The 134,833-nt window shown below is 40.4% G+C and overlaps 5 protein-coding genes across 6 annotated transcripts; 2 read left to right on the forward strand and 3 right to left on the reverse strand.

Annotated features, from left to right (window-relative positions):
- Window positions 1-12,666: 12,666 nt before the first annotated feature.
- svbp (small vasohibin binding protein) lies at window positions 12,667-15,501 on the forward strand. Its single transcript, XM_085353739.1, has 3 exons — window positions 12,667-12,770; window positions 13,772-13,897; window positions 13,995-15,501. The coding sequence occupies exons 2-3, from the start codon at window positions 13,784-13,786 to the stop codon at window positions 14,079-14,081; spliced, it is 201 nt and encodes a 66-aa protein (XP_085209865.1). The 5' UTR covers window positions 12,667-12,770; window positions 13,772-13,783; the 3' UTR covers window positions 14,082-15,501.
- A 438-nt stretch (window positions 15,502-15,939) lies between these two features.
- fbxo2 (F-box protein 2) lies at window positions 15,940-21,004 on the reverse strand. Of its 2 annotated transcripts, XM_085353741.1 has the most exons (7): window positions 20,919-21,004; window positions 19,900-19,965; window positions 18,938-19,064; window positions 18,206-18,298; window positions 17,986-18,124; window positions 17,174-17,240; window positions 16,404-16,467 (listed from the first exon to the last, which is right to left on the reverse strand). In XM_085353741.1, exons 2-6 carry the CDS (start codon window positions 19,934-19,936, stop codon window positions 17,199-17,201), a joined length of 438 nt encoding a protein of 145 aa, XP_085209867.1. In that variant the 5' UTR covers window positions 19,937-19,965; window positions 20,919-21,004; the 3' UTR covers window positions 16,404-16,467; window positions 17,174-17,198. The 2 variants fall into 2 exon arrangements, with proteins under 2 accessions (XP_085209866.1, XP_085209867.1); XM_085353740.1 differs by lacking the exon at window positions 17,174-17,240 and having other exon boundaries at window positions 15,940-16,467.
- Window positions 21,005-24,017: 3,013 nt separating this feature from the next.
- Window positions 24,018-80,452, reverse strand: LOC146631536 (integrin alpha-5-like). Its single transcript, XM_085352997.1, has 30 exons — window positions 80,106-80,452; window positions 72,437-72,561; window positions 66,419-66,519; window positions 65,809-65,932; window positions 65,262-65,323; window positions 65,051-65,096; window positions 64,768-64,893; window positions 63,696-63,740; window positions 63,465-63,508; window positions 63,293-63,349; window positions 59,479-59,531; window positions 57,529-57,737; window positions 55,820-56,011; window positions 55,682-55,727; window positions 55,491-55,604; window positions 52,432-52,487; window positions 51,795-51,952; window positions 47,602-47,739; window positions 41,523-41,590; window positions 36,967-37,117; window positions 36,345-36,437; window positions 35,052-35,131; window positions 32,262-32,342; window positions 32,066-32,171; window positions 29,709-29,867; window positions 29,504-29,611; window positions 25,733-25,846; window positions 25,196-25,297; window positions 24,958-25,080; window positions 24,018-24,414 (listed from the first exon to the last, which is right to left on the reverse strand). Exons 1-30 carry the CDS (start codon window positions 80,303-80,305, stop codon window positions 24,331-24,333), a joined length of 3,165 nt encoding a protein of 1,054 aa, XP_085209123.1. The 5' UTR covers window positions 80,306-80,452; the 3' UTR covers window positions 24,018-24,330.
- A 9,283-nt stretch (window positions 80,453-89,735) lies between these two features.
- On the reverse strand, window positions 89,736-102,981 carry bin2b (bridging integrator 2b). Its single transcript, XM_085353742.1, has 12 exons — window positions 102,858-102,981; window positions 100,562-100,642; window positions 99,592-99,646; window positions 99,078-99,172; window positions 97,045-97,140; window positions 96,813-96,920; window positions 96,624-96,709; window positions 95,806-95,881; window positions 95,638-95,720; window positions 93,167-93,788; window positions 92,917-93,009; window positions 89,736-90,130 (listed from the first exon to the last, which is right to left on the reverse strand). Exons 1-12 carry the CDS (start codon window positions 102,948-102,950, stop codon window positions 90,017-90,019), a joined length of 1,602 nt encoding a protein of 533 aa, XP_085209868.1. The 5' UTR covers window positions 102,951-102,981; the 3' UTR covers window positions 89,736-90,016.
- Window positions 102,982-110,296: 7,315 nt separating this feature from the next.
- On the forward strand, window positions 110,297-121,376 carry txnrd3 (thioredoxin reductase 3). The gene is made up of 16 exons (XM_085352998.1): window positions 110,297-110,624; window positions 111,216-111,276; window positions 112,257-112,366; window positions 113,005-113,112; window positions 113,544-113,616; window positions 113,718-113,837; window positions 113,984-114,126; window positions 114,479-114,594; window positions 115,442-115,667; window positions 115,889-115,981; window positions 116,386-116,462; window positions 117,970-118,126; window positions 118,466-118,573; window positions 118,827-118,922; window positions 119,035-119,169; window positions 120,399-121,376. Exons 1-16 carry the CDS (start codon window positions 110,508-110,510, stop codon window positions 120,465-120,467), a joined length of 1,809 nt encoding a protein of 602 aa, XP_085209124.1. The 5' UTR covers window positions 110,297-110,507; the 3' UTR covers window positions 120,468-121,376.
- The last annotated feature ends 13,457 nt before the right edge of the window (window positions 121,377-134,833 follow it).

Consider the following 134,833-nt stretch of genomic DNA (forward strand, 5'->3'; position numbering starts at 1 on the left):
TGTTTAGACCTGTGCAGCCACACTTCAGGTGAAAAGCATCTTTCTGGTCTCTTCACACTGCATTTTCTGGCTAAATCACACCACAGATATGACTTTAGACTCAAATTACAGTCTCCAGTGTGAGTCTCAAACAATTCTGTAAATAAAGTTTTGGATATGTATTTAGTCAAATGGGTTAAATAAAGACAATGCATGAAAAAAGTACAGTGATTTTCTGATAGACATATTAGCTTGTTTCAAGGTCAGTATTATAGTATGCAAATATTTCAATGAAAGGACAGAATAAATGTTAAATAACTAAAACCTTAATTTCTGTAATACATTTGTACAACGGGGAGTGTGTGTGTGTGTGTGTGTGTGTGTGTGTGTGTGTGTGTGTGTGTGTGTGTGTGTGTGTCCATACTCTGCAAAAATAAACATGATGGTGTGTTCGGCTGATCACTGGTGTTTAGAGGCTCTACTAAGTGGCACCTGGCCACTGCCAAAACAAACAAAACTGCGCATGCATGTGTTCTTGAGGTGCACGTGTGTTTGTGCGCACACACGTGGGTGAGCGTGTTGCTGCTAAGTGCCACTATGTGTCAGCCAAAACAAACAGGCTTAATGAGAAGCAGCTCCTGGGAGAGAGCGCAAGAGAGTTGTGGAGAGAGAGAGGGAGAGAGAGAGAGAGAGAGAGAGAGAGAGAGGGGAGACCCGGCCAGGCCAAACACACTGATCCTGCTGTCTTTCTCGCATGGACAAGGATCCACTGTTTCCCTCTGTCCACCTATAGCACGACCATCACCTCCATCAGCCTCACCCCTCACTCTACTCCACGCTCCTTCCTGCACCCGGCTCTCGCCACTCCATTTACCAGTGAGGTGTAAGGGTGAAAGGAGTGGAGGGGGTGTATGAGGTGAGTGATGGCAATTAGAGGTACATTTGTAGCTGTGTGTGGGAAATGCAGGGTAGTTATGCCAAAATGTTTGTCCACATAAATACACCGGCATAGCATCTGCGAGAAGGAAAAATTGCAGATCAGATTAAACCCTCACACACCCTTTAACAAACATCTTTCACAATTAACTGTCAGCCTCTCTGATCTCTCATCTCATCAAAGAGGCAGATTATTCCACACGTTTTTTTGAATCCTTCCTATTTTGAGGTTGTAATTCAATTCAATTTAATTCAGTTCAGTTCAATTACATTCAGTTCAACTGAATTCAGTTCAATTCCAGTCCAATTCAATTCAATTCAATTACACCTGGTGGAAGACTCTAAGAAGACCCATCTTGGATGAATTGTAAAGTTTCCGAAAGGACAACAAAAACTTTTTAGCTTTTAACAAACAGAAATGTCTAACAAATTACTGATTGACCATGTGCTCATCGTCAACAGTGCCTCCAAACTCAGAGGGTAATACATGTACATAATGTCAAGCTAGCTTAGCTAAATATTATTTTCATTTAAAGACTTTTCGTTGCAATTTAGTTGTTTATATTGTACTAGTATTTTTTTTTCACTTGAGTAAAGAAGTATTTTACCCACCACTTACTCCACTTACTCCAGTTTGAAATGGACTGATATCTACAGTGTTGGGGAGTAATGGAATACATGTACCGCCGTTACGTATTTAAAATACAAAATATGAGTAACTGTATTCCGTTACAGTTACCGTTTAAAAGGGTGGTATTCAGAATACAGTTACTTTGTTGAAATAAATAGATTACACTGCGGTCTTTTCCTGTTTCATATGTTAGGCTATGCCCTCTCTATTTCTGGTAATTCCACGCAGGTGAAAACCCAAACAAAACACGCATTAAGAGGCTCTATGTCATGTTAACAGCAACTGGCGAGACTGAACATAGGAACCTGAAACATGGTACAGAAAGGCACAGTAGACACAACATGGAACACAGTGAAGCCATATTACAAGAACTAAGACCATGATAATCATAACTGAAACCTAGGGAAATAATAACTATAAAGATCAAAACAGCACAACCCACATGAACATAATGAACTCGCAGGGAAAGAGTAAAACTAAACACGGTGAACACAGGAACACAAGATCTCTTCAAAATAAAACAGGAAACGTAAGTCGCAGACATGACAACCTGAACTTGACAACGTAAGACACAGACATGAAACACATGAAGGGCACGGGAGACTTAACAGGGGTGGAAGACACAAGGGGAATCTAATAACAAACTATAACAACCTAGGCATGATAAAAAATGAACTAGAAAACCTGAAGGGCTTAAACGTAAACCATAAACTAAAACTCAAAACGCAGGGTCTCATAATGACATGAAGAAATATTAAAAAAAAATTATTTAATATGAAGGCAGAGTGTTACAGGAATGTAAAGAATGTAGCCTCATGGGCAGCGTAGTCCGTGCTGCATGGACTGCCATACCCGTTATGTGTCTGTGAGCGAGGGAGGGAGAAAAAGGAGAGTCGAAAAGTATGACCACCGACTAGAAACGGGAGCTGGAAGCATGTAAATATAATAATAACCACTGCAGCCAAGAAGAGTGCCTGACGAGCCCAGTGGTAAATACGCTATTAAGACTCGACTGTACGCTGTGTTCGTGTTTTCCTCCGAAACAATAAGTTCCGTTGGAGCAGTCTTTCAACGCCTCTCTCTGTCTCTGGCTAGCAAAGTTGACCCAGACAACAAAGTAAAGCTAGTTTTCAGCTACGAGCCCGACATGAACCCAACGCATTAGCCAGAGGTCCCTTTACGGTTTACGGTTCGGAGCCGCGGACCTGTTTTATATACGCGCGGAATAGTTTTCTATAGGAGATCGCTGAAAAAAGTGCAGCCTTACCTAATGTCCACCTACTGTTACTCATTTTATATTAAGATTTAAAAATCTAGTTGGTATTGGTATGGTGAGTAACCTTCAGTAATAGTAATAAATCACACAGCAATAGTACATTCATGTAGTTGTAAAAAGCATGATAATATATTTTAAGTGTTGAGTAACGTAATGGAATACACTACAAAATACATGTTGGGGCATGCATTCTGTAATCTGTAGTGGAATACATTTTAACCTTCCCAACACTGGATATCTACATAATACTTATCTACTCTTACTCCTCTTACCTTCAACCATGCACGCACTTTCTTGTAGCATTTTCTGTTTTACGTTTAACCACTTTGTAAACAGTGCAGCCAAACTCCCTCTCCAGTGCTTCAGGTTTGATGTATTGCCCAAGGACAATTTGACACGTGCAGGAATCGGGGATCAAACCAACCAGAGAGAGGCTGAGAGGGATATTTGGAGATAAATATGTATTTGTACATTTGAAAGAGAAAACAGAAGCCATTCGAATAAATATAATGCAGTTTTGCTTGCATGGGAACACATGCAGGACAAACACAAAACAGAGTCTGTTTTGATATTTGAGAGACTAGGAGAGGAGACAGGAGATTAAGATTTAAAGTCCCTCAGTCTCCAGGAGGATCGGGTTGGGGGTCGGGGTCAGTTTTTCCCCACAGATGTTTTTTGGGCGGTTTAACATCAGTGTTTGCTAAGTGTTACCTTATTTATGTTATTCAATATACCAAAGCACCAATGACCGTTTTTAAAGTCCTCAATCTGATCACTTTTGATCAGTTTTGTTTTAAAAAAAAATCTCATCCTATTTATAACAATGCATTGAGTAAGACTGTGGTTAAAAGGTTTGCCAATCACAGCTTGATATGTTATGCCTGTGGAAGATCAGAGCTGTAGCTGAAAACTAAAACTTGGGCTTGACTTGAGGTCATGAAAATGAAAATGTTACTGCTTTGTGAATCCCCCAGTCCCAGACTTAACAGGATCAAATGTGCTGGCTAGTTAAAAGTAAACTCTCAGAACAAAAACAAAAAAAAACATAACTTGAAGGCAGAAAGTTTGAACATTTTAATATCTCGTTTGTAAATTTGAAGGATTTTAGAATTAAGTACTCAACGATATGCTTGTTGACTTGGCTTTGGGAACTAGAGACTTGAAGCAGGTCTTGATCTGATAAATTTGTCATTTGAGTTGAACCTGACCTTACGTAGATTTTTTGGACCTTTTCTTTGACTTGAAATGTGCTCTGAGATTATTTTGATGTCATGAAACTACATTTTGACTCAACCTAAAGGAATTTACACGGATGCGATGGCGAGGTCTTACCATCAAGGACTTTAGAACTGCTTTGGTTCTTGCTCTGGCCAGTTTGAGACTTGATCTCAAAGGATTTTGACGTATTTCTAGGACTGAGGTTCAAGGTCTTAAAACTTGACTTGGCTTTGACCTCAGACATGGTTAGTCCACTTGACGTCCTATTTACTCTGATATGCTAAAGAAGTGACTGAACAAAAACTCACCTGAGATTTGATCTGGATCAGATTTTGTGGATCTTACTGTGCAACGTGACAGGTTCTTGCAGTTAAGTTCAAGTAATGTTCAAGTCAAGTCTCCACCTACCCCTATCCTTGCAACACAACTCTGCAGACAACTTTTAAAGTGCTCATGAGCAAGTTACTCACCTTTCTGCTGCACACAGAGCTACACCTCTAGCTGTGAAAGTGATGCAGAGCGGTGTTAAGAAGGCATGAAATCTGAAAACCTTTCCTGGCTTCAAAAAAATTAACCTCAAATACTAACTGACAGGAGTGTGCGCATATTGTCATGTTTGTGTGTCTGCCCAAGTGTGCGTGTGTGTGTGCTCCATCATTTAACTGACCCCTGCTTGTCAGGTCACATCCTGTTCATATCTTTTTTGCTGGTTACCACTTGCTGTTTGCTTTGGCGGCTTTAGGTCTGTTGGGGTTCAGGTGTAAAGAGAGCAACCGAGTATGTTCGCACATTTGTGTGTAGCATGGCGCGCAGGCCTTTGTGTATGTGTGTACAATAACTGTATGTATGTGTGTGCTCCCAGTTATTTTAGGCACAGTCGCCATGGCCGTTTATTTTTAGGCCTGAAAGACTGTGTGTATGCATATGTGCATGTCTACAGGGATTTGTACACACTGTGCTAAGGTGTGTGTGTGTGTGTGTGTGTGTGTGTGTGTGTGTGTGTGTGTGTGTGTGTGTGTGTGTGTTTTGGCAGAGGAGCTTAGGAGGTTGTGGTGAGTTTGTGTGTTCAGGGCCGCTGGTGTGAAAGAGCAGTCAGAGCAGCGCTTCCCCCTGGAGAGAGGGTTTAATTTAGAAGAACAAGGCTCCTAACACACTCTTGTGCTGTTGCCGTCTCCTTGGCCTATCACTCCACACCTCATCCCTCCCCTTCCCCAGCTCTCTCTGCCACTCTATAAACCTTTAAGCATCTCTCCATCTTTTCTTCCCTTACTTGTTAACCTTTTTATAGATTTTATCTCACATCTGTTTCTTTGATTGTATAATCACACATTACTGGGTAAAAGGTTGCCAATAGTAGGTCAGCAATCTCTCCATTACTTTATTGTCTGCTATGATTTTGATTAATGCTATAAAGTTTTCTCTGAGGTTTTTTGTTTGTTTGTTTTTTCAAGCATTTGCATGTCTGGTTTCTTAGTAATAAATCACAAGTCTGGATGCTCATCAGGCAGGACTGTCAGAAATCCTGAAGCAGAGCAGGAAGGCTCAGACTAGGGTCATCATTCAAAAAATTAAAGACCAGTACGGTGCTTATTTGTGCTCTGACTCAGTGCAAGAATAAGTCTACAAACAGTATGGAACATAATAAGTAAGCAAGCAAAACTTTACAGATATAGCACAATTAGTTCCAGGTGAGAACACAATGCACTGCAGAAAGCAGGAGCTACCACAGACTGCTATGATCCTGGGTTTTCACCCAGGACTTTCAATTTCTGTCTGTTCCCTGTTTGTCATGGTTTGTGGTAGCTTTGCAGTTGAAAGTTTGGTCTAATATCATGTTTTTGTCTAGGCTGTGTTCTTGTTCATATTAGGTATTTCTGGTTTTCCCTGGGAGTTTAATTCAATTCAGTTTTATTTATACAGCGCCAAATCACAATCACTATTGTAAGGTAGGCCCTACAATAATACATAACAATCTCTGTTCCTAATATCATGATTAGCTGGGTTATGTTCTTAACTTTAGTTGGTTTGTATTAGTTCCCTTATTTTCAGTTATCTACCTTTACGTTTTGGGACTCCACACAGCATTGCACATTGATGTTTAAGCTATATATAGATATTTATATATATATATATATATATCAACAACTTGGTCAATAAAATAGTTAAAAACAGACATACTGTAACTAGTAGATACAAATAAAAGGCAACAGTGGGATAGGAAACAATGATAAAACTGCTAAATCAATAAAAATGATTAAGAATATTATGAAATAGTAATGAAGATCAGCAGCAGCTCAGTATAACTGTAAAAAAAACTTTTTAAAAAAATGAAATGGATAAAACAAGCAGATGTTTAATAAAACCGAGTGATTATTAACATCAGACTGAGATTACCGATCATGACTGCTGATAGGTCTGGGTTTTTAGTTTGGCTTTAAATATGGATGATCTTGGAGAATGCCAAATATAAATTGGCAGATTTTTCCAGTGTCTTCCAGGGAAGAAATCAGGCAGTCTGCTCTGCTTGACCTGAAGGGCAAAGCCTGTTTGTAGCTTCCTAGCATTTCTTGATGTCATAGTCCATGAAGGACCTTCAAAAATGAGCATTTAAATTTGAAAATTAATGCTAAAACTAAGAAAGTTTTCACTGATTTCATACAAAAGTTCATATTAAATATAGCCAAAGTTTCACATGAAGTCAGTCTGCATACAAGTAATCCCTGTAAGTTAAAAATTAATGGGGGACAAGCAAGCTAGATAAGCTGTCTGCTCTACTGAACTCTACTTTCACTGCTCTGAGATCAGTCACCTCTTCCACTTTGTGTGGAAACAGAGCAGACAGCTCGAACATAAGCTCCGCTTTGTCATCGTAACAGATACATTTTCTGTTACTGACCACATTAGCCAGCTTATGTAATGTACGGTACTTAGACGGCAGTGAAATAACCCCTTTAACCACGTTAGCAAAGAAATTCTCTAATCAAGCTGAACAGGCACAGACGCCACCAGCGCGTTCAGATCAGCCTTTCTGAGAAATCACTTGATTGAGTGAAGGGATACGTTTAACCAGCTGTTTTGTTGATACACCTTCATTTCCCATGAATGTATTTCGTCCCCTCTGTAGATATCGACAGTTAACCACGTCACATAGTGTTGAAGCTTTTGTGTAGGCATCTCTGTAGTTTTGCTAAAAGAATGGTTCATAAAACAAATCCAACCACCACTTGTCATTGTCAGCTAATAGTACATTTTCAGATTATATCTACAAATGTAATAATATTTCATAATTCTTTACCATAAAGCAAAGATGGAGCAAATGAAGATAAAACAAGAGAGGATCATAATATCTGATTATGTTGTCCCTACCTAAAAGTCAAAGTGATGATAATGACTTGTTTTTGTTAGATCAAGTGTTATCACCACTTGTGTACTCCCCTCTTGTTTATAAACTTATGTGAATGGGACTATATTCTGTTAAAGCTCCTTCCAAGCAAACCTAGCAGCTGCACAATATGAAGGATTTCTCAGCATGTTATTTAAGGTACCATGCAGCTACTAACCAACCCTGCACCACCTTTTCCCTCTGATCTTTTGCTAAGTCTGGTCCCGTCATCGCTGTGGGTGTTTGTGCTTGGCTCTTCCCTGAAATCACCTGTCCATCAAACAGCGTGGTCAGCTCTGTGACGTCTTTCCCCTTGCATTTTCTGTAGGTGGCAGACATGATGACTGTCCTAACTGCCCAGTTTGTCTATGTTGTCAGTTAAATGACCATTGCTACACAAGACACATCCCCTACTGAGGATTTTTCCCTCAGCTCTTCCAAACCAGCCCAGGTTCCTGCACACAGGAGCAAAGCAGGCAAAGAGTTTAACATTTACACTTCAGCTGCTTTAAATGAACTCTTAGTTGTGCTATATGACCAAAGTCCAGAGACTACTTTTTAACCCCTGTAGCTGATTGCCAAGCTTCATGTGAGTGTTTTTCATTTGCACTGCTGTGCATATGGAGTAGCCGGTCTGGCCGTCGTCTGCAGCTTTGAGCTGAAGTTGTTCTTGGCAGGATATTATTCTGAGGGAGAGCGCTCTCCCATAGTTGGAGGATAAATCCAGGTAAACCATTGGTATGCCGTGCGATAAATCTCTGTGGCATATAGCACTGCCAGAGGGCACACATGCGCACGATCAGACATCAAGTTCACAACAGCAGAGACCTGCAGTGCTGTCAGGTATATTTGGTGTGAGGAGACGGTTTCCTTGCTTCATATGTGAGAGTGTTTAGTAATTCTGTCGCTTCGTAATGACTGTTTTTGTTTCTGCGGTGATGAATGTGTTGTGGACCACCCTTTGGCCGGTGTCAGCCTCACTCCTCACCTAGTTGATTTATGCACTGAAGAGGTGCCCCGAGGGGAGTCTGCTCAGTATGTGTACGGTGTGAGCAGTGCTTATCAGTTACAGTGGACAACACTTAAAAACTGTTTATCTAAAGATTCCTTTTTTGGCCACATATGCAGGTGTAAGATGATGAGGTTCCAACGGGAACAATTTGATGAAGTTTCTCTTGTGAGACGTCTATGTTTCTAATGTCACGCACTCCAATGATCTGTGCTAATGGAAACTGACAGAAATTTACTGCTGGACTGTGGCGACATCTAGTGGCCAGACCTGACTAGAGAACAGCCAGCGCTACACACCATGCAGTTCCACTTTATCTTGTTGCAGTCTTTATTAGAAACCTCTTAAAATTAGCCTCAACTTAGTTGATACACAGCACATGGTACACAGCAGATGGTAATCGACTTCAGGAGAACAAAGCGATCTGAGCACTCGACCCTCTACATTGATGGGGAGGAGGTAGAAAGGGTAGAAAGCTTTAAGTTCTTCGGAGTCCACATCTCAGCCGACCTTACCTGGTCCACAAACATCTCCCACCAGGTAGGGAAAGCACAACAAAGGCTTTACTTCCTCAGGAAACTACGTCAGGCCCAATTACCCCAAAGACTGCTAGTAAACTTCTACCGCTCCATCAGCGAGAGCCTTCTGACTTACTGCTGCACACTCTGGTTCAACTGCTGCACCGCGGAGGACAAGAGGAAACTGCAGCGGGTGGTGATGGCAGCAGAGCGGGCAATCGGCACCTCACTAACCCCCCTCAGAGACATCTATACTGGCAGACTTCAGCAGAAAGCCAGCATCATCATCAAAGACCCCTCGCACACTGGACATTCACTTTTTCCCCCCCTTCCCTCTGGTAAACGTTACAGGTCCATTAGGTCGAAGGCAAACAGACTCAAGTTTTTACCCACAGGCTGTCAAACATTATCCACCCTGATTGGAGGATGACTGCACTGCCAACACTCATGGACATTACACCTTATTTATAAATCGTATTTCTATTTATACTTCAATGCAACCAACATCCCTACCTCTTTAAACTGTATTTATTATAACCTTATTTAGTATAGTTGCAACAGCACCACCCCCCACTCAATGTGCAATATCACCCACACACACACTCACACTCAATATCACTGATCACACTGCACTTCTCAATGCACCTGCTAGTTAGATGGCATGTATGTAGATGTAAGCGTGTGTGTGGAAATATATGTGTGTATGTATGTACGGATGCATACATGTGTATATATATATATATGTATGTATGTGTGTGTAAGTTTGCAGTTGTGTGTGTATAACTTGTACATATCTTTCTTGTGTAAATGTAAATTTGTCTGTTATTGTGTAAATACTTACGCTATTGTGTACTTCACACACATGGAGAAATGCCAAACTGCCTTTCATTATTCTTGTAACGGTGACAATAAAAAGCTATTCTATTCTATTCTATTCTATTCATATTACAGCTATATGTGTAGCAAACCGGGGCTGGTGGTTTAGGAAAGTCCCCAGGAAAAGGTGGTTCTCATATAGTTTGATTCCATGTGTGCCCTCACAGGGAACAGTTACTGCAAATCATTAATAAGTTGTTCTGGTGATGAAATATTTTGGTCCCGATGGGTTTGGTCTTTTCCAGGATTTCACGCGACATTAGAGATCACTGATGGCAGTTAAATCCAGGGACCTTTGTTGTGACCAAATGTCAGTCTCTCTGAAGACATATAAGAGATTTGTGACCAACTTCTTGCTCTTGTCCAAGTCATTTCTCAATGAGGTCATAAATCAAGAAATTCTTTTACTTTTATATTGTTCTTTTTTAACCATAAATAACACAGGTTTAAAGAATTTCTGCATTGGCTACACGTATCTTTTTACGTGAAATCTATGAACTATTAAAGGTCATTACAGATTATTCACTAAAAGCACCAACAAGGTGTTCCCCTATTAGCTGAGAACTTGGTGTACCTTGGCATGGTGTGCAGTGTGTGCTTAAAAAATTGGAGGGAAATGCTCGAGTGAATGAAAAAGAACTGGTAAGCCTAAAAAGAAAAATCCAGTAAAGACCTGACACAGAACCTGAGAGATGCATCTGAACCATCTACTGTTCACTGAAGTCAAAACAGAAATGGACTCAGAAGAAAGGTGGCTGTCAGGAAGTTATTCTTAAGGAAAGGGAACAAGGAAAAAGCCTCATGTATGCCAAATTACAGAAATGAAATATAAAAACTGACTAAAAATCAGTGTAAATAGGTCTTATGGAGTTGTGAACCTAAATTTTTAATTGTTGTTCCAAATCAACGTCAATAAAGGAGGTGAGTAGAGAGGTACAACAGTGTCCACAGCCATCTGTAAAACATGGTGGAGGCTCTGTCATGGTGTGGGGCTTCATTTCAACCAGTGTTGTTGGCAACCTTGTCAGAATTGATGGAATTATGAACACAGAACAGTGCTGATTATTGGCAATGGTTTCATTATTAAGTTTGAGTGTGTTTGTATTGTTGGAAGATCAGCCTTCACCCCATTCCGAGGTCCATAGTTGTTCTGATGCAGGTTATCATGAAGGATGTTCTGTACATTGCTGCATTCATCTTTCCCTCGACACTCACTAATCTCCCAGTTCCTGCTGCTGAAAAACAGCCCCACAGCATGAAGCTGATAGCCCCATGCTTCACCGTAGGACTCATATTGGCCTGGTGATGAGCGGTGCATGGTTTCCTCCAGATATAACTCTTGGCGTTCAAGACAAAGAGGTCAATCTTGTTTTATCAAAGACTGAACAAAAAAAAACTAAAAAATTTGATAAAGGCAGCATTGTGTTAACGAATCTTGAGGCAAGTATCTGCAACAAGTCTGTACTGCTGTTCAACTCATAGCCAGCAGAGGGAGCACAATTGATTTGTGTCTGCAAACTCTTTCTCTGTAAAGCTACAGGTTACAGATCACAGCTGATGGGAAACCTCTGTCCTTTGGACTAAGCATCAGACATGACCTCAGTCAAAGAAAAACTTAAAAATCTATTGGGTTAAATGCCACAAAATCATTTATGAATATCTTCTTCTTCTTCTTTTGTCACACTTCCTTTTTGGATCACCACAGTGGATCATCTGGCTCCATCTCACACCATCCCTATCATCCTCTATCATAACAACCATCTGCATGTCCTTATGAATCATGTTTGCATATGATTTTACACCAAATGCCCTTCCTACCACACCCTCACTCTCTCTGTGGCTGGGTTCATTTATGAATATCTAACAGTTATAATTCATTCTCAAAGACAGTTAGACTCACACTAATAAATGTAAAGTATTCATAACCTAAACAGCATTTCCTCAGTAAATATATAATAAATTTGATAGTTTGGTGCAGGTCTGTAAAGCAGAACAGGAAATTGCTTGGGTTAAGTCATATTCATGAATCTGAACATGTATATGTTTACACATCTATCAGTGAATATTTTCTTCTTTTTTTCATGAATACAGACATAAACATGTCACAGTACACATACAAGCAAAAAAGGATCAGCATTTGGTAACAGTTTTTTTTAATGATGCAGACATATTCTGAAACAATTTGCCAAATCTACCAAAATTCATGGAGTTTGCCTTAATGTGGGATCCAGAATTATTGGTTTTGTTTTTGTTTTTTATTAGATTTTATTTTATTTTATTTTAACTTTTTATTTTTAATTCAGTTTCAGTTAGTTTCCAAAATGTGTTTGCGCATTTCAGTTTAGTTTTTGTTATTTGAATATCTTTGATTCTAGTTTAGCTTTTATTAGTTTCAGTGTTAGTTTTAGTATTTTTTTTTTTTTTAATTATTACGCCAGAGAAACGATTAAGGAATATCAGTATATTTTATTATATTTCAACAGAAACAGTTGGAAGAAGTTGACTCAGTCTTGTAGACATACAAAGTCTCAATAAACATGTCCATAAAAGCCTGATCAGGAAGTTTGTGACAACTTTTTTTTTATTATTTTTTATCAGATTAACAAATACAAAACTAAGACTATTTTCTCCACATTTTTTTTCTTTGTTTGTTTGTTTGTTTATTGTTTGTTTTTTAGTTTTCCAAGTTCACAAACTACATAAGACCTATCGAGGGCACCAATGTGGTTTTGTTGCCTCTAGCTGACCGCAAATTTGAATAGAAAAAGAAGGAAAAATATCCGGAACCTTCCACAAATGCCCGCAGACTAAACACGGACTTGTTTGTTGGTAGCACTAGTGATCGTCTAGTAGCTAGCTGCAGTCAGTTTACAAGCTGATTAAGGGTGGTCAAAGCACGTTATAACGCCTTTTCTACTTGTTGTCTTTACTTTGTCAACTGTAGGGTAAGTGTACCATTATCAGAATCTAAAATGCTGCTGGCGATTGAAATGTTACTCTATTAAAACCAAACTCTTAGCTCGCTAATATTAGCTACATGTACAGAGACGATCTTGGCGATAAAGGATTAGAGCTGCACATTTAGGACGTTTAGATTTCTCTTTTTGTGGAGCACTTGACTTGTGTCGGCACAGCTGTTTTCGCTCTTGTTGCTGTTGCAGCTTTACAGCCAAAGCTAACGCTCATTTATCATCCATTAACTCCGTTAATGGTTTTTGTTCGAAAATAAGGGGGAAAGATCGTTAAAACTTCCCGCTGTCCAGGGAATGAAAATGTAAGGTCCTAACTAAACTCCTAAAACTGTGTAAATGTGGAACGCATTCATCATAAAGCTGGTTATGACACTGCCTAAAATACTTGTTTAATTTCCTAAACATACAGATGAGAGAAGGAGCAAAATCACAAGTTATAAAAGGCCTACATACACAAACACACACTGGATAATTGGAGGGAAAGGGGAGGGGTGATGTGATGCATTTAAATAAGTATTTAAATGTATAAAATCCACAATTAGTTAAGTAAACTTGATATATTTCTCATTTTGTGGGTCATTTTTGTTAAAAGTTGCGCTTTTTGTGTCTTAATCTTCTACATCAAAGGGTTTAGTTCTCTTGTTTCCTTTTTTATTTAAATGTTCTCAAATTTCTGTATTGTGAATAGTTGCCACCTTGATGTCACGGCTGTATAATTGGGCAGTGGATTGTAAACCTTGAAACTACAGCTTCTCTCACCCACTCGTTTTTGTTGTTTTCCTCATTTGTTTGTTTCACTAGCTGTTCATTAGGTTTAGCTAGTTATGTGTTACTGAACTCTTCTTGATCACATTAGACAATCCATCATGATTTGCTCTCATATTGACTCTATTTTTAGCCACAATATATGGTTTTCTTTTTAATGTTTTGTCACTATGAGACCATTTGACGCTCGTCTCTTGTTACATTTCTAGTGGACCATCACCATGGAGCCTGCGTGTCGTAAAGACAAACCAAAGCTGAACTCAACCCCGACCAGAGGAGACAGAGCCAAGCAGAAGTCTGCACAGCAAGAGCTCAAGCAGCGGCAGAGAGCAGAGGTGGCCATCATCCCCTTTTGTTATTAAACCTAGCACACATACCCCAACCTAAAATCATAAACAGACATTAAATTTGATTGCTTTCTTTCATTTGCAGATCTATGCTTTGAACAAGGTGATGACAGAGTTGGAGCAGCAGCAGTTTGAGGCCTTTTGTAAACAGATGCAGTCACAAGGAGAATGATGCTCTGTCCTCCTATTTTACACACCCTCCAAAAACACCATGGAGAGACACACACACAGACTGCTCTCTTATATTCAGCTGCATCTCTGTTGTTGCCACCTGCTGGAAACAATTTAAAAAGTATTTGTTTCTGGTGTTGAATCAGGCAACATGTGACATTTAACAGACTCCAGTTCCTGGCCCTGCAGCGGACTTGAAAATGCCACACATTAGTTGTTGTAAGCTGATGTTGAGGCGCATCAGGTTACTGATGTTTCCTTTCCCCGAGGTGTGCATGTGAAAGGTGTCCAGGTCAAACATACATAGTGATATTTTTACCTGCTTTCTTAACCCAGGAAGTCTCTCAGCCAACCGGAAATGGGTTTAAGGCTGATATCCATGAGAGGAGAGATGTTTTTGGACCTCTCCTCTAACAACTCATTGTCACTTTGCAACAGTGAGTTGTTAAGAGCCTGTTTTGACAGAGTGCTTTATTTTTAACTTCTTAATATTTAAAGCTTGCTGCAGGCGTTAAAGTACCATAGTAATGAGGAAAAATCACAGCTTTACTGAAGAAATCATCAGTTTTGGCACAGCTCCGGTCATAAACATTGCTAGTCTGTACATTATGCTCTCCTGACTTGTTGTCACCTGCCTACGTTTTTATTAGGAGTATTTTAATATCCTGCTATCACTCCTCCACTCCACTGTGTTTTTCAGCCAGTACCTTACAGTGATGTCTCACTCTGACCCAATCACAGACTGTAGAAGGTCACATTTTTATGTCCTACTGCGAGTGAAGTCTATTCTATCTGTCCGTGTGATTTCCAGTGATGGTATGTGTTCTGTCAGTCTGTCTGTTAGTTATCCGGATGAATTTGCCATCGTGTGTGAATTTTGGCCCAGCTTTGAACTGTTTCAGCTGATCTGGATTCACGTACCTTTGGAAGCCTTCTTTACCATTACTACATATGTAGTGTCATACATTCTTAAATACATACCCTGTTGTATAAGAACAGCTGTCCTGATGTTTTGAAGAGAATATCACAAACTAATTCAGAGGCACACATCCTTTTGGATTCAGGGACTTCTAGGTGGAGGTAGTGGAGCTGCAGACTGGTGGAAGTCTTGGAGAAACAAAGTTCTTTGGTCCATGTTAGCTCTTCAGATTTTGTCTGAAAGTTTTCATTCTCTTACCAGCATACTTAATGCAACACTACGCTCCGCTCTGGCCATGAGGCTGTGTTTCAGTGATTCATGAACACAAACTAATAGTAACTTTAAAATCCATTGTCCTTAATATCTGTGTGTTACCACAGCTCATATAGACTCGTCAGAGTCTCACTGATCTGTTCACGAGCTACTCCTGCATGTTTTTGCCACAGTCACTAATTTTGTAACCTATAAATATTTGTATTGTTTGTTACCCTATGGCATCTACTCTGACCTGAGTATGATTTATAAAAAAAATAAAAAGTGAGTTTTTTTGAATATGTGCTTTCATTTCTTTGTGTTTTGACAAAACTTTATCTGTCAGATGAATTAACACAAAAAGCCATCAACAGCAGCTACTTCCTGAGTCCTTCATCTCCAAAGACACCAACAGATCAGCAGCTCTTATATTTAACACCCCACCTTTTTTGTAAGGGTGTGGTGGTAAGATTACCCCTCTGCTCTGTAGCAGAACAGAAGTATTAAAAGAAAAATATTTGAATAAATTACCGAACATTTGTATATGATGTATTGATTCATGGTCCATCGAGAAAGCCTTTGTGACCACATATAGTCAGCAGTAGCAGAGGAAGTACGTCCATCTTGATATTCTCAACCCCCTACAAGCAGTCTTCTTATAAATGAGGACAAGTCATAATCCATTGAATTCTTTATTAACTTTTTGGTTTATATCCTAATTATAATTCCAGGTTAACTGATAAAATGTGGTCACTTTCAGAACCCCACTCATCAAGTCAGTCCCTTAGTTCAACCCACAGTGTAGTTCCACAGAGGTAGTAGTTAACAGATTATGTAGTAGATAATAACTGGTGCAGGCAGCAGTTTAAGGATTTTCAGGTTAGTAAAGCCAAGATGACACGATGGTAGGGTTTTGTTGTGTCATTTTACAAATGTGAAGCAGGGTTTTCACAGCATGAAAAGCAAAATGCAGGATAAGGCAAAGCTGGCCATCAATCGAAAGCTCTGACAATAATATTCTAGTTCTTTATTCTCCACCTTTCACTATTATGTGGTTCCCTTTTTCTGTTGTCAGTGCTGCTTAAACCTCAATAGTAACGGAGCTTCCAGTGACACGGACTCCAAACCAGCCATCCCAGAACTTAGTGTCTTGTCCTCCATGTTCAAAGGAAATGAAACGCATCCCAGGGCCATAGTCAGAAAACGTGTGGTTAACCTGCAGTACAGACAGAAAACCACTGTGAGCTGTAATGCAGGATACAGAGCACTGTGTTTGTCACACATTTATAAGAATCTGATTTTTAACTGAACCCTTGGTAGAACCTGGGACCATTTCGTGGCCTTTGCGTTTTTTAATTCCACGCCATTTCCACTGTGTTTAATGGAGTATAGCCAAATTTTCAAACATGTATTTTTTTTCCCATTTTATTTTAAAATTTCAGTCTGAGTTTTTTAAATGAGCTTAAATGGCTGAATAAAAGGCATACATCCACTATCGAACCTCGTGGCCGATTTCTGCCCCTTGAAACCCATTATAAACGCTATTTTTCACTGCAAATTAATTACGGTCAAAGGGATCGTCGATGTTTTTAAGTTTCATTTTCATTTTTGAGGAGGCCTTAGAGTTGTAATTTTTTTTTATTTGTCCACCGGGTGGCGCCCTTGCTTCACATTTGACCCCGGGCTGGAAAACAGCGGGCTGCTTAGACAGACCTGCGGGGAAAGAAGCCTGATTCCCGGCGTGCAGCAGTGGCTTCGCCCGCTGATCGGGCGGGACCATTTTCGGTCCCTAGGACCGTGAGAGGGTGCTTTTTTTTTTTTAGTCAACAGGAAATGATGTATTTGTTGTCACGTGGTATCGGACGTGTGTGCTGGAAAAAGCAGTCCCCGGTGATCGTGCCCCGGTCATCGTCGCGACTTACCCCGGGAAGATGCACTTTTTTCGGCCTAGAGGAGCAGCATTTGCCGCCTGGAGACCATTTTCTGGTCCTGAAAAAAAAAATAAAAGGCGATCGAAATGACTGTTGGTGCCAATCTTTAGTCCATCTAAAGGCCTAATTATAATAACAATTGAATATTACCTCAAATGTTTTTTTTGGAAAATATTCAAGTTTTATGTTTTTTGGGGCAAAAAAAGCAGTGCGCTCATGTGACGAAACCGGGATATAAAGGGTTAAAATCCGCGAAATGTAATTAAAACTTGACATGAATATTTCAAGGAGAAGTAGGTCTAAAAGATTGGCTAATTTAAAGTGGAATAAAATATTAATATATAAATTTTTTATAGCACTTTTTTGGGCGTGGTCGATTAGGACCGATAGTGTGTGCATTTTATGAAATGCGCTCCTGCAAAAAAAAAAAAAGTGGATCGAAATGAATGTTGGTGCCAATCTTTGGTCCATCTAAAGGCCTAATTATAATAACAAACAAATATTACTTCAAATGTTTTTTTTGGAAAATATTTAGTTTTTTTGTTTTTTGGGGCTAAAAAAACAGGGCGCTCATGTAATAAAACTGGGATTTAAAGGGTTAAAACAATGAAAATATAATTAAAACTTGACATGGATATTTTAAGCAGAAGTAGTTTTAAAAGATTGACTAATTTAAAGTAGAAAAAAATATTGATTTATAACATTTTTAGAGCACTTTTGGGGCGGGACAATTTTTGGTCCCGAGGTTCACGAAAGGATGGGATTTTGAGGTTCTACCAACAGTTAAAGGAGCTTTCAAAAACCTCTTTCCATGAGCAGTCATCACAGTCGGGGTCCAGAGTCACCGAATCTGGTCTGAACTCCTGTATGACTTCGTGGTTCTCATCTAGCAGACACACGGTCATCTGGTAGGTGCAGCCACAGTCCGTCCTCCCACAGTACCTGCAGGATGAGCTTCCCTTTAATCACTGAGTCTGTTCTCTGACACAAAGGAAATAACGTGTCTGTTCAGACGTGTCCTACCAGTCTTGTACTGTGACAGGAGGCTGTGCATCCAGCTGTTCAGATGAGAATCCCTCTGCCAGCAGGTCAATCACCTGCCTCTTCAGACACAGCCTGGGACACACAGGATATATTTGCAAACTGAACTAATTTTGGGAAGAAAACAAAAAAAGCATTCTGCCACATATATGATGTTTAAATTGAACTTAATATGTTTCATGTGAATAACAAAGTTGTAGTTTAGTAAAACCTTATGCATGTACATATGTTGTTGAGACAGACTCAATAATACTGTTAGAACTATGCGCTGTATTATAGAGTATCATAACTATCTGTCCAAACATTTTAACATCTTATGGGGCGATCGTGGCTCAAGAGTTGGGAGTTCGCCTTGTAATCGGAAGGTTGCCGGTTCGAGCCCGACTTGGACAGTCTCAGTCTCATTGTGTCCTTGGGCAAGACACTTCACCCGTTGCCTACTGGTGGTGGTCAGAGGGCCCAGTGGCGCCAGTGTCCGGCAGCCTTGCTTCTGTCAGTGCGCCCCAGGGTGGCTGTGGCTACAATGTAGCTGCCATCACCGGTGTGTGAATGTGTGGATGACTGGTTGTGTAAAGTGCTTTGGGGTCCTTAGGGACTAGTAAAAGCGCTATACAAATACTTACCATTTAAACCTTTTCCAGTGACCCTAAAAGAAGCCTGACAGAATGTAGTGGTGTGACCAATACTCATATGTTGTATGTGATAACTACTCACTCAAAGGAGGTTGCAAAGTATTTAGTCACTCCTTCACTGCAAAAGTCATGACCACAGTCTCCCGGCATGTCCTCCACCTTCCACTGGCTCCCACCATTCTCTATCAGCTCCCAGAATTTCAGCTCATCTGGGAGGGAAATCCACAGTCTCAAGCTTCCAGTCACAGTATTATGTTTCGTTTTGTTTTGTTTTTTACATGAGCTTTATTGGGTCAAATACAAGAGCACAATTAGTTGCATTTGAGTGCTGGCCAGCACGAAACGGCCTCAAAAACAAGACCAGAACTAATAGTTTTTAAAAAGAAATCTAATTTAGTCTTGATCTGGTGAGTAACTTGTTAGCTATGCAACTTCTGTTATGAAATAGTTATGAGTAAGTTATGAGAAACAAAAGTGAACAAAGCTGACAGCTGTTCTCAGTGTCACATCCTAAAATATCACGGTAAAAGGCAGAAATCATTAGCAAGTTATTGAACACACTCGACGGCAAACCAGTCAGATACCCCCCCTCAGAACTTGGTGAAGACCAAAAGCAGAGCCAAGAAGAAAAGTGGACACTGGACTACCATTCACCGGGTGCCTAGAAACATGTTTCTAAATGAATAACACTACTTCTTGTGTGTATGTCTCCTGTTCGTTATTGTTTCTCCCTGTGCCCCATTTCCAGTCTACCCAAAGCATCTTGTGCTCCCTCTTTCGGATCAGTGGCCTCCCCGTGAACCTCCTTATGTGTGCACTGCTCCCTGTCTCATCTTTGACTGCTTGGATTCTGCCTTGCTTTGTAACTTTGGAGGTATCCTGTATCCTACACTAGGCTCTTGTGTACATGTAAGGTTCATACAAGAGGTAAGCTCTGCAAAAAGTAAAAGTTATAAACAAAATGTCAAAACTACTACTTTAAAAAGCATCTGATGAAATGCTCATCATGCTCTCTAATCCACTGAGGGAAAAATAATATCTTACCTTCTCCGCTGGGGTTCTTCAGCAGGTTTCTGGCCATGATTACAGCTCACTCAGAGAAGGCACGACCTGCACAGGAAAAACAGGAAATTGCTACTTGGACCAGTATTACAATTTAAACCAGATCCTTCATGTAGGTATTGGCTTAGCTGCAGGAGAGGTACTCATACAGGTCTCTTCTATATTACACAGTAGTGTGCTGGAACAGTAGTGTGTGTGTGTGTCATGCCAGCTGGAAGACTGCTGAACTCCACTCAATGGGGAACGTCCAATAAGGCAAAGGCTTGTGCTCGGGAAGCACATGTAAATAAACATCCAAGGAGAATCATAGTGACTTTGGGACTCTTAGTGGTCACATGGTGCTAGAGTTTCCTTTACAGCAAAAGGCTGTTTTAAATTGACTGAAATCTTTGTGACATTTGGTGCAATCAATGATCAGCATATGTGGTTTAGGTGGGCTCAGGAGCATATGAGGTGAGACCTATAGTCTCAAAAACATCCCAACCCAAACACTAATACCCTGTCTGCTGACTCACAGCACAGCAGAGAGGGTGAAAGCCTCACGCTTTACATGCTGAATAGGAGGCATCACAGAGGATCAAGCAGTCATCAGACAGACATCAGTCAGCAGGAAAACAACCAGGGATAGCAACACTTTTAAACTCTAGCAGCTCGAATACAGTGTATGTACAGTGCCTGGTCATTAGCTTTCTCTTTATATGCCTGGTGTTTGTGTGCTTCAGCACTGGTACCAACAATGTTTTTTAAGATGAGCTAATCATTTTTGCATTAAGGCCCAAAACGATAACTTGTCATTTTAGTCTCACAGAGTTTTGTGCATCAGACACTGTGCAAGATACTGGATCTGCATTTTGCTGTTCACTGAGACTGAGAAAAAACTACTGAGTCATTTCCCCCTGCAAAGCATAACAGCTACATGACACGCATGCTAATGACATGCTCTGCTTTAAATAAAACACTGAGCTAAATGCATAAAGCAGCATATTGTGTATGTTACTCACAGACAAGAAGGTGGCCAGGTGCAGTCTTTTGTTTCCTCTGGCTGTTTCTCTGCCTGCACTTGAGTTCCTCTGCAGAGTTGCACCCCCACAATAGAGAGGCTTTTATAGACTGTGACGCACACACACACACACACACACACACACACACACACACACACACACACACACACACACACACGAGAAGGAGTGAGAGCGAAGAGAGGAGGAGGAGAGACACAGAACACTCTGGTTGGAGGCAGGGTGCATCCATCCAGCATAACTCAGCAGAACACACATGGACTCAGCACAAATGTCAGAGGAAACACTTCAACAGCAGCTGTGGGAGAAAAGCATTCAGTAAGTCACGTTGCATATACTAATAGGGTCACTTTAGTTGATCGTGAGGTTTTATGTAGCATTCAAATACAAGAAGAGCCAAACAATAACCAAGAAAGTTAAGAAATAACAAGAATTAAATACCAAACTTTGCGAATTAGTTAAAATCAGAAAATGATCTATGACATATGAAAGGACACCAGATTGTAGAAGGTAAGTTATTCCAGAAGTGAACAGACCCAGTGAAAATAAACTCAAAACCAGGAAACACATCTTAAACTGATGGGAAAGGGGACCAAGTAGAATTTGCCATACAGTAACATGCATTACAATCAAACAGCTGACTTATAGACCGGCTGATAGAGCAGTACACCAGGACTCTAAGCTGTAACACCAGGCAGACTGACCTGAGTGGGACTGTACAAGACTAATGGTCCACTCATAACATCCATTGGGAACTCACTGGGACTGTGGAGTCCAGCTGCAGTCACCATCAAGTGGACAATATAACAGGGTGATGCAGCACATGTCCGTGCTGCTGTTCTGCATAGGCCTCACACATCACACATAAAATATCTGTCCAAAATATTGTCTAGTGGACCTTTCCTCGTGCCTGGGCCTTAGTTTTGAGTAGATATTAAATATTTTATCAATCTTGACTTCACGCATCTTTTATGCTGTCAATGTGTAGCACAGTCCTCTGCAGCGGCAGCAAGGTTGTGGATGGCAGTAACATATATCACCTGCAGAGGGAGATGTGGTATCATATGATGGTTCTGCCAAAAACCAAAAGCGAGCTTATGCCCTTAATGTAAAACACTTGTTCACATGTTAGACAAAGATTTGCTCTGTGGTTTGTCTGCTGCTGCTGCTGCTGCAGCACTCCCAGCACTTCCTGATGAGCACTCCCAGGAAAAGTGTGTGACTTATGATGGAAACACAACTTAGATGACTGGTAAGTTTTTAATTTAAACGAAAGTAAACGAACCAAACAATATTAATGAAGCCGGTGTTCTGACAAAACGTCCTGCTTTGGCAAAACGTCCTATTGTAAGTAGTTTATGCACATTTCTGCTGTCACAGAGTCATTCCAGCACAAATGTAAGTAGGTATGACGGTTTGCCACTTAATTTTAGCTGTTAAAGTATGCTTGTACGTCACATTTACAAAGGTAGGACGGTTTGGCACTTAATTGTACCCATCAGAGTATGTTAGTAGCTTATATTCACATAGGTAGGATGGTTCGCCACTGAATTTCGTGTTGCGTAGAAACAACGGGTAGGATGGTTTGTCAGGTAGGATGGATTCCCAGAACACCCTGCACCATCATTATGGCCCATTTTGTCAAAGCTGTAGGGCTAAATAGATCATAAAAGAGTAATAGCATATCAACTTCTTCTTATTTTATTTATTTACAAACTTAAATCAGTCATACACCCAAACTAAGGGACGGTCATACCCACAAGCCACCAAGGAATTACTGGTGACACACTTTAACAGCAGAGTCGTTAAATTATTCTTATCTTGCAAGCTTGTTCGGCGATTTAAAAATAATAATTTTAGAAATTATTTTTGCTTCTTAGCATTTTGACAGCACATTTTGATGTAGTTTACGCCTTTTGATGCAATGTAATGTAAAATGTAAAGCCTACCTTTGCTGTGTTTTTACTGCAGTTGCTCCTTTGGTTTACAAAGGGTCTTATCTTCAATAACATCAGATGGGAAATGTGTCCATATGTCTTCTGGTCCTCCCAAGTGTTGACATTTTGTCCCATTTTCATGAGAAAATGTGAGGGTCTAAACTTACTGCACAAGGATATTACTCCTGATCAGAAGGATATTACTTCTAATTGGATCACTTCCAAACTTTCATCTTTTTTGTCCTCCGTGTCCCAGGTGTAAACTATAAGAAAGTCTAAAATACTCTGCAAATAAAAACAGCACTTCAGGGTTTTATGATGCACTGCTGGATTGAATTATTTTTATTCTAAAAATACAAAAGAAATCATTATTTGATAATTTAATGGAAAATAAAGGGAGTAATTATAAATCAATGTTTCTAAATGAGTAGCTTTTTCTTGTGTGTGGTGGTGTCAAAAATGGAGTTTAAGTTGGAGGACTTCACGTTCAGTCCAACTAAAGAAAAGGTGAATAGACGTCAGAAGAATGACCTATTACATATAGCATTTTTTTCCATGTGCCAGTGCCCCTAAATGCAAAAATAAAGAAAGAAAGAAAAGAAAAATAACTGAAGGAGCTCTTGGGGATTAAGTTGGGTGAAAGGGGTTTAATTTGGTGAGCAGGTTCCTGCAGAAGAAGTTGAGCGAGGTGATGTTGCTGGTGTTCCTACTCCACTGCAAAATCTCCTTCCTCGAGCAGGCAGCTCCTACAACAGTGCTAACCAGCTCCCTACCAGGCAGCCCAATCTAGCTGTAAAAGGCTGATCATAGCTTCTTGTGTGGGTATACAAAATTAGGCTTTATTCTGTGCCACAACATCAATATAACACAATGAATACATTACATCATACACAAAGTACCTCCCAATATGGGAGAGAAAAATTCAAGTTAAACATTGCAGATTTGGCAAGTTGCTTTTTTGATTTTTTTCTTCCTGTGGACAGTACAGTACAACATTCAACAATCAATAGGAAATCATTGTGCCATAAATAACAAGTGGTTTAGGCATCATTCATAAGCAGGAATTTTCAAAATCATCAACACCAAGCTTACAAACATGGCTTGAATCACACTTTTTTTGCATTCATGAACTACCGACGTTTTGGTGCCTTTTGTTGGATGTCCATTTGTTTCTTTATTGTCAATGCAGGAGTATAATATGACAGGATGAGCTTCTAGAAAAGTCTCTGACTGCACAGAGGAATGTCCAACAAACAGCAGTGCATATCCAACTGCGTGACCCCTGTAATGTTTTAGTGCAGCACCAGACATTTTTATCTTCCAGTGATACAGCACCCATAACTGTCCCTTCATGAATGGGTGGCCTGCTTATAATTAGGAATTTCCGTTATTTTTTTGGGAATGCGACAATACTTCCAGTTCTTTGGAACAGCTGCAGGTGGAGGCTCCGTTCAGATCTAAGCTTCAGAGGACGCCTGGGGTTTGAGTTTGGCCTTTTCCATGGTCGTACCGTATGGGTCTGATCTTTTAAAGAAGCCCATCTAAAGCAAAGGATGAAGAGATTAGATGCAAAACAATAATAACGTGTGAGCTTCACAACTGATACGTGTAAAAAAATACACTGTTCCCTGATAACTTACCCAAAATGCAACTCACAACTCTTAAAGAATAGTCACTTTTACAATATCTGGTCAATCCACAAACACTATCTAATGACAGCCATACTGATTTTTCTACAACACATTGTTTTTCTTGCTTCTGTAATGGTTTTTGTTGGGTTTTTGTTCCCGCAGTAACAACTGAAAGACAATCTTACAATTTCCGTGTCCTGCAAGCACAGCTTTAGTTCAGATCACAGCTTTCAGCAGTTATAAGTAAACAAACTGACTAAAGAAACAAAAATCTGTTTTTGGGGTCTTTGGCTCAGGCTGTAACTCAGTAGAGCAGAAAAGCCCGAAGGTTAGTGCTGTCAATCTCATATTTATCAAGAATATTACAAAAACTGCAATGTGTAACAACCAAGTTATTCCAGAGCTGTTTTTCTGTGATCATGCTAAAAGTAGGGTATTTGAACACCTTGTTACCTTGTAAAGTAAGTATATGAGCAAGGCCAGCAACAGCAACCCAGCTAGAACAGCCAGGATGATGATCCACACAGGAACCGAGTACTGACTGTTGGGTTTATTCCACATCACAGCAGTCGCCACCTGAACAACAGGAAACCGCAGAACTGATCCACCGTGCACTGATTTTCATTTGTAAATGAAAAATCTAAAGAGCTTGTGAAATTGTAAAAACACAGAAAAAAGCTGTTGATGTTACCTTTTTGGATCCTGATGGCTTTAATGTGGGAGAAACAGAATACGGCATCCTGTCCACGCTGAAGTGAACGGAGCACTCCAGCGTGTACTGCTTATAGGCTCGCTGTGGACGATCGATAAACAAAAGTTTAATGAGGAAACTTTTTTGTATCTAAGGAAAATCAAAAGCCTCTGTGATTTCTGCGAAATCAGTTTCGTACTATTTCTTTAAATATTAGTTTATTGTTCCATACATCATCTACTCTGTACTGTGGGTTATAGTAGGCTCAAAATTTAATTATAAAATGTCACAATTAACAGTAGAAAGCCTATTAAGTTCATTAGGAAAACTGTTAGGTATGAATAATGATCTAATGTGGATGAGACACACTGTCTGTTTTTGTCGGTCGACAGAGGGCAGCATGAGCACAGACTCCTGCAGGTTCTCGCCTTCATCCGCTCTAGTCTGTTCCTTAGTTGAGTTTCTTCTTCTCAAACTTGAAAGACATGACTGACACTACAGAGCAGTAATGCAGAGTTCAAAGACCTGTAGTCTCACCTCCATGAACGTTTCAGCCCAGACTCTTGAGCGTACAGTCAGGATGACACTTCGTCCTCTCTGCAGCAGCCCCACATTACACTGCAGCTGCCAGCACTCCACTGTACTGCATGTCTACAGAGGGACAGAGCAGGCACAGCACATTCCAGTTAACCATTCACCGTCATTTCTTTCATTACTAATGACTAATTACTGCCCTCACAACAGCAATTTAAACAAAAAAAAACCATGCAAGGATTTTTCTACTACATGATGCATTTGCATACATGTGCTTTACTTTCCTTAGTTTGATAAAAAGTTTTCCATTTGTCAATTTCACTGTTAAGCGTTAATTCTCACAGCCTCAGGGACTGAGAAGCCTGCAAAAGTCTTTTAAACGTTCCTGATTTGTAGGATGATTTGTTGAGTGTACTTCCGTACTTTGTGAGCTTTGGCACTTCAATGCATCATCTGGCAGTCAATATTCGGAGTGGCAGTGACTCTAAGCTCAAGACAAATTTCCTGTAAGAACTATACAGAAACAGCCCCATCTTCGATATAGAAGAGAATACCTCACATGCTGTGATATAACTGCATAACCATAAACCCTAGCAGTCGTTTTTGTAGCAATATAAACACATGGATAAACAGAGATTATGTTTCTTTGTATTATGCTTAGCATTAGTATTGTCAGTTATTATGACTTTGAATTAAGCTAAAATGTTGAAACATGTTCTAAAAATAAGACGGGTCCTCTGGAAAGGCTCACACAGTTAAATGGTTTTGGCAGCACAGTGACAGAGTAAGAGCAGATTACAGTGCAGTGATGATATAAGATGTCAAAGTCACCGGTGCTCTATACAGAGTTGATATGAACCAGTTTGAGCGCCAAGAAAACTTCATTCAAAATCCCACTGACTAAAAACTGAACTTCATTCTTTGGATATAATCAAAAGAAGATTGCTGGCAATTCACATGCCTCTGTTCTCAGATCCCCACAGCACACACTGAAACTCCTGTGATGTGTGTAAATGAGTAAAGTCGTGTATTGAACAAGGTAATGTTGTTGTTTATTTAATATTTCAGCTTTCAGTTTAACCCTGTGAGGTGTAAGTCATTGTCAGTGAAACCCCAGCCCTAAACCCAAACCCTATATATTTTTAAAAAGCCAAGAGGGTCTAAAGTGTCCCTTTGAAATCAACAATTACCAACTGAGTAGGGTTCACATCGTGAATACAGCCTGTCCTAACCCTACCTACACCAACAAGATGTGCCTCCCATAAGCCCCAAAAGAGAGAAATCCATAAATGATTCCAGGGGTCATGAACGGTTCATATGTGTAGAAATATGATATATAACCAACAGTGTTGGTGTGTTTTATGATTATGAATGAACCACACTGTCTGGGTTTCTAGTTTCCTCATGGAAGCGTTAAGTCTCCCTGTGCCTGTCCATGAAGCCAGATAACACACACCAATGAGCTAAATTGCAGGAATGTCTTAAAGACATAAAGACCTGGATGGCCGCTAACTTTCTGCTTCTTAATTCAGATCAAACTGAGGTTATTGTACTCGGCCCTGAAAAGCTTAGAAATATGGTATCTAACCAGATTCTTACTCTGGATGGCATTACCTTGGCCTCCAGTAATGCTGTGAGGAACCTTGGAGTCGTTTTTGACCAGGACATGTCCTTCAACGCACATATTAAACAAATATGTAAGACTGCTTTCTTCCATTTGTGCATCATCTCTAAAATTAGAAATATCCTGTCTCAGAGTGACGCTGAAAAACTAGTTCATGCATTTATTACTTCCAGGCTGGACGACTGTAATTCATTATTATCAGGATGTCCAAAAAACTCACTGAAAAGCCTTCAGCTAATCCAAAATGCTGCAGCAAGAGTGCTGACAGGGACTAGAAAGAGAGAGCAGATTTCTCCTGTTTTGGCTTCCCTTCATTGGCTTCCTGTTAAGTCCAGAATTGAATTCAAAATCCTGCTCCTCACATACAAGGTCTTAAATAATCAGGCCCCATCTTATCTTAATGAGCTTGTAGTACCATATCACCCTATTAGAGCACTTCGCTCTCGCTCTGCAGGCCTACTTATTGTTCCTAGAGTATTTAAAAGTAGAATGGGAGGCAGAGCCTTCAGTTTTCAGGCCCCTCTTCTGTGGAACCAGCTTCCAGTTTGGATTCAGGAGACAGACACTATCTCTACTTTCAAGATTAGGCTTAAAACTTTCCTTTTTGCTAAAGCATATAGTTAGGGCTGGACCAGGTGACCCTGAATCCTCCCTTAGTTATGCTGCAATAGACGTAGGCTGCCGGGGGATTCCCATGATGCATTGAGTTTTTCCTTTCCAGTCACCTTTCTCACTCACTATGTGTTAACAGACCTCTCTGCATTGAATCATATCTGTTATTAACCTCTGTCTCTCTTCCACAGCATGTCTTTTATCCTGTCTTCCTTCTCTCACCCCAACCAATCACAGCAGATGGCCCCGCCCCTCCCTGAGCCTGGTTCTGCCGGAGGTTTCTTCCTGTTAAAAGGGAGTTTTTCCTTCCCACTGTCGCCAAAGTGCTGCTCATAGGGGGTCATATGATTGTTGGGTTTTTCTCTGTATCTATGAAGCGCCTTGAGGCGACTTATGTTGTGATTTGGCGCTATATAAATAAAATTGAATTGAATTGAATTGCCTACAACAATCGTGCATTGCATGGCAGACTGTGTGATATGTTGGAAACAAAACTAGTGACTGTCACATACCACAGCAAGTCACTGAAGCTACAAGTTATCAAAATTAAAGCTTTTTATCTCTTAAAAATAACCCAACAATGCACATGTACAGTATTCTGCAGCCCTAACTTTCTTCTGGGAGTGTGTAACTGTTGTTCACACTGACCTGTGAACTTCTATTAAGTTAGCACCAATTCATTAATACTAAAAATACTTTAGTTTTTAGAATTCCCACTGTGCAGCACGGTTTATTCGAAACATTTCTGTGTGCTAAGGTTGTTTGGTTTCATCCGAGTGCCATTAGAGATGAGCTGTCAAATGTCAGCCGCACAAAAATAACTCAGTAAATCACAAACGTAATTAACTTCTTCTCACAAACAATTACAGCAAGCAGCTGTCGATGTTGACCAGAGCTCATCATCTTTATTTCCATTTCCTCTGTTGAAACAAACAATCGAATCAGAACAAGAAAAGGCAGAGCTACTGCTTTCTGCAGTCTCATTTGCATCTTTTGGTTTCAGTGCATTGCATACATGTGTAAATACCACTGAACACTACACAGTCCCGTAGAAACTCAGAGAGACTCGACACCCAACAAAAGAGCTTTTGTTTTAAAGTGTTTGGGATCTGCAAGCTAATCTCGCCACTACTCTCCACCCACGTGTCAGACACTGAGGACAGAGACAAACATGACCCGTGTCTTTAAGGGACACATGACGTCCACTGATGAGGAGCAAATGTTGTCACAAGGTTGCAGAAGAAGGAATAAAGTTGGATATTCAGTTTAAACTTGAATTTAGCTAGGTTTGCTACGAACTTACCCTGCTGTGTGTGTTTGTGCTAAGCTAGGCTATACATAGGTTATGGTGCTACAGTGAAGGTTTGGCATGAAGTGCACAGAGATGTCAGACTCTGCTTAGCTCCTGATGGCTTTAAGCTGAGTTAGCTGCAGCTAGAATCTGTAATCAAGCATTTCCATTCATTAATCAAAGAACAGTACATGTTCTCTGTAAAACTCCTTCACAGGTTGAATTTCTATATTCTGTAATGTCTCACCAGGTTTCCTTGTTCAGCCAGAGGATCTCTGTGCACGTCCCTCTTCTGGATGCGGTGCTCAACATTGGACTTCAGTGATGCTGGACCCTCTACTGCCCCAGGCTGAAGCTGTAAACATAAATACATTAGGAGTCATTAGCAAACACAAGCCAGTGTTCACAGTCAAGAATAGACTAACAACAAAGGTGTAAGTGTGTGTCCTCACCTTAAGTTTCAGTGCATTTAAGGTTGTTTTGGAGAAGCAGCTGAGTGGACCCTCAGTGACCACCTCCAGAGGGTAGAGCAGCCAGTGACCATGAACCTTCAGGGGACATTTCACCACTAAAGATGTCTGGCTCACCACACTGGGACCGTTATTCACCAACTGAGAAAGAGTTTAACATGTTATACTGTGTCTTCTTTTAGTACACTGTACATTGTGTACTGCACTTTACAAACAAACTCCCTTGCATTGTGATTTTAGTAAAAGGAAACACAAGTCCTACGCGTGAAATGACATTAGCAATGTTTGACTGTATCAAGCGCGCCAGCACAGCCATCCACGTCATGATAGTCTTGAGAGCTTAATAAAAGAAGCCGACTGGACTGGTTTGTGAACGTTTCACCTCTCTTCAGTTCTAAAACAAGTGGTCCAGTTGTTCAACAGATGTAGCCCGGATAAAATGAACCGGCTTTTTCCTTTCCATGGATCACGTCATCCAGTTCACTTTTGTCCTGGTTGTTCAAAAGAAGAAATGAACAAGACAAACTGGAGGTTTGATCTAGATTTTTTTTAAAAACCCAAAAACTATTGGATTATCTGATCTTATCCAATCAGGTAATCCTGTTTTCCCTTTGAACAGGTTTCAGGATCTGTTCTGACTGGATTTATTCTACCAGATTACTTGTGAACAAACGCACCCAGGTTATTATCCACTAGTGGAGGAGACCCACTTTGAAACCCCTTGTAGCCACATTTTTAAGGAAAAGAAGACTATCGCACATCTTAGTTAAGACCGACGCATCTCAATATTACCAGCTGACAAGGGGAGGTGCAGTGCTGTTCTCAATTCATCTGATTATCACTCCAAAATGACCACACTTTTCAACAATTTAAGGAGTGTGGTAATATTTTACAGCAACACTTATGAGTTCTTAATGTAAGACACAAGCAGCTACTAGATGAAAGACGTGAATTGCATACAACAGCTTAAAAGGGAAAAAGCTACTGACCACCATACATACTGATGCCTACACCGAGATGTTACACCCTGCATATGCATGACTTTCTTCTTGTATCTGCTTATGGGGGTCTCATAAGTGTTAGTGTCACTGAGGAGTGTGGTAATTTTGCAGTGATAATCAGTTGACGATTGATGCTTCGGTCTTTACACAGGAATGTTACTCAGGACGCCTCCTTTTTCTGGATGGTGACGTTAGAAGGAGGAATTCCCTCACTAGAGTTTAATCACCTGCCAGTTTGTTTTAGAACTGAACTCCTCAGATCTTCACAGATCTGAAAAAGTCCAGGATCTTTCAGGCTCTCAAGTTTGAAGATTTGCAACTTTTTGTAATGACACATAATAGTAAAAATAAAACAAAATGAAGAATAAGATCATTTAAAACACATAAACATACAGAAAGAGCATAAGGAAAAACTAATGATTATGGCTTATGAACAGCTCCCTATTTACCTTGTAGAACAACCTTAAGCAGTATTAACTTTTAGTCTCTCACATAGCTGTGGAGGCATTTTGACCCACTCTTCTTTACGTTGCTGGAGGTTTACAGGCTTTGGTTTATGCACAGCAGTTCATTCAGGTTGGGGTCTGGATTTTGTCTCAGCCATTGCAACACCTTGATTCTTTTTTCAACTACTCTATTGTAGATTTGCTGCTATGCTTGTTATCATTTTCCTGTTGTTGATCTGTCTGTTAGGCAGATGGCCTGAGATTTTATTCTGGAATATTTATACAGAGGAGTTCATGCCTGACTTGGTGACTCCAATATTCCAAAAAACAAGCCCAAATCATCAACCCTCCACCACCGTGTTTGACATCTGGTCTGAGGTATTTTCCAAATATGCCACTGCGCATTATGGCAAAATGTCACCACCTTGTTTCAGAAGTCTTTTGGTTCGTTTAGATGCAACATTACAAAACTGTAACCATTCTATTTTCTTGCTGGAGAGAAGAGACAATTTGTTTTTTAAAAGACGTTCAGTCTTTTCCTAATTGTACTGTCATGAATTTCAATATTTAACATGCTAACTGAGGCCTGTAGAGTCTGAGATGCAGCTCTTGGACAGTCATTCCTGTGAACACTGGCACCTATGTGTACTTTTTTTGTAACCACAGCTGACGTTTTAAGCCTCAGAAGATAATGTTAGCTTCTTTTTCACAGTGCAAAATGTTTTAGTGAAATAGCCGAGCTCCTATTTTACACGACTATTAATTTAAGCTCACCAACACTACTATACTCACATTAAAAGTTGGTGAATATTTTGAATGTATTACTCTTCTATGTTTCAGTGTGCAAACGTGATAGGACTAGCTTCTTGTGTATCGTAGATGTTATTTTTACCTCGAAGACCTGCTGAAGCTCAGGGCCGATCTCCTGCTCCTCCCCCAGACCCTGTCGCACAGTCCAGTTGGGAGGAGGAAAGATGACTTTGTCTGGCCGAGAAACACTGCAAACGGCACAGTCACACTTTTATCTTGGCAAGAATGAAGGTTAAGAAAAATGATGTCATAGTTATGTGTCTAAAGTGAAGCCTCACCCCTGGAGAATGATGTCAGCCATGGCAGAGACCTTCAGCTCATAAAACACCACTTCGCTCTCAGAGTTATTTGCATTTTTACTAGAACAAACCACAAAAACGTAATGTTACTGAAACAGCCCTGATCACCTGATCAAGAAGCATTAAACAGCTTTACAAACCTGAATTTTGTAGACTTTTAGTGAAGCGAGCTGAGAAGTTATTAAACATATATATATATATATATATAAAACTAACTTTGCAAATGCTACCAAAAAACCCTACAAGATAAAATGAATCAAAAATATTTGGATAACACAGTAGGAACATGTATTTTCACATGAGGTATTATTTAACCAGTGGGAGTTTAAGTTATTTTGCACGCTAATAGAGACTTCCATCTGCCACTGAAGGTGCTCAAGAACTTCTAACTCCTGCACCATCGAGAGCGTCCTGACGTCAAACATCTGCACCTGGTTTGGGAACAGCACCAATCAGGACAGACGAGATCTGCAAAGGGTGGTGCGCTCGGCAGAACGCATCATTCAATCAGAGCTCCCTGACATGCTGTCCATCTACACCAAGCGGTGCAAGTCCAAAGCTAGGAAGATTATGATGGACCTCTCCCATCCCAACAATGGACTCTTCTCACTGTTGAGGTCTGGGAAGCGCTTCCGCTCCCTTAAGGCCAAAACAGAGAGAATGAGGAGGAGCTTCTTCCCCCAGGCTATTCGGGGCCTGAACCAGGTGTAGGACTAGACTCTCCCAAACACGTCACTATAAGACTGGACTCTCACACACGTCACCACACGCACCACCACACATTTCCTATAATCCTATAATTCCTATAATTTATAATCCTTATCTTTATAATCTCTTCTGCTATTTGCACATTCTTTACTGTAAATTCCTAAGTTAATTTGTAAATTTTTGTAGTAAATTGTAAATATTGTAAAACTTTTCTTCTGTCATTTAATGGTCGGGCATTGTACAGCTACAAGCATTTCACCCCCATGTCATACTGTGTATGGTTGTGTGTGTGTGACAAATAAAATTTGAATTTGAATTTGAATTTAATATTCAAACACACAACATAAAGACCCCACATTAGTAGATGCATTGCTGGTTTGGAGGAAGTAATTACTGAAGTTATTACAGAAAGTTCAATCAGAGAGAATGAGTCTAAATAAATATCAGTAGTACTGGAAGTAGCTGCTCATTATGAATCTTTTTTTTTTTCTTTAATGGTTAAAATTTTACTTGTGAACAAAGTCATTTTAATTCAGATTCAAAGAGTATTTGGCTCAACGAAGCTCTGACTAAATAAACCTGGGGTTGTTCTTGTTTTCAGCACTGAATCAGTGACAAATCGTAAGATGTTCTAACTTTACAAAAGGTGTTTTCTAGTTGCTGGAGAAAATCTTGTTCACTTTCCACAGAAATAGAGCAACAAACTCTTTTTCCAAGCTAAAAAAAAAGATCTTTTAAATTAGCAGGATGCCATTTCCTCTCCAGCTTACAGGTTAACTGCTTTAAGGTACGCGTTGCTGAGTATTTCTCATATGGAGCCTTTATTTTTAGAGGAGCCAGAGTATCCAGGTCACTTTCCAGGTCCACAGTCCCTTTTTTTGGTAGGATGAGTAACATTTTTTTCTTGGCGTTCTTCCTCTTGTCTCAATGAAGCGTGTTTTGTCAATTTCAGTTTGTTCAGGTTAAGAATTTCCAAACTTAGTACAACTTTCAGTTTGGAAGACTAGATGTGGATCACCATCACCTTCTCAACATCAAAATGTTTGCTGGTGTGATATCACTACAACGCAGCCACATTAACCGCGGTTCAGTCAGGATCACTAAAACAGGCTGTTTCCATCTGCAGCAACTTAAATGCTACTCAAAAAATGAAGGGATCACTTAACTCAGACATCAAGTCTTCATGAATGAAATATTCAGGTTGAAAGTCTTTATTGACACATTGTGTAATTTGTTTTGGTTTCAATGGAAATCCAAATTTCAACCCTTCCAAAAAAATCCTAGGAAGAACAGAGCAGGCATCGTGACAGCAGCCTGTTAAAGGGGAGTTTTTCCTTCCCACTGTCGCCAAAGTGCTTGCTCATAGGGGGTTATATGACTGTTGGGTTTTCTCTGTATGTATTATTGTAGGGTCCACCTTACAATATAAAGCATCTTGAGGTGACTGATGTTGTGCTGTATAAATAAAACTGAACTGAATAGATCAAGGAGCTGGGGTTGAGGTGCAGCAACGTTGAAAGCAGCTAAAGCAGCCTAATAGCATGCCCTATATGGGATTTACCATGTGTAGAAAGAAGTCAGCTGGTGTGGACTGGCAATGACATCAGCTGAGGTTGACTTCAGCATGAGTTAGCACTAGTAGTATGTATGTTTAACTGCTCTGTTATTTCCTGAGGGGTTTCAGATGGATGTGCATATTTGATTTGGCACAGATTTTACACTGGATACCATTCCCAGCATAACCCTCCTATTTATCTGAGCTTCAGAGCAGCACTAAGAGTACACTAATCCCTGAAGTGGCTTTGTGACTCCTGTTCGTCCTACCAGAATCAAACCGAGGATCATTATGCAAATGTGTTAACCACTACACCACAGAATCACAATAACAGTGATGATGACAGATTTACTTGGTTGCCCTAAAGAATTTTTTGTTAAAAAAAACTGTATGTAGCTTATAATAAGAATTAAGGGAATACTTTGGATTAAAATCTGCTCCACTGGTATGCAGTTGCCAAAGATACCCCATCCCACTTGAACTGGAATCCCTAAAAAGTGGCCTACCTTCGTATCTGGAGCTCAAACTGAACAGTATTGTAAGTATCACTGAGTCTGGGGATGGTGAAGCGAAGACCGGCCCACAGCTACAAAAACAGCCACAGAAAATTCACGCAGTTATTTCAGGGAACATGAGAAAGGAAATAAATGTGTTAAATAGAGTCTGGGTTCTTTTTCTTAGAGACGCCCACTTTGGAAACAAGGAATGAAAACTCTTTCAACACAAAAGCAATGTTTATCAGGTTTTATCAGGTCGGTGAGAAAACATGTCGAGTTTGCTTATGTATGAATTAGGCAAGTCAACTTGGCTTAACCCTTTAGAGCCGATCGGAGCGGGAACGCTCTGTTATGCGTAACTATTTTTAAATCCCAGTAGCACTGCAACCACGTAAGCTAGCGCAAAAAATTTTTTTGCATATGAAACCGGAGGAGTTGTACTTACATCTGATGCCATCAGCTTGTCCTAGGTCACGGTTTCCTTCCACATAAAGCTTTGCAAAAACTGCATAAAAAGCGCTTGCAGGAACAAAAACATAATATTCCAGAAACACGCTTTACCGATCTGATCAGCTGTTCAAAACACTTCCTACGTTGGAATAGACGTCAGCGCGAACTTTTGCATTTCCGCCATTACCTGCCCGAAACCGGAAGTGACGTCATTTTCGCGGAAATGTAGTCTTTTTTGCGATCAGGGCCTCAGGGCCCATACTGCTCTTTTTAAAAGTTATCTTTGACTTTATGACTTTCTGTGTCGTTTCTGGGATGCTTAGGACTCATATTGCACTGCTGGAAATAGTTTATTTTGATGCATATGCTGCTTTTTTGCAAATTTGCAGTATAATATTTATTTTCGTTTTTCCTGCAGTGTATAAAAATTGGTGTATTTCAAAAATAAAACTATGAAGACACTCAAAATAATTTTCCTGTGGTGGGAAACTATTTTGTGCAACTTTTTTGTATTTACAGTTTTGAGGGATAAGACTCTTAAATTTCTCTAACTACAAATATATGTCAAAAAATCAAAAACGATTTTCAATTTTTTTGTAGTTTATTGCACTTTTTTGCAATTTATGTAATTACTATGCACTTAATGAATACATATTATTAAAATCTGGGCTATAATGGTTGTATTGATGTATAGCAACTTGAAATGCTCCCAAAAATGGCTCCACAGCATGTAAAAATATAATATAAGCTCTGGCGGACTTGGTTCTATGGTAGGTCTTAAAGGGTTAATTGTACTGAGACACAAAGAGTGGGAAAGGCCAAAAATAACATGTGGGTCTTATTGGCTCTTACACTGGTACCAGACTTCATGGGGTTTCCCAGATCACACACGAGATAGCGGGTCTGGTTTTCTGCCTCGTAGCTGCAGGTCAGCTGAGTCAAGCTCTGGAAAGGACACAAAGAAATAAAACTCCATCATGTATTTAACTTTATTAAGTGTACTGCTGTAAAAGCTAAAGAGCTGTTGTCTTGATGCATGCTCAGCTATCCAGGTAAGGAAAGAAGATTCATCTGGACGTAGCGTTTTCAGTGTGAGAAACGTTTCGTCACTCAGCCAAGTGACTTCTTCAGTCTCACGAGTTGTTAGAATAATAAATCAAAACTCTGACTAGAGTTAGAGTGTGACTCTACCAACCAGCTGCATTTCAGGGCTTTCAAAAAATGTATTCAAAACGTAGTAAGTGTATTCACGTTCTTTCACGGCTTTAACTCAACAAGGAGGGCGTCAGGTTGAGAAAACTCTTTTAGCGTAACATTACGATGGCAAAGTGACCTTTGACTTTATGCAAAGTCAAAATAATTTCCACATTTTATTTGCATTAAAGCATTTTTATGCATAATTATCATTTGAATGAAAAAACACGGTGCTTCTGACCGTGATACTTAAACCTCCTTTTAAACGCCACCGACTCACCACGTTGTTGCGTGCTATCCCGCTGTAGTCAGCCTCTGGGGGAAGCGCCACATAGAGCTCAGCCTCGTACGCACCTCCCTCTCCCTCGTTCCTGGCATTGAAGGTCAGGCTCACGGAGTTTTCGCCTCCCAAGTAAACCTCTGTCTTGTCACTGGGCAAAGAGAAGCGCAACATCATCACTACGTTTTCACTGAGCCTTACCTTTTTGAAAGCTGTTGAAAGCTGTTAAAAGAACAGTTTATGCAGACTTCCTGTTGCACATAAAACCATAAGTTCCATGTAACACTGAGAATTGAATCGATTTATCAGAGAAAAACAGTTTTTGAACCAGATTTTTATTTTTTATTAACCTAAAGTGATATACTATAACCAACCGTAACCAAAGTACCCATCATCAACAATGACTCCAACCCTAAACTAGTGCTGTCAGGCTAACATTGAAAACACTCTTCTCCAAAACACAGGGACTGGGTTGGGTCATTACCAGTGATGAGACGTCAGGGTCAGAAGGTTAATATATCACAATCCTAATGATTACGTAATGCACAAAAAGTGTCTGATTGTGCAAGAGTTACACAGTCAACAAACAATCATTTGCAGTCTGCTTTAAGCCACACGATTAAAATAAGCACTATAATCTCCCTCCTGTAGATCTGTTCTGTTCTTCAGCAGCCCCTGAGGAAGCTACTCATCTGTGACTCTTTAGCTGCTTAATTCTCCACAGTGTTTCTCACTCATGTTCGGTTCTGCCAATCGAAGTTTTCAAAGGTTTTTCAAGAGCAGCAAGACTGAACAAAAACAGCCAAAGCAAAACAAAGAGCTGAAAGCAGCAACACTAAGTAAAGTCGGGATTCAGCGTTACAGGCTAAGCTCATTGATGTGAATGTGAATATGCCAAAAATTATCAGTACTTGATGTATTATTTTGTGATGCTGCCACTGAAAGTTGAAACTCTTAATAGAATCTAAATGTAAATTATTTTTTTAAATGACCTGGGGGGTCAGAGTACCTTTTGACTGCACTTTCATAGGTTTTACAGCTTTCCCTACTGATACAGACCACCCCACACCATTCATACTACAAGTAATTAAGTAATATATGAATAATTAAATTCATCAAAACCTCCTGTTTTATTAACTATCTACTACAGAAATGTTTTTTTAATATATAAAAAAATATATATATATTCAAAGTGAAAAGAAATCAGTGAATTCACAAGAACTTTCTGTTTTATAAATTCAGGACAGTCTCGGGAATGAGCTACCAAAACTTCTTCTGTAATTTGACATATTTATTTTTTAAATAAAAGCCCAGCATGTCATAGTAATAGATTACAGCAGCATTTCTTTATCATGCGGAGAAACTGAGATGTACTGTTGAAATTATCACAGGGATTTAAAATTAAGATCAAAGTGGGCTGTGTGTGGTCCACAGTGAATTTGACATGCCTTTTTTAAATACACAGATATCATATATGATAGATGATTGTATAATAATGCCATCTTACCATAGTATAGTGAAGTCCTAAGTACATCCTTATACAGCCACTTGCATGGTGTCAGACTCATTTTCTGGCTTTTGGTTCCCTTGACTGTCACAGGCCATTTATTATTCCGTCTTGAAAAGCTAGTTTATTTACTGTAATCAAAATGACTGAAAACAGCAGCTTTCACACACAGCTTCTACGCCAGCAGAGTTCACTTTTCCTTCATTTCCAGATCTATGTCAAGTCACTGGGTGCAGGACATGACCAACGTGGCCCAAAAGAAGGTAAAACGTAATGAAAAGCAGGGACATAAAGTCTTTCCACACAATGAATCTTTGTTTCAGTCTGTCCCCAAAGGCCATTTTCTCCGACATATCATGTCATGAGTGACATGGGAAATGACCCAAATCTGATCACTGTGATTTGTCTCAGGAAACCGACCCCCACCTTATTCTTCGACTTCATAGTGACACCCCTGTGTGCAAACACATTTTCAGAGAAGTGATAAATCCACTCGACACCCTTCAACTCTGGCCCTCCCCCATCAGCTACACTTGGCAGTAGTAAATTCACGTTTCTATTGAGCAGGAAAGGAAGAAAGGAGCGTGGCTGAAGGTTGGAACCGGGGTTCATCTTTCACTCCATTCCCCCCCGCCCCCAAAAAAGGGGTCTGGACACAGTGACCCCAAACTAGGTAAGACGACACCCAGATGATTTTAATTAACCTTGGGCAAATTTAGCAAATGCAGAGGAAGCAACTCTGATCCCACAAACAGCAGACTCTCACCGATGCCAGGAATGGGCAGGAATCAGCAGCTCACAGCTGACACGTTATACTACACTGACTTCGCTGGGAAAAATATAACAGTGGCTCATGAAGCTCATAAAAGCATAATTAAAGCCAGAGGATACAACTAAAACACCAGCGACAGACCTTTAGGTTATGAATCTTAAACATCCCACTGTTTGCAAATTCTTGGCAAAGAAGGGAAATCGCTGTGTGCAACAGTCAGTGAAGGGAAACTGTGTTTTAGTGGAAGTGCTGAATCATTCCAAGTTTGGTCCTGTGGCAGCTCCAAATGCAGATCTTTGACTTTTCATGGGAAACTTTTAGCACTGATTGTATTTCTACAGCTAAGAGAAATCACATGGCCATGTAATGCAAAACAGTCCACATATCAGAGCTGGCAGGCTGGGAGGAGAAAGTCTGGAGTGTGTGTTCGCTTTGTGAATGGGCTGAGGCACAGCCAACTATCTGGCTGGAGCCTATTCAGCAACAAGGATTCAGGATTAATATACAATGATATGTTATTGTGCCAAGAGCTAGGAGTCATTAGTCTAGATCTTTACCCCAGTGCACGCATGTTCTGAGCTGTAAACAACCTCCTATTCTTCCTCAGTGAGGGAGAGGGGGATGTGATCATGTCTGACAGCGAAAAAGACTGACAAGCTGGAGTTCGTGAAACATGTAAGCTCATTCAGTTCTGCAGTGGATCCAGATCACGTTCTTTAACCCTCCGAGGTCTGAGTCATCGATGACACTAACCTGCCTAACCTGAACCCTGCATGGTTTTATATGTAAATATATACTGATTGTGCCGGGTTAGGGTTGAGCTCAGGTTTAGGGTCATCGCCAAGATACCCAGACCTCAGATACTGGTGGAGGATTCACTCTGTGTGTATCAGGCTTATATCTTCATATGTTTTTCCTTAACTTCTTTAAATAAATGACTATTTTATAAAGAACTATAGAATTAGAATTATAGAAATTCAACCCAGACCCTAATCTGCATCAAAATATGTTGTTTTTTTAAATTTTACAAAATTATTTTTCCCCAAGTCTTGACAATCAGGAAACAGAGAAACAAACAAAGAAATGATTCTAAGTGAAACACTTTCTGAAAAACGTAGGGAGGGTCGGGGTTAGGGTGTTAGGGTTATCACCTGTGACGAGTAAGACCTCAGAGTTAATTGATGGCTAAAGTCTTTATTTTATGTTTTGCTAAGAATTTGTGATTTCATTAGATAAATAACTTCGAAATTTGCATGAAGTTTAATTCTGTTACCACTTTTTTTCCTGTGTGTCCAGTTATTTAGTACTTAGTAACATAAAACCAGAGGACCTCCATTCCACGTTTTCTGTCTTTCTACACTGAAACTTTCAAAGTAAATTAAATAAAATAATTCAAACAAATATAACTGTTGAGCTTTTAACATGCACCAAACAACCAATCTATGGCTTGGTTATCATTTAAGTCACAGGTTAAAATGACGGTTTGTCAGCAACAGTGTTACTTTTTAAATGAAGACTGAAACATTTAGGCGTTACAGTCTTCCTATTAATAGATTTCCATTTGGGGATTTATTTCAGATGAGTCAAAGTAAAAGAAAAACGGGTGGAACCACATCTACACCTGTCCCAAACCCTTCGCCAATAACAGGGGTTTTTCTTCTTTGCTCGTTTGCTTGCTGGGAATTGTGTGACTGTATAAATGGATATTGCTATTATAGTTTTGTTCATGTAAAACAGTTTAAAAAGAAACAAGCCTTTAAAACTGCAGTATTTATATGTATTTAGTTCATATGCAAACTAGTCATGATACTACAGAAAATGAGCAAATGATCAAATGAGCAAAGTTCACTATTTTAGCATCTTTCAGCTCCTTGTTTTGGTTTTAAGGCCTGAAAACTGTGTCGAATTCTGTGATTCACTCTCACCACTCTTATCTACTTTGTATTACGTTACAACTGGAAGTGTTTTATTCTTTGCTTAATTCCCATCGCCGCATGGATAGTGTTAGTAAGTTAACATAACGGAGCTAAAAGACGAGTGAATGCTGGATTTGCATTAGCTACGCAGCCAGGAGCAAGATTACTAACAGCTTAGCAATATTGACTTCATCAAATGACAACATGTCGACTTCTGTTGGTCTTCCTGGCTGCAAAAAGTCGAAGCTTTTCTTGGAATAATTAGAATTGTTGTTGCGTGAGGGACAAAACTATGGCAGTTTAGCTTCAGGTGGCTAGCAGTTTTAACTTGTGTTTATTGGATCAGGTGGTTTCCTCTCACCCATAAACAGCCAGCTTTAGATCTGGGACACAGATGTTGTCATCTCCACAATCGAGCTGAATCTGGGCCTGAAAAAAAAGACCGAGATAAATGGAATAAATAGGAGCAGTAAGTTAGATTTGGTTCCTTGTAAAATCAAAAGGTACAGGGAGAGAAAAGCTCTGGAGGAAGTGGGTGTTGACAGAAGCCAGAACAACAGATTTGTGATTTAATGAAAGGATAAGAGAGGATACAGACTATACATATCCTCTATATACACACAAAAAACTGTAACAATATTTGCATCTACCAGATGCTGGGAAGTTGTGAGAAAACATGACCCTTTAATGTCTGCAGAGTAAAAGTAATACACGTATGTGGGAAGGAAGAAAAGGGAGAAAATATGGTGGTGGAAGGTTTAAGAGAATCAAAGGATAGTAATTCCATCTTAACAAGTATTACATTTTTGTGGGAAAGTCTTTTTCAAAAACAGAGAAAAGCTCATATTTTAAAGGCAGTAGGGATTAATCTGCCCTTTAGTCTTACGTGACAGATGACCACAGTACAAGATAAATGTTATTTGATTTAGAAGTATAGTTTTTCTTTAACGTGCCCTTGAGCGTTTTGCTTTATTCCCTCCTTTCTCCCTTTTTTCTGTCTTCTCTTCTCTGTTCTTCCTTGTAGCTTTACTGTCATCGTAGCTGTGGCATGTCTCTCCAACATATGGGAATCATTAGATTCCCAAAGAATGCAACAGAGAGCAAAGAATCAGCCTGGCAATGGTTAACAGTGTCTCAGTGGAGATCCCTGCTTCAAGTTCCTAGTTTTACATTTATTTAGGACCCAAGATGCTATCGGCCATTTAATAACAAACATGCTTGAGTCTAAATGCTATGCAGGTATACACTGTACACTTCTAAGCGTGAAGTCTCTTCCTGTTAAAACTCGCCCACAGTCACCTGTGTTTGCTAATATGAGTTCATTTCGACCGGCACTGGATTTATGTGCACAGACATAGAATTGGAGGATGGATGCAGAGCATAACAGAACTTCCCCTTCATCTGTTTTGGTTTCAGCTGTAATAAAATTTAGCCAAGACCATGTAGTCAAAGTTCTTCCCATCTGCAGTATTTTATACTTGGCAGCATGGCTCTGCTCTGGGAGATTCCTGACTCAATGACAACAGATATGACACTGATAGAGGAGAAGCTGAGGTGGAGGTGGGTGGTAAAGCAGCTTGCAGATGTGCAGAACATTACAATGGCAAAGTGACCTTTGACCTTATGCAACTCAGTTCTTATGTGGGTAAGAACTGAGTTTAACTGAGCTGCTGTAATTATAGTTGCCTAAAATAAGTTACCATCCACGTGCATTGATAAAATTCATTCATGTAGTCCATCCATCCATTTGCTTTGGCTTATCCAGGTTGCAGAAGCCTAAGCAGACACCTCCCTCACATTCTGATAGTCTACACTCTTTGAGATCTTTGAGTTTGGCCACTTACAACTAAACACAGCTGCTTGACGGCCCAGTACTATATTGCGATTCTTTATTGTTTTCTACATAAGTACTCTGGGCCAGCCTTATATACTGGGAGTCATGAGAGGTAAGACGTAGGGTCAGAGAATTAGGTCAATATCAGCCAACATGTGTGAATGTGGTTAAAAAAAAGAGTGGAATCATTGTCTGATTTGGCCTGTTGACTGTTTGTGTTGGTGAGTGCAGTGCTGCTTATGGGGCGTCGCTGTGACTGCACCACTGAGAATAACATGCTCTGTGATACACTTACTAAGATCAAGTGATGAGCTCTAACCTATAATCTCTTCCTTCTAAAAACTCTTCATCTGTCGTTCACTTTCATCTCTTGATCCTCACAAATGTAAAGCATGTTTCCCTCCAGATCTTAAAGGAGCAGGCTATTCTACTGCCATCAACTTCATGTTACAGTGAAAACTCCAAACAGCATCACAATTAGATCTGGCATAAGTTCAGTTTCAAAACAATTTACTGGAAATTAATGACATGTGTCATAACCATTGACCCAAGCGACATTATACAAAAGAGAAGATCTTAACCTCCTGAAGTCCTCATCGTCAACAACCCTAACCTTAACGCTCATCCCAGATAAAAAGTTTTTATGAAATTCATTTCCCAAGTCTTGGTAATCAAGGACAAAGAGATATAATCATTTTCACAAACACTGTTTTTCTCCAAAATATAGGGTTAGGCTTAGACCTCAGAGGGCTAAAACTATATGCCGTCAACCCTTCTTTAAATGCAAATACAATATACATGTTTCATTTTTTGAACTGCAAGACCTTTAAGAGCACATCAACAGCTTGGAAATGTACTGAAGAGACACATTCATCTGGACCCAAACACAAAGTCTCATAATGGTTTGGATAGAAGGTCTTTCCAGCTACGACAGCAGACGAGAGACTAATTCTGCTCCAATGGACGTCTGACTCTTTCCCCAACACAAAAACAATGATGATAAAATGAACTCATTAACTGGACTAGTCATTGACAGCTCAGCAGACTGTGTCATTCTCACTAAACATTGTAATATAACAAAGCAATTACAGAACAGAAATTAATTAACTGGATATTAGTGAAAAGCCATTAATACAGTGAATAATGAGCTCTGACATCATTTCAATTTTCTGCAGTATCCCTGTAGTTGCTGGTGTGGTTGTTGTGGGCTATTGTACTGTCACCACACCCAGCAATGTTCTAACGTGAAATGCATGGCAACATCACTGAAGCATTATCAAGTTTATCAATGGCCTTTACGCTCTGATTAAGTGTCCTGTAGTCCTGCAGTTTACTATATATAAGCCTGTCTGGACGCAGTAAAAAGCAGTGAAACTGATTTTGTCTAGAAAGGCGTAGCAGCAAATCTGTCCACAGCATTAGTGTCTATGGGTACACAGCTCATGGCAATTACTGACAGCTGACTGAGGAAATTTTCACTGGTGCTAATTTGGCATTATGTGAACACAGAGAGTGAAAATAACAGGGCTCAAACTGTAGTTCACAATGTAAAGCATTATGGGACTTGTAGTTCTAAACCCTGTCTCACAAAAAGTATGGCGAAGAAAAATAACAAGGGTTAAACCCCACAAACCCTCAGTGGGGTTACTTTACTATGGAGGAAAGTTTGTGACTTGGTCTTCTGTCATCAGGTAGTTTTTAAAGCTTTGACGTATGTTGGGGCAAATTATCATGTTGGAGTACGCATCCTTCACAGCAAAGGAGCAAAGAAAATAAAAGCAATCAGGGGGCAACTCTGTGCTGAATTTACTTGCAGTCTGATGCAGGTAACCAAAGCCACCATAGGAAAAACACAGCTGATGAGGTGTGACTTTGCTAACACACAGTAAGCATGGTTTAGGTTGCTTACTCATTAAAGCTGTGTTGGAAACTAAAGGAAGAGTGATATTTCTAATTGATTAAGAAGTCTGCAGCTTTATCTAATTATATCATAATGCCAATAAATCTTACTCCGTGTCACAAATCTGCTTCAGTGGAAGCATACAACTCAACAAAATCTTAGCTTTTATGCAAAGGACGGCTAAAACGGGAGATCAACAGATGAACCTGGTAATTTTTCCTTTAAGGATTCCGAACTCAAAAAAGTTTGGTGCACTCAATATTACAAAACTCCAATTACAAGCACATGTAGTGCACACTTACACACCCACATCACACACTCACTTCAGCTTATATACCTCACATAAACATGTGCACATTTGCAGGCCCTGGCTCTTGCCTGGTGGAGGAGACCACTGGCAACATACATAAACAAACCACAACCAGATGTCTGTGAGCTGAGCACCACCCCGCCCAAACGGAGCTGTCAGTCCCCCCTCTGTGTTTTTGCAGAGCCATGACTCGCAAGTCCTCCATAAACCTTCCAACTCTTCGTATATGAAACGCGCGCAAAGGAATTGCCAACAGAGACCAGAGAGCAGAACGCAGCTCTTGATTTAACAGTGCCGACCCGCAACCTCTAACCATATGGGCTTCGCTACTATAGAAGGGCCAATGCTAGCCTCTGTCCTTGCCAATCAAGTCATGTTCCTATATGAAAAGTAAGAGTGAGCCGTGACTTCACCATGTATGGAACAAACATGACTTTAGGTTGCTTGGTAGAGCATCCTCACTCCCCTTGCTCTCCCTTCATCTGGTAACATTTGTGGCGACCATCTGGTTAAACCCTAAGAAGCACGGCGTGTGGCCATATAAGTGGTGTGGTCTAGGATTTTGGTGTGGTAATGTGATATACAGTACAGACAGACTCTACACTTTTACAGAAGCACACACTTCTTATCCTCAGAGACTTTAGACTTCAAAGACAGTTTTCAAAGGGTTACGTTAAAAATGCATCCAAGACACAGCAGAAAAGGGAAATGTTATGAACCCCTGGGATGCATCACATGGTTGAGTTTGTATCCATAGTTAATACACCTGAGTTTGGGGTTTTGTTTATTCTAGTATTTGAAGTTTCTTGCATTGCCTTTATTTTGGGTCCCGGCCTTGTTTATTCTTATTCTTGTAGTGCCTTTCAGTTTTGTGATGTACTTATAGTTTGCTTGTTCTCTTTAAGTTAGCCTTCATGTCTTCCTACTGATAGTTTCCTTGTCTCTGTATTTAGCTGAGTTCTTTTTCCTAATTTACTTGATAACTAGTCGTCTCGTGTGTCTTGCTTTCAGTTTAACTTCCTCCCCTGTGATTGTCTTGATTACTTTTTGTCTTGTTTTCAATTCCCAGTTAGTCCTCAGTGTGTATATATAGTTCTGTCCTTCCCCACAGACAGACACATAGTCCCTCTAAGCATCTGTCTATCTTCCCTCTTGCTCTTTCAGTTTTTCCTGGAACTCTTGGATTTCTGCTGTGTGCTAAATTTGGTGTTTTTGCTTTTAAGCCAGACTTCAAGGTTAATTTTTTCTTATCAGTCTGCTTTGCATCCTTCCTTTGGGTCGTTCACTCTACAAAGCTGACAGAAAAAGAGGAGAAAATAGGTGGGACAGATGCCATGTTCACAAAAACAAAGTGCAAAAAACAGACTTTGCAAGTAAATATGCGGCACACATGAAGCATACGATCTCCACTGAAGCTTTCATTGCAAGATTTAAATAAATGTGCACAGGTGAGGCTCGACCATCATGTTTGGGAAGGTTTTGGTAAGGTTAAATTAGGAAGGAGGGTGCTGGTAGTGCATTTGTTTATCCATAAGTAAATGATATACTTTTTGTATCGTGCTGTTAATGGCAGGAGCACATACAATCCTCTGCACAATGGCTAGTTAACTCAGGAAGTGGTCCTAGTAACCAACACCACATGCTAGAAAGTCCGGGAAAGGTGTCCAGCAGACAGTCAGATAACTTCCAGACCACAACACGGGTTTCATTTTAGAAAGATGGTTGAATTGTAAGGCAATGTCTTTGCTGAAGTAATCATTAAAAATCCAGTGTTTTCAAAGAAACTGCACTAAAATTATTGTCACCAATAATTTTGGGTAAGCTGAGGCTCCTCTCGCCTTTTTAATAGTGCAGGATATGGAGAAACTGTAATCCGCCATAAAATTGCTCCACAGCTTGCTGTAGAAGCATCCAGCTGCAGCCTTGCAAACCAAGTTCATGACACCACCACCCTCACCATTACACTAACTTTAACCCTATGCATGACACACCCACTTCCCTACAGCACAGCTGCAATCAGATATATGTGGTTTGTGTTGCCCACTTTCTTCTGAAGTGGTTTAATGAGACCTGAAGAAATACTTTATCTCAATGACCAATTCCTAATACTCGCATTAGCAACAGAGGGTTTAAACAGGTTTTGATTTGTATTTGCTGTTTTGCTTAAAATGCCTGATGTTGTGCTTTACAGGCGCTACTGGCACCACCAAACTGTAGCATTTCGGCTTTTAATTGCGAGAATAACATTATTATTATTATTATTATTATTAATAATAATAGGCAACATCTTCAAACTGCTTGTTTAACTCTACCATCCCTGCATCTGTTTCTACATGCATACAACAGTGTATTGTCACAGCGTTTTGCATTATCCTATCATTAGATGATGTACATACCTTCTGCTTTATGAGCTGTTCTGTCTCGTAATTGAGGATAGGTCTGAGGCCATGTTGGTCTAGCGGGGCCTGTGGATCCAAACTGAAATTAAGGCTGATGTAAATGGGGGACAGTTTATCCCGAAATTCTTCCTCAGGCTGAAAGAGAGAAAGAAACAACTGCATTAGAAGCTGAGAAATCTGTATATTTAAATAAAAGAAAGCTACCAAGTGCGATTTCTGAAAATAAGAACAGATTTTACAGCAAAAACTGGCCTACATTACTTTTTCATTGTAGTAACTAATGTCTGGTGTGGCTCACTCTGACTTCTTAGCACACCCGTCTCCTTAGTGAACCAGTCCCATGGATCTGATGACTGAACCATCCCTTAATTATACTGCTACAGGCTCAAGTTCTTTTGCTCTCAGTCTTGCTATTCTCTCATTTTTTCCTCTTTCCCTTGACCCCCAAACATTTGCCTCAAACAGCCGACCTTCCCTGAACCTGGTTATGCCGAAGTGTCTTTTCCTGTTGAATGGGAGTTCTTCTTTCCCACCATCACCAAGTTCTTGCTCATAAGGGATTGTCAGTCGGACTGTTGGTTATCTTATACTATAAGACTTATAGTATAAAGCACTTTGAGGCAACTGTTGTTCTGAATTGGCACTATGCAAAAACATAAATTGTGTGAGTGAAATCAGTTTTAGTAGATGCAGATTGATTGTTTTTTTTACTTCTTTTAGAGTATTTATAGGATATATGTAAGTTAAGGATCTTTACCTGACATTTACAATAACTCCCTGCAAGCTAAACTCCACAAAACTTGTGCTGAGAAGGAAAAAAATACCAGTGCTACTGCTAGCTAGCTTTTAGGTTAGCTAACAAAATACCAGTGATACTGTTAGCTAGCTTTTAGTTTGGCTAATGGGGGATTCAAACCTGTATTCGCTTATTGTGAAGGATTCTGGGTATACAACATATGCAGTCATTCAAATGACCAACAGCTTGATGTGGTTGATGGTGTCTATAAGTGGATGATTTTAATTTTGATTTTGAAAGGTGGATGAAGCAAGAAGCATGAAAAACCCCCACAAAGAATTAAAATTAAAACAGCATGAAACACACAGAAAAGTGGCTTTCAGTGCACCTATTTTTATCACTTGGTTTCACTTCAGCTCTTTGTATGAAAAATCAGTCAGCAAAGCTATGTGTAGGACAAAGGTACAACTGTGATTGAGCCCCAAAACTGTTGATCAGAGAACAACAAATTGGTTTGTTTCTGGTTAAGGGGTTAAAGGAGAGGCTGGGAATATCAACTTATTATGCACTGAGGTAAAGTCAATATAACCAGAGGTTATAATGCACACAACTGATGAACTGACCCAAATTGCTAAGCTAAATTGAAAGGGATTTTGATATTATAACAGCAGTGATATAACAAGTTAGTTTTTAAAGTAATATTACCTTTAAAATGGCCTGAGTGTGTTTAAAGTTAATAACATGTTGCCTGAATTCCCTTTGCATAAACACAATGATGTGGCTCTTTTAAAGAAAGAGTACAGAGTACACAGACAGATAAGTGCTGACTGACATGAGTGCATGTTTGTCAGTTTCTACTCTGGTCTCTTATCCTGTCAGAGACCAAAGTGCTCTGCTCATTATATCTAACAGTGAACATCCACACGTATGACATAAGCGCCTTTGTCAGGCACAATCTTTGATCAGGTCACCACTAAGTGATGAGAGGATTGGTACTGAAGCAGTTTCACCTCACGTAGCACTTCAAACAGCAATTTCAAACCCTGTTATTAGGAAATGACTTCAACCTCGGTATTAGCCGAAAGTTAAGTGCATTCACCTGGTTCTGCAGGTGCAAACCAGTCTCTGATTAGACGGCTCCAATGAAAAGCAGCAGGGCTGGAGTCGTTTCCAAACATTAAGAAGTAGAAAATTTGCAAAAATTATACTTATGAAATGGTTGGTCTGAAGAATAAGGGCTGTTTGCACAATTACTTTCATGTTTGTAAATGATGTGTACTTGTTCTCCTGCCCAGATGACAGCATGAAATATGAGCGACTATTTGCAGGCTTATTATCATAGTTCTGCCTGAAAGTACATTTCTGTCCCTGCGTGTGTTTATATCTGAAAATTGCTGGGTGTACTTATCATTATAGCCAATATCTCCTCACCAAAATGCAATTTACATATCTTTTAGCCTTTAAATTATTAAATGTTTTTCATTCCTTACAAAAGATCTGCAAAGCTCATGAATGATTCAGATTCACTGTTTATGTTAACTTTTGTTAGATATGTTGTCCTTTTTTAATGTTTTTTATATGTTAACTATGGTACCAACTTTCAGTACGTACATGCATAAGAAATACTGATCAGTAATCTTACTAGTGGTTGTCATAAAACACGTGTCATTTTTTTCTCTCCCTCTTTTTTTGTGGTACAAATTGACAGGAAATGTGGTGAATGAGATCAGGGGAACGGCATGCGCCAAAGCTCGAGATGACCATCTGAACTAGTTGTATTTGATGAGAAACTAGAATGAGACTCAAGAGAAAGATTCAGAAAGGTAAGAGAAAGAGCTTGAGGTCTTTCTTGCTTTATATTGTTGTCACAGAATAAAAATTAAGTTTTTGTTGCTGAATTATTCGGTTCATGGATGTATTTCACTGCATTTTTGTACTTTTCAGAGGCTCCAAATCAAGTTATGAATGCTTTATAAGCAACCATGCTAATTATTTAGCTTCATTCATTTCTTATTCATTGAGGAGCACCTCATGTTACAGTCACACAGTGGCTGGACACAGCAGCACAACCAAAACTATTGTGACAGAGTACAAAGAACTTGCAGTCTTGTTGCTGATGAACAGCAGCTCTGTGAACATTAGCAGTCAGTTGTGCTACGGTGATAAAACAGTTTTAAGATTGAGTAAGTCGGTTATCAGTTTGCAACTGAAGTTGGCGTTTACTCACAAACTGTGATAATATGATGAGTTACAGTTATTTATATTCCCAAAATCGATCGTGTTTCTCTTTCACGGCAGGGAAAAGGCTCGTTGCTACCACCTTTTTACCCCTCCTGGATAACATGATATAATTTACATGATATCATGATATCACGGGGCACTAAGATTTCTAACTGGTTGTAAACCTTTAACACATCACTGTACTTTCTGTTCTCTGGCTGACTGCTTCCCACTGGCCTTACACAGGATGGCTCATTGGTATAATTTTATCTATAAATCTATTTGTGGTTTACTCCCCTCTTATTTATCAGACTCTTACAGAACTTGGAAAGAAGGCATTCTCGTTTTCTGCCCAGTCCTCATTGGATGCATTACAGAAGGACTCGCAGCTCTCTCAGTTGCAGATTTAAAAAAATGAAAAAATTACCTTGTAAAATCATCACTATGGGAACTTGTTCCTCTTTTTGAAATGACTGTGTAAACATTAGGCTATTCTTTGTTGTCGTAATTTTAATATGTTTGTCTGAAACAGGTCTCTCTTGTAAATGAGACCTTGAGTCTCAGTGGGACTGCCTGTATAAATAAAGGTCAAATAAAAAAAATAAATACAAATATGGTAAAAATCAGAAATACTTTCCCATCTTGTAAATCTGTTATCATCTACATATACAGAAATTCATATTAAGCAGAACTTCACATTAACTACTTTGAAACAGAAATGAAGACTTTTCTCCAGAAATAATGACATGGGCGCTCAGAAACGTCTCTTTTATACAGGAATGTAACCAGTTAAGTGAAGTACCCTATTACAAAGAGATCTGTGCAGTGCAGACTGCAACTGCAACATGTTATTTGCAAGCCTTTGCCAATGGAGAACCTGAACGTGATTGCAATCAGACCACAACAGTTTGGAGACAGGTTGCTTCCTGTGCAATTCCTTTGACATGAAAAGTGGCTACCCAGTAACTGAGGGTATTGTATGTTCAACCTCTAGGCGACCAGTTGGTTTGCAGCTATTTCCCCTCAAAAGCATTCAGTGGAATCATTGGGCAATTTTTCCTAGTCACAAGGGGGACTAGGAAAAAAAATAGGAGAAGTCCTATATCTTCTCTAGTTTGACTAGATAAATAAATTCTACCTGACCAAAACAAAAGGTTTGCTAAAAAAAATCAAATGGAAAACATTCGCTCAAACTGCTTGACCTCAAGGTGCAAACACAGCTTGTGTGACTGACCCGCAGATAGATATTGCTGTTGTGACACAGGGGCTTTCTGTTGGTGAGGTTAAAGGTCTTCACTAGGCTGGGCTGCTGGCTGTCCAGGAACAGAGTCCTCCTGATAGACTCCTTCTGCTTCTGCTTCCCACTGTCCAACTGCACCTCTGCCACGAAGCCTTAAAAAAATGTATGACACACACATCTATGTTTCACACAAATATGCCAATTGGTGCAAAGCACATACACGAACGCATATGTGCTCAGCCGTCTGTGTTTGCCTGGCCACATGCAAACACACACATATGCAGGAGTAAATATTATTATGGCAAACAGCCTTTGTGTGCTATTTTGTTCTATGTACAGAAACATAGAGAGCATTGCTGCAGACCACATGACAACAACTATGCAGAGAACAGAGACAATACACACCCACTCACTTCAAATAAACACACACGCACTTTTCTAAACTGCCGGAGCCCACCAAGTTACCCCGTGTTTACACGATTGTTCTTTTATCTTGATCTTAACTGCCAAATTGACCACAGTGAGGGCTAGCATACTTGTGGCTGCACAAAGAAAGCAAGGTAATGGGGACCATCTGTGCGTTTGTGTGTGCATGTGTGCGTGTGCGTGTGTGTGTGTGTGTGTGCCTCACCTAGATGAGAGGGGAGGTGCTTCCCATTAGCCAGCAGGCAGAAAGTGATGCTGACGCTGGAGGTTTAAGACAGACACAAATATTTTTTAAAAATTAGCATGCAGAGCTAGCAGGGATGTCTTGACTTTATTTGAGCCGTAGCTCTGTCTTCCTCAGAAAGTATCCCCTATTCATAGATTTATTGTTTTGGGGTTTTTTCCCTGCACTAAGACAGTGTGCATTAAGCATCTACAGTATGCCTCTATCAGGCAGCTGTTCAGTAAATAAAGTGAATAATTATGGTTCTTCTCTTACGGAGACCAAATAAAAGGGTCCTTTGATGCTACCTGTGCTTATCCTAAGTCAAAATCAAACTGTATCATTTTTAATTGTTAATAATTCATTAAAAAAATCTAGTATTGTGCTTCTTAAATGAGAAATAGCAGAAAAAGTGTGAGAACCAGTGTATCTAAATTGATGCTGTGCAATAAATTCAGATACAGATTAGAAGGGCCAAATTCAGTCTAAGACTGTTTGCAACCTTCTGAAGACCAAATTCTGCAGAAAGTAATCTGATGACAGAAAGTACTCCCTCTCTTAAAGTTTAGGATTGTATGTATTAAGCAATAATTTAAAAAAACTTATCTGATTCTTAGCAGGTCTTAAAATTAGGAAAATTCAACCTCAGATGAACCATGAGAAGATGTTTGGTCATAATGCACAGCACCACATTTATAGAGAACATCTCATAGAACTGCAGCACCACCAAGCACATTGTTGAGTTGAGCATGAACTAGTCTGTACACCAAAGTATTCTAGAGTCAAATGTGAGGCCGTCTGTCTGACAACCAAAGTCTGGCCAAAATCGGGTCATGGAACGATCAACGATCGCAAGCACAGCAGCAAATCTACAACAGAACGGCTGAAAAAGAAGAGAGTCAAGGTGTTACAGTGGTCCACTCAAAGTCCAGACCTCAAACTGGCCAAGATGGTGTGGTAGGACCTTAAGAGAACTGCACATAAACAGATGCCCGCAAACCTCAATGAACTGAAGCAACATTGTAAAGTAGAGTGGACAAAGATTCCACCACAATGATGCGAAACTAGGTCATACGGAAAATGATTACCTAAAGTTATTGCTGCTAAAGGTGGCTCTAGACACAGGTGGATTTAAGTTTTTACACACTGCATTTGAGCTTTTTTAAAAAAAAAATAATAATAAAATAGTTTAGTGTTGTTGTTTTGCTTTTATATTTGCCTAACTTTAGAACCTGCTAAGTACAAGATGTTTGTTATTATTACCTCACTATATAACCGTAGAACTGAAATACAGTAGATTTTCTGTGTACCGTGACTGTAACATTATACTGGACAAAGCAGAAGGTGTGATGGGAAACGATGCTCACAGAGGGAAATGGATGGTTGGATTAACCAGTTAAAACAAGAAGATCCACTGCTCCGCTCCTGCAGTCAGCAGGGGTGGCAGATTGGTAGAGATCAGAATAAAACACTGGAATGTTCCAGTCTATGTTTATGCAACATCCCCAGACAGCTTTCAATTAGATACGAAAATGTTGTCAGTTTGATCTGATTCTAAATTAATTCCAGCCATCCTTGGCCATTTACTTGCATTTAAACCAAAGTAAACACTGACTCTAAATGTGCTGGAATAATAACACAAAGTCAGCACTTAACAATTACACTATGTGCTTGAATGGTGCACATAAAAGCACAGGAAACAAGCTGTGTAAATCTGTTTGGCGACACCTGGGAGCTGCTTGGCATCTCGCTGGATCACGTTCTTCAGATGTTTTCAGGAGTTTTGTCATTTCGTGAGATCTACTTCTCCTCTGATTGTACACAGATTTATTTATCCTCTCTAGGCAAACTTGTGATTTGTAAGTTTGGGTTATGTTTGACTTCACCCTCACAGACATGGTTAGGCACAATTCATCTCAGCTGGACACATGACCAGCTGATATGCAACATCACCACGTTCTACAATCCTACTCCCACTGCTTACTCTAAAGTCTTTCACTGCAACCCCCAACCAGTCGCAGCAGATGGCCCCGCTCCTCCCTGAGCCTAGTTCTGCTGAAGGTTTCTTCCTGTTAAAAAGGAGTTTTTCCTTCCCACTGTCACCATGTGTTTGCTCATAGGGGATTGTCTGATTGTTGGGGTTGTCTCTGTATTATCGTAGGGTCCTTACCTTAAAATATAAAATGCCTTGTGCAGAACCAAGAGCAAAAAGAGCTACAGTCTAACACCTCAGACACCTGAGCTTTATTCCTCAGAATTATAACACATAAAAGTGAGGGAATTTAAGTGAAAAGTAAAAATTCTTGTCATGTTTAATATTAGCTGTTGTAACTATGGAAACACATGAAAGGTCCCTTTTAGGAGCTCTAGCTTTGAAATGCACACACGTACATGAATGAACATCGTGTTCATTCATTCCATAAAACTTACAAGCCTTTTCCAACCTTTTCAAAGCCTCCGTCTCCTTCCCAACTCTCTTTTCATTCCTCCATGTAGCTACTCCACCTTTCTCCCACCTCCCCATCTTCTCCTCTCTCCCTCTGTTTCCGTTTTGTTTCCACGGCAGCAAAAAATACAGCAATAAGCATGAAAACAAGACTCACTTGTATCAACATCAGAGTCAGATACAAAGACACCAGGCAGCTTGGCAAACACCCCACAACAGCATTTAAAGGTTCCACACTGAATCCGATGGTTAAAGTGAACTTGTGGAAAGAGCTTTATTGGGACTGAAAGCTGGGAGAATTTTACTCCTTGTTTTTCCACTGATTCTAAGAATACTCTGTGTTCAGAGGAGGAAACTGGCAAACATGAAGTCATTTGACATTCTCTTGAGGTAAAGTACTGACTAAGATGTGTGTTACATAATTTAGGAGATGCTCCATAACCTCAGAGAACTCTTGAGTTGCTCTTAAACTTTTTTGGTAGACCATTAAAGAAACTTCCACTACAGCGGTGAGTGCCAAAGGCTCGATCACACTGTGTATAATCCACCTATTAATAAGCATATGTTTCGAACTCTGAACAGGAAAATACCTTACCAAGACACAGAAAGACTTTTATTCCCTGTGGTCAGCATGCAGTGCTTCTCCTCCTGGTTGAACATGGTCGGCTGTACTGTGAGAGACGCGCTGGCGTTCACTATTGGCCGAGCTCTGATTGCAGACACGAGACAAGAATGAGTAGAATGGTCTGCATGATTGTGATTACGTTACTAAAAGTTTAAACATACCTGTAGAGGACAGCTTTATCTACCCCAAAAGCACCGACAATCAGGTCTGCGAGAAGAGGAAAGTGACTTAAATCAATAAATGAAATGAAACAAAGAAGAAGCGTTGATAGAGATCTGTTGGAGCCTTTTCTGCAATACCTGGGTACCCGTTTTGATCTAGATCTCTGTTGCCTCGCACAGTAAAGCCAAAACTGGCCGGGAAAGAGCTGAAAGCCCACTGGCCCGAGAGCATCTGAGTGGGGGTGTCCTTCAGTCCTCCAACATGACCGTTGTAGATGAAAACCGACCCCTGCTGGTCGTCTCCTCCGTACGGACAGCCGATAGCCACGTCTGATCGTAAACAGCAACAAGACTTTGTTAACTACATGTATATTATTATGCAAGGCAGCACAACGCACTTATATTCCTTCAACAACAAAATAATGAAGAACAATTGTTCTAGGACTGACAGTTGTTTTTCAAGGAGCAGACTTCAGTCATTTGCTGTGTTTATTGGTTATTTACATTGTTAGACTTTGGCTGAATCTTGAATGAATGAAGTGTAGACTCTGTCAGTGTGTCTGTTAGCTCAGCCAAGTTATCATTCACATTTGGAAAAGCATCTGAGGCCGTTTAAACGAGTGCTGAAACATGAAATCAGTCACTACACCCTTTCCCTTATACTGACTCAGTCATGTAGGAAATAAACAAACAAAACATTTGGCTCTTTATGCTGCGCAAATGTGAGGATTTGCTTTTCCCTGTTTATATGATTGGCACTTTTCACCCTTTTCTCTATCTTTTTATAGCATGAAACAACCAAAGAAGAAACTCATTAGACAAATGGACACTTGAATGCAGATCTGTATGAAAGAAACTACTTCATGGGACAGAAACCAAATCTAAAAAAACAAACTGAGTGCAGTATTATTTCTGGTAGGCAACAAAGTTCACCTCAGCCAGCACTCCCAACAGATCTGCTAATCTGCCAGCCCACAGACAGTTGAGCTGGTACACTTCTTAATTGCACACAAGAGGGCCACTTTTGGCTAAAGGCTTCACCACAGCAAGTAGCTCTGCAGGTTTTGTTTCAGAAACATTTTCATTTATATTTGACAACGCCAAAGGCTTTTGTGTCTCTAGTTAGAACTGAACCAGGAACCTTCTGCTTGCCAAGAAAACCACTACACTACACTCTCATGTCATATTGCCAAAATCTCATATAGTGGCTCCTTTAAGCGTGCTTTAGCATTGATCCTGTTTCCTTTGCAACCCACCTTTACCCCAGATTATCAATTTCATGCTATTTCTGACTTAATCAAGGTTATGTCTTTTGTCAGTTAGGCCTTTTCTGTTTCTGCAGCTCTCCCATCACGTATGCCTGGAATTTCAGGGAGGAACAAGAACAGAGCCATGCATCTGAAAATAAATGACTCCAGATGGAAAAATAATCTTACTTTAACTAACGTGGTCTCAAAAGAAAAGGTGGCATGGTGGTGAATGATGCCTCAAATTTAAAAAAAGCCTTCCTTTTTCTCCAGATGCACTAGTTTCCTCCCACAGTCCAAAGACGTGCATGTTAGGTTCAACAATGCGCCTGTGAGGCTGTCTGTATCTACTGTATGTGTTAATGGTATAATGAACTGGAAACTTGTCAAGGGTTTAACTCTCCCTCTACACCAGGCTCCAGTTTCCCTGCACCCCTAAGCTGTGTAAGTGGTTAAGACAATGGGTGGATTTTCCAATAGAATTACATAAGTTATAGTAAAGTATGTTCAGAAATGGGGTTATGACCTATAGTGTAACAACTGAGTTATTTTGTCTCGTTCTGGTCTATGTTCAGCACATTCTCTATGATGCAAATTTACCATTGAAACCATCTTGGTTGAGGTCACCCAACGGGGCCAGAGAGGTGCCAAACCGGCTGAAGGCCTGAAGACCCAGGAGGTGAGACTGACTTGGTTCCAGCTCCAGAGGACCCCTCTGTAGATACACATACACTTTTCCCAACTCCTCCAGACGCCCGTTAGACCCCCGATGCATGAACAGCGGCGCTCCCACCACCAGGTCATCCAGACTGGAGTTATGGGCAAAAAGCAAATTATGAAGCTTTATTCTTTCCCCATGAAGACAACAGGAAGACCCTGTACCCTCAATGACACCTCAATATACAGGGTGGGCCATTTATATGGATACACCGTAATAAAATGGGAATGGTTGGTGATATTAAAGTCCTGTTTGTGGCACATTAGTATATGTGAGGGGGCAAACTCCTCAAGATGGGTGGTGACCATGGTGGCCATTTAGAAGTCGGCCATCTTGGATACAACTTTTGTTTTTTCAATTGGAAGAGGGCCATGTGACACATCAAACTTATTGGTAATGTCACAAGAAAAACAATGGTGTGCTTGGTTTCAACATAACTTTATTCTTTCATGAGTTATTTACAAGTTTCTGACCACTTATAAAATGTGTTCAATGTGCTGCCCATTGTGTTGGATTGTCAATGCAACCCTCTTCTCCACCCTGTATATCAATAAAGAGTTGTTTTGATGACCAGTAAACTGTATAGGCAGAGATCACCCTGATTAACGTCTGATGCACCCCAATAATTTTGTTCTGGAAGCAGGTCTGACAGAAACCACTCAGTTTAGAAAAGAGTAACAATAGTTACCCTTGTACATAAATTAATTACCAGAAAATCCATTGTTTTTTTAAATTTAAAGAAAGAAACTTGTTGTAATGTATGAGTTTTAATTTGCATCATATTTGCTACATCCGATATTTTTTGTAATTGCAGTTGTTTAAAAGATGTTGTGGAATTTGGGGGGTTTTCAGAGGAAAAGCACACTTGGCTTCACAGGGTTAAATGAGGACAGGATGAGAAAATTAGGACATTAACACAGACAATAAGATACAAAGAGTTTAATTTGAGTCAAAGCCACATAATCAGAGAATGATTTTAGGTGCTCCCCTTTTAGTATTTGCTTTTAACACACAATGAAATGAAAAAATGCATTTTTTCATTTCAAAATGTAATCCTCTTTTTCCCTCTTATGTAAATTTAGGAGTTTGCAGCATTGTGACTCAGCTTGAGATTAACGTAATCAAATGTGATTTGCGGTGACTAGCTAAAAGGGCAACTCATATAAAACTGCACTGACTGTTAGCTAGCGCAGATAGCTGATTTTTGCGTGTGTGGATTTCATCTGGAAATAATAAAGTCTGCCACTACATTTACATTTGAGCTTTCTCGCTAAGCCACAACTACTTCTCTCACAGTCCAACCATAGATTTGATTTAAATGCCTGTTGTATTCAGTTTCATTTAGCACTAAATATGGCCTAACTGCCCTTTCACTGTGACTTCCAGTAACATTAACATTCTGGAAAAGCCTCTTATTCTACACAGATACTGTACAGTGTGTTGAGTCCTTTGAGTGAGGTTAACACTGTATGTGACATCATGACTGAAAGTGTAGAGCGGAACAAAGAAGGGTGTGAGCTTTAGAACGTTCTCAGGGTTTAACTTGCTACATTGTGACTCTTCTACTAGTAAATGTTGAAATTCTAAAAGAAGAAGGGAGTGAGGAAGTGAGAATGGCAAAAAAACTCATTGCACAGAACAAGAATACTCTCGGGGGGAAATTTTAATGACACATTAGAAAGCATGAGTAATTGAACCACTGTGGGAAATGTCCAAAAGTCACACTGTTGACCTCTGTTTCAATTGTTTTTAGTTTCTTGTTTTAGCTGATCGTATCTCTCCCATTTCATCACTCACTGCTGATATTTTGTGCCACCATGACAGTCGCTTACCCGTCGCTGTTGATGTCAGTGGTTGCCACTGCGTAGCCAAAGTAGGACCCCATCTGGAATGCATTACAAACAAGACCCAGTTAGCCTGTAATCATACCACAGCGCACAGATCCCTTTCTTTTCTTTCATTTTCTCTCTCTACGTTTCCTTTTTATCTTTCCACCACCACCCCCAGAAGCTTTCTTTTTCTCTCTCAATCCCACAATCCCCTGGGGTCTCCTCTTCTCTCTTTTCATGGGGTTCAGTGTTGACGCTCCTGTAAGTTCGAGTTGAGGTAGGGGGTCTGAGGATTGATAACTACAACTCCTTTAAAGCACACCCAAAGAAAATGCTTGTGGGACTTGGGCTTTCCGGTTTAATTTCATGCCATGTATGAGCATGTATGATAAATAAGGGTCACGTTACATCCTCGTTTGACTCTGATTTCAAAGTGATTTGTAGTATAGCGTCACTGAAGGGTTTCCAACACTTGAAACCTTTGTGAAAAACAACACTGAATACTAGGATTGCTTTCCCGTTGTGCACATGCAAAGCAGCTCTTAACATAAATCACTGAGGCTCAGGATAAAGTTCTAATGCAGCAATGTAAAACTCTGGCATTACTGTTTTGCCCTACACTTAAAGTCCAAGAAAACAAAATCAAGTGCTCTGGTAATGTTCTTCTGAGGTCTGGTGAGCTGTGGTGAGAACAGCAAGCTAGGAAAAGTCAACCACTGATGGCTTTTCAGTCATCAGCCACAACGTCTGGGGTTCCTTTAATAGCTCTACAAACTGCGTCAGGTTTGTAGAGATGAGGACCAGGCCACAAAGTTCTGTAACAAAGTGGCAAAAATCAAACCAATACAGCAGTGCCAAACATGTTAAAATATTCACACATTTGTGCTGCTCGTGCCTTTTGCAGTATTTTTTAAATTGAAATCAGCTAAAAAACAAACAAACTGTGAAACAGTCCAAAATGTTTGATCTCCAGTCTTGGTGAGAAAAATTCGACACACCAGTGTCTGTGTGCATTGCAACCCTACATCCAAAAAGTTTGATTCTGTTCATCTGGATGTAGCTACATCCAGATGAACAGAATCAACCTTTTGGGATTTGCCTACCTGGATGCATGCATTGAGACATTGCAACCCTACAGTTTATGGGCACAGCTTGCTAACCAGCTTGGTAGGGTTTGCCATAAAGCTGAAGCAAAAGCTTTTAAATATGAAGTCCACAAACAAATGATGGTGATGTAAATGTAGCATTGTCTGTCTTTAATTAAGAGCCTTTTTTTTTTACCCATTCATTAAAGCTGCCCTAACCTGAATGCTAATGGTAGTTTATAATTGCCCTTCACCAAAGAAGCTGTGGCTGATGAACAAAGTGGAACACCAAAAGCAGACAAGGTTAGTGACCAAAGGTTAATGAGCAACGCAGTCAAACTGCTAACTCTGAAGTTTAATTTAAACTTCTTCATTGAATCTACGTATGTAGAGCCTACAATTTAACCTACACCCACTTTGCATTTGTACATGTGACGCTGTACCGCTCTGCAACTTTGCGTCCAAGCGACCGACACTGTCGTTTTCAACAGCAAAGCAACACGACCTCTTGGAGAAAGGCTTTCTGGTGTGTTTTCACAGCTGATCTCTACATCACAGTCTGAGCACCCATAGAGAGACCAGCAACAGAGAGAGGAGCCTCATTAGCCGGGAGTTTACACCAGATCACTCTCACTATGACCTGACAGTTTATCCGGCGCCCTCCACCCTCAGATGGACACCTCTGAGCACTTACTGATGACCTCCCAGGCTGCGCCGCACAAACATAAACGCACGATTAGCCATATGCTTTACCATGAGTCCAGGTGTCACATGCTCTCGCATCAGCAAAGCCTAATGACGTAACTGGTATGTCACAACTCAAGCAATACCGTTACCTTTGTGTCACACGACAGTTTGTACAGGGAAAGAGTTTTTCGTTTCTGTTCCCCTTCTACAGTTTGTCTGTGACCCAACCCTAAAGTCAATTCAGTGTCAGAGTTCAGGGACAAGATTCAAATTTAGCTAAATTAATAAAACCAAAATGTGTGACAAAAATTGTCCTTTTCATTTACTGGTTTTAACCTACATTTTTAAGCAAATACAATAAACACAGAAGGAAAATTTATTCTGGATTTAAATGAAACATGTACTCATATTTACATTCGAGGTCAAAGGAAGGGGCTTCTGAATGCCCTCTACAAATGACTCATCACCACCCTTCAGCTTTTTCACCACTAGAGAATTGATAAATAGTATTTTAATGATAGTAAAGGGTAACGTTGTAATCTAGCACTTACATTTTCACAGGAAATTAAGTAGGTGGTTAACAGATGACATTTCACACCTTCAGCTGCACAGCGTTGAAAGTTAACATGTCAAAAATAAAGCTCAATGAGTAGCTGAGCTAAATATACCAACGTGATTAATCTGCAGAGATGGGCAGTAACGCGTTACTTGTAAATAAAGTCAAAGACTCAGCGTTACTTGTAACGCGTTACTGTAATCTGATTACTTTTTTCAAGTAACGAGTAAAGTAAGGGATTACTATTGCAAAAACGGTAATTAGATTACCGTTACTTTCCCGTAGGAACGCTGCGTTACTGCGTTACTAAAACCGTGATTTTTTTTGCGAGAATGTCTCATGACAGTGACGTAAGCGAGTGCGCCGTTAGTGACAACAGCTGTGTGCAGGTCAACAATGGATCATATATCGAGTGCAGGAGAGAGTATGAGCATGCAGCGTTTAAAGCGTGGAAGTACTGACCTTACTTTGAGTTTGATTCCATAAAAAGTGACAAAAACATTAGTGTCCGTTGTGCGTAGGAAGAAAACTTTTTACAGTGAAAAAAACCCCCCTAAACTTCCAAGCAAGCACCGAGTGCACAACGACGTAATGGGAAACTCACAGAGAAACTCGCGGATTCATCAACTGACCGCGGCACACCTGCACCAGGGTAAACCTCCGCCTACCGCAGTCCTGCTTTACAGGTGAAAATAGAGCAACAGGACCGCTGAGTCTTTGACTTTATTTATTTCCTGCTGTGTTTTACTTGCATCTATTTGAAAGAGTGAGTGTAAACACAAAAAATATTTTATTTTATGTGCTGGAATGTGCAGAAAATAGGTTTAAATGTTAAACTAATTTATTCAAGTCAGAGAATGTTGCAGATAATTACATTTTTGCTTGATGCATAAAGTTAAAAGATTAAAACTGATAAAACAAGTTTTAAAAAGAGATAATTTTCCATTTGATTACATTTTGTATGATGGAGTATGCAGAAAAAGTAGAATTGGGCTGAAAGATCTATCGCTTTATCACCTCTTCAGGTTGTAAATCGTGTTTTTAAAAAGTAACTAAGTAATTAATTACTTTTGAAAATAAGTAATCAGTAAAGTAATGGAATTACCTTTTGGGGAAGTAATCAGTAATTAGTTACTGATTACTTTTTTCAAGTAACTTGACCAACACTGTTAATCTGTGGGCTTTATTTAAAGGAATTCTGTTCAGCACTGGTGCTCTTCAGCTCTGACTGACTTTAAAAATGCACATCCTGAATCAATATGCTGACCACTGTCTTGGTGTCTGCTAACTCTGGGTTTGATTAACAGCTTTTAGAAACCACGAGCTGTGCGTACTGTGACCTGCAGCTCTGACCCTGGCGTAGGCCTCTTCTCCACAGGGCAAATTCCTTCATCTCCAACACTCCATTGCACATGCCACTTTAAATATAGGACCATACATGAAAACAGCAGTCAGGCAAAAAAAAACATCCAGTCACACTTGTACGTACCTGCTCCCCTGTCAGGTTTAGCAGAGATTTCAGATCACTTCCATTTAATATGGACACCTATATCAGAACAGCAGAGAGTTAGCTATTAAAACCTGTGCGCTGAGAACCTTCATGTTGCCTCACGTTTCCTATTTGTACTGCAAAAATCAAGAAGAACATAGGAACTCCTTACTAAACCATACAGCATGAGTCCTTTTGGAACTCCTGTGACAAAATCTGTGAAAAGAAAAGTAACAACATAATTATCAGATTTATTTTGGGAGGGGGGGTCTGAATGTTTTGGCTTCCTGAAAGGCTAATAACACCTTTCTGTTACTACACAAACACGTTTATCGAAACAAAGCAGCAATCCCCACACTCAGCCATGCATTTTGGTTCTCAGTACTGTAAATATGACCCTCACCTTCCTCACCATCCCCGCTGAACTCGCCACTAGCCACAGAGTAACCTGCAGGAGAGAGGACAGAAACAGCTTGAAGTGGTGGATACAATAAAAGTATATTTTTGCCTACATGCCTTAACCCTGTGAGGTGGAAATCATCATGACACCAACGCTAACGCTGCCCCATCAGAATATGTTGTTTTTGTGTTTTGAATTGTTCTTGTAAGTCTTGGTAACCATGGGACAAAAAAAATCATCATTCTGACTGTCGCTCATCAAAACCTTATTTCCATTTTTCTATAAGCATTAATCCGAAAAAATAATGTAACCCTTTTTATTAATCTTTGAGGTCTAAGTCGGTGGTGACCTCAGCTGTAACCCTAACTCTAACCATCAGACTAAGTCATTTTTTTAAAATACATTTTTTCACAAGCCCTGGCAGTCAGGAAACAAAGAAAATAATCCTTCTTACTTTCATACTATTTGTTCCATGCAAGCAGAACCACAGGGCTATCTGCTGGCCAATTATACACTACTTCTACCACACTACACCTGTACTTAGGCAATGCTATGAATACTGTGAGGTATTATACACAGAATGACAGCAAATAAACAATAAAAATAAATGTATTCTTGGGAAAAAAACTGCAAATAGTTTGTGATGCATTGACAAGACGTAAGCATACATGCAACATAAGGGCCCTCAAAAATTGATATGTCTTTTGAAAAATTGATTTTAAATCCCAGTTGTTTGGATTTTTGTATATATCATGTTGATTTGGCCCCCCAGAGTGTGATCTTCCGTTTGCATGTGTTTGTTTCACATCACGTTCAACGCACGGCAGGTCTTAAACATCACAGGCATTCAACTTAACTGACGACAATTCATTCCAGTAAAGCTGAAAATGTTTTTTTATTTTGTCAAACTTCATTGTAAATTTTCAGTGTTTTGTGGGCATTGTTGATCATTCTTCTGTTACTCGAAGAATAGATATAATTATATATAGATAACAAAGACTTAAGAAAACAGACATAAAACAAAAGCTGCCCATAGGACGGGTTTATGCTGGGAATGGTAAAGGTGCTTCCTTACCCAGGTAACTGTCATCATAGCTTCCCTGCACCTGTCGGGTTTGAATCTGCCCGGCGACCGACAGCAGAAAGTAGGCAGGATAGTAGGCCTTAACAATCTCCTCTGTAGTGGCAGAGATCAGCTGACCTTCAGAACAGACCAGTAACAAAGGGTCGTGACTCGTGAGGCATGTGTATCTTGAACTTTGGTTCCCAATTATTTATCCATTCTCCATGAAGAAGAAAACAACACTGGAGGATGTGTTCTAAAACAGCCATACGGCATCACATTCCTCTCAGCTCACCTTGCCAGTAAAAGCTGCCTGGTCCTCCAAGCACAACCCTCCCATCCTGAAAAAAACACACACACAACTGAGCTGAGGAATCTGTGTGTCACCAGTTTCAAATAAACTGTGCATGTTTGGTGCACACAGTGTAATCGCCACTGCTTTGATCAGCAAAAAGAGAGAAACACTGACCATGTTCCTGCATAAAACTAGCAAACATTTCTCTTACCTTGGTGAAGTCAGCACTGAATCCCCCCTGACAATAGCCCTGTCCAGCAGGTCCATGTCTTTCTGCAGTGAGCAGCAACAAAACATATTAAATATCAATACATTTATTGAACAACAACTTCACGTTGTTCATAACATCTCTGCCAATAATGGAGTTGCAACCTTTGACATCTGTAGTTAGGGGTAGGGTGTCAATTAGATTAACTCTCTAAGGTTTAAGTTGTCATAAGAGAACCCAAACCCTGTGTAATCCAAATATATAGCTTTGTTACCAAATTGTTATCCTGAAGCTTTTCAGAAATAATCACTCTGACATGCATCAAACACAAACATAGAGTTGGAGTGGGGTTACGGTTATGGTTAGCACCTGTGATGACTTATATCATAAGGTACAATGCTAAAGTGAGTGTGTAAGACTTCATTTGAAAGGTTTAACCAACATTTTAGTACAAATCCAACGCTAACCCTAATTGTGGGTGAGCTGCTGGTCACCTGGTGGATTAAGATGTGGAATCCCCTGAAAGGTAGCTGTTGCTGCTCTAGCTTACCTGTTCGGCATGGTGCAAACTCCACAAATCTTTTGAGGTTGTCTACAGCGAGGTAGCAGGTTCCTGTAACATCGGAGAAGGGTATGTCGTGTTCAGTCCTCCAGTAGTATCTGGGAGCACAAGCCTGGAGACCAGAGAAAGAAGACTCAATAAAAAAATGTAAACTTTACTCTTAAACTTCCTTACAGTTGTTAAGCTACTAGTGCATCGAGTGTGTAACGAGACAAAAATCTGTTAAGACTCTGGACTTGCTGCCTACAGTAAGAAACTTCAATGGCCAAGTCATAGTATAGCATAAGCTGACTAGTCACTTAGCCAAACCAAATCGCCAAACAAACCAAGACGATTGTGAAGAAGTAGAAAAAAAGAGTCACTTGGCTTGTCCTGAGGTTTTGCTCCTGGTCTCTTAAGCTATTGAGTTAGCTGTTGTGTTAAAATGCAATGATAAAGTGTGCTGCCCAAGCTTTACTGTTGGGTGTGAGAATGTGTTTCCGAAACCCCATATTAAAGAATTACTGACAACAAAGTCTGCACTATATGTTAACAGCTTTTCAATTAAACAAATATGCCACAGGTCACTTCAGCAATCTAGCCAATGAGCTATTCTTACCAGGACGCTGCTACCATGGGCACGCACAGTAGCTCCGAACCACTGATGAGACTTGAACTCAACCTGAGTGTTCACGTCATTTATATAAAAATACCGGTCACCTGTGAAAACACAGAAGAAAACCCAAAAGATTTATAGTCACCACACAGTTTGGTTCTCAGAAAGCAGGACTAGAAGGAAACTTCAGTGATGTCAGGAGTTGCTATTTTAACTCTGATCACCGTGTTGTGTTTGACTTTTGTGCTGTCTGGGCTTCATTTGAGAGAGTTCCCCACATGTTCTTGGCTTTTTACATGGATATTTTATGGCCTTCTTCCCGGGGTCTGCAGTCTTAATCCATCCTCCATGCTATGGCAGACATCAAACAGCTCAAAAGGACTTGGACCTTGTTGTTACTGTAACCCAAACAGTCGTATTTGATTGTCAAGATGTGTTTTAAGAAGAGGCCCTGGCAATACTAAGGCACCGATGAGGAAAGGTTTGGTGGAGTGTAAGGAGAATGTGCCAAAGAGTTTTAATCTTGCAACTTCAGCAACATTACACCTCCAGATTTTTTGCTTTTTCAGGGACATTCTGTTAAAATAATTAATTTGGGAAACTAAGACAGTTTTCCAAGTTCAACTGCTTTTCCTGGTCCACAAAACTTGACTCAGCTGAGCCAAGTTGCCTTTATGTCCTTTGGAGCACAGTTAAAACAAGAACCACTTCACTAAGTGGCAAATAAAAGTTGTAGAGATTTGCTATCGGACAATTTCTTGCACACGCATGCTTTTTGTCTCACACGCATAAAAAGGAACATTCAGGATCCCTGATCGCTTAACAAACCCTAACGCCTTCTGCATGCCTGAATGAGAACACTTGTCTTCAGTCCCTGTTTAAGCACTCAAATAATGTAAATTATACTTATAATGTGGCTTTAACTGTAACCTTAACCGTGGTGATTTTCTTGATATATGTTCCTGCTGTCTCTACTAGAGTGGTGACATTAAACTCTCCTGGCTGCAGTTCAGTGTGCCTGTTTGGTTAATGGAGTCTGGCCTACGTCCTCCAACACACCATTAATCCTGAGGCCTGAAATGGGAAAAGCGAGACTACTGAATGTAAATGTATGTGGTGCAGAGGTGGAAAGAGTACTCAAAATTTGTACTCAAGTACAAGTACTGTTACACTGGTTAAATTGTACTCAATTACAAGTAAAAGTACTGGTGTTAAAAAAAATACTTGAGTAAAAGTACAAAGTACTGTTCTCAAAAACTACTCAGAGTATTAATTACTTTTTAACAGACTGATGTTTTATTCTGTTGTCAATAGCAGGCATTCAACTCGATTCACCAGTATAAATATTTATGTTCAAAGCACATTTTTCAGATGAACAAGGTATAGAAAGGTAACTTGTTTTGTAAATAAATGTAGATATAAAAGAAGGAATTTTGTTTGTTAAAACAATGACAAAAATGTTTCTGAACATGCGTAGAACCATTTAAACTTTTCCCCATACACTGAACAACAGGCAGGTAAGTGTCTTAAAGTCTTAGCATTTCTTTCACACTTTACTTTCTGAACCTTTTGTTCAGTTTCAGCAAGAGCTGGTTTTCTAAATTAACAGAGGCAATCCGACTTCGTTTGGCAGTGAAGAGTAGACCAGCACAGCTAAAAAGTCGTTCACACGCAGCAGAAGCAGGCAGAGCTGTGTTTAGTTTAAGAGAGAGGTTTTTGATGGCTGAGAAGGAGTGCAGCAGCTCCATGGTGTCTGTGGCACAAGCAAGATAACCATCAAGCTCAACTGCACTTTGCAGCCTTCTGGAGATTGGTCTGGAGAAGAATTAATCTTCATCAGATGACTCTCTTTGCTGATCCTCACTCTCATGCTCTGTCGTTTCAAGATGTTGTTTGATGTATGTCAAGGCTGTAATTGCAAGTAGATAACACAATTTTGTTATTTAAATTTCAGTGATTATTCCTGAACACAAATTTAAAATCGGCAAATTCTCAAAAAGGATTGTTTAGTATTCAGGACAGACCATCAATAACTTACAATGTATTAGGTGAAATACTCACTTAAGCATGTGTTCAAATGTAAAAATACACAAAAATGGGATCACATGAATCCTTACCAGCCTCTGTTACATCTGCTCTGTCAGTCCAGGAAGTCTTGAACTTGGGTAAGAGGACTGCAGCTGCAGCCAACTCTGGATCCTCCATCATCGCTCCAAAACGCCTTTGAAGGCCATTTTGCAGGGCTCTGATGAGTGGCACGCATGTCTTGCTTGATGTCTCCAGCCTGCTAAGTTTGGACAGTAGTTGTTGGATTACTGGCAGGAGCCATCCCATAAAGGAAGTGGACTCAGACTGAAGGATGTTTGAAGCTTTCACCAGTGGCTTCATGGTGGTACAGTACTCCCTTAGGAATGCAACTTCTGCAGGACTCAACCTGTAAGACACAACAACAAAACCCACCATGACTATAATAGGGATCTTCTGATTTAATATTAAGAGTCTGCTCATGTTTTTAACCATCCATTAAGGAAAATTCACAAAATTTGAAACCATATTGGTAGGTGTCCAATTTTACTCACATTTTCACCTTGAACTCCTCACAAATGCTCCTGATGGCATCTTCCCCCTTCTCATCAATGATGCGTATTATCCTTTCAATGGCAAGGTAGGTTGAATTCCATCGTGTTGCATTGGGACGAATGATCTGTAGCTCACACTTGTCCTCTACCACTTCATTAGCCAAATGAGATCGGCCAGTTTTGTTCCAAATGGCCTGGCATTTTGCAAAGGTTGCACGGGAGAGCCTCTTGTAGGTTTCATTCATGCTCTCTGCTAGGGCAGCATCAGATGTTGCCACAAGGTTTAGCAGGTGACATGCACATCGCTGATGAGGCGGAAGTTGATACTCCAAACCAGAGTCTTCATCAAGAATTGCACTTGCCTCATGGTAGTCAATATGGTCAGTCAGGTCAATAGTTTCTGGGTCTGCTTCATCTTCAGCTTCATCTGCATCATTTTGTGCCCCAAACATGTGGAAGGCCTTGACAAAGTTGGATCCACTATCAGTTGTGGTTCTTACAACTTTGCCTCTAATCTTGTATTGGCAATGGATATCATCAAGCGCACCAGCAAGCATGTCAAATGTGTGAGACCCTCTCAATCTTTTGCATGCTAGTGCTGCAGATCTTCTTTCCAGGGACGCTTCCTCTATCCAATGGCATGTGACTCCAAGGTAACTTTTCTGATGAGCTGACCAACAATCAGTAGTGGTAGCAACAAATTTGACTTTATCCAATTCTGCAACCAAAGTCATCTTCATGTGATCAGCAGCTTCACAGATTCTGGCACGGACAGTGGGTCTGGAGATGACTTTGGCTTGAGGTTGTAATGTGGTAACCAATTCTTTGAAAGATGGCTGTTCTACCACTGCAAATGGCTGTAGACCCTCACATATGAAATTGATGACAAGCATGTCAACAGTTGCTTGTGGAACATGTTTGTTTGCAGCTCTCAACATCAGGTCTGGTAACTTGGCTTGTGTATTTGCTGAGAGCTTGTTTGGTGTGGCTGTGGTCTTTCGCTGTCGAGATGTTGATGCCACAGTGATATTGTACTGCTCAGTCTTCGATGGATGTTTCCTCTGTAGAGATAAATATTATCATACGTCAGGTTCATACATTACTTCATAACATCACTGTGATTAACACTAAAAGAAAACACATTTTTAAAACATTATTCAACTAGACTTGAGCTAATCTTTGATTGTTGAGCATAGTATAAAAGAGTGGTGAATTGGTCAAATTTTGCAGATATATTGCTGTATTTATTCACAAGTGTAAACCAATTTTGAACGATCATTGCAAAAAACATGAATTTCTGTATACATTCTAAGTTCTGTAATATGTATACTATCTGTAAAAAGAGTATCGACCAATGTATCAGTATCTAAATTTTTAACTCCTTTTTATCAGTATCACCCTAAAGTTTTCAGTATTAGTCAGGTCCTAAAAATACTAAGAGAGCAAAATATGTGTATCTAGCAAATCTAATTTAAGAAAAGGGATCACATACACAAAAATGCTGCCCATACAGCTAACAAATAAAACCAATCCACATTATGTTCTTTAAAAAAAGATATCATATTGGGAAACATATAACCCTACTGATTAAGAGCCATGTCACTATGATAGACCTATATCAGGCCAATGATACTGATCAACTGATCCATCAATCGGGCTCTGGTACATGTCAGCTGAGAGCTGGAAGATTAATTTGAGATGCAGCTCAGCACTGTGTTCAAGTTTGTTTGTTTTTTTGTTTGTTTGTTTTTTTAAATAGGCCAGCTGATTGTAGGCCTGTGAGTTTTAAATGACTACAAGTTTAATTTATTGTAATGACGGTGGTTATCCAAATAATAAGCTAAAACATTCCTACGAATTGTAGCTCAGTTATGCATGCACACACGCACATTAGCTAGCTCCGTCTTATTTTAATATCAGGCTAACCAATGGCGGTGACAATATCTTAGCCAAACTAGTAACCTTAACACACATGAAAAATAAGAAAGCAATATCATACACGTATAGTTGTAAAACCTCTTACCTCAATGTGTTTTTTTAGATTAGATGCTGAAGTCTTGTAAGCTGAAATGACTGTAGAGGTCAAACAAAGTTTGCACTGCATCTGGACGCTGTCTCCTTTTCTTCCTGTACACGAAAAATTCCTCCAGGTATAGCCACGGGCACGCGTCCTCCGTCTTTTCTACGTCGTTTTCATGGTTGACAGTGTTGTCCTCTGTCTCCATTTTGGCTTCTTTGTCTCCAAATCTTTCGTCTATAAAGTAGTTTATACGCCACCATTTAGCACCTCCAGACACCTGTGCCTGCTGCTGCAGCGGAGTTTATTCTTTGCTTACGTCTTAAATTGGCGCGGTTGCGATTGCACGGCCTTATTGGCTGCAAAAATGCAGACGAAAGGTTTGAATATTAATTCAAATTGTGGGCGTACTCAGTAGTGACTTTTGATTTTATAAGTAGCGAAGTAGATTACATGGTGTAAGTTGTACTCAAGTATGAGTAAAATTACACACTTGAAAAATTACTCGTAAAAGTACAAGTACCCAAAAAATGTACTTAATTACAGTAACGTGAGTATTTGTAATTCGTTACTTCCACCCCTGGTGGTGTGCGACTGTAAGCGTGGTTTTAAGTGTTTTCTAATACACTATATCAAGTTTCCGAGACCATTTGTGTTTGTAAACATCTTGCGAGTGTATATTTATGTGCGCAGAGTTTGCACAGCCACATTTCTCGGTCTGTGCAAACCACAATTTGATATCAGCACGCAGTCGGTCGTGATAAGTTACACCCTCTGATCCTCAAACGGTGGTCCTTATCGTTTCCTGCATTTCTGATGGAGGTGATTGTTTTCCTGGCAGGGCCGGGGGAAGGCCGGGTCCTCTGGGGTCCTTGTCCCCGTAATGACTCTGCGCTAATTAAAGAGCACTCACAACACTGGGCCCCGAGTCGAGGAGAAAAATCAAAGCTCTGTGAAAACACTGCAAACGCAGCTCATTGCCCAAAATGGAAACCTTAGAGAGGGGTGGGGTTGAGGAAAGACTCAGTCACCATTAAAACTCAGGAAAGACATCAAAGGCTAGTTTCAATCAAAACACATGGCCCCTAGATCGGGCGATGGAAGATGGCAGGGAGCCGCACTCCTGACCTCAAGGTCAAGCACAGCGGCGCTTAACTGGGGGAAGCTACCCATAGCTTCTCTCAGCCACTTTAATGGCGAGGTAAAGACAGCTGTGCGTTTACTACACATTCTGTTTCAACTATTTCACGGTACCTTTGGGGAAGTGACATTTTAATACTGTGGAACAATATGACCTACGAGCCACTGCTGTGATTATGATGTAGGGAGAATCGTCTCCCTTGGATTTTAAATATTGAGCATGATTTTTATCTGTGCCGGTGCAAAGAAGACAACCGTTAATTTAGATTTAACGAGACACCCTACCTTGCTTGTCAAAGCTGATAATGGTGCAGTTATTTTGGCTCCACGGGCACATGTACACAGCTCCTCCTTCAGTGACGTTGGGCTGGCTGGTGTTGGCTTTCGGGGCACCGATCAAAATGTTGATGCTAGAGCAGCAGAAAAGAAAATATGACCAATTTCTGTACAGAAGCGTAATTCCAAAACTATATCTACATACATTTTTTGGTGATCTCAAGACAGTAAGAAAGTCATGAACCCTTCCTGGCTGTAGCTTCTAGACATGAACACAGAAATTATCCTTTCACTTGAGCAAGAAATCAAATATGTCCATTTCCCCAAATGCTGCACAATTCCTTTAATCAGAACTCAAATGATGACAAAGAGGAAACCAGACTCTGACAGTCTGTACTGCCGGCTATGAAAACACAGCCATAAAGATTTGAGAAGTTAGATCACATTGTTTTGTTTATAGAAGTTTGTAAAGTTCAGCACAACTGTTTCATAGAGGTATGTTAAGAACATTTAAAGAGCAATTTGTAGCTATTACCTCAGCATTCCCACCGATCCCTGCCATTACCAGTTACTTTTACACCAGATGTTAGATACAGTTACAGGACGTTGTCTGGCACTGCTAAACATAAATCTACAGACAACACCAAGACTTATAGTCATTTATCCTGCCCTCCATTTTAATGCTCTGACCCCAATCTGAATCCTAACTTTAACTCCAGGCCGAGGAAATAAAGATATGCAATTTTTTTCTCCCAAGTCTTTGCAACCAGGGGTGAAATTAACTGATATACATAAAAAAAATGTACATTTTTTCCCAAATAAGTCCAGTTTGCCTCCAAAATTAGTAGTTTCGCCTTCTACACATTAGTCCCCATCACTGAAGGTTCACTTTATACCCCTCTGTGGTTTCTATTGGCAAACTTAAAAGGCAGTTTTTTCTGCACCTGCAATCTGCTTTGCAACCCACTTTAACCCAACTCTTCCTTTCATCCTGTGTCTGACTTAATGTCATGTATGTTGTCTGCTAAAAGCTCAGAGTGCTGCATAAGTCCCAGTCCAGCTTTGTCTATTCTGGGCTACAGTCTTGTTTTGCTCTGCCCACCTCCAGCTTCATGTTCTCACATGAAAGGTAGAAAAAAATCCCAGAACAGAGCCTTTTTCTCCAAATATAAATTGGACCTTGGACCTATCCTGGTTATAGTTAAATTTCTGTTCTTATATTTTGTCCTACGTAGGTGACTGTGACCTGTTTGGAAATTATAGACTCAAAGTGTTGCGATGACAACACGTTGGTCCCAGAGTATTGTAGCTCTTTTTCACTTTAATGAATGGCAATCATCTTTCTCAAAGCCTTGTTTAGGTATGGTTTTAGCCTTTGATTTGTTTAGAAAGACAAAGATGTGGTCATTTGCTTTTTTGTCTCACAATGACGAGAAGCTATTTATGCAAATACAGTAACTCAGTGTTTTCACTTAGCGCACAACCATGTGGCAGCTCCTTTAGGTTAAAGAGATATAGATTTCTATCTCTCAGTTATTACTTTCGTGCTGAACGTACTTTTGCTTTGTAGCTAGAAAATTAAACAAACTTTGGTGGAAAAAATGGGAGAGTAGACAAGAAGTATCCTGAGATGGTTGTGCATATTTTCATGATATACTCTGGAAATCAACAAAGCAATAACACACATTAATGTGACCTATCAAAAGCTGTTCTAAACATTTGCTTGCATGGATATAGATAAATATCATGCAAATATATACCTACACCTGTTATTCATGCAGCCTTGCTAAAAAAAAAAAACCCCAGAGCCAATGGCACAGCTTAAGACAGTGGTGACTGATGACATTAGCAGATATCAGACAGACTCTGTACTCTCCCCATCCCCCAAAATGTCTTAGGAATATTTACACGGCTGGATGAGCTTTCCTTATAAACCATTCACTCCACAGCCACTAAGGAGTGCAGAGTACAGGCTTTCAGTGGCTCACTTTTTCAAATCAGTATATAACTTTTATTCACTCTCTGAGGTGACTAAAAACACTAGAGCTACAAATCCTGAACAATAGGATGTTTATCAGTAGAATGACACTATTGAGCCCCGAAATTACAGGATTCCTTTCCTTGAACTCATGTTCAACAGGAACAGCTGCAAACAGGAAAGAAGCTCAGGAGCAGTACAACGTATAATTTTTAGTGAAAGATTTATGACCTCCATTGAATTTACTCACAGTCACATTATTCCAAAATAGGTTGTGTCCTAATGGTGGCATATTTATACACAAAATTATATTTATTTGTGTAGTTTCACCACATCGGGTCTGTAAAATGATCCAAACAAAGAACTGGTAGAACTGCTCATGACCTACAGGCCTATTGATCCCGTGATAGGGATCAGTACTGTCTGTAGACACAACCTGATTAGCATGGTTGGGAACTGCTGACGTGCATCACAGTGCTGTCACTGTTCAGATTTTTTAAGATTTTATCAGGGTTCTTATAATAAACAGGATATGGTGTTTACATGAACTGGACCCCCATACCAAAAATCTGCTGTATTTGGTTAACATGTAAATATACTCACTGAACTCACACGTCTGCGTGTGGCCCAGAATTCCCTGAAATACTGCTCCCTTAGTGTCTTTACACTTGTGACCATGAGATCATTACTGAACCTCTATGAGTAATCAGAGCAAAAGGCAAGTGTAATAACCGAATCTCCAAAACTGCACCAAAGTAGTGGAAAAAAAGAATATTTTGGTGGCAGTAATAGACTACAGGAAGTTATAAATCTTGGTATTCTAAACGTCTGTAAGAAATTTCATTTCAACACTGCAGACTGTAGCCTAGATGTAGCCACATTACATTGGTTATTAGTTTTCCTTAAAAAGCCTCAATACAGCATTTTGTTCACCAACACGTACGTTTTTCTGGAGCCAGTTTTCAGCTGCTGATATAGATATCTGCTAATCAGTGTTAAGTAACAAACCAATACAGTGTTAGAAATTCCCTCATGACCTCTGAAGCACTGCGTACTGTAATACTGGAAGGACCATTAGAAATGAAAAAGAATCAATTTATTATGCAGTATTTATGAACAGGGAAACTATCCAAACAAATTGTAAACCGGCTTTATAATAACGTTTAGTTGTGTGTTTTAACAAGCAAGACAAAAGCAAAACAGTCCACTACAGTATCTCACTAAGATGAACACATATAATTAGTATGTAATATATAATTTTTTATACATCCTTCAGTCCATGAATAGCCATATAGTCAGTGACACCTTAAAGGCAATCGCACATAAAGCATCTTAGGTGTTAGGCAGCTTTATTGTTCTCTAGATCCTCCTGGTGTCGAAAACTTTACAGTCATGGCAAAAAGAAAGTACATGCTGTGTCTGTTCTAAGATTTTATATATCAAGACATAATCAGAAATTATCAGTGTCATAACATTAGGCAAATATTACCTGACACATGCCATATTACACTGTGTCAGTATTTGCAAAATAGCTGTATGTAAAAAACTAAGGACACCCCATGTTTCAGTAGCTTGGAGACCCACTTTTGGCAGCAATAACTTGAAGTAATAAATAATTGTTTGCTGTATGATTTCATTGGTCTCATATTGTGGACCTGCTCTTCTTTACAACACAGTTTCAGTTCACTGAAGTTTGCATCACACCATTTCAGGGTCACTGCAAAAAATACTGATTTGCTTTTTCAACCATTAAGTTAAACACTTGCTGCTTTGTTTAGGAGCATTGTTACATTGCACGATCAAAATTGGGTCAAGCTTTAGCTGTTAGACCGACGGCCTCATATTTCACTCGTGAATGCTTTGGTATACTGAGCGGTTCATGGTTGAGTCCAGCTGCTGTAGCTGCAAAACAAGCCAAGATCATCACGCCTCCACCACCGTGCTTGTAGTTGGCATGGTGTGCATGTTTGTGCTGATATGCTGTGTTTGGTTTTCTCCAAATATACACTCCACTCAATTCAATTTTATTTATATAGCGCCAAATCACAACAAAGGTCGCCTCAAGGCGCTTTATATAGAGAATGTTAGAAGAACACTGTTAAAGAAGCCTTGTGGTTGCCATGTTCTTTTTGGGGGAAAGGGGGCTTTCTCCTGGCAACCCTGCCCAACAACCCATACTTGTTCATTCTTTTTCTAATGTTACTGTCATTAACTTTGACATTTAACATGCTAACTGATGCCTGTAGTGAGTGAGCTCAACTTTGTGAATAATCTTCCGCACTGTAGAATAACGAACTACAAATGGTTTGGAAAATACCTTATAACCCTTCCCATTTATCTCTAAGATTAGTGCTGATGTCTTTTTTCCTTAGCAACATGTTAACACCTGAATGCTCCGGCACAGCAAACTGCCAAACCTTCTGCTGCATAATTCCTGTTAAATAAATAATGACCTGATATGTGATATGCCATGTTTTGTACTTCTGTCACATTCCAGATAGGACAGAATTCTTTCAGCACATGAGAAGGATTTAACTGTTTGTCTACAGCTCCGAAAGCTGTAGTAAACATTAGATGACTTTGTTCTCCAAACCAAGTCACTCGTCTGCATATTCCTAGCCTAATTAAGAAATGCTCCAAACCTCTCTAATTTTTGCATAGTTTTGATTTCCTCAAAAAGCCACAAGACTGTCATCCCAAAATGCTTCTCATTACTAAGTGAATACATGCACTGTCCTAACAGAAAACCTAACATATAATTATTCACCACAGCACCTGATATGAGCTAGAGAAAGCTTCCCAAGGCTCCCAACAGACAGACAGCGAAGCAACTGCCAGAATGCATGACAGCCTGCAGAAACTATCCCATCAGCAGAATGAAAATTCAGCAGTTGCATCCCTTTCCTGTGTTGTTTACTCATCGCAACAAGCACTAGATTCACAGGAAGACATTCAGCTGCATTTCTCTGCTGTCAGTACGCTTGAATTCGGTAGAAGACAAAATGTGGTATTGTTCAGCATAGGCAGAAAAAAAAAGATGTGTGTAAACCAACATCTCAGGAACCACTCCACAATATTCCCTCTGACTGCCACAAGCTTAGTTGAGCAAACTCACGTAATCTTAACCGACCTCCTTAAATGAAAATATCTACATTCATTAAACCAACATTGACTTTAGTCTGTGAGCCCCCAGGGATGACAATGGTGTAAGTGAACTCCAGCAAAAGTAGCTTTACATTTGACTTCCAATGGCTGCCAGCTACCAGCTGCTCTCCGGTGTGGTAACATAAAGCAGATTAAACCTGCAGCAAAACTGAACTACAACCCTGTCATCATCGAGGCTTGCAAACATAAAGTGCTTTTAGGTGATGTAACATATCTTCCAGAGGCTGTCAGCAGCTGTGAACAGCTGGCTAAAACAGGGCGTTTTGACTGGACAAACCAACATGGATTTGTTTGTCTCCAGGGAAAAATAGAAAAATGTGGTTGAGAACTTTGAGGGTATTTGTTTCTGTCAGCTTGTTAGCAGTTCAGTTGTAACTGGTAAACTACCAGCACTAGGAAGACTGTGTAGGGGGGTAATGCAGTACAATTTACTGTTAGTTGTAGATAATCAAGGTCGCTCCATCCGCCCTCTATAACACTAACTGCTGACTCTGTTGCAGCACTGACTGAACAGCTTTATCGCTGTCTTGATGCACCCTAGTCAATCTGAGAACTGATTGTGAACGGTCACAAGGGCAACAAGATCGCAGGTTCATTGAACAAAGTTGCATTCATTTTGGTCCTGCCCTGTCTCTTTCTCTAGTGTGACTCTAGCATTCATCTGATGTACTGACCAGAGACAGCACAATATAAAAGATGGATATAATCACTATGACGTCACCCACAGTTTGTGATGTTCCATTTTGAAGGCTGGATATGAGTCGGTTTGTTTGTTTTATCATTTTTGTTGTTTAGAAATCAGATGTGACACATAAGGGGCGGGCCTGGCTTGGAAACCACATGTTCATTCGCTTGTCAATCACAATATGTCAGCAAATGAGCATCTGCTGAAATATTTTCCTTTCTAAAATTTGGAATAACCAAAATTTTCAAAATGATTGGCTGAGACCATAAACTGAGCAGGGAAGTGTTATACAGAGGACCAAGTTTGTTTGTTTGTTTGTACTGTTTGTACTGTGACGCGGTTTTGTTTAGAGCCATTGACAGAACATTGTACAAAAGACTAAGTATTGGTGATTTATACATCTGGCTACACTGACCTCCACAAACAGTACAGTTCATGACTCAGTAGTACATTAATGTAAAATAAATACTTTTCTGAAAGAAAAAAACTTTAAACAAATCCATAAATTACTGCTGCTCATTTAAAAATATATATGAAGGAGGAGGGGAGGACGTAGCTCAATAGGTAGAGCATTCGCCCCATGATTGGAAGGTCAGGGGCTCAAATCCACCAAAGAGCTACCCTGAGGTAGCCCTGAGCAAGGCACCATCCCTACACACTGCTCCCCAGGCGCTGGATTGGTGGCTGCCCACTGCCAGAGAGTAATTTCCCTACAGGGGATTAATAAAGTATACAAAAAAAAGAACAAGGCTTTTTTATGTGATATTTCCATACCAGCTATAAAACATAGCAGTTTAGCCAAACCTGATCACAGTTTGTTGTGTGACAATTTAAAACACACGTGTACACGACATCGCTATAACAGCAGATTGTAACATTTTCTATTTGGCTTATGTTGTTTAAAGAAAGTAGTTTTTTCTTTTCTATTTACAGCTACTGTGGATTCAAACTGGGAAAACCAGGTTTTTCTTTTCTAGCACTACACTGAATATGTTTTCACTGACTGAGTCCCTGAAGTATTGCAGTCTACTATAAACGTTTTAGTTTTTCATGGCACTGGCCTCTCAAACAAATCTGATGCAGAACTGTAACTAAGGCTGGTTTTGCTTGATAAACTTCACACATTCTTCAAAATCACTGTGTGTGCTTTTTCCACTAGTGCCCAGAAGAGAGGAGATATAGGTGATGCTAAAGGCTGTCTGTAGGGGAAGGTTTGATCTTTAACTTCATCTCACCTGGCAGTTCCTCATCTGTCAGTAAAGAACATCGGGAAACCCTTAATGCCCCTTCAGTCTTCATTCAGAATAAGACTTGCATTTTTCTTACTTTGCTGTAGGTTAACCCCCTGCTCCCTCAATCACACACAGACACACACTTGTGTGTCTGTTTCCAATCAGAGTTGGGCCTATATCCAGTGTGTGTGTGTGTGTGTGTGTGTGTGGTGGAGGGGGAGAGAGATGTATGTGTATATGCATGTGAGCTTCATTTCATACATTTCCCCCCAGCCCATGCTGTTTAAACCTTTAAAGAGCTGGGACAATGGCCAATAACACAAGTAAACACACATTTAGGCTGTGATCCAAACACAGAGATGCGTTTTTAAAATCTAAAATCTGTTTCTCGTGTCAGGATTGGTGGCTCTACCAGAAAATACTGCTCTGTGTCTCAGGGTGATGTTATAGGGGCGCCAAAAGAGAAGTGGGTTACTGCGTAAAGTAACCACAAGGACAAGATTTTAATCTTACACTAGAAATAAAAAGAAACTTTACAAACTGTAAGGAGAGCCGGAAAACTTCCCCTCGCTGACCTGGAGAAAGAATCCAGCTCTGTGGCCGTTCCTGGCACTTTACCTGGATGAGTTCTTGAAAAATTCCACAGAATAGCCGAAGTAACTCCCCGGGGGTCCAGTGAAGACGACGCGGTTCTCCGTGTCCAAGTTAAAAGCGGCGCCAAGCTGAAACCAAAGCACCACTACAGGTAGAGCCAGCACGGCGCACTCACAACATTTTCCCCAAGACCGGGTAGGTGAAAGTCCAGGAACGGTACCCATCTCTTGTGCTGCGCGTCTCTTCTTTCATTGAACAGCCGCAGCGCCGCAAACGCATCATGCGTGCTGTTCCTTCCGCGGGACGCCTTTGGAGTCGTAATCATAAACTGGTGTCCTGAATATCCTCTCCTTCAGATGCAACAGGTCCGGTGTAGAGTCCCACAGTGAACGATGAACTGTAAAGGAAGAGGGTCAGAGTGAGAGGGAGGGGAAGAGTGCGGCCAGATATGGGGGTGGAGTTTTTAAATATTACCAGACAGTCTGGTTCCCAAAGAAAAAAATGCTGTAAAAAGCTAAAAGGCACGAAATCTGAAATATCACAGCAGAACCTCAAGTGTGGGCTAAAGCTCTTTACCTCAAGGCACCGAAGAGAGAAGTGGTTATTTCAGCATTGCACATTGTAAATAAACAGGCCACTACTGTAAGTTACAGTGACTCCAAGCTGCAGTATCAAAACTGTATTTCACTTCTACAGCAAGAGAAGATGTATTTTTGCAGTACAGTAATCATACTATAAAAACTTTGCATTTTACAATACTGTAATTCAGTAAATTTGTTTTTTAATTTGATGCACATAAATATATATTAACATTTCCACTATATTATTATATAGACAAACAAAACTGCAACACATTTTAGCTAAATGCATATAAATGCTAAATGCAGTCATTTTATTAACGTTTGGATTAATGTTAGCTGAACTTTTTATTTATTCAAATGTAGCCCTGTTAAATCAATTAAACTCTCTTGTTGCCTCATTTCGATTTACATGTCAATGCTTATCTTAAACCAGAGGATTGCACAGGGTTAGAATTAGGACTATGGCTCTTACCAAAGATGGTTTAGACCTCGTAGTTAGATGCAGAAAGATGCCGTGGATTCAAAAATGACAGTAAAGTGCTGTATTTAGAGTGTGACTTACTAGAAGAAATGTGTACAGTACAAAGTACAGTTAATATCTGTAATGTATACATAAATGTAAGGTTTCAGCATTCAGTGTATCCCATTCATCCATTCACTTCTGCTTATCCATTCAGCATTACAGGAGGCTGGAGCCTATCCCAGCTGTCATAGCAGGAGAAGCAGGGTACAACCTGGGCAGGTCACCAGGCTAACACAGGACAGTTGGCAACCACTTGCTGTAACTTTTACGGCTCCCCAACTGTTAAATATTTTACATTTAGCATAATAAGACTATTCTCTAAATGTCATTCCAATCATGTAACAGGATTTGTGACTTGGCAACAAGTTTGGAAGTCTAGCTTTTGCGAAGAGTTCATGATTGAACGATTAGGGAAAAGTGAATCCCATTACTTAACAGAAAGGAGGAAATTTAAAATGGAAACATAGACATCAGGTAGTGAAGAGCGGGGTTTTAAGCTTCTTCTTTTTTTTTTGCTGCTGCAGTGGAAAATAAGACTATGTGACGTCTAAGAGTAAGCCAACAACTGACATTTACTTGTCAGACATCTAAAGTTCTTATGAAGGTTCCAGATTTACCTTCATGTTTTTGCAAGAGTCGACTCCTTTATGCAGTGCTACCAAATCACAGCTGATGCACTTCCAAATTTTACATTAGGTTTCAGCAGAAATACATTCCCAACGCTGCTACACTAATAAATAAAAGAACCGAACATCGGTATAAAGCTCTGTATTGCTGAAAGGAGCTGCAGATTGACGTGACAGTTCACTGGAACATTGTTACTTTGTTTTCATATTGTCATTTAACACCTCATCATTGTACCAACACTGATTATAGCTGCTCTTAGCATTTACAAAGATCTTCCTGGAAAACATACAAAGAAGAAATTAACTCTTTTATCTTTGTTCTTGCTGATTTGGAGTTTCACTCATCCGTGTGTAGAAAAGAGGCTGTATGTTTTCAAAGTCAGACTTACTGTCAGAGTTGTGCTTTTCCTCTACCATGCAGACATGTCAAGGCAATTCGGCATGACTAAACTGGGAAAGCCCACAGAGTTCCACCTTCAGCTCAGTCTCTCGTCACTCTGCTGGGAATAAACTTTCTGCTATCATTGCAGACGTGCAGGCGAGTATACACTGTGTGATTATTAGTCTCCTTTGGTCATGGTTATGTGTATGTAAATGTGCAGCCTATAGTAATAGAGGGCCCCAGATTTGAAAAACAGTGAGTCAAAATGCATTACCTGCCAAAGGCAACAGCACTTGGACAAAGACTGTTTTCACTCGGTAAAAACACATTTTCACATGGCACAGTGGTCCTCGTAGCAACTCATAATACAACGCTTAGTTCCCCTTATAAAGTCACAAATGCCAGCTGATGTGGTAATGTGCTGGGTTTTACGTATTTCCTTGTCCAAGAATGTATTTCAGTAACAGATTTAAATAGCACATCCATGAGACTGAAGGTCTATTCATTAACTTTAATGAGTTTAAAACATTTGTGTTTCCTCACAAGTGCCTGTCTCCACCACTCAAAACCTATTATTTAGCAATATACTATAAGTGGAGATGGTTAAAATTCAAAAGGAGTTGCGGCTGTGAGGTGAAGACCTGGCTTAAATCGAGTATATACATTACCATGTGTTGTACAAACTGCCTGGATAACTCAAGCAACCTGTGACCTTTGTTGACCTCTGTTGGCCTGAGGTATGAACTGCAAACTAGCACCAAATACAATGATAAGGGTTTAGTGGCACTGCTAAACACACAGTGCTATGTATTTGGCTTGAGAGCCATCTGGTGCTGAAACTACAATGTAATATGCAATGAGGCAATAAATTATTGCAGCACCTCCCTAAGTTTCTCTCTACTGACGACAAATCACACGCACTTAGTGTTGTTGCAAACAGTTCCACTGACCCATGAAGGTATTTGTCTTTTTGGCTGACTCTTTATTTTATTTCATTTTGTTCATTTAGACATATATTTTTGTAGATATATAAATAAATTATTCAACTTGTTTTGTAGCAGTTGTACAATTTGATGCAGGGGACAAATGTGAAGACCACAAGCAACATTTTCTGTTGGTGCATTCAAGTGCCCACTGACACTCTGGATATCTGTAACATGGTACTCATATTTATATTCAGTTCAATTCATTTCAATTGAATTTGATTCAGTTTTATTTATAGAGCACCTAATTATAACAACAGTTGCCTTTGTAAGGTAAAGACCCTACAACAGTAATAATACAGAGAAAACCCCAACAAGCAGATGACCCCCTATGAACAGGCACTGGGAACAACAGGGAGGAAAAACTCCCTTTCAACAGGAAGAAAATCTGACAGAACCAGGCTCAGGGGGGCCCGATTTTATTTCATTAATTAAAATGTTAAATTTGGTTGTAACATTTTTAAGACTGCAGCATAGCTGTAACTCTGCTTCTGGAAAACAGTTATTCTAAAGGATTTCTCTGTTCACTGTGGTAAGTTAATTACAGAAGCTGAATACCAAGCAAGTGCTTCAAAACGACAGCTGTGCGTTTAGTTTATATTAGCAGTACCCAGTGCTTGAGATCAGAAGTGGAGACCCCCTATAGCAGAGGTGGGGGGACTCCAGGCCTCAAGTGCTGGTGTCCTGCAGGGTTTAGATGTGCCCTTGATCCAACACAGCTGATTTAAAGGTTAACTGACCTCCTCAACATGTCTTGAAGTTCTCCAGAGGCCTGGTAATAAACTAATCATGTGATTCAGGTGTGTTGACCCAGGGTGAGACCTAAAACCTGCAGGACACCGGCCAGGTTGTTTTGATAGAAGCCTCAAGCTTATCTGTGACTCTATGGGGTCATGCTAGGCGAGTTTGCTGGTCAATCAAATACATTAAACCCATTTTGACACTGTGGGCCGACCACCACCAACACCAGCAGAGGACATAATACCACAATCATCAGCTTGCACTTCACACTGGACTACAAACACCTTGGATTCTGTGCATCAAACTGACTCTAGGGCCTTGATTTCAAAATAAAATACAACATTTACTTTCATGTGAAAACAAGGCCACCGAGCAACAGTGCAGTTCTTTGTCTCCTCAGCCCCGGTAAGGTCTTGTGATGTTGCCTCTGGTTCTGAAGTGGTTCGATATGAGGAACCTGACAGCTGCGACCCCTTTGCTAAACATGTCTGTGTGGGATGGATCTGAAGCCTCAGTCAACTCCTTATGAAACTCGCTAAAGTTCTTGAAGCAACATTTATTGACAATCCTCCCAAGTCGGGGTTCATCCCCGTTGCACTTTTCCTACTAAAAGGGACTCAAAATAATTCTAATAATTTGAGAGGATTGACAGAATTTCTGATTTTCACGAGCTGGTCACCACAAACATCGAAAATAAAGTAACATTTTACAGATAACGAATGTAGAATATATGAGAGTTTTCCTTTTTTAGTTCAATTACAAAATTAAATAAATGCATACATACACAGATGCATTCATAAAGTTATTCCTGCTGGTGACTGGTGACCTGTCCAGGGCCTACTCCACCTCTCACCCTATGGCAGCTGGGATAGGCTCCAGCACCCTCGCGATCCTCAATTTGATAAGGTGAAGAAAATGGAGGGATGGACAGAATAATATCTTTTTAGATACACCATTACTTTACTGAAAATTGGCTTATTAAACAAAGCAATCATCACATCAATCACACTCTCTGCATCTGTGCTTACTATGTGTTTCTAACCTTAGTTTCAAAGCAGAAATAAGCAGAGGGAAGTGCACAGAGGTGACCTTTACTGATTTGGCTCGTTGCTGTGGAAAAAAAGACGACGCTCTGAGCTACAAGGAGCATGCTGAAACTGCAAAAGCTCAAATGCCTGCTGTGCCGGCTCTATCTGCAGTCGCTAATTGGAAAGGCCTGAGAACAGAAGCACACACTGAAACAACCTTTTCAGCATTTCTGCAATCGTTTGCAATCGTATGTGCTTGCAGAGTTTAAAGGGTCTCATTTTCCACTGGTCCACTCACCAGCCATGTGTGGGGACATTATTTATGCCTTTTTACAGCCAAAATTACCTTCAGCTTCACCCCCACACAGGACTGTCTGCATCATGTCAGGGCGAAGGTGATAAGAGACATAACACACACACCTGCTAGGAGTGTCTGCATGTTGTCTTGAGCACTGAACAATGAAGGTAAGGGCACTCTTACCTTTACACACAGAGCAACAGAATTACTGCAATTAAAACAACAACATGTCTGCTAATGTAGGAGTTTGGAAATGTTTTTCTAAGGTTATTAGTTAGGTATTTGCCAAGCCTGAAATAAGCTGCCTCAGGACAATCAGACTTTTTGCAACTGTCATTAGGTGCCAATCGATGTGTGCTTATCCTAATTCTGCACACTACTTTAAAAAGATGATGAACTGAAAAGAGTTTCAACTTATTTTGTAATTAAATCTCTCTATTTGAGGTCTTACTACTGTTCATAGGTCTCTTTTTGCAAGTGGTTCTTTTCTGTTTCCCAGTTTGTTGGACGTTGCATGTTTAGCACGAGCACTTGTAGCTAGGTGGATCAGTAAAAGCTGCAACCATCAAAATTGTTGTATCTCCGTGCTTGTCACTTTCCTCTCCCCTCATTACATCAGGTGGATGACCCTTCCTGAGCTTAGTTCTGCAGAAGGTCTCATCCTGTTAAATGAGAGTTCTTTAACCCTTTGGTGCTTGTTCATTAATAAAGTGTCTACATTGTGTCTATAACAGCAAAACATTTGCTTTTATAGAGGTGCTCACAGTGGGGTATTAATCAGGTGCATTTGATTACTTATCCTCTTATGTCCTGTGGAAGCAGTAAGGGTATACTTTTTTTCACAGCTTCCTGTTCCAATAAAAGCTAAAATTCCCTGCTGTCACGTGTCTGTTTGATGCATTTTTATTATAAAATACTTCTTTATAAAGAATATACAGTATGAACAGTGGTGTTCTAATGTTTTTTCTACTCTGCTGTATCACAGAGCAGCAATCTCACCGATTCCTTGAATGGTTGAGCCTGACCTTTGACCTTTCTCTGCTTGCTGACTAAGCAGTAGAGGAAAAAGAATAGTCTTACAGGAAGAAATAGAGATTAGAGATTTCCCATTCGTTTCCACAGAGACTAACTTCTTCAGTCATGGCCTGCTATGAAAAGCCACCACTTCCGTTTAAGTGTTTGATTAGCGTTGATTAGCATTAGTTCTCCATTTATACAGTAATGAATGAGGTACGTGTATGTGGGGGCAGGAGGGAAACATATTTATGAATGAGATCCAGAGGTGTGTGAGCTAGTTTTCCCACATCTCATTTCCATCACTTTCATCCACAATGAACTGATGAAGCCGTGCACGGCACTCCACAGCCTTCCAGAGAACTCAATCCAAGCGAATCTATCATCTGCCTTGTCAACACAAAACTGCTTCTTAATGAACCTGAGCTAATGCAGCTCTTACCCAAGTTGAACCTACTTGCCAACTGCTCAAGGGGAGCAGCAAGGAAAACTCACACTGCAAACAAGCAGATCAGCACGAGGCCAGCGGAGAAGAAACAGGCCTCTGATACTGTCTTACCCGGATGAAGGCCCCTCATTGAGAAAAAGACAAGTAACAATAAATTATATTCATACTGGAGCAAATCCCAGAGTCTTCCGCTGTGAATATCACCTTTCAATATTAACCTCTTGGTGACGAAGCAGCTCTATTAATAACAGAAATCCATCAGTGACCAAGATTCAATCTATGAGGGACACTTGGGAGCATGGTTGCCTGCGGCCTAAACTGTTAGCGTGTATTCCCACAGGTAGCTTGAAAAATATTCTGAACTGAGGCAGCCAGGTTTCTCTGTCAGTCCTTAAATCAGTGGAAACATTTCACTGCAACACAAAGACAGGAAGAAAACTAAAACTTAGAGCAGCTTTTTTTGTTTGTTTTTTAAGGAAGTAAAGAATGGAGCATGCTCAAAAAGGAAATAAAGCATTCGTTATATTGTGTTTGTTATGAAGTACAGAGGACCTGTAATAACCCCAACCAGGCCTTCTCCACCTCCAAAAGGCTTCAGGCAGGTTAACTACGCTAACGCTGAGCCAGTGCAACATACTTGGATTCCTGCCTCCTTGCTTTGAACTGCATCTCTGCAAGGCCACATTACAGAAGCTAGTTTTGCTAAACACCTGAAGTAAATGTACATTAACTTTCTGTAGCATTCAGTTTGTTGGCATTGGATAGCGTCTACGACAGCATAACAAAAGATTTGTTCGTCTTTATGGCAGTTCTACAAAACTCAAAGCCATCAACAGTAGGGAAAACGTGAGCAGGCAACTATGCTTCTCCTGTGTTGGTTGAAAAGTTGTAACTCTGATATCAGTGACAGATATTTAGCTATGCTAGCCAGATGTTGGGTCCTGAGTCAGCACTGAAATATCCACAGATATTCGTGCTGGCAGGAGCATGAACTGATATAACTCTCTGTAATTCCCTGACACTTGGGTCCAGTGCCACAAGGTCGTTTGCCTTGAACAGCTGCATTTCCAGTGATTTTAAATGTGGTTTCACAGAGGAAACCAAGGGCCAGTGACCATGAGAAACACCAAATCAAACCACTTGGAAACCAAAAATTCAGCAACTGGTGATTTTAGGTTAGAACAGAGGCCGGCAACCTATGGCTCATGAACCACGGATTAGATTTATGGTTAACTGTAACCCTATTAATCCATGTCCTATATTTATCAATTTATCATCTCCCAACTACATCTGCCCATCTGTCCCCGTCACCCCCTGCCACCAGCGTGTGCTGCTCCTTTTTTTCCTGTTGTTTGGTAGGAGGAGCTAAAATGGCTCTTTTGATGTTGAAGGTTGCCCACGCCTGGACTAGGAAATGATAGGCAGTGGATCAAACCACTATGAGACGCAATGCTTTGGTGTTTAACCAATTTTGCCATCGCATGGCGACTCTGGTCCCCATTACATAGTAGTAGTGTTCATGTTGCCATTTGTTTTCCTCTTTTGTGGAATTTGAGCGTGCTAGTGAGTCAGCCAAGGCAGAACTGAGACAATGGCATAAAAGGCTAAAGGGAAATATTGTGTATTATTATAAGTGGCAGTGGTAGGAAGCTAACATTAGCATGTTTTGCAATCACTGTACCACAATACAGTGATGCACACTGCTAACAATGCACTGTAAAAACTCTGAATCTCAAGTTGTTTTTCATTTTGTTTTCTTTGTTCTGTTTAAATGTACGTTATGAGGCTAATGCATTAAAAACAGGCTTTTGTTATTGGGCCTGTTGAAACCCATTTTAATACATGTGACACTCTGAATGTAACTATTATTTATGTGGCTATAAGACATCAGAAGCATTCATTACTTTAATTTAATTAAGTTTGTTTACATTTTTAGTGATAAATATCACAAAAAGGTTTTTGATCACAAGACTTCTTCAGTCTCAGCTGACTGCAGGTTTCCCCAACCTTATAAACAGTACATGTGCATAATGACCAAAACTAGCACCACTGACAAGGTTAGGGAAGATGACCGGGACTGATGAAGGTCGCTTCAGGGACTGAGAAGTGAAGCAAATACAGAAGACAGCTCAGGTTGCAAGAAGTCACAACCTCTCACATGTTCTTGGCGAGTTATCGGTCTTGTGGCTAGTTTCAAGGTTTACTGGCTAGAATGTGGGGCTCATTTTGTAGACAGCGGTCCCAATTAGATTAAAAATGGAGGGTAAAGCAGACTACGCTTTGGCACAGACCTACCTTGTCACTGATGAGCGATGTTCCATCACCACAGAACACCAGCCAGGGTGGGAGTTTGGGAAAGTGCAGTAGCCCCATCACCTATGTTCACACTTAGAGTTACAATATAGAGAACTAAATATGTAATGACACCAACACCCTGCACATAATTCAAAATGAACAATAATCCAGGGGTGTAAATTTCTCTTTATTGCTTCGTTTTTCAAACTAAAAGTGTGATAGGAACTCATGTTTGTTTTGGAAACTGGGAGTTCCAACTTGCAATGTTGCACAGGGGAAGCCCCAGCAAATTACATTTCTACTTTAATGTCTCAAAACCTTATGTGACCAACAAATCACATCAGGCTGTGTCGTCACACAGAGCTGCCTCGTCTGGTGATAGACTTTCTCATTCAAACGACAGAGCTGCCAGGCTGAGGGTAGTCTGCCCCAGCTTTTTGTTTGTTTTTATATTTGACAGATCCCACTTCCAAAAAGCTCTCACAGTCGATCAGTCAATGTGTCTCGAGTTTCAAGTCCTGACAATATTTTCACATTCCTTTCGAGTGAATCACTGCAGCTCTTTCTCGGGCTCAGGCTGTTTATCAGAGGCCCTGCAGCGACATTATGCTTTATTTAAAAACATACAGCAAATGAAACCTACTTTGTTAAAATCTTACATCAGAACAACAACTTTTTTTTTCTTACAACTTTATTAGGAAACATTACACAGGATAATAACATGGGCTTAAAAACTTTTTTTTTTTTTCACAGTGTCTCATAGAGCAAAATGCCTTAAGATTTCCAAATGTCTTTTACAAAATGTTCTTCGGCTCGTTCGCTTTTGTTCCACAAGTTGCAACATCATAGCATGAGGGAAACCACGTGGGAATTGTGCTCATTTGTTTGGACAGCTTCTGCACCCATAACATATGGGTTCACTCCCTCTCAGTGTGTGTGTGTGTGTGTGTGTGTGAGTCACCAGAAGTGCCTGATGGAAGAAGAAACAGATTACAGACCGAGCAGTGACTATTGCCTCACTCTTCTTTAATGGGTCGGATAAGTTTTTCTGAGAAGATCCCGGAGTGATTTTCTGCATCCTGGTGCTCGTTCCAGCTCTGCTCCCTGACCCCCCTCACCACACCTTCCTCCTGCAAGACACAGTAAACACATGTGAGGACTCAGGGAAACAAATCCACCCTCTGATTAGATACTCGGGACATGACAGTAAGATTTACTAACAGGGTGAAATGGTGCTTCTGAATTCATTTCCACACTGTGTACACAGTGACTGGGAGACCAGTCCGTGAAAGTAAACTCAAACTCAGCCGTGACCAGAAAAGGAGTGTGAAAAGATGCTAGATAACCTCGACATGGAAGTTGAAAGATAATATAAAATTATGAACAACTTAGAAGGTTAACAGTTGTCACTATGGGAAGCCAAATGTGCATTTCCATCTTTTTTTCGGGACTCGTTGAATGCCATTATTATTTAAATATCCTGATCAGAGCAGCTCTTAATATGAATTAATTCTGTTTTTTCTGGAAAACAGGCCTGTGTGTCTCCTGTGTACATTGTTTTGTTGTTGTTGTTCTTAATCATTGTAAGTAAGCTTTTTCTCACAGCATCTGATTACAGACTCCATTCATGCATTTTCTCCCATCCGGGTCTGGGTCATGGGGTAGCATAAGCAGACATTCCCAGACGTTCCTTGATCCCAAGGCAATCTTTCCGGTACATCCTGGGTGGACATATCTGAAACGCCTCATCTAGGAGGTGCACAGGATGCATCGCTGTCAGATGACCCAACCACCTCGACTAGCTCCTTTTAATGCCTGGGAATCAGTAACACTAGTCTGAGCAGCTCCTTAATAAAAGAGGTCTGGGTGAGCCCAGACATCATTCAGACACAGCTCATTTCTGCCACGTGTCTTACTTGTTGTGTGACAACAACAACAAGGCATTCTTTATACTTTATTCTAGCTGCTCCATGCTTCTTCGCCATGGAACTACTTCCACAGTTTTTGTGCAATTTTCACCATTCAAATCTTTAAAAAAAAATCTGCTATTTCTGCTAATGCCAGCTATGACTTTTGGTGCTCAGAACTTCTATACTTTTTGAAATACTAAATTTTTTATGCAATTTTTTTGTCCCATTGAAATGAATGGACCACATTATCAGTGTTGTCACTGATTTTGCTTGCCGGGGTGAGCTGTGCTCAGTGAGATGAACAGCCGTTCTCAGAGCGGGAGGCCCGGGTTCAAATCCCGCTTTTTTCAGTTAACACTTTAGCTTTTTAAACTCTTTTCAACACAAATTTCAGCTTCTTCACCCCTTTTCAGCAAAAATACCAGATTCTGCAGCTGTTTTCAGCACAAACTGTTTTCAATGGAATTTTTTCACCAGTTTTGAGCACAAATTTCAGTTTCTTCACCTCTTTTCAGCAGAATTTTCAGCTTTTCCACCTCTTTCAGTTACCTGAGAACTAGTTTGGCTCAGTGAGATGAGTAGCCGCCTTGAGACCACAAGGTCTGGATTCAAACCCTGCTCATGGCAACATTTCTTTTCAGCTGACAGTTCAACTTTTTCACCTCTTTTCAGTACAAATTTCAGCTTCTTCACCCCCTTTTCAGCAGAATTTTTGGCTTTTCACCTCTTTTCAGCAAACATGTCTGCTTCTTCACTGGATTTCAGCACAGTTTTACTTCTTCAGCTGTTTTCAGCAGATTCCACTACATGGCATTCACACTGCATTTTCGCAGGAAATGCAACTTTTTCTAGTTTTCTTTCAGTCACTACTCGCAGCCATAGGTGAAAGCAGGAATGTAAACAGAACGTACAAAAAAGTACCAAACTGGAAGAGCAGTATCCCCACCCCTGTACTGTACATGGCCTCTCACTCAGAGCAGCTCCATAGGGGAAGCAGAACCTTTCACACTAGTTTGTGCCCTTTTCCCACCAGAGAGGTGAAGTTTCATGTCTCTTTGACCAGATTTGGCAACCAGGGATCAGACCATTAAGGCCTCTTCATCTTACAGCTGCTCAATCCAATTTTTGTTACGGCTGTGACAAAAAGTTAAAGCTCTCTCCAATCCCATGCTTCCAACACCTTGTCATTTTAGTGCACAAGTACATTCACAGTTTTATTTATCCCACCATTTAGTGCAGAAGAGTTAAATGTGGAACACTGTGCATGCCTTGCCCTCAATAGTGGCAACAACTGGCTTTGTAATAGAAACAAATAAATTTAGCATCCATGATGATGCTAACTATAAATGGCTAAAAGCAGATTTTTTTGTTGTGGGCTTGTTTAGTGTAGTAAATGTTAAAATATCACCTTGTCATTTTAGTGCACATTCACAGTATTGTTTATGCTAACCATTTACTGCAAAAAAGTGAAGTTAGGTTTAGGGTCATCCTCACTACTGAAGAATTTGGTACCTTGTGTTATCAGAGGCGCAAAATGATGCAAAAGTTCAAAAACATGCAATAAGTAGAACAACAGAAGTGAAATTTTGCTGTGTTGTCATTTGATGTACATCCATAACACGTCAGGTGCCATTTCAGACACTCTGCTGTGGATATTCAGAATGCTGAACATAGTCTACTACATCAAACTACAGTGTAGTGTAAACTGCAGTGAATTTTGGTTTGATTATAGATTCTGACGACTATTCCAAGTTGATCAGCACAGCAAACTATGTACAAACTATCACCTCCACTGCAAACGACTGGACTGTTTTGATTTGCTGGTGGGTTGAAATACGCAGGCATGTGATAAAATGCACGTTAGCAAGTACCTACACAGAAAGGCCAGAAACAAACACAGTGGCCTAAATGACATGTCCAGGTCCAGAATGTACAGGATGTGTGTAATCTCTAGAGTGCAATGGGAAGTAAGATATGGTTTACAAGTACACACTACACAAACACACCTGTTGAGTGTCAGCAAGAACCATGACGACATCGCCCTCTTCAAACTGGAGCAGGCCTTCTTCAGATGCTGCGTGACTCTCTAGTGCCACCCCCTGGTGTAAAACAAAGCTGTTTTATTCCACATTACCACACGGCTGTAACGTTTAAAGGCTTAGCTCACGCAAATTATTAAGACTCTCCAGGTTATTTTAGGGGGACTTTACTGTTATAGAAATGTCAGCTGTAGCTGCTTTAAGATTAAGCGTGTACCTTATAGAGGAAGCCTGGTGGACTGGGGGAACCCGAGTCATCTCCTGACTCTAACCCTTCGTCCAAATCCTCCTGCTCCTTAGCAGGTAAGAGGGGGCTTTCATTGGAGCGGAAGGATACACGAGGGGCTGGAACTGGTGCCGGTTTGGTATTGGCCTCCTCTGATGTTGGATCGCTCTCAGCATCCTTATGTGGGGCATCGCCACCAGCAGAATCCGAGGGATCAGTGATCTCCTGGCTTGCTGCTGCCTCTGACTTTGGTTCTCCCTCCTTGCTGTCTTCTGACTGGCTTTCAGCGGGCTCCGACGCAACTGCTGCCTCTGGATTTTGACTGCTCGTGTCGCTGTTGTCATTGTCACATAGCGACTGCCTCTTCGGTGAGCCGGTGCCACTCGAGCTGAGATCGGAATCTGATGAGCTAACACTTTTCGAAGGGATGCTGCTCTCTTCTGCTGGGATGCTTTCTTCAGCGATGTTTTGAGTCTTTGGGACAGGGGAAGAGGGTGCAGCACCTTTGCCGTTTTGGGAATGCACGGAGACGTGGTCAGCTGGGAAAGCGGTGTTGCAGGGTATGGGATTGGATATAACCAGGGACTTTCTCTTCTTTGACTTGCTGCTTGTGCTATTTAAAGAACAAAAGCACATTATTTGTGACAGAGTTATCATTAACACCCCAGCATACAGGAAAGAAAAGAATAAGTGTCCAAAAGTAGCAGAACCCTTTAAATTTAAAGATCTAGAATTTTCTGTGAAATCAGTGGACTTTGTTGCAGTCAAGTATCAGTTTGCTATTCTTGACGCTGAAGCAAACTCCACGTCATTTGCCAAGTGTGGCTTCCTCCCATCTACAAGTTACATTTCTACCCAAAGTTGCACTGAATTCGGTGAGGAATGCAGGCAAAAATCAACAGACAACAGTCCTACAGTGTTTTAGCCAACCTCAGTACTTGTAGAGTTCTGTTTTAGGTTATTTTCCTGTTAAAGGAGCAATGACCTGCAACTGCAACTGCAACAGAGTTCTTGAACACTCTTGACAAGTTTTTTGCCTCAGAACACCTTTATAATTTGATCCAATTCAACTAATACTGCACAGCATCAAGCAGACACATCTGGGCCTATAGTATACCTGACATTTAGCCCTAATGAGAATGAGCTGTGGCTAAGATGTGTCAGCAGCACTGTGAGAAATAGCCAAAAGTGCATCAAAGAAAAGTGAACGCATGGGCCAAATATTATTGCATAACATATCTTAGACTCCTCTGTGTTTCATAGTGAAAGATTTTTACTCGTAATACCTAACATGCCTCACCAAAAAGCTTTAAATGGTTTAATCGAAGGTGCAAATTTGTTGTTTTTTCCCCCCATACAAAAATAATTAATAAACCAAAGCAGTACTATATATTCTGAAGCCTGTGGTTGACACACTGGAGAAATACTTTAGGACACTTTTAGGATTTTTGAGATTCTCAAAATGCTTTGAATTTAATTTGTCTTTAATTTAAATGATGGTAGTTTTCACACTGAAAAAGCAAGGCCTTCCGGCTTAATGAAGAGCTAAAATGGATCCACATCATCCCCCTCTACAAAGTTTCATTGTCTACAACAGGGGTGGGGAACTGCAGGCTTCAAGGGCCGGTGTCCTGCAGGTTTTAGACCCTGGGTCAACACATCTGAATCAAATGATTAGTTCATTACCAGGCCTCTGGAGAACTTCAAGACAAGTCGAGGAAGTAATTTAGCCATTTAAATCAGCTGTGTTGGATACATCTAAAACCTGCAGGACACCGGCCCTTGAGGCCTGGAGTTCCCCAACCCTCAGTCTACAAGATAGGAAGCACTGAAAGTGAATGCTAGTTTGAGATTTTGTTGTTTGTTGAGTTACAGCCCATTTAAAGATCCAGTATGGGCAAAAATCGCAACCTGGTTTACGAAAAACACGAAGAACAATCTCCCAGAAGCATCAGTACAGGATGCAAGTTAGAAAAAATTGTGGTCAGAGACAAAAAAAAAAAGTGGTTAGAGTATTTCATTTAATTTGGTTTCATGAAGAACTGAGCGTTCTTATACGAATACAAACACTTTTGTGCCAAACCCTTGCATGTCTGTGTCATTTATTTCAAAGATAAAACTTTTGCAAGGCTATGTATGCAACACCTTCCACTCGCCTATGTGGCCATCTTATCGCTTCCGACACAGAAACAAACAACTCTAAAAACAAGTGTCCACATTTGGGCAACACAATGAGAGCAATGGAGGTCTCTACTGTGCACGCAAACCCACATTATCTCCCATTGTTTTCATCTCCTCTCAGCTGTAAGAACCATTTTAGCATCTTTCAGTTATTATTTTGGTTTCACGGGAGACTATTTTAAGCCTGAGAGACAGAGTTTGTATGCGTTTCAAGACAAGACATTTCTTAATGCGCACACAGCTGCCACAAATGATGCAACATGTGCAGCAGAACACCCTACCTGTTCAGGCCCTTGATGATGAAAGCTTTGCCCGAGTGTTGAGTCTCCAGTTTCTTCATCACATTGTACAGCTCACGGTTCAACTGTAAACACAAGCACACCGTCCACCTTCAATTCACATTGCCGGTGAGAGAGTGAGGAAGTTGAAGGCGATGTGTGACATCTTACCCCGCTCATTTCTTTATAGAAAACATCCCTCAGGTTGGAAATGTTTTCGAAGACCGTCACATAGCAACCTATCCGACTGCACAGACAAAAAGACAAAGTTGAACTTTCAGTTTGTCCACATGACACTTTTCTTAGGTTCAGTTATACTGGCTGACGTACCTTTAAACATATAAGCCACGTAAATATTGGTTCACATCTTTCTCTTTTAATTCAGCTGTTCTTAGTCTCTTTGCTACATGTGTATAAAATCAAGCACCTAACTATGCAGTCTACCCTTTATAAACATGTGAAATAATGGATTGTTCTAAAAGGTTAACTGAATGCCAGTGTGGTACCGTAATAGGGTGCTACCACTGCAAAAAGTCCATTTGTGGAATGTCTTCCCTCTTAAATATTCCACAATCAAGTAGTATTATTGCAGTGTGCAAGCCTTTAGGAGTCACCGCAACTCAGCCACCAAGTGGCAAACCACATGAAGTATTAACATCAGCACAGAAACTCCACACTGGGAGTTTCATGGCATGGGTTTCCACGGCCGAGCAGCTCCTGTAGGTGTAACGTGAAGGTGACCCGGGACTTGTCAATATAGTGTATACCCTGTCATCTCAACTTTGTATCCAATACAAACACAAAAGCTCCCAAAATAATACAAATCTGTATAAATTTAATCTGAAAGGTGATTTCATATAAGAATGGTCGAAATATGCAAGTCTTAAAAACCTACATCCATATTCTACTTTTATTTATCCACTCATGATCCAGATTCCCACTGAGATTCCACTGAGCTAGTTCTGTGTCTACTTGCTGCTGAATCATACCTCTGATGGAGAACAGGCAGCTCCTCGCGCAGCTCGTTATTTATTTCTTCAAAGACATTCTGAGCTTTGTTGAATTCCTCTTCTGCCTGTTAAGGAGGATTTAAAAGAAGAAAATACAGTCGAGATCAGACGTCTTTGTCAGCGGCACACTGCACGTCTGTGCTGCGCAGGCTTTAACAGTAATGTTACCTTGGCTATTTTAGCTTCATCCTTTTTCTTTGCACCCTGCAGCGCCTCCAGGTGGTGTCGTGCTGAGTCATAGTCCACCAGTTTTCGTCCACGCTTGGCAACTCGTTCCTGAAAAAAACAGTTTTTCAAAGTGAACACAGAAATTCAAAGACCTCTTAGCACCTGAGAGACCAAAGTAGCTGTTTTAGCATCGCCTTGCAGTTCTGCAGGACTCATTTGAGCGTCGGCTTACCTTGACTTCAGGAAACTGGCTTGTATAGTTCTCCATGGTGCGGACAAGCTGGTCATTTATCTTCTCTTCGTAGTCGTTCCACAGCAAGTCTTCACTCTAAGAAAAACAGATGGTGCCACATTAGAGTTAAAAACTCTTGTTCCCATTGCACTAAGCCACAAATAGGCAAGCATACAAACAGTGTTGCACATTATGGAAAGCTTCAGTCGCAGTTTGTCCAATGTGAGAGCTGACTTACTAATGGAAACCATCCCATCCACAAAATAATTAGTGACAAGGCCCTCGCTTTATAGTTGACAGTTAGTCAACAGTGGACATTCCAGGCTTTGGTGTGTAATTTAACCCAGTACTCGCCCAATGCTCTCCATCCATTGTTATTTCATCCTTACAAAGATATTTTTATTGACATTCCATGGTCTGTGTTTGACATATTGCTGCTTAACTAGCATTAGTCTAATTTTGAATGTCTCATATAAATATTTAAGACAACTATAAAATTTGCATTTCCTGCAAAAATGCTGTGTGAAGCTGTACGGCTGAAGCTGTCTGCTGAAACTAGCTGAAAAAGCTGAAAAGTTGTGAAAACTGTAATAACTTTGCAGAAGCATAACAACTTAGCAAAGATGTAATTACTTAGCAGAACTGCAATAACTTAGAAGAAACATAATACTTGGCAGAAACACTATAACATAGCAAAACTTAGCAGAAATATTGTAACTTAGCACAAACATGATAACTTCTCAGAAATACAGGAATTTAGGAGAATTATTATATTTAGCAGAAATACTATAATATAATATAATATCTGTATTCAATGGGTATAACTTGCTTGACTCTTTGACTCTAGATGACGGTACTTTTAGCTGCTCCTTTATTTCCCATGAGGTCACCACACCAAACAGAACCACATGTTTGATTTGGCAGAAATTTTACACTGGATACCCGTCCTTACTCACACTCCCATTTATCTGGGATTGGGACCAGCACTAGCAGTACTCTAGCTTGTGAGCCGTTCCTTTCTCCTCCCAGAACCAGGGATATTTCATTTGTAAGGCGAATTTCTTCACAACTACATCACAGCACAGTTGAGCTCAGCTGTGCAGTGGCAGATATACCTGCTCACTGTAGCAACGATGTAGGTAAACATAATTATTGAATTTCAGACTGTTTGTTTTAGCCAGAGACTCCGTGTCAACTCTTTGCATTGAGCAGCTGGAGAGAACTGCATCTAGAAGGACTTTGGAATTAAGCAGCTCAAGACAGAAAAATAATATCCAAACTCTCCTCATGAGTTTCTGGACCTCACACCAGAGAGTGAACTTGCATTTAAATGTGGGTATTTGTTAGTACATGTTGCATGAAGGTCACTAATATTTTAAAGAAGTGTGTGATTCCAGCCAGTGAAACATATTGATGACATGATCCACAGTAGTCCTAAGTAAAAACTGTATCAGTAGGATTCAGTTCAATTCTATTCTATTTATGAATCGCCAAATCACAGTCAACATCACCTAAATCAACAATCACCTCAAGGTGCTTTAAACTGCAAGCTAAAGACTCCGCAATAATGCACAGAAAACTATCTATCAGATGACCCCCTGTCAGTAAGCTCTTAGCGACAGTGGGAAGGAAAAACTCCCTTTTAACAGGAAGAAACCTCTGCCACTAGCATTCTTAATAATGGCCAGCAGGGGGCAAATCCTTTATAGTCTGGTTGTACAGAAATCTATGGAAAAATTAGCCTTCTTCTCAATTAATCTATGCCCTCAGTAAACAATTTTCGTATCAGTTTATTGCCCCATTTGCTCGTTTGTAGTCATGGCGAAGACAAATAATGCCCAAATTGTAAATTAGAGTTAGTAGATTGACGACAAAGAAGGGCTGGCCTAACTTGTGACTGATAAGTGTTCAAACAGTCAGATCCCAATCTGTGCTTGTGGCATTTAGCTACCATGCCACAAGGGGGGGGGGGGGGGGGGACACAACCAAAGTGGGACTTCCCAAATAAAACAGTGGCTGCATCATAATCCTACTTCTGTTATAACAGCGAGATCTTTCACTCCATCCCAGTCCGATTCATAGATGTCGCTCAGCGTCTGGGATAGCCGCTTAGATGTCTCATGCATGCCTGTAAAAAGGAAGAAAAAAAAAAGAAATTTAAAATGTAGTCATGACTCTATGGGAATGAGCCCATCTACCTTCTGGCAGCACAAACAGCACCACGGTGGTATTGTTTTTAATGTTTCTGGTGCTGCTGCTGCACCCACATTACAAAGGCCAAAACAACACTAGTTTCCTGACTGGAGCTCACAATGCAGGCGCAAAAGCTGACAACATGAAAAACAACGGTTTCTCATACATGACTCACATATGCGATGCTGCGTCTGCTATTTTTTTTTTAAGGCGGGATCAGGGATCTTTACAACTTGGTAGCGCAGACAGGATTGCAAAAGTCTCCCACAAAAAAATAGAAGACTTTCACTTCCCTATTTTTCAACTTCTCCCCTCAGTAAGACTGGGGATTCAATCCATGCTTTGCAAACCCACCTTTCACTGCTGCATAGTAGGCTTTGACATCTTTAAACAACCTGCTTCCGTCGATCTGCGTGCAGGAAGAAAGGAGAAAAGTTCAATTCAGTGACACCCAGTAACAGTTGGACAATATAAGAAAATTGTGCTGCATCATTTCCTTGACATCAGTGTGCTTCAGCTGGACTGCAGGCTGTTAGTTTGCTGTGAAACTCTCTCTGCATCAGTTTGCTTGACATCGCAGCTCCTTGCAGTCTCACCACAACTTGGAGCTTAAATTAAATAACAATCACAATATCTTATGTGGTTTTTGTGAAGTGAAAGCAGCATGGAGTGTCAGTGGGTAGACTTCCTTCCTGTTGCTCTTCGGCAACTTCCCTGCAGTATGTAGTGTAGTTGTTTGCCACTCGGTGAACTTAAAACCTGAGCAACAGAAGCCCAACAGTGGCAGCGATTACAGTATTAATACAGTAACATGGAATACAGATCACCAGTACGCAACAATAAATGAAGGCATTTTGTTACTTTTAAAATGAAAGTGGTTTTGCTTCCTCTTTTCTAAATTTTAAATAGTCTACATTTAGAGCTGTTCAGAAAGGCCAGTCTGAGGCTTTCAGTTCGTCAGCCTGTAAAAACCTTTCTTAAATGACAGCTCTTTCACAATTTAGGGTAATGCTGCACACAGATCTCTAGGGGAGACATAGTAAGTCGTATTTACACAGAACAGATAAGAAAATAGGCAGGAGCTCTGTCTTGCATTTCCTGTTTTCAAGGCCAGGATGATTGCCTGAACTTGTGAGTTGGCACGTCAGTGCAGGGAAAAAAAGACACAAAACACTTTTTGGCCCTGTTGCAATTATGTGAAGAATTTTGGTAAAAGGAAACAAATGAGCTTCGAGATTAAAGATGTTAAAGGGGTTTTATCAAGGTTGTAGAGCAGAAAGCAGAAGACTACCATTTAGAAACTGTGGTTACGCTGTTGGAGTACCTGCTGTTTGTTGAGGTTCTGGGAACAGAGCTCAAACTGCTCATCTTTGGTTTCCATAGTTTTGCCCAGTTTCTGAAGGACCTGAAAGCATTAAAAAAAAAAATCAGATTGAGTAAATTTTAACAATATGCCACGAGAGGTTTCTACAGATTGTGCTCATACAGATTAAAGTTAAACTATATCAAAGCCTGCCTACAGGTGTTGTAGAGTACATGCAAGTGCAACTAAATAATATCGCCTAAAGTTGGAATTTGAAGAAAGCAAATAGAAAAATTAGGAACTGCAAGTAGTAAGTTCATCAGACCTCACCTAATTTTACCAATATTTAGCAGGTATAACACACCTGAATCTCCCACAGAACTGTTGAGTTACTTTATTGGTGATTGTGTTGTGTAGTTCAGCTCCACCATTTGTAACGCCTTTTTTTTTTTTTTTTTTACACTCTATAAATGCAATAACATTAAACCTAATTCATTGAGTTTTCCTTCACATGATGTTTTTGCAGATACTGTATATTAGGTCCACAATGATGCGTAGGCAGTCCAACATGTAGTAAAAAAAAACATTTCAGCTTGGTCCTCTAGTTATTTAGTAGCTCTGCTTCAAGGGCGCCCACAACAGGAGAGCTCCGACATTCCCTCACATTCAAATGGTCTGTTTAGTGCATAGACTGTAAACAAAAAACGGCTCCCATCACATCACCAGTGGTTTACAGACTTTCATTCTGAAAGTTCAAGATTGGCATTTTGGCTGCCGCCAACTTGATGTTTTGAAACGAGACAAGATGAGCTAAGAAACCAAAGGATCCTGAATGCTCATACTGCAGCACCTTGCTAATCACATGGTAGGCCCACCCTAAATCACACCCTGCATTGTCATCTGTTCTGAACCTAAGAAAGACCGTAATTTACAAGATTAACATCATGCTTTTTTCACTAAGACTTGAAACCAGCATCTGTGTCCAGACATGTAGGATATGTTCAACATGTCTGATCTGCAACCAGCCATGTTGCCCCCTGACAGCCATTAGAAAGTTTACACCACTTTGTCACCACCTTTAAAATACAATCTATGACCAAATTACATATTTTTTAAAACTATATATTAAACTCTGCCTCCAGCATCTGGCTGCTGAATCACTGAATGATGAATTTTTGAGGCTCAAATTGAAAAAAAAACAACAACTTAAAAATAGGTTTTGCAAACACAGAAAATACAGATGACTGTTGATTCTTTAAAGGTTTGTGACTACGACATGCAGTGATACACACACTTTCAACATAACAAAATAAACCTGTGTAATGTAAAGTGGATCTATCTGACAGTGTGGATATACTGACCTAACCAGACTAACACTCTACATAGAGCACCATTTACACCCGTCCCAAAACTTAACCAGACACATGTGGCTAACTTTTTCTGAGCCCTTCACAGCCCAACGAGTGCAGCTGTTTGAAACCTTTGACTTGAAATCTGCATATAAAAGCTCATCATCATGCCCATTCTTTAATTTACCACCACAGAAATCACAGAGTCGCCCCAAAACAGCCCTTTAGTCTTCACTGTACCGAAAAAGCAAGCCTTTGTAGCTGCTGCTTTTAGGTGGAGTGGTGAATTCAAGTTTGTTGACCACAAACCGAGAAAGACACAGCTAGTGAGAGGAAGTGCACAGTCAGGAAGTAGCAGCATTTCTGTGTCCGCACACAGCTGCATAGCAGTGAACAACAGCATGTTGCTCAGACGGGGGAAATCTAAGCTACCGTTTTATTAGTGGTTAAAAAAAAGGGGCCAGTTTAGTGAGGTTAACGGTGAACCCACACGCATGAACTGGAGTAAGTGGCTCAGTCTGGTACAGCACAGTGTGCAGACTGCTTTGAATGCTGTCTTGTGGTCAGGATCACAGTGCGTAAACGCGTCCAGATTGATTGATGCCCTTACAAACCATGCAACGAAACACAGCTGAAAAGACGGCAGTGATTAAGTCGAGCAGTTCTCTCACACACACACACACTGATTACAAAAGTGAAATCAGTGGGGGATTTTTTTCAACCAATCACCCTGCTTAGAAGCGAAACACGATTTCAGAAGCCTGTCATCGTGGGAACATGATGCCAAGGTCTCTCTCCCTCTCTCATACTGGCTTTTCCAGCCCTCAACACCGAGCAGCTTAATAAAACAAGCTCAATATGTCCGTCTCATAGTTTAACAGAGCCGTGGCAGTGACTTTCGGGCACTGTCAAGAAGTTGCGTGGGCTCAGTGAAACTTTTTTAAAAAAGTGGATCTCCTCTGGCTCACCTTCTCCTGGGCTCGATTCAAGGACTTCTGGACCCGTTTCGCGAAGATTCCGGCTCCAGCCTGGAGGTTCGGGCCCATCTTATTCTCCGCCATCGTCAGCTGTCGCGCTCTCTCTCTCCTCCCTGACTGCTGTGCGCTTCCTCCGTGCGATTCAACTGCGACTTCAGCTGTTGTAGGCGGAGGTGGAGCAACACAATGTCAAAACGCGCGCGCGCAGCCAGAGACCAGTCAGCTCGTCCTGTTGCGACTTGTCAAAGAAATTAGGCCATTTGGAAACGTTCCTGCGTGTTTTCATCTGCTGAAAACACGTCACGTAAGAGTTGAGAAATCCACTCCTGCACCTGCGGCCAGGTAAACTCTTCCAGCGAAAACTCACCTGAAAATTATGTGCGTAAATTACGCTTCTGTGGTGCAGCGCAGCTGATTCAGCGACGTGACGTAGGCGGGCAGGGTGAGGGTTAGCGGCAGCAGATGATGCTGCCAATTATTTTTATTTTTTCAAAGAGAATTACACAAGACCTCACGTATCAGCCTTTCATATTATATATATATGTCTGACCGGAGATTTCTTTACGGTCGAATATTGTTATTCATATATATAAAGGAATAATCGGATCTGTACGCTTACTGGCCACTTCATTAGGTACTTTTTATAATGTTCAAATAATTATAAAAAGCTAATGGTGGTTCGATTCCATCGGAGTATGAATGTGTGTGAATGTTAGTAAGCACTAGAAGCATAGAAGACAGTGCTTGTGTGAATGGGTGAATGTGGCATGTTGTATAAACTGCTTTGATACTCCGGGAGAGTAGAAAAACGCTATATAAGAAACAGTCCATTACCATTAGCTGTTCAATCACATGTTCAATCACTTGAATAGCCTTTCTTGCCCATCAAGAATGGGCAAGAAAGGCTATTTAAGTGACTTTGAATATGGCGTGGTTGTTGGTGACCAGACGGGCTGGTTTGAGTATTTCAGAAACTGCTGACCTACTCGGATTTTCCAACACCACCATCTCCAGGGTTTGAAGAAGATATTTAGTGAGCAGCAGTCATCTGGGCAAAATGCTCAGAAAGCTGCTGTTGATGTCACAGGAGAATGACTAGACAGTTTGGAGCTGATAGGAAGACAACAGTGACTCATACAACCGCTCGTTACAACCAAGGTATGCAGAAGAGCATCTCTGGTCAAACCTTGAAGCAGATGGTCTACAGCAGCAGAAGACTACACCGCGTGCCATTCATGTCAGCTAAGAAGTCCATACAGGCTCACTGAAACTGGATAATAGATGGATAATGGAAATACGCTGTCTTGTCTGATGAGTCTCAGTGTTTGCTCTAACATTCTGAACTTGGTAGGGTCAGAATTTGGTGTAAGCAACATAAATGCATGACTTCACCTGCTTTCTATCAACAGTTCAGTACACTGGTGATCTAATGGTGTGGAGGACGTTTTCTTGGCACACTTTGGGCTCTTTAGTACCAACTAAACATCATTTAAATGCCACAGCCTAGCTGAGTATTGTTGCTGGCCACTTCTGTCCCTTTATGATCACAGTGTACCCATCTTCTGACATGGTACAAAGCTCAGCTCATCTGACACTGGTTTCTTATACATAACAATGAATTTGCTGTACTCAAATGCCTCCACTGTCACCAGATTTTAATCCAAAACTGCACCCCTGCGATGTGGGGAAATAAGAGCGTTGCATCATGGATGTGCAGCAACTGTGTGATGCTATGAGATCATTATGGCTCAAAATCTCTGGGGAGTGTTTCCAGCACTTTGTTGAATCTATTAAATGGCTGTGTGTAGTTTGAAAGAGCCATCTGTGATCTTTAAACCACAACAATCTAGCCACATACATAAAATGTGATTAGGTGGAACTGCAATGTCTATCTTGGCCACTGTATTCAAGATGATGAGTCAACATGGCGGCTTACACAAACTGGCGCCTGCTCCTATGTATTTTTAAGATGTAATTACACCCTAATCAGTGTGTCAACATTGTACAACATAATCAATGTACAATGTTTTTAAATAACCTAATAAAATTATTTATTGCTTCCTTATGAGCACAGCAGTTACTTAAAAGTTATTTAAAACAACAAGATTATATCCATTTAAAAGAAGGCGTCACTAACAGCAGCTAACAGCAGCTAACAGCAGCGCTCCCCAGCAGCAAGCTTCACGGACCATCTCCAGTCAGACTCTTTCACAAAGTTTTACAGCCTCCTCCAGAGTAAACAAACACGGACACATATTGACACATGACGTGAGCTTCCTGACAGCCTACACTCGCTACAGATGAATGGCTGCCAGAGCTTTTTGTTCTACAGTGGCTACTGTAGCTAGGACTAAGGTATACTTGCCATATTGGTTGCTTTGCTCAACACCCACACAGGGGGCACACAGCTAGCATAAAAACATCATTGTACGCTTGAATTGGGAAGTGGTAAAACAGAATTCAGCTGCAATCTGCTGACATCTAGTGGTGATATTTTAGACATTGTAACTTTAAATCTTTTTAAAATGACAATACTTTGAATATTTTCCATAATTACATGTTTCATCCAGCTGGTGTTTTCACATTTCTACTTAAATGCGAATAAGTTGTTCTGTTTTCACAAACTTCTTTGTTATTAGCTTACATACAATGCAGTAAAAAAATATTCACCTCCTTCCTTTTTTGCATATTAGTCACACTTACATGCTCCAGATTATCAAATACATTTTAAGATTAGACAAAGATAACCCAAGTTAAAATACAGTTCTTAAATGATTTTATTTATTAAGGGGAAAAAGTTATCCAAACTTACCTGATCCTATGGGAAAAAGAAATTCCTCCTAAACCTAATGACGGTCTTGAAGTCCAGTCAAGTTTTTGCATTAACTGGCAATTAGTTGTCCACAATGCTCTTTTTTGCAGAACTGGTTTCAGCCACATTTGAGATTTTGCAAGCATGAACGGTCTGTTTAAGTTTATGGCAAAGCATCTCAGTCAGATTTATATTTAACTGCTTATTATTTTGCACCTTTTAAAAATATAAATCCTCTATATCTACATTATAACATGGTACATAAGTAATCAATAAACCCAATCCAGTACTATGTATTTTTATTTCAGCAAAGAACATCAATGCCTGTTTAAACACTTTGCACGACAGTTATTCCAGGCAATCAACTCTCCCTATTTTAAAAAAAAAGGATTCCTGGAAACTGCTCTGACTTCCTAACACGTTTTCTGATAGGAAGCTATTGACACATCTCCTTCTTGACACTATGACTAATATGTTATGATACATCCTACAGCATAATAACAGAACAAGGTCAGACAATCACGGCTGATTGTTAAATTCAGCTAATATTCACAGAAGGCTGTTTAATTAGACCTTTAGGGAACTTTAAAGCTATTTGGGAACTATTGTTAACCCTGCTGTCCTCATTTATTTCTTATTCTGTTTGTGATGAAGATTATGAAGAAAGTACAAATTCTGGGAAACTCTGTGAACACATGAAGTGTGGGCAGTAGATCAAGTTTTACTGGCTCCATATTTTGCTATCTTGATGGGGATGGTGATAGGCTCATTTTAGTTACTTTGTATAATATTTTAGCTTCATCTAGCTGTAACTTAACATATCTAATTATTAATTAATTAATATTATATGAATATCTCACATGTACAAAAATAAATGTAATAGTGTATGAATAAATGTCACCAAAACTTGTTATACATTCGTCCTACTATCCAGTATCTGGATGTTACATGTTAATGGTTTATTGCCATGCTTTAACAAAGGTGTGGTCGTACTGGGGAAATACAGTCGTAACCACATACCAGTGCAGCAACTTATAGGTGTGTGTGTGTACTTGTATTACTCATTCATTTTGTTGGGACAGACCTCAGTGAAAAACATGTATCAATCATGTAAAGTTAGTTTTAGGTTAAGATGAGGACAAGTAGCTATAGTGTGCATTAGAGTGAGGAGGTGATTTATTTCACTGCTAAGTGATTAAAAGTTCCTTCTAACTTCATGTGGACAGAAGGTTTGTTTAGAGTTATTGTAGGGTGGATGTTTCTGCCTTTTGGGGACATTTTGGCAGGTCCTGGAGAAACAAAAACATCTGTTGTTGGGTTAGTGACTCACAGGTAAACACCATAAGCCTTAAAATATTTCTTAAAAATCCATCACTTGATCCAACTATCCCAGCTATAGGCCAATCTCCAAACTTCCTTTTATCTCAAAAATTCTTGAAAGAGTAGTTGTAAAACTACTGTGGACTATTAGGGCCAAATTAAGAGAAATAAATATATTATTGATCATTTTGAGAAAAATGTGGAGATTATACTTATTTCAAAGCAAACTGGTGTGGTTGCTGTACCCTCTAAAAATGCCTTCTATAGATGAATTAGTAAGATTGTATTTCAGAATAGTTTTAGTTACAAGGAAATGATTTCTCTTTTAGCACATAAACATAGTGTTGTAATCAGTATGGGGACTGGAAAGATGCTCCAGAAAGCTGCATCGGATCAGATGTGGAAGAGCTGATTTGTACAAAATGAAATGTCTGACAGTGGAGAGATGCAAGGATATCGATGGTTACACCCTCATACACTAAAGAGGATGTATGCTGTGTCACAAGACAACTGATCAAATTGTTTCAGTAACTCATCTACACAAACCATTCTGTAGATTGTATAGCAGACAGTTTTGGCTTGAAGCAACTGTAACCTCCACACTTTTTTGACTTTTTTCTCAAAATGATCAATAATATGTATATTTTTTCTTAATGTAGCCCTAATTTGTATAAAACCGCTAACTGATCATCTGCAGATGAATGGTTTATTTAAAAAGTTTCAGTTCTTCACAGCACAGAAACAGCATTAGTGAAGGTTATAAGTGATCTTCTTATGGCCTCTGACAGTGGACTCATCTATGTGCTTCTCTTTTTAGACCTCAGTGCAGCTTTCCACATTATTGAGGTGCTGCACTGTAGTGGTTTGACTCATATCGATCGAAAAAATTCTGATTTGTTCATGTAAATGAAGAGTTTTCTTCACACAGAAAAATTATCCTGCGCTAGGTCCAATTCTGTTTACATAATACATGCCTCCCTTAGACCACAGGTGTCAAACTCCAGTCCCCGAGGGCCGGTGTCCTGAAACTTTTCTTTATGTCCCTGCCGCAACACACCTGAATAAAATTAGTAGGTCATTAGCAAGACTCTATACACTTGATTGTATGCTATTGACTTTCTATAGAGTCTTGCTAATGACCTACTAATTTTATTCAGGTGTTGCGGCAGGGACACATGTAAAAATTTCAGGACACCGGCCCTCGGGGACTGGAGTTTGACATCTGTGCCTTAGACCAGCAGTCTCCAACCTTTTTTGCGCCACAGACTGGTTTATGTCCGACAATATTATAAATACATAAATACAACAAAATAAAACCATTACCGGTACCAAAAAAAAATAAGATTCCTTCAATGCAAGGCATCTGCTATGCAAATGATACCCGACTTTATCTATGCATGAAGCCAAATGACACACACTAATTAGTTAAAAGCAGGAATGTCTTAAAGACATAAGGACCTGGATGACCTCTAATTTCCTGCCCCTAAATTTAGATTAAACTGAGGTCCTTGTACTCTGTCCTAAAAATCTTATAAATACGGTCTCTAACTAGATACTTGGTCTAAATGGCATTACTTTAGCCTCCAGTAACACTATACTATAAATGGTAAATGGCCTGCATTTGTATAGCACTTTACTTAGTCCCTAAGGACCCCAAAGCGCTTTACACTACATTCAGTCATTCACACACAGGTGATGGCAAGCTATGTTGTAGCCACAGCTGCCCTGGGGTGCACTGACAGAGGACACTGGCGCCACCAGGCCCTCTGACCACCACCAGCAGCAAACATGGGGTTAGTATCTTGCCCAAGGATATTTGCCATGCAGCCAGGAGGCAGCCTGGGATCGAACCACTGACCTTCTGATTAGTGGCTGATCTGCAGCCACCCCCTATAAAAAATAACATGAAGTCATTTTTGACCAGCTTATGACTTTTATTGTGAATGTTAAACAAAAATGACACAATGGGCTTATTTGAAAGTGAATTCACAGGCAGAGGCTTCAGCTTCCAGGCTCCCATTTTGCCTTTATGAGTTAGATAGTCTCTCTACTTTTAAGATTAGGCTTAACACTTTCCTTTTTGCTAAAGCATATAGTTAGGGGTGGATCAGGTGACACCGAATCCTCCCTTAGTTATGCTGCAATAGTCTTGGCCTGCTGCTATTATCAATCTCTGGTTCCTCTCATCACTCCCAACCAATCACAGCAGATGCCCACCCCTCCCTGAGTCTGTTTCTAATTGAGGTTTCTTCCTGTTAAAATGATTTTTTCCTTCCCACTGTCACCAAGTGCTTGCTCATAGAGGGCCATTTGATTGTTGAGGTTTTCTATGTTGCTTCTATACTATTGTAGGATCTTAACCTTACAGTATAAAACACCCTGAGCCGACTGTTGTTATGGTTTGGTGAATACCATATATGAATAATACAAAATTGAAATATTGGTTTATGCATGTCTTTATCAATCTATCATCTTGTCTATGTTCTTTCTTCAGAAACCAAAAAAATCGAGAGAAAAACATTTGTATTAATATTGGTTTACGTAGTTTTTATTATTTTAAATTAAAGTGTATTTAAGACATGACGTTTTATTATTAGGGTTACTGAACTTTTAACAGAAATTGTGCTACAGAGTGGACATCTGGAGTTTGCCATAGGAAGTTGTGACAAAAGGAAGGAATAGCCCGTTTAAGAAGGAAGAACCTGGAAAATTATTACGGCGAAAATGTACCTGTGACACACTTACCAGCAGATGGCGGTAGACACCAGCCTGTAAGCGTTACAGGACCCACAATTAGACAAGTAATATTCACAATACTGCTGAAATACTCAGGGGCTAGGGGCTCACACGGTTGTCAACTTAGCTTTCTGTTGCTGTCAAACGTCAACAATACATCAGTACATTCCTGTACAGCTCCTCTTCAATTCACTCCTGTCTTGAATTAGGATTAGCTGTCTTCCGGAGACGCCTGTAGGCCCCCAACTTGTGTTAGCGTCCCCTTAACTGACAGTTGCTACTTATTTTTTACGTAGATGCGCGTTTAATTCTAAAATACTTTATTTTAAGCGGAATATTTTGATTGCATAACAGTTCTTGTACTTTACGGCAGGTAATTAGCCGACCCTGTGACGTTTATAGTTAGATGCGTTTTATAGCACGAGGTTTCCCGAGCGGGAGGGGTTCTTCCTGCCCGTAGTGATTACCAAGGGAGCTCACGGTGAGCGCGGTGACTCAGATCGAGCGCACCCACCGTAACGAGACAAGAAATAGTAAAAGACGTTTGGCGCGGTTGGTAGACTAGCTGCTGACAGCAAAGGGAGTAGATCCGGGATAGACCCGCGGCTCGAGTATATTTTTTAGAAGTACTTTCTCTGGGAAACAGACTCAAGAGATTTAGATCTGTTCTCGAGTTTGTACAGAGAGAGGCGGTTTGTTCGGTTTTTTTTCACCAGCCGTAGCCAGCCGTCTACCTAAGCTTGCCCTGCTCAGGCAGACGGAAATATCCGAAAATGCCTCCCGTCGAAAATGACAGTGGGAAGAAGGAACTCAAATCTCAGATACAAGCGCTTATCGACTCCAATCAAGTGATTGTGTTCAGCAAAAGCTACTGCCCATTTTGTGTAAAGGTAAGGCGTTTAGTTTGTCGTAGGCGGTAGAGGCTCCGCGCCGGTCAGAAACTTCCACCTTCTCCCGCGAAGTACACGGGCTTGGTCTAATTGCTGGTTTGGCCTTGCTGCGTTAGTACAGTCATCAACTTTGGTGGCTAGAACTTTACTATTACGCATAAGCTCGCTAAATGACAAAAACAAAACCGAACAGCATAGCCTTTAATGTAATTTACGTTAGGTCAACAATGGCGGAAGATAAATATCCAGTGTTATATATTTAAGCCTGGGACGCTTTAGCCGCCTCTGAACGAGCTCCTTGAAAAGTCAGCTTTACATATCGTATTGTTCTTAGTTAACTCTGCTAGTGATTCGCTACAATGTGCTGTAAATTCTGAACGCACTGTATTTAAAAAGCTGCGCTAATTTATTTAAAACTCATACTTTTCTCCCATTTTTAAAATGCTGCCTTCTGCCGCCATAACCTGGACACAAAGGCTTACCTGACAGTTACAAGATGACATATTTGTTAGTATGAAAATGTTCTAACGTGTGGACAAGTTTGTGTGCGTTTGATGTAGGATTAATCTTTTACCTTATTTGTGTTTTCAGGTGAAAGACTTGTTCAAAGAACTGCAAGTCGAGTGCAATGTGGTGGAGCTGGATCTTATGGGTAAGACGAGCATTGTGAGGTAACTGATAGCCGCTGTGAGGGATATTTAATGTGTTTGTCAGCAGCTGTTACACTCCGTGGCTGCCCATAAGTAGCTTTATGTGTATTATTCAGATCGCGAATGACTATATAAAAAAACAGCTGGGAGTATTGTAAAGTAAGTGCTTTATAGTTAGCTATAGTGTTGTATCAAGTTTTCCATTTAAAGGCTTAAAACTGCAGATTACTTTGAGCAAAACAAATGTTTCACTTCTTACAGCAAATAAGTTACAAAGAGGCAGGTATAAACAGGGGAGTGACCATCTTTGTCTGTGACCTGGTATAACTAAAGCAATACATGTTTATTGTTTGCTTTATTAGCTATGCTAACATTTTAGTGTAGGTTTTTAATAATTCACTCATGACAGTCCAGCTGCTTGTTTAAGGCCCATGTTTCTAGTTTGTCTGTTGAAAGCCTCTTCCTGTTTAATGTACATTTTGCTTTGTGCTGTCAGTTTCAAAGCCCCTAATTTAATATAAAATTTTTACAGTAGTTAATTCGGTTTTCTGTTCACATATCGGAAACGTTGTCCTATACTGGTTCACGGTCTGGGCTGTCTTTGCAAAAGCACAAAATGTGCTGAGTCATTCACCGAAGATGGCCCTGTGCCATTATCTCAGTGCACTCGTACCTCACTGCTCCTGTCTTGCTGAGTTAATTACCAAGGTTTAATGCTAGAGGTGGGTTGCACGTGGTGGATGTTAAACGTTAGTCAGTGGAAAACCTAACAAACTTAATTACCAGAGGCTATAATTGATCATAACGTGCAGTAAAAGTCAGCACAGGATCAGCTAAGGAAAGTGTTTATTACAGCAGTACACATTCCAGGGTTACCCTTCCCTTTTGTTATTTGTATTTCATTTGCACATCAAAGATGGTATAAACGCACAATGCATGGCTAAGTTTCAGCATGTGAAAAACTTGCCCCCCCCCCCTTCAGATAATGGGACAAGCTACCAGGAGATGCTGCTTGAGATGACCGGACAGAAAACGGTTCCTAACGTTTTCATCAACAAGAAGCACATCGGTGGCTGTGACAAAACATTACAGGTAAGCAATGAAAGTCGTCTTGCAGCTCAGATGTAACTTGTTTTTTCTTGTAACTTGCCTCTTCTCATAACAGAAATGGGTTGGTTGTTTTTGTCACAACTGGAAAGAGGTGAAAACAAACCATGTGGTTGTCAGTGTATGATGCCACTAAGCCAAGCTGTGAGAAACTCATTGAAAATGTAAAAAAGAAAAAGGTTTATGGTGATTATTCCATCAGGGGTGCATGAACAGGGTGGGCTATGTCGTCTCATACACTTCATACAGCTGCAGGAAAAAGAAATAGAAAAAAAACACCACTGTTTAAAATCTTTAATGAAAATATTCAGAAACATTCAGTAAAATGGCTGCAGCTAATCTTTGTAGACCTAGTTACTTGTAAATAATAATATTATCCCGACCGGTAGCATCCCCTGGAGACTTGAATGGCAAAATTTACCTCTCGCTTAACACACTGCTGATACGAATCCACGTCAGATAATGGGTGGCAGTGCTAATATCTGACTTGGACTGGGATATCTGTTAATAGCAACATCTAGTATGAAAAAGCTCAGTGTACCCTTTGTTTGTTTGTTTTTGTTTGAAATGATTAGCATTGCTAAGTGCTACAGTAACAAACGTTGTGTTGCTGTTTGTGTCAGGCCCATAAAGACGGCAGCCTGCAGCAGCTGCTTAACGGCGATAATGAAGACTACGACTACGACCTGATCGTCATCGGAGGCGGCTCTGGAGGCTTGGCCTGCTCGAAGGTGATGTCAGAATTCAGTATTTAGCTCTGATTTGACTGCTTTGTGTGAACTGGGGATCCCACAGACAGCCGTGCTTTTGTACTTGTGTGGGGGTGCAGCTGTAACTTTGGTCACTGGCAGAATTTCAGACATTTGCAGGCTTTTGTCTTTGGGAGGATTGTTAGTGAGATTTTCACACACTTGTATGATAAACAGGGCACAGGACAGAAACTAGAGTACTAGTGTAAATGACAGGAAAACAGAAACCTGTGAAAGGCTAAAATGTGTTATCATAATGAAATATAGTGCAAGGTGGTTCTTGATCTGTGGTGGTTGGTGATTTCTCAGAACTAGTGTGAAACTATTGCTGATGATGTAATTCACTTACACCACTTCTGTTTGCTCCATAAAACTGTGCAACACAGCAGTAAGATATAATCTTTTAACAACAGGAAGCTGCTGCACTGGGGAAGAAGGTCATGGTGTTGGACTACGTTGTGCCCACACCAAAAGGAACCACTTGGGGTATGATACTTCCTTTTAGTAAGACTTTTGACGCAGGGTTTGTCTGGATCTGTAGTGGCTGCTAAACGACAGTTTTGCTGTGCTCTGGCTGTGACGATCAGGTCTTGGAGGAACGTGTGTGAACGTAGGCTGCATTCCCAAGAAGCTGATGCACCAGACGGCCTTGCTGTCCACGGCCATGCAGGACGCGCGCAAGTTCGGCTGGGAGTTTGATGAGACAGGTGAGGGCTCAGGGGACCGACCCAGGAGGTCACGCAGGGGTGACATCACACCAGCTTGCCGTGGTAAATCGGAGGCGAGCCCATTTAGGAGGCACCCCGTAGTCTTTCAACTGCTTCTACTGATGAGTGTCTGTTTCTGTCTTCAGTGAAACACAACTGGGACACGATGAAGACTGCTGTTAACAACTACATTGGCTCCCTGAACTGGGGCTACAGGGTATCACTGAGGGACAAGAATGTCAACTATGTCAATACCTATGCAGAGTTTGTGGAACCACACAAAATCAAGGTAACCGACTGCTTTCAATGAAAATGAATCTTCAATAAAGTCATGCAGAGGTTTAGTCGTTTCATAACTTAATAAAGTCTTCGTTCTCTGCTTGCTCATGTTACCATCTCGCAACCTGTTACTAATCTGTATAAGCTGTCAGCTTTGAAATCATCCTGTTGAATTAACTGTTATTTTTGTGTCCTAAACAGGCTTTTCAAAAATACTTATCGGTGTTTAGAAGTTGTTGCTGTCGTTGCAATCACCTCACTAGTTGCACAAAAAGCAGATGTTTCAGAAACATCCACTACATTGAAAAAGCTTCCTGTTATGTTGCATGTGTGTCAAAATATCTGTTTGTGTTTCCTGACAGGCTACAAACAAACGAGGGAAGGAGACGTTCTACACAGGAGCCAAGTTTGTTTTGGCTACGGGTGAGAGGCCACGTTACCTGGGCATTCCCGGAGACAAGGAGTATTGCATCACCAGGTGACAGCACCGTGCAGAGTACACAGAATCTGACAATTTATGTTATAATGTGTGTGAGTGACTGAAGCTCCACCCAGAGCTCCTTTTTAGACCAGTGGATGGGTTCATGGCTGAAATAAGTGTCACTTCCTTAAGGTGTGATCTCTGAAAACAAACCTGCCCTTTAGTGATCCAGCAGGTTGTTGTGCCTCAGAGCAGCCGTCTGTCTGCCTGCTCTGTGAATGCTGACGTGAGATTATCCTCAGGTGTCTTTGACGATTATGCTCCTGTCTTGGCAGAGAGGCTCATTTATTCCACAAGGTCTTAAACCAGAGCTGTCTGAACAATGTAAGAAACAAGCCTGGGCTTGGTAGGGTTTATTCGGGGATTCTCTTCGGATCTCACAGCTGTTGTTGGACAGTCAGCCAGATTTGGTACTTTTGTTGTCAGCTACTGAAATTAAGCTACACATCCTATAGCTCACACCTGAAAACAGGATAAGCAGTAATACGGGATATGGTTGGATTTGTTTGTTGTGACATGAAATATTTAATTATTTGAAAATCTTTGAAAAAAAGAAATGAATTAAAATTTTGAGTGACCAGCTTGTAGGAGCAGAGTGCAGGGCAGCACTGAGCAACATCATGAACCTTGTTCTATTAAATAATCCACAGTGTGGCTCAAGGCTTTAAATAAGTATTAGACAGCATCTCTCCATACCCTGTGAGGTAAAAAGAAAAAATATCCTGAAGGTCTAGATCAGCAGAAGCAAGTGTCACACCTGCTAAATTCTTTGTATGCAAAACTAGCTGCACAAAAACCTGCTTTAACCTCACCTTGTTTTTGTTTGTTTGTTTTGTTTTCACAGTGATGACCTCTTCTCATTGCCTTACTGCCCGGGGAAAACTCTGGTGATCGGAGCGTCCTATGTGGCTTTGGAGTGTGGCGGCTTTCTGGCCGGTCTCGGGCTCGACGTCACCGTCATGGTACGGTCCATCCTGCTGAGGGGCTTCGACCAGGACATGGCCAACCGCGCTGGTGAACACATGGAGGGGCACGGTGTCAAGTTCCTCCGTAAATATGTACCCACAAAGGTGAGCGTGAACACAACCTGCTGTTTGTGATTTAGCTTATTGATCTCGGAGTATGCCTACATGCAATGGTAATAGCTGTAATCTTTAATGTTGTCAGGTCATGTGCTTAATAGGTCAACATTAAAAGCCTTTGATTTATAGTGAACGCAGGAGGTGGTCAGACTCTGATCAGCATATAGATGAATGATGTTTTAAGCCTTTTCTCTTAAATTATGTGTCAGATAGAGGAGCTTGAAGCAGGAACTCCTGGCAGGCTGAAGGTGACCGCCAAGTCCACAGAAACCGACGAGATCATCGAGGGAGAGTACAACACTGTATGTATCGCTTCGGTTTTCCTTCACCCCTCTCTCTGCTCCGTCGTCATGTATTTCCGCCAAAAGAGTAAACGGTTTCTCTCACAGCTTATTTCTGTGAAAGAAACTACATTTAGTGTTGCAATAATCACTATTCTGTGGTCACTTTAATATTAATCGCGCTCCGTAGTGTTTAGGGTACTTTTCTCTCTTTTTCTTTTTTTTTAAACCCCCATTTTTACAGTTTAACTAAACCAAAGATATGATGATTTTACATAATCTGTGATATGTTGAGATACTGCCATGTAATCATCAGCTGTCATGTTAGTGTTGAGAAGATGCCATGTCTCTGGAACAATTGGCAATGACAAAGGATTAATATCACACTGCATTAAAGCTAACAAGCTGGGGTTTTTGTTCTTCAGGTGTTGATCGCAGTGGGCCGAGACGCATGCACAGACAAGCTCGGCCTGGATAAGGCAGGAGTCAAAGTCAACCCAAAGTAAGTTCAGTATGTTGTTACTGCCGAGGAGGCCATGTTTCGGGTGTATTTGCACGTGTCATTAAATCATCATTAAACTTGATAGGTCAAACTTTTTTGTGGCTTCTGTAGGCATGTAGAGTGGGGTCGTGGTCTGAGAAACTATGATTGTGACAATCTGGTGTGTATTGCCAACACATGGAAATTTTAAAATCTTTATATGGTATTAGCCTGTCACATTTGACCTCTGGCCTCTCCTTCAAGGTCAAATGAGATCAAACTTTCATAAAATGTCATCTTTAAAACTATTTTTAAAGTCTGCATCCAAATATCATGTGAGACTTGACCTTTGACCTCACATTTACATTTCACATCTGTCTTTCTGTCCAATTGGCCCCAAAATGTGTTTCTTGGAATGAGATAGAAATATACTGTAGTATAATATTTTAGTCCACTGCAAACTTCTTGAAGACCAGAGAAAACACAGTGAATATACAGAAAATACAATTAAAAGTAAACACCGCCCAGGGTGAGCTGGCTTGATTTGCTCTCAGAGTGCTTGTACGTGTGTTCCCCTGTCCCTTTAATACTCGCAGTACAGTCACAGTGATTCAGCAGTTCTTGCTGCTCAGGGCTCTCTGCCTGGTGTGAGTGTTGGGGGAATTTGGTGGGGAGGTGAGGGGTGGCTTGTGGGTAAGATGAGAACACTGCTGTAAATCACATTGGTATTAAGTGACAGAACAAAGGAAGTATCTATATTAAAAAAAGGCTTTCTGTTCTGAGTTCGCTTGTTTGTTTGTTTGTTTTTGAAAGAGTAAAAGTATAAAATTAGGTTTGGAAAAACATTCTTACAGACTGACACCTCCTGCAGGTCATTATTGATGCTGTTGATACCAGCATAGAAATGCAGTGTTTTCTATAAGGCTTTCTTTCCACTCTTGTGTGAATAACTGAATGGCTGAGCCTGTGTTGTGAGGCCTGTAGGGATTAAGACGGCATGAGTCCAGCTTTAAAGAGTGTTCTGAGTCTCATGACCATAGCAATTTTTAGTTGAAGCCCAGCGTTAGCCAGAGGGCTTCTGTGCTCAGGGGCCTGTGGCTGTTCTGCTCCTGCGCAGCGCAGATCCAAATCACTGGCAGTAGCCAGTGATTTGGATACTACTACAAGTGTGCTTCTCCTTTTTGCTAAGTATGAATGACCACATAGCCAGTTATCCATTTCTGCTTTGTCACTGACACACAAACGTTTATCTGTGTGGTGCTCTTTAACCTTGTTTCCTGCAGGCTTTTTGCTGAGTGTATAACTCTTTTTGGTGCTTTCTATAACGGTCCCCAGTCATCTACACAATGTCAGACTTATTGTAAAGATTTATTATAAAGAAAATATCTGTTATTCACAGTTAAAATTGTGTAATTTTCTATTATTGTTACACCCACTTAACTTTGAACTTCAACACTCGGATATTTAATTTGAAGTCACAAAACGGGATAAAAGTCTTAAATGTATGCTCGATGATCCCATCCTGCAGGAATGGAAAGATTCCTGTGAATGATGAAGAGCAGACCAACGTGCCCCACATCCATGCTATTGGCGACATTCTGGAAGGCAAGTGGGAGCTGACACCTGTAGCCATCCAGGCTGGCAAGCTGCTGGCCCGACGCCTCTACGGAGGATCAACGGTCAAAGTAAGTACAACGTGACTGTGTCATGATTTCTGACTGTCATTCTAAAATCTATTTGTCCATTAAACTACAACCAACTCAATACTACCAGACATAAAGTGTCTGAACAGTCTCTTAGTACCTATTTAAGGTGCATAAAGACCTGTTTCGTAGGATGGAAACTGAATGTTAAGGTGCCATTAAGACTAATCTTATTTTAAAGAGGTATAGTGTTAAAATCTGAAGTAAGCCATTGAAAGGGAAGGACATAAAGAAGGTCAGAGTGTTTTGTGCTCCAGATGATGAATCTGGTGTTCCATAACAAGATTTTGTTAATCACTAACCAAATGCTGTTTTTTGCAGTGTGACTACATCAATGTTCCCACCACAGTCTTCACCCCGCTTGAGTATGGTTCCTGCGGTCTGCCAGAGGAGAAAGCCATTGAGCTTTACGGCGAGGAAAACCTCGAGGTAACAGCTGAATTGTTGATGACAGACGAGGCTCGGCTGACTGTGCGCTCTGGTCGCTGCTTTCACATTGAATGAAACTGTCTCTAACTTACTTGGTTGTCACAGGTTGCCATCAAGCAAATGCATGCGTTTAGTGTTTTATTCCAGGCATACAAACTCTTCAGTACATCTGTGAATGCGAGCTGACGTTGGACCGCAGAACTGCGTTTGTTTTGAAGCTTTTACATTCATGTGTTTCTGGTCTCATGTTCAGGTGTATCACAGTCTCTTTTGGCCTCTGGAGTTCACCGTGCCCGGCAGGGACAACAACAAATGCTACGCCAAGATCATCTGCAACAAACTAGACAACGTAAGATCAGAGCAACTAAAATGCAACCGACAAATGTGCCTGAATCTGTGGCAGCCACCAGCCTGAGCTCCTGATTTGTTTTTTGTTTTTGTTTTTTAATGCCACACTGCAGGATCGAGTCATAGGTTTCCACTACCTAGGACCAAATGCAGGAGAGGTGACGCAGGGCTTCGGTGCAGCCATGAAGTGTGGCGTCACCAAAGAACAGTTGGACACCACCATTGGCATCCACCCAACCTGTGCTGAGGTAAAAAGACAATGCTGCCACTTTATTTACTTGGGTATCTTCCTGTATTAGTGGACTGCCTTAGATCCTGCGTTTATGTATTTAGGATGGGGTTTGTTTTTTTGGGGGGGGAGACACGTAGCCAGCATCCGAGAATCGGTCCAAACCGGGCCATCTGTAAAAGTTATCGCCACCCTGCCGGGTTGGCAGGTGGCATGGACACCAAACTGAATATGAGAACAAGGCGACACAGGATTTTTAAATTGATACCACAAGTATATCTACTAAAAATCTTGAAGTTTAAATCTCAGTGACCTTGACCTAAAGGTCAATGGTGTGGGTTTTTTTTTTTTCTCTTCTCCTGTCTCTCTCTCGGTCTCCCGCCCTCTCCCCCTTTTTGTTTTATTTAGTTATTTTCCACGGTTTTGAGTCATGAACGTTTCAGTGTTTTCAGTTCCTTCTGTTCTCTATAATTTCAACAAAGTTTTAATGACGGTAAAATGAATCAGTTTTTCATTGAGGCAGACCGCACAGTTCAGTGTCAAACCACTCCAGGTCCAGTATGACAGCTAATAACTGTTAATTTCCACAGCATGTTGCAATAGTACTTTCATCAAGCCAGTAAGAACAGGAAATGACACTGGAGCTACCTTTAGCACACAAACTGCACAGCAAATATGCTGAAGGCAGAAAGAAAGCTGTGTATGTCTGCAGTTGTCCTATCAGACAGCCAGGATAAGACACCAGGTCCAAAGAGCAGCCATAGACGGCTTGTTTAAAGTGCTTGCTGTCTCTTTAGTGGTCTCACACTTTTATCTTGGGCTGGAACAGGATATTCATCGTGTGTAGAACTTAAACAATCAGTGTCTGAATTGTTTGAATATTGTGTGTGTGTGTGTGTGTGTGTGTGTGTGTGTGTGGTGATGCATGCTTGGGAATAATTGGTGTAATTAGGGGACATGATTATTCATTATGTTAATCGTGCTGGTGCTAATGACAGTGCATTAGGCTGCTGAGGATCCTCTTGTTTGATGGGTTTACATCGTATTTCTATTTTCTGACGGTTTAGCCCAAATATGTTCATCTGAAACAAACGCAGTGCATTGATGTGACAGCCTGGTGTGAAGTTTCATGTTTGGCTGTAGATGACTAAACAAACGGAACTAAGAACAATTTCTTTTCAGCCAATGAGAACATGCCTGTGGCATTAAAGATGTTAATTATGTTCCTGTGTCCTCTTTACCTTCTAGGTCTTTACCACTCTGGAGGTGACCAGGAGCTCTGGTGGAGACATCACACAGTCCGGTTGCTGAGGTTAAACCCTGCATGTTTAGCAGGCTGCTCTCACATTAGACTCCCCTACTAAACATTTTCCTCTTGACTCCCAGTCAACCTTTAACTTCAGCCTCACCTCTAGCCCCTCCCTTTACAGGGCATTTATTTCTCAGGAGCACCTGAACGTAAAACTCTCGGTGTGACTGGGAGCTACGAGGTAAATGGAGATGGTCAGGGCTGAAGATCTGCGTGTCTTCTGCTCTGGCTGAAGGAGTCTGATGTGAAAGCTGCCTGCTGAACAGCGGGGTTACTCTGCTAATGTTTCTATTGGGCCCCACCAGCGTGTCACTCTCGGAGAAGCCCAAACACACACCATTCCCGAGTGTGTGTTTGGGCTGTTTTTGACGTCCTTACCCGTAACCTCAAATAATTAGGTGGGCAAGGATCGATGTCCCTCTGTAGAAGCACCTGATGGTGGCCCGAACCCTTCGTCCAACCCCCCCACCCCCCAGATTCATCTATTATAAATTGGCTCATTACCAGCGTTTGAAAGGATGCACAATTCTGGTGCGTACATAGGTTAGCACCATGCCTTCATCATTCCATACATCCTTCGTACAGGTTTATAAGTTGACTTATATGAATATACATGTCTTTGTCAATATTTATCTTTGCTTTGTGGAAGCACCAGAGTTTTCAAGAGAAACCTGTGATGCATCAAGAGCCTGGAGACTGTTTCAAATAAGCGAATGGCAAGTTTCCACCTGGATTGCTCTGGTCGTGTTTTTGCTCAGTTTGTAATTTAATGACTGCTTGTTGCATTGTGCTGTCTCATGCGTCGTTTGGAAGACGGCGCTCCCGTTGCTGTTGACGACATTTCATCTGTATAAATGGCTTGTTTGTTTGTGTGGAACTTGTAGAGACTACTCAGTGTTAAATAAAGGCATGTCTATCTTCAGGTTTCATCTGTCTTTGACTTGTGTGACCCAGTTTGTGTGAAATGATTTCAGGATTCTCACAGAGCCTGCTCACAGATTTCCATTTAGTTCAAGAGTAATAAATGTAAAAAAAAAAAAAACAAAGGTACGAGTTACTTAGTCATACGGTGCTTGATAGTGTTTCTGCTGAAGGATATGCTGCTTAGTAAATGTCATAGGATTTAACTGGACTGATATTCACAACACTGGCAATACACTGGTGTACATGGTGTGAACTGGTTAAAATGGGACTTTAAATCTCTTGCATTGTAGTTAAACTTTGCTTTTAGATCAGTTGCACACCACACTTTTTAATTTGTCATTATTTAAAAAAAAAAAAAAAAAAAGCATGTTAGCCTGGCAGTACCATCAGCAAACATCTTTTTTTCCTTCTGCTCAAAAAAGAGAGAACACAATTTTGATTTTAAGAAGTATCCATAAGTTAACAGACTTTACAGCTGTTAGACCATTGCAGCTTTTGCTATCCTGGTCCAACTAATAGTCATATTTGATTTATTTCATTTTGCATTATTGGAATCAGAACAGTCAAGACTGGTGAACAGGAAAGAAGTTTGAGAGGAAGTTAATAGAAGAAGAGGGATGGAGAGAAAAAACAGAAAATCTGCTTCATCACCTGCTGGGGAAAAAACACCATGTGTGCTTGTGTTCAGAAGGTTTCTCCATCTAAGTTTTTAATAGTAGGTGTGGGGAGCCACAGCCCACCGCAGGGGGCAATTGTGGCACCCACCTAGAAAAGACCGGGGTCATCCAGCAGCCACAAGGGTGGCAGGCAGCTACACCAGAGTAGACCCAGCCCCAACCAGGGTGAATGTAGTCTTTCACCCTTAAATCATCTTTGTTTCACCCTGCATGGAAACCATATAGTGGTCAAAATGCAATGAATGAATTATGTAAATACTCCAAAAATGTAGCAATACATAGTAAAGCTAATAATAATGGTTTTAAAAATGCAGTTAATTATACATTTTTCTTTTGCAGTGAACTCATTAAATATTTTCTGTGAGTTAATGTCCAGTTTTCCATTTATTTATGTCATACCACATAGTTCCAGTGGTCTCGGTGCTGAAGTAAGCAGAGGCGGATGTTTGGCGTGTTGCATATATACACAGGTACACCAGATGAACATCATCCCATTGAAGTGGTCAGCCTATTCATGTGGCCTGCATCAGAGAGCCGCGGGGAGATAATAGCATCATTTCCTCCAGGTTTCTGTGGGACTATTCAGCCTCGGTGGCGGTTGTGATCAATAGCATCCAGGCTGGTGTGAAGCCTTTGTTGGGTTCACCTGCTCACATCTGAAAACGCTGTCACCTGCACGGCTGCCATGACAACGAGCGCTTTGATGAGTTTTATTTGGCGGGTAATCATTTGTTTTAGGGAGTGTTGTGAGCTCAGTGATTCACTGATGTTTGTTATGCCAAAAGCACTCAAAGGCAGAGGCCTCTCTAAAGGTCTGTGAAGCTTCTGGTGTTGGTTTCTGAGCTGAAATGTCCCTGACTTCCTTCTACCTGAATCATGCTCACTTTAGGAACAGTTTATTTGTGCATGTAAAGCAATGAAGAAGGAGTGTATGACATTACCACTAGCTCAGGTTACCTGTCTACACATCAGTGCTGCTTTGAGAAACTGACCTTCAGCTGATATCAGTGGAGCAAATTCTAAACAACTTCAAAACTAACTCACTGTTTCACTTAAGGTGTTTCCAACCCCAGTACTGAACTGAAATCATACCATGGAAATTGCATTGTATTGGCAGTGTAGTGTACACATTAGCCATCAGTTAAAAGACAGCTTTTGTTGATCTTTGTGACAATTTGTGCCTCTTTTTTTGTGACTGATTAAACATAAGCATACAGTTATATGGGGTATTTATAGTTTCTTTTATGGATATTTTTTCCCCTTCGAAGTTATTTTGCATCTCTCTGTAGTTATGTGACGCCGCTTTGTGCCTTTCGTTGATCGATTCCATTTCTGTAGTTGTTTTGCATCTCTTTGTAGTGCTTATGTGTACATTTATTGTACATCTTTGAAGACGTACAATAAATTCCACCTTTCTTTGTTGTTTAAAATCCCTTTGTAATTGTTTTTGTGTCTGTTTTTTGATGCTTGCAGTTGTTTAATGTATTGTGTATACTCCATCTCTGTTTGTTTTTGTTTACAATTCTCTGAGGGTGCTTTATATGTCTTTGAAGTTGCTTAGCGTCTCTTTGTAGTTGGTTCGTGTCCCTTGCTAGCATTTTTCATCTTTTTAAGGGGTTTTGTGCATCTTTGTGGTAGTTTTGCATCTTTTTGTGTGTATCGTAAATCTTTTTTGTAGTTGTTTTGTGACTCTTTGTGCGTTTGCTTTTATTAAGTTTGCTTTTCATCTATGTCTTTTTGCATTTCTCTGTAGTTGTTTGATACCTTTTTGTGGGGTTTTCTCTTTTCTTTTTAGGTTGAATTGGTTTTTCATCGCTTGTACTTGTTTGTATCTTTGTGGTAGTTTTATATGTTGCAGTTTTGTGTAGTGTGTGAAGTCTTTTTGGTGCTTGTTGGGCTTGTTGGATGTGTCATTATGGGCAGACATCATCGCTGTCTTTGTTCTGGATCCCATTTTGGCTGTGTCGTGTCTTTGTATTGGTTTTGTGTCTCTTTAAAGCTTCTTTTAATATTTGTAGGTATTTTGGCTCTCACTGTATTCCAGTCTGCAACAGAATAAAGGCCATTAACAAGTGAAGAGATTGTTACTCAAAAGGCTTATTTGTTTGTAAGTGACCAAACTTACAGTTTAACAGGGGATCGAAGGATTATTTCCTCGACTGTAACCCTATACTCTCCAGTGACAACAGCTCATATATGATGGCAACGTACCTGTCCTTTGCACAAAGGCTGCTCAGAAACAGCCCAAGGTACAAAAAAGAGCCCAAAACTTCTCGGAAGGAACCAAATAAAGCCTCCTGAGGCTCCACCTCGCATCTCAAAAGCCCCAAAGATTCAGCTGCCAACTTCCTGATGTCAGACACCATAGCATGTCCCAAGAGAGGCCATGTTCATGCCCAGTGAGTCAGTGCTATTATGGAGGCATGTGCGAGACTTACACAACAGAAGGCAGCTGCTTTTAATACTGTGGTAATCAGTGGGCTTCTTTTTACTGTAGTGCCACTTTTGTGTGTTTGTGTTTTAATGTCATCCCTCTTCTTAATAAGTTAAAAACCATCTATGTGGGTGTGTTTAGCTGTCCCATATAAGGGTTTAACACAAAATATACTTATAGTATATCTAATGCATCAAGAGTGGTCAAAATAAACCTAACAGTGATAAAATGTCTTGTAGGGTTTGTTTTGTTCAGTTTTTTAACTTTCTTCTCAGAGGGTCTTGCAACAACCAACTTGCAGTTTCAGTAAAATGTGTTTTATTTTTTTGCTCAACCGCCCTCAAATAGGGAAGTGACATTAGAAACAGATATCTAGACGTGCACAATCCACAACTGAGTCAAGTTAAATCTCCTTACTTCCTGTATTATGGCTAATGTGCGTCTGTAGGAAACGAAGAGCCCTGTCATTGCATTTTAAAAATGACTCATTTGTAAAGAGGTGGCGATGAAGCTGGGAGCTGCCAGCAGGAAATAGAAACCTTTGATGATATGTGGAGGGTAATCAATGAGAAGTGAAAAATCATTGCAGTTTCAGTACTGCATGACTTGCTGATTTCAACACACTCCTTCTCACAGCTAACCTGATGGTGAAACCTGTGCTTATGTAATCATATCTCACGTTATAACTGCACACTCATAATGACCAGACTTTCTATTGTACTTTTTGTGTGCAAATGATTAACCCGCACAACATAAAAATGAGTTCACATCAGTGTGTGAGTTTCAAATAGGTAACCTCATGTCAATGACATGCCTTTCTGTGTAGTTATTGATTAATTTCATCTTAACTGCATTTCCTGGAACTCAAGTCATCATTGATACCGATTTTACCAGGAAACGTGTCTGTTTCCTATAAGAAAATCTGAGGTGCCGACAGAGCTGAACGCACAGTCTGATTCACCTGCGCTCTGATCTCATGTACATATGAGGACAGAGTTATTAGCCCTCTTATGAAAAGCATTTCTCAATTGCTGTTAAACGGAGCAAATAATTTTTATGCAGCTTTCCCTGACATCCTAATTGTATTTCGAATGCTTACATTTTTAAAACTAATTCACAAAATCCCAAAACTACCAGGGTCAAAAGGGTCAGCCCCAGTTTTCTTTGTCTTTTTTTGTCAAGTCCATCTTCCACATGACTGCGTCCTGAACATCAATCCAGTAAGAATGAAATAACATCGCCTGCTCTGCTCAAAATCCCTACTTCAGTTAAGAAATCATCTACTAACAGTTTTTGTCATTGTTTTGTCGTATATATGACTTTCAGTGTATATGACTAAACATTTTGTCAGTTTTGTCGTTTCATTCTGGAAGCAGAGAGGCTGGAACTACATCAGGGATCTTTATGTGGAAAATACAGGGAGTGCAGAATTATTAGGCAAGTTGTATTTTTGAGGAATAATTTTATTATTGAACAACAACCATGTTCTCAATGAACCCAAAAAACTCATTAATATCAAAGCTGAATGTTTTTGGAAGTAGTTTTTAGTTTGTTTTTAGTTTTAGCTATTTTAGGGGGATATCTGTGTGTGCAGGTGACTATTACTGTGCATAATTATTAGGCAACTTAACAAAAAACAAATATATACCCATTTCAATTATTTATTTTTACCAGTGAAACCAATATAACATCTCCACATTCACAAATATACATTTCTGACATTCAAAAACAAAACAAAAACTAATCAGCGACCAATATAGCCACCTTTCTTTGCAAGGACACTCAAAAGCCTGCCATCCATGGATTCTGTCAGTGTTTTGATCTGTTCACCATCAACATTGCGTGCAGCAGCAACCACAGCCTCCCAGACACTGTTCAGAGAGGTGTACTGTTTTCCCTCCTTGTAAATCTCACATTTGATGATGGACCACAGGTTCTCAATGGGGTTCAGATCAGGTGAACAAGGAGGCCATGTCATTAGTTTTTCTTCTTTTATACCCTTTCTTGCCAGCCACGCTGTGGAGTACTTGGACGCGTGTGATGGAGCATTGTCCTGCATGAAAATTATGTTTTTCTTGAAGGATGCAGACTTCTTCCTGTACCACTGCTTGAAGAAGGTGTCTTCCAGAAACTGGCAGTAGGACTGGGAGTTGAGCTTGACTCTATCCTCAACCCGAAAAGGCCCCACAAGCTCATCTTTGATGATACCAGCCCAAACCAGTACTCCACCTCCACCTTGCTGGCGTCTGAGTCGGACTGGAGCTCTCTGCCCTTTACCAATCCAGCCACGGGCCCATCCATCTGACCCATTTTGCCAAAGGAAAGGACGTTGCCTAATAATTATGCACACCTGATATAGGGTGTTGATGTCATTAGACCACACCCCTTCTCATTACAAAGTTGCACATCACCTAATATGCTTAATTGGTAGTAGGCTTTCGAGCCTATACAGCTTGGAGTAAGACAGCATACATGAAGAGGATGATGTGGACAAAATACTCATTTGCCTAATAATTCTGCACTCCCTGTAAGTGTGCCTCATTTACACAGTTACAGAATGTTTGCAAAATGACTGCACCGGGTTTTATTGGATACTTACAAATTTGAAATTATGTCAGAAAACGCACCCAACTCCAAAGTAAGGCTTCACACTAATATTTCACCTGTCTGTCATGATAGAATAGAATTAGAATAGAATAGAATTCAACTTTATTGTCATTGCAGATGTCACAAGTACAAGACAATAAAATGCAGTTTGCATCCATGCAGAAGTGCTTTAGCAATAATATAGATATATTACAAAATATATATTAGCAGTAATAGAGATATGTAGATATTGGAAGATGTGCATTTATTGGAAGACGAGTTTTCACTGTTACTCTGAAGAATTTGGGAAGAGCATGGGAATCACCTCTTTGACATCTGTAAACAAGTATGAATGGATCACAATCCTGTTTGGAATAGTTACTGCAAAAAATAATAATACTGAAGCAGTGGGGTAAAAACTGAGTTGAGCTTTGGATGGTAAATATGTTGCATCTGGAGAGACTGAGACTTCTCAAAGATAACAGACTCAATATATGTGAGAGATCCTGGAATCCTTCGAGGACCTCCTTAATCCCACTGACACGTCTTCCGAGGAGGAAGCAGAGTCTGGGGATGAGGGGAATGACCCGCCAATTTCCGGGGGCGAGGTCACTGAGGCAGTTAAACAACTCCTTGGTGGCAGAGCCCCTGGTGTTGATGAGGTCCGCCCCGAGTTCCTGAAGGCTCTGGACGTTGTAGAGCTGTCCTGGTTGACACGCCTCTGCAATGTTGCGTGGATCGGGCATCTGACAAGGATGCCCCCTGGGCGCCTCCTGGGTGAGGTGTTCCAGGCATGTCCCACCCGGAGGAGGCCCCGGGGCAGACCCAGGACACGCTGGAGAGATTATATCTCTCGGATGGCCTGGGAACACCTTGGTATTCCCCCGGATAAGCGGGAGGAGGTGGCTGGGGAGAGGGAGGTCTGGGCCTCTTTGCTTAGGCTGCTGCCCCCGCGACCCGGCCTTGGATAAAGCAGATGAAGATGGATGGATGGATCCTGGAATCCTCTACTGACAGTTTTTAATCAGAACAATTAGTGTCTCTTCAAAATACAATAAAAGTATTGGGGAGGGGTTATTAGCCCCCCCTAATCGTAGTCAGTTTTCCATAAGTCTCACACGTCTCCTGAAACATCCCACCCCGCTCTTCTTTGGCGAATCTCTCAAGCTCCTCCAGATTTTTGCTCTGCCTTGATCTTGATCTTCAGTTCATCCCACAGATTTTTAGTGGGATTCAAGGCCAGTCAGGAACGTTCACTGTGGTCTTCTGGGGGTCATTCTTCACCATGTATGTTTTGGTTGTTGCTGTGTTGGAAGACAAAGCGACGTCTGAGGCCCAGTTTTCACACATCCTTCTGTCTTCATGATTCTGCCTTCATTAATGCACTGATGCATCTCTCACTTGTTTTCTTTCCAGAGTCTTTCAAATCTTTCACTTCCTACCTCTATCAGGCTTTTTCTCTACTGTCTGGCTCTCTTTGAATTTCTTGACTGACACTTGGAAACTCAGAACTCAGAGCATGTTTTACGAGCAAAGGGTATTATGAAGTTAAAGTACATAACTGTACAGCAGCAGGCTCAGTAAAAAGGTCCGTTTTTCATGGCACTAATAATGTCGTCTGGTTATTTCTATTTTGAAATAATTGTTGCTTTCTAAAGAGAACTAGTATGTTTCGAAATTAATGCTATGTTGAAAATCCCTTGCACTTGTGAAAATTCTGACCAAAACTAATATCACATTTCTGCTGCTGATGACACTGTTTGGCCTTTAGAGGGCAGTGTGGTCTCACAAATGTCATGCTCCTGTCCTGATCGGTGTCTGTACATGAAAGAGCTTACACTGTGATTATAGTTAAACGTCATCTAGGAAAAAATTGGCATACAATGTGAAATGCTACATTTGTTGCTTTAAAATGAGTTTTATTACATTTACAACAGTTTATTCTATTCATTCACACAAACTGCATGCCACCAGTACATGTTTCACACAGTCTCTTTTCACCTCATACCAACCACTGCAGCCTGTTCTTTTTGCACATGATGTTCCAGAGTCAGCTTCCTCCTCCCTCTTCTTCTTCTCTCTCCTAATCTTCCTTTTCCGAAAAAGAAATGTGTTTGCAATAAATTTTCAGGGCAGGTTTTCCAATAAGGGGGGAAGCCTTGGGCTTGAGTCACAGATGGATTGCAGATAGAGATGGATTCTGCTTTCTTTAGTGGTATGTCACTTTTGTTGTCATTATTTATAGAAGCAAACTGCTGGACAGATGAGAGAGGGAGAAAAACAGAGGTTTTACTTGTTGCTTTTTCCATGGACTTAATGTCTGACACAAACTCAGTGTGGTTATTAATTTAATCCTGACTGCATTTCCTGGAACACAAGTCATCACTGATGGTGATTTTACCAGGAAACGTGTCTGTTTCCTGTAAGAAACTCTGAGGTGCTGACAAACACGAAGGTACTCTCTGTCCTCACTCGCTGTCACATATCTCTGTTTAATTAAGATGTTTGTAATAAACATATACAGCAGAGTATCTGTTTCAGTCTGATTCACCTGTGGCCTGATCTGAAGCCAGGGCACTGATCTTCTCCCTTTTCTTTCTCCACCTGATCCTCCTCTTCTGCAAACGAAATGTGTTTGCAATCAATTTTCTGGGTTTTCTAGTAAGGGAAAGGCTTTTGGCTTGGGTCACATAAACTGAGATTGATTCTCTCTTCACTCAGCAGTGTCACTTTTGTTTTCATTGTACAGAAGCAAACTGCTGGACAGACGAGAGGCAGAAAAACAGAGGTTTGTGAAACTGTTCCAGTGTTTTTCTTCAACTTACTTTTTGCTTTATCTATGGACTTGAAGTCTGATACAGACTACCTCAAATGATGTCACTTGAGTCAGCGCCAGCTGGTCCTAAATACTACAACTGTAAAAACTGGGAGTATGAGTGTGTGGAGTGAGAAAGGAGTGAGCTTATCAGTCCTGTCTCTGCCAAGGCTAGCTTCTCAAGGGTAATTGGCTGCTACTAGCATAACAAATAAAAATTCCCAATTCTCTAAATTTCTAATTAATTAAAATGTTTTTCACATCTAGTTTTAGTTTTAATTAACTACAATAACCTTAATGCAGTACTAAAGATTGTATCCATAATGCTTTATTTACACAGAGGTGCTTTGAGCTAAATGCTAACATGAGTCTGTCAACTCTCACAAGTAAATGCTAACAAAATGCTAACATGCTAATGTGTAGCAAATCTCACAGCTCTACAGCGACTTGAAGGATTTTCAGGCAGTGGGAACTTTGGACAGCTATTTCTCACTGACATCACAAAAAGGTCAGTATTAATAAACATAATGTTTTTACAGAGGCTTTCACTTTGTCTTGAAATTTGGTGGTCCGAGATACAGAAGAAACGTTTGAAGATCAAACCAATCTTTGTTACGTGTCATATAGGCAGTATATATAGTATATGAGTAACAACAGTATATAGGCAGTCGTCACTCATCCACCATGCTTTTTACATTTGATTAAACAGAAATTCAAATGTTATGTCTTATGAGTGTTATTACATGATAGAATAGTCAGAAATAATATCATCATAGGTATGATTTCACTTTGCCCTCCTGGTGATATCACACTTTAAAGTTTATCATGTATGTTTTCTCCACTGAATTAACAGAAAACAAATAAAACCAAATAGCAGGGCTCATTTGTGTTTTTCACTTTTCATGTAGATACTTCCTGTACTGATAGAGAAGAAAACAATGTGAATTAAAAAGCAACAGATTTGTACTTGAAGGACCTGTAACTTCACATAAGGGTAAAATGTGGCATGGCTTCATTCGATATACTAAAGTTACAGGACAACAAAGTCAGCTGATTCTGAGAGGGTCAGGAGAAAACCATCTCAGACTCACTAAACATGCGTGAGTTCATCTTCATCTCATCTTTTGGTTTTTTAAAAAACTCGTTTTTAAAATTCTTTGCTTTGGGTTTTGTTTTTGTCTGTGTCAGTGACATTTTGCAGGTGAAGCCCTCGGGCATTGGGCTTGTGCCAGGTAAGTCCTTTCAAAGACCCCTCTGTGTTCCCTCACGGCAGATTCAAACAGACAGCTGGCCATGCCAAACCTGCTTTTCTGACCTTTGACCATGTATTGACTCTGCTTGACACCTCTCGTCTGATTGGTCAGTCGCTGGGGGAATGTGCCCTGACTTCCTGCCAGTAGTAACCCGTCAGCCATTACCCATCATTCCATTCTCAGACAGTAAACACTGGCAGGCTTCACACTGTCTTGCCATCAGGCCTGTGGTTTGATCAGTCGCGTGTCTCCTAACTCATTCCGACTTCTCCCGGGGATCCGAATCATGAGGCCTGGGACGACGTACTTTAGGAATGTGAGGAGGTCAGAGGTCAACAGTAGTTCTGCAGGAAGCCCTTACTGCTCTAATTAGCTAAACCTGAAGCTACAAGTTGCATTAGCTTTACCAGTTTCAGGCCTGAAGGTTTGGAGCAGGAGCGGTGGTCGGCTTGCTACAGTGGACTCTCCTGTGGAGGCTAAACACAAGCTAGGATGCGTATCACATGAATCACTGTTGTTTATGAACTAAGCTTTTATTCTTGTTCTGTAAATGCTGTGCAGGAGTCAAAAGTCCAACGTGAATAAAGACATTTAGTTGTTCCAAGGAGGCCATCTCCTTTATTTATGGTGGAAAAGTCACAGAGCAGAAATTCCTGCGTAATCCTGGACTGTGAATGTGAGTGTGCGTGCAGATAAGCTGGGAAAAGGCTGTAGCAGATGTGCGTCATCACTGGAGTATATATTTCAATTTTTGACGTTCTGGAAGAATCACCGGTCTGCAGCGAAAACAAACCTTTTGGGATTTATAACATGCAAACCCTTTTTTTTCTCTTTCAAAGCTTATCTCCAAAATATGTCTCATATACAGAAAGACGTGTTTGTTAAACAGAATGGCCTTTTTCTTTAAGTGCCTTGAGGCGACTGCTGCTTTGATGTGGCTCTATATAAATAAAATGGAATTGAATTTCTTGGCTAAAGCTTCACTTGTATCCTCGAACCTTTGTTTTGGTTTTTGTAATTTGATCTCCAGCGTACGTAATGAACAGTTGTGTATGTTATGTAGGTCATATACATGAATGAATATACAGATCTTTTTTATATTCCTGAAGATTTTGTGTATAGTTCTTTCATGGTGCTCAATAATGGGGTGAACATGACCCCACCCTTTCTTCCTATCTTTTGCAGATCTCTTTAAATATTTACTGAAGACTCAAACTGTGATAAAACAACATAGATTACTCAGGTCTCCTCGTGACAGACCAGTCCCTCAGTTTGTCACGCTTTGGGTGCTGGTCAAAAGCCAGAAATCACAAAAACTGTGCGAGAACAACTAGAAGCAGAGAGAATAGTATCTGTTGATATCTTTTAATCTTGATAACACAGCACAGAAAAGACCTCCTGTGATATTTATACACTGCTCCAAAATTTAAAAGGAGCACTTCAAAAGCACTACAGATCTTAAGGAAAAAAGGGGAAAAAATAATCGGGTAATTTGTTAAGAATGAAAGGATGGCACATCTTTTGATGGATATAAAATTATCAGCCTACAGAGGGCTGAGTTCAAAGACACCTCGAAAGTCAGAGTGAAAAAATGTAGCACCAGGCTCGTTCATTTTGACTAAAATGTCATTTAAAAAATGGTACCCAGTAGTTTGTATGGCCCCACCATGTGCTTGTATGCATTGCTTATAACATTGGGGCATGCTCCTAATAAGACCACCAGTAGGAACCAGGCCCCACAGCACCAGAGTAGGATCTGACAGTGGGTTAAAGGATTTCATCCTGATAGCTAATGGCACCTAATGGTGCTGTTGCCTGGCCTATAGAGGTCTGTGTGTCCCTCGGTGGATATGCCTCCCCAGACCATCAGTGACCCACCACCAAACCAGTCATGCTGAACAATATACAGGCAGCATGTCGTTCTCCACGGTTTCTCCAGACTCTTTTATGTTTGTCCCCTGTGCTCAGAGTGAACCGTCTTCGAAACACACAGGGTGGCAAATGCCAGGCTCCATAGTGCCACGTAGTGAGCACAGAGCCCACTAGAAGACGTTGGGCCCTCAGTCACCCTCATGAAGTCTGTTTCTGATTGTTTGGTCAGCGACATTCACACATTCACACCAGTGTCCTGTTGGAGGTTATTTTGTAGCTCTGGCAGTGCTCATTATGTTCCTCCTTGCACAAAGGTGCAGATACTGGTTCTGCTCCTGTCTCCTGGAATCTCCTCCATGCTCTTGACACTGTGCTGGGAGACACAGCAAACCTGATGATGATGTCACATTGATGTGCCAGCCTGGAGGAGCTGGACTACCTGCACAACCTCTGTAGGGTCCAGGTATCACCAGCAATGACACTGACCCTAAGAAAACGCAAAATAGTGAAAACACAGAAAAGCTGAGGAGGGGAAAAACTTCAGAGGACCTCGTCTGTAGAACCATCCCTGTTTTGGGGGTTGTCACTCTGATCTCTGCCATGCACAGTGAAACTGTTCCTTTAAGCTGTGTGCACTCAGTGCTTATGCCTGATGTATTCTTATTATAATGATTCAACCTTTGAGGAGTCATTCTGAGGCATTTATTTGATGTCTGAGTTTTCAAACGTTTATATGGTGCAATTAGTTTATAATGTGGGGACCTCTGTGACAGGAAGGACTGATATTAAAGCCTTTCTCATTATTGTCATTATTTAAAAAAAAAAAAAAATTTATGGATCCAGTAACAGATTTACACAGATTTACACAAGACCGATCAGCTGGAGAATGTTGGTGGTAAAAGAAATTCTCCCATTCACATACAACTTACACAAGAAGAATTTTTAACATCACAGTTTTGTATGATAGCAGCTCAGTGGACCAAAGGTTAAAGGTATCATCTCTGTTATTAAAGCAAAAGACTGGTTTTCCCCTGTTAAGGTACTGTGAGGTCAGTATATATGGACAATGACTTATTCTTTGCAATTTTGCCTCTGTACACCACCACAGGGAATTTTAAACAATCAAATTCAGTTTTAATTCAAGGTTTAATAACAAATGCATTTCATTAACTATTTAAGAATTACAGGCATTTTTATACATAATCTCCCATTTTCAGATGCTCAAAGGTAATTGGACAACTGACTGACAAGCCTCAGGTGAAGCCTCCTTACTTGTTGTTCCATGGCAAAATAAACAGATAAAAGATCTAAAATTGGTTCAAAGTGTTGAACTTGCCTCTGGTGGCTGTACACTGGAAGTATGAATATGATGTCTGTGAAGGTGAACATCACTAGGCTGAAACACCAAAACAAACCAATCGGGCAGGTCACAAAAACTTCAGGAAATTCTAGGAATAGAAAGTTAGGCGTAAATAGCTGGTAGAGCAGATTATCTGCTAATCGGAAGATTGGTGGTCCAGTCCCTGGCTGCTCCAGTCTACATGTCAAAGACAAGCATGTTGTGAATGGTAGATAGAAAACACTTTGACAGAAAGACCATAGCAAAAAGTGCTTGTATGGATGGGTGAATGAGGCAAGTTGTGTAAAGTGCTTTGATTTCTCAGATAGAGTAGAAAAGTGCTACATAACCTTCTTAAAAAGAAGGAATGAACTTGTCAGTATAGCAAGACCACAGAAACCTGAAGTGGATGATGACAGAATTATTTCCATCGTTAAGGAAAATAACTTCAGAACATTTAGCTAAGTCAGGAAC

This window comes from Diplotaxodon limnothrissa, linkage group LG5 (genome assembly GCF_057381915.1).
Source record: "Diplotaxodon limnothrissa isolate DT_005_m linkage group LG5, D_limnothrissa_male_GT1.1, whole genome shotgun sequence".
NCBI lineage: Eukaryota > Metazoa > Chordata > Actinopteri > Cichliformes > Cichlidae > Diplotaxodon > Diplotaxodon limnothrissa.

Coding starts and splice junctions, on each gene's coding strand:
- svbp (XM_085353739.1), top strand. CDS start 13,784: ATGGAGCCTGCGTGTCGTAAAGACAAACCAAAGCTGAACTCAACCCCG. Junction 13,898..13,994: donor AGCAGCGGCAGAGAGCAGAG/GTGGCCATCATC, acceptor TTTCATTTGCAG/ATCTATGCTTTGAACAAGGT.
- fbxo2 (XM_085353740.1), bottom strand. CDS start 19,936: ATGGCCAGAAACCTGCTGAAGAACCCCAGCGGAGAAG. Junction 19,065..19,899: donor GAAGAACCCCAGCGGAGAAG/GTAAGATATTAT, acceptor TTTCCCTCCCAG/ATGAGCTGAAATTCTGGGAG. Junction 16,468..17,985: donor ATGACTGCTCATGGAAAGAG/GTTTTTGAAAGC, acceptor TCTGTACTGCAG/GTTAACCACACGTTTTCTGA.
- LOC146631536 (XM_085352997.1), bottom strand. CDS start 80,305: ATGGGTACCGTTCCTGGACTTTCACCTACCCGGTCTTGGGGAAAATGT. Junction 47,740..51,794: donor ACAGCAATATCTATCTGCGG/GTCAGTCACACA, acceptor TCTCTCTTTCAG/CCTGAGGAAGAATTTCGGGA. Junction 35,132..36,344: donor CCATGAAGTCTGGTACCAGT/GTAAGAGCCAAT, acceptor CTGTTTTTGTAG/CTGTGGGCCGGTCTTCGCTT.
- bin2b (XM_085353742.1), bottom strand. CDS start 102,950: ATGGCGGAGAATAAGATGGGCCCGAACCTCCAGGCTGGAGCCGGAATC. Junction 97,141..99,077: donor ATCTCGCTGTTATAACAGAA/GTAGGATTATGA, acceptor TGTTTTTCTTAG/AGTGAAGACTTGCTGTGGAA. Junction 95,721..95,805: donor TCTATAAAGAAATGAGCGGG/GTAAGATGTCAC, acceptor TTGTGTTTACAG/TTGAACCGTGAGCTGTACAA.